The 113264-nt window shown below is 39.4% G+C and overlaps 2 protein-coding genes and 1 long non-coding RNA gene across 7 annotated transcripts; 1 reads left to right on the top strand and 2 right to left on the bottom strand.

Annotated features, from left to right (window-relative positions):
- Nucleotides 1-4318: 4318 nt before the first annotated feature.
- Nucleotides 4319-32056, bottom strand: LOC129770723 (ETS homologous factor). Of its 2 annotated transcripts, none has more exons than XM_055773736.1 (2): nt 9966-10308; nt 4319-5099 (listed from the first exon to the last, which is right to left on the bottom strand). In XM_055773736.1, the coding sequence occupies exon 2, from the start codon at nt 5070-5072 to the stop codon at nt 4686-4688; it is 387 nt and encodes a 128-aa protein (XP_055629711.1). In that variant the 5' UTR covers nt 5073-5099; nt 9966-10308; the 3' UTR covers nt 4319-4685. The 2 variants fall into 2 exon arrangements, with proteins under 2 accessions (XP_055629711.1, XP_055629710.1); XM_055773735.1 differs by lacking the exon at nt 9966-10308 and adding an exon at nt 31094-32056 and having other exon boundaries at nt 4320-5099.
- A 26142-nt stretch (nt 32057-58198) lies between these two features.
- On the top strand, nt 58199-89744 carry LOC129765419 (uncharacterized). Of its 4 annotated transcripts, XR_008741430.1 has the most exons (7): nt 58199-59242; nt 73694-75071; nt 75132-75351; nt 81096-81283; nt 81489-81875; nt 83010-86565; nt 86638-89744. XR_008741430.1 is itself a non-coding variant. In XM_055765731.1 (6 exons), the coding sequence occupies exons 1-6, from the start codon at nt 59093-59095 to the stop codon at nt 84917-84919; spliced, it is 4230 nt and encodes a 1409-aa protein (XP_055621706.1). In that variant the 5' UTR covers nt 58199-59092; the 3' UTR covers nt 84920-89744. The 4 variants fall into 4 exon arrangements, 3 of the variants coding, with proteins under 3 accessions (XP_055621706.1, XP_055621705.1, XP_055621707.1); XM_055765731.1 differs by having other exon boundaries at nt 75135-75351; nt 83010-89744; XM_055765730.1 differs by having other exon boundaries at nt 83010-89744.
- A 6469-nt stretch (nt 89745-96213) lies between these two features.
- LOC129765236 (uncharacterized) lies at nt 96214-97538 on the bottom strand. The gene is made up of 3 exons (XR_008741407.1): nt 97415-97538; nt 97206-97301; nt 96214-97140 (listed from the first exon to the last, which is right to left on the bottom strand). It is a non-coding gene; the product is annotated as an uncharacterized LOC129765236 (long non-coding RNA).
- Nucleotides 97539-113264: the final 15726 nt, after the last annotated feature.

Below are 113264 nucleotides of genomic sequence, written 5' to 3'. Positions count from 1 at the left end.
TGTATCGGGTCCATAAACTGCACAAATTTTATTGGCAGCTTGAGATGCATTTTTGCCTTTGTCATAGTAGTACTGTAAAATATGTCGGATTTTCTCTTTATTTTGCTCCCTATTTTTCGACACTATAACTCACGAACAACTTAACCAAACAAAACACTGTTAAGGACTATATTATAGCGCGCAAAAATACCTTTCCAACAAGCTATAGTATGACTCGATACAATCAATACAACTAGAACTACGCGCTCACAACGACATCTCGCGGAAACACCGCAGGACTTTTTTGACAGCCTAATATGTTATACAGTATTGAACAAAACAATTGCAACTAGTCACTTTCTGTCATATAACTATCCGTATAAAAAGTGATAAATGTGCTTTTTTAAGAATGATGATTGGCTTTATTTCAACAACACATTAGGAATTCAAATAATCAAAATGAAACATAATTTGTACAAAAACATGTCAGAACGGTATAAAAAGCAAATAACAGAAGTATTTCTCCTGGACAAAACAATTGCAACTCTACAGAATTTTTATCAAATTAATGATAGTGTTCAGTATTTCGTAGCGAATCCCTTATTGTCGATTACAGCTTTGCATCTTCGAGGCATAGACTCGATCAAGTGATCAAGAAAGCTTTGTGGGATAACTCCCCTTGCTTTTTGGATTTGTTCAAACAATTGGTCTTGGTTACGCACTCCTTCGCGATCGATCCTTCAGTCCACGATCTCCCAAAGATTCTCGATCGAATTAAGATCAGGAGGTTGTGGTGGCCAGTCCATCACCACAATCTGATTGTCTTTGAACCATTATTTGACCACTTTAGCAGTGTGTTTAGGGTCGTTATCTTGTTGGAATATCCATTTTATTGACATATTCCATTCGGCATAAGGCAGCATAACGTCTTTAGGAAGTTGTTGTACCCAAAATGGTCCATAATTCTATTTATCAGATGGATCGGACCGAGACCGCTAGCAGAAAAACATCCCCAGACCATAACATTGCCGCCACCGTGCTTTACCAAACGCTTTCCGACTGGTCGACGTACGCGACAAATTCCGTCACTCCCGAATATGTTGAACTTAGATTCATCACTGAACAGGACCGTACGCCACTTTTGCACCATGCAGCCAATATGTGATGTAGCGAATAAGAGCCTTTTCTTCTGGTTCTTCAATGAAATGAGAGGTTTTTTTTGCCCGGCGTCGCGAGAACAAACCGGCTGCAACGGTACGTCGTCTGATTGTGGTCACGGCCAGCTGTAATTCCTTCTGAACTTTAAGTGATGATTTGATTAAGTCCTTTTTGATCGATCTGGCGATCAATGAATCCTCCCTAGAGGTGGTGGAGCGAGGTCTTCCTCCTTTGTGGTCAACAGCAATCTCTCCAGTTGACCGATATTTGGAACATAACCTTGATACGGTTGACTTTTTCACTCGATATTTGTCACAAATTGTTTTTTGTGATATGCCGTTCACGTAATCGTCGATTATCTTCATTTTTAATTCCAACCCAAAACTGTCTGGAGCCATGTTGATGCTTGACATGACAAATAAAAACAATTTACAATTATTGGGAAAATTAAGCAAAATCGTATAATGTTTACCTTGTTACAAAGGAGTATCAATCAAAAACCAAGTTTCTTATAAGTTAGTTAAGTTCACACTAGTTTTTATTTTTTGCGAAGAAAATGAACAGTAGAAAATGAAATGTTTTGTTTTGACCAACACGAAAAACCACGTGTCAACAAAACTATACACTTATGATAAAAACAAGCGGCTGATTATAAATGTTTTTGTGAAATAGGCAGCTAGACCGCTAAGCCAACAACTCCGAATAGTTTTTCTTCAAATGTTGTGGAAAAATCAAGTTTGCCAATGTGTTTTATCAATTGCAGGCTTCAGTTGCAAATGTTTTGTCCAATACTGTATATACGAATTACCCAAATTACAACATTTATTTTAGTTCTAGTTCGACCACAAAAGGTAAATAAGAATCCCGAGTCACGAAGAGGTTTGCTCCTTTTTTGGGAGAAACGTTTGACAGCATTGGAAAACAGACAGCATGGGGAAAAGACCTGCAAATATTTTTTTTTTCAAGTTACAACTATTGGTCTTCCAGATAACGTTTTCAATTTTCTCCTAAAACTTGATTTGAAATTTGGTTCTCTTGTGCATAACCATAATCAGACGTCGATACAGGACTAGAGATGAGGTTCAAACACTATTAAAAGGTATTTCACGCAGGAAACTATGTTCAATATATAAATCATTCAACTATCCGTCTGTAAGGGCGTATATACCAGAAGTCATATAATATGAAAGCTATGATCAAAACAAAAGAGCACGATCCCTTCCACTCTGACTATTTTTGGAAAAGCCTATAGAGCTACTATGGATAATTTCTTAGAAGAAAATACCCTCGGCCAGAACGGTATATGTATGGAGCCATTCCATGCTAAACCGATATAGTGGTTCTCAGATTTTCGTGAAAATTGCTAGTTTTGTTCCTTATTGCAAAATATTAGGCTCGAATTTTCCATTAGGGTACCCATTTCCATTTTAGGTCTGTCCGAAAAATATTTTTTTCCCCTTTTTCTAAAAATTACTTTTTCAAAAAATTCATAACTTTTGAACTACTGAACCGATTTAGATGATCGATATATAAAATGAAATCCAATGATCTGGTTTCGGGGCCAAACGTGCTATATTTGTTTTTTTTTCTTGAAAGCTGCCATTTTTCACATAACATATTCGAAAATGAGAGAGGCGTTTTTCTTCCTTTTGGAGTTATAATCTTTCAAAATTAACCAATGGTCCGAAAAATCAATTTTTCAAAAATACATTTTTTTTCTTCAAAAATTCATATTTTTTTAACTTTTGAGCCGATTTAGATGCTATCGACCTATCAATTTGAAGCCAATGAGCTAGTCTTCTTTGAGAAAATATTACACTAGCAAAAATAATGGATTCTGTTTTCACAATTATTGATTGTATTTGTTTTTTTATAATATGAGTACCGGTAAGTTTCTTTGTTTTTTTTTCAAAAATTAATGCTTTATTGTGCAAAAATGGTTGCAAATTTAATATTCAAAGTATTGCTCATCGCTAGTCACAACTTTTTTCCATCTTTCTGGCAATTCACGGATCCCTTTGCGGAAATAATCCAGTTGTTAGCCGGTTTGTCGGCTAACAACGAATCGATCCAATTTTTGACTTCATCAAAATTGGAGTAGTGCTGGTCAACCAGGCCATGTTGCATCGATCGTAAAAGGTAGTAATCGGAAGGAGCAATGTCTGGAGAATACGGCGAGTGGGATAGGACCGTCCGGCCGTCGATGTTGATTCATGGCCGGGGTATCCATACGTTGCCCGACGTTTAGGATTGTCATAATGGACCCACATTTCATCGTCGGTAACGATTCGATGCAAAAAACCCTTTCTTTTATGCCGTTGGAGCAGTTGTTCGCACGTGAAAAAACGGCGTTCGACATCTCGTAGCTTCAATTCATACGGCACCCAATGTCCTATCTTTCGGATCATTCCCATTGCTTTTAAATGATCGGATCGGAATACGCGAAATGACAGTAGCTTTCCAACAAATGTCAAGTTACATCATCTGTTGTAAAACCGACGAAACTTACCGATACACCTAATAGTTTTCATGGTAATGGGTGATTTCAAGTGGAAACCGAGGCTGCCATAGAGGGATGGTGCGAAAAGGGCAAATGTTCTGATAGCATGAATAAGTAAATTTACCAGGAGGAATGCCTACGGAAGAGATTACTATATTTTCTGGAGTACCATGAGGTGGATTGTCTACGGTGACCGGACTTGGCAAGCTGCTACTACAGAATTTGGCACTAACATTCCTAGAATAACTTTGCAGTTTCAACGTAGTGTTACTTGCATAATTTTTATCAGTACTTAGTTCTGATTTCTATGCTAAATAACACACCTCGAATGTATTAAACTCCATGCACAGATTGCTTAACGTTGAAAATACGAATTTCGAAACTACGAATGATAATTCAATGGACCCAATTTATTTTCCTCAAATCCTACGTTGATTAGGCTTTCTAAAAACGCTTCAGGGCTAGGCTACACCGAGAATCCGATAGTCGTTTCGCATACCATTGTCTAAAGTTGTTATCGGTCCCTGTTGTTATTTTCCCCGAAAAGGCCCACCGTTGGTTTTCAAAATCACTTCGACATATTCCTTAGGATTTGTCGGTATCCGATAGACTGCCGACAAAGTCTCAAGTCAAATCAAGGGAGTGATATAAAAGAATAGTAAAAAATATATTTACCAAGTTCATTTATTGACTAGATATCCTAATATCAGGGAACGTATATACATAAAATATTCTTGTTTTAGAAATAAGTTAAGCTATATCTGCAATAAACAAATGAAAGTATGATGTGAAATACTGATCTTATGATGAACTGAATGGGTTTACAATGAATAGTGTCGTTCGCCATTTTCGAAGAATTGATTCCTCCTTTGCAGAGTGAGAATATAAATCTTAATGCTTGGAACTTTGGAACTCAGGTAGTATGGTAACTATTCAACTACAGGTAATGATGTGTTATTTAGTTTTATGATGAGTGTAACATGATTCACTTAAATACATTATTTGGATAAATCTCTGGTTTTCCAAACGATAAAAGATAAAACATAATCTATAAACTCATAGCTCGCGCCAACCGCACTCGGAAGTCGCGATAGAGCATTTTTCCTCCCACTGGTACCCGGCTAAGATACATATCAAGGCTCATCAGACAGAGGGCTTTCCCATTCATGGGAAACTTCTGCGCCAGCTCTGGACTTATGTCCAAGCCTTCCGATTGGGCTAGATTGATTAACCAGGTCCATACGTTGGCGCGGGTCCAATCACGTGGATCGATCGGTAGTCCGTCGGCACCGTATTGGATTTTCCGTGGTGGGGGCAGGGGCGCCTGGTGATGATGATTATTGTTCCATCGGCGATCATTTTCATTGGAGAGTACACTGACCGCAGATAGGTCTAACGGTGGAACACGCCATTTAGCTACACTTTCCACTTGCATTGTTGTGGTTTTTGGTTTGACCGGAATCTGGAAGGAAACAAACAAAAGAGCTGTTATTAAGTTGTTCCGATATTTTCTCTTTTCCGAGACTGAAAGAATAATTAACAAATCTAATGTGCCCAATATTGTCTATGCGGAAACGTAAGCTGTTCACAGTTTGTTTTCTTGCTTGCTTTATGCTCTGCTAGTGCACATAATGGCAAACGCGCTGATCGTTGTAGCTTATTTCGCCGGCGCTATACTTGAACTTCCGGTGCTGCGAGAAAAATTGTTCGCCTTCTGCGCTATTATAGCACCACACGGAGAGGAACAAATCAATGCACGAGTTTGGCGAAATGCACCAATATGCGATCTCGAAATGCGACGTTTCCGTTATTATTTAGAGAATATTATTTTTCCCGGATGCTGGTGCTTAAATTTCAAACGAAACGTATAATGCCCGGATGATGACTCGACTAACTGTTGTTCAGCGGATGGTTTTGAAATACATGTTGATCGCTAGTCTATTCATCAAATGAGTACAATTGAAGCGCAATAATGCCGATGGTTGTTGGCTCGTTCGATTGAGCTGGACCAACAAATATGGGAATACAGTTCGGCCGATACGATATACTACACACAAAATGCAGACTACTGCTATTTTTGTCAAATCGAATGAATCAATGTTCCAGTGTAAGGTAAGAGTATGGCGTAACGAAGACGAAGGACTACACAACAGACATCTGCAACCAACCATGATGAAACATTCTCTAGCTGTTTCTCACGGTTTGTTGTTGGGGATTCAACAACACGGGGAACAGTTCCCCATCAGTGTAACGTTTTTATGATGGTTTTATTAAACTCTATGCCTGATAAAGCCTGAACTAATTGTCATCAAATCCAACTCCAAGCTGTCCAACTCCAAGCTGTGGTGGAAAAGTCTATTCGACCATATTCTGATTTGGTTAGCTCTACTACGCCAAATTTCTATGAATGGAATTAGTTTTTTAGCACCTTGACAGACGCTCGTTAGAGTCTTTTACAGCTACTAGATAAAACATGTTCAGCTTCTGATGATCGATGATCCTCCATCAAACCGTTTGTTCCGTTAGAACACTTAAAAATATAATGCCAAGCAGTCGAACATGAGCTTAAACACACTGATAGCAAATGCTCATTTTGATAGTCCATCATGTGTTGTACAAAAGCTGATTTGCAGTTGAATAAACGTAAACATCAATGGTTGGACAAGTGGTTCAATTTGGTATAAATAAGCTTTTTTACAACGTATAGTTCAGCATATTGTCTTATTGGGCACTCAATACTATTGTTCGACCAAACTGATCTTGTTACAGCTAATCAACGGTTCTAGTTGGTAGGTAGCTGAATATGAATGTTTGAAAAAAAGCTCCAATTTGGTCCGAACAACCTACAACGTATAGTCCAGCATATCATCTTATTAAGCACTCAATGCTATTGTTCTACCATTATGCAACTGACTAGTTTAATTACAGCTAATGATTGTTTGTTGGGCATGACCTATTGACCACACATGATGAGTATACGGATATACTTTGCGATAATTTTGAATACTTTTGCAGCTGAGAATAGAAATGGTAGATAACACAGGAGACGATCTCAATCATATCTCTTAGAATACAATTACTTCCGTATCTGCCGCACAAATCGCATAGAACTCCGATTTGATTCTCAATTGAATTTTATTTTTAACAATCTATATAAATAAAAATGTAAGGCAAAATCTGTTGGTAAGCGGAAAACCCGAAGAAGGGATGGTCCGATTTTAGCCTCCTGTATTTTGTTGTATTCATCTCTTCCCGTAGATCCCGTAGAAAATTTTCGGAAAATCCTGAAGCAAGGTCGGAAAATTGAATTCCCACATGTTCGAAAATTACATCATAATAAGCGTTGTTAGTCCATTCGATATTTGCGCTATCGAAATTGATCTTTGTTCGTAAGTGGAAATGGATTTTCAGGCGAAATAACGCATTTCCATATCTTATATCTATAAATAAAAATGGAAGGCCAAATGTGTTGGTAAGCGCAAAACCCGAGGAAGGAATGGTTCAATTTGAGTCATCTATATTTCGTTGTATTCGTTTTTTTCCCGTAGATCAGAGAAAAATCGGAAAATTCGGAAAATTGAATTCCCATATGTTCTACAATTAGCTAAGCATTGTTAGTCCATTTGATGTTGGCGCTAACGAAATTGATTTTTGTTCGAAAGTGTAAAAGGGTGGAAAGGGTTTACGGAATAACGCATTCCTATATTTTCTATCTATATAAACAAAAATGGAAGGCCAAATGTGTTGGTGTGACCTAAACCCGAGGAAGGAATGGTCCGATTTGAACTATCTTTATTTTGTAATATCCTCTGTATCAAACATGTATTCCATGCAACGGAGAAACATGTTATTTCCAAATGTTTGAATCTTGAACGTGAATTGTGTCTGAAAATAATTTTACATTAGGACGATTTTTTGTAGAAGTACTAGACAATTTATAGTAACAGGAAATTGTAAAGGGTCAAAGAGTAATCAATCAATGAAGAGTTTAGTGATTGGACTCACTAACGTTCACTTAGTAAGAAAACGTGAATGTTTGAAAGTATTCAAATCAAAAAATCTATTTTGGGAGGAACGAAGTTCGTCGGGTCAGTTAGTCCTCAATAAAATTTTGAAAGAAGCCGGCGTAGTTGGTGTACTCTTCTTTTAGCAATAAAAAACTCAAATCTCTCTGGATGATCTCAAAAACTCAAAAATGGTTGGAAGTATGCCAAAGCAATCGGAGCCGAATTGCATCAGAAATCGTTCAACTGCGTAAAGATACGATTGCTCAAATTCTCGAGAAGTTCAAATCGAGCTGTTCCTTATACTCATAAAGTGACGAGGAAGTCCATGAAAGTCGGAGTTCCTGAATTAGCCAAGTTTATTGTAAGAAAGGCACAGCCAATAGCTGAATCAAATAGCAAGTTTAAAATTCATAGACATTCAATGACTGAAATATGGTAGTTTGGTCAAACAAAACTAAAAAAAAGTAACTTGATAACTTGGTAACTAGGTTTTAAACATGATTGTTTGATACCTGTTGTAACCGTTTGTTGTAAGTGCATGGGCAAGATACACAGAGCTAGCATAATTTAAAATGGGAAATGCCTGAGTATGGCTTAGCTTGATGTTTCACCGTTCCATACCACACTTACAATGGTGAAATAACGCTACACTTTCCCATGCACTCAACGAATACCAGAATACCCATCACTAGGTGGCACTGATTTCATGGACGAATGTGGATGGGTGTGTGGAGATTTAAAAGTTCAGAATCTGAGTACGGTTTCAGAAGACAATGAACGTAGCTAAGATGGAGGGACTTGCAAAGTAGCTTTTGTACCGAAACACTCGATTTTTGGGATCAAGCGCCGTACGAAAAAAAACAAATTACGAAGAATAAAGTGGATGGCGGCGTAATAAAGAAGCCGGGTTTTAGAAGAAAAGCTAGCGAATAAAGTGAGAAGTTTAGGAGTGATTTGAGAAAATTTAGATGTTGACAGGACTTCAGAGAAGCCACTGATAGTGAAAAAAATGTCCACAATCACGTTGAAACCCCACCGGGGTAAGGAGATACTATTGTCAAGGCTCTGAAATTCCTACGAGCGAAAATCATCAGGGCTGTCCGAAATAATATTAGTATCTGCGGTGCACAGTATAATTCGGCCAGCCTCGGATAATGTTTTGGAATTTAAGATGACAATTTCCGGTTCGTTGAAACGGTCCTAAAAGACCGGAAATAGTATGGAATCACACAATACGAGCCGGAATGATAGTGTGTTAGAGAAAAAACAATAATGTTAGAGAAGGAGATAGGGTTAAGCCGGGTTTAGACGTTGTCAGTTACTCGGTTGCGAGTAAATGTCAAACGATCCGAAGAATTACGAACGCACCCATATATACTATTGTCAAGGCTCTGAAATTCCTAAGAGCGAAGATCATCAGGGCTGTCCGAAATAATATTAGTATCTGCGGCGCACAGTATAATTCGGCCAGCCTCGGATAATATTTTGGAATTTAAGATGACAATTTCCGGTTCGTTGAAACGGTCCTAAAAGACAGGAAATGGTATGGAATCTCACAATACGAGCCGGAATGATAGTGTGTTAGAGAAAAAACAATAATGTTAGAGAAGGAGATAGGGTTAAGCCGGGTTTAGACGTTGTCAGTTACTCGGTTACGAGTAAATGTCATACGATCCGAAGAATTACGAACGCACCCATCATGAAATTTGACATTTGATTTGCATGTGAAGTAATTACATTTCCATGTGGGTATAAACGGTCGTCCCGATTCGCAAATAAATTTACTTCCATTTTTACACAGCACGGTCGTCCCGATCCGCATTCTTATCATTATCATTTTTTATACGGTCGTCCAGAATCGTACTTTTTATGTGGTCGTCCCGATCCGCGCATATCCACTTTTTTTCTACCGTTTCATCGTGCGGTCGTCCCGATCCGTACTTATAAAGATTAACACATCGGTGTTAATAATTTGTTCGTTTTCCTTGTGCATCTTTAAAGTAACGCTTATCACTCGTAATCTAAATAATGCGTTACTGCGAAGTAATATGTATTAATGCAATGGATTTCCAAGACCGATGTGCATCAATACTTATTTTTCTAATATCGTCTACTAAACATGGTAACATAATTTAAAACAAAAACCCTTTGTTTTGTTACTCTATTGCAACCATAGTATTGAGCTAAATTAATTGAGAAATAAATCGTTTTTTCTGGCAACAAGTTTCAATTTTGCTATCATTCAAGTCAGTTTGCAGTTTAGATTTTCTGCCAACCATACTGCTGAATTTATACGTTTCTCAAACGTATCATTCACTTACTGATAATCTTCATGCCTCTCATGGTAGAATAGTTCTGCTATCCGCTAACGGAGTAGTCCCGGGCTGACCACACATGTCTTCATATAATTTCTAGTTGTCCCCTCGAAAGGTTCTACTGCCCTTTGGCACACATACAAACTTTAATGAATAAAAACAGATTTTTCTAATTTTTGCTTGGAATATTTCACACACGATGAGAATCACAACAAATGCACTTCGGAAACGTGCAGCTTTAGTATCACTTAATTCCCACGAAGAAGCCCTGAAAGATCTCGCCTCAAAATATTTCAATTCAAGGCGGTTTCCAATTATCCCGCTTAATCCTCGTTCCTGACAGGATCGCCCCACATGTGAGACCGCCCGAAGCCGAACGGTGACTGCCTGCTGATATGATGGCGGAAAATGTGCCGAGTGCCTAGCCTACTTAATCGCCAAACTGACGATGCCCGTGTTGCCAGAACTGGGCATGCCACACAATATCTTTGATATAACCGCAAGGTAGACGTGGGTCTACCGATGGCTTAGTAATCATTTGTTTGTATTGATTGAATGATTGAATGAAACAATTTTCCAATTCAATTGGATTAAACATATTTGCTGTAAATAATTTGAACAAATGCCATGTAATGTAAGGCACCTTGGTTTTGTTGACTGTGTTAGGGAACACATTTCGGTGGGAACGGAAGTCCCCTCAACTTGCATGTGTTTGCAATGCCAATTTCACCAGTTACCTTGGTTTTGTTGACTATGTTAGGGAACACATTTCGGTGGGAGCAAAAGTTCCCCCAACTGTATTTCTAATGCCAATTTCCCCAGTTTGCTTGGTTTTGATGGCTGTGTTGGGGAAATCCAATCAAAACATTGTTTTACGAAAATCTATCCTAGAACCCAGAACGAATAAATGGCTAAATAATTTAGTACAAATACAAATTAGACCAAATCTCCATTGAAATATTTGTGACTGGATTATTGATCAACTGAAGCGATTTTTTTTTTCTAAATGTGCTTTGTCATAACATAACGATGAGAAAAATCATACCATCGCAAAACAATTTGTTAACAGCATTTTTGTTCGGAGCTGGCAAAACCGCAGCCCAATATCGCATCATGAACCATGTGACGTGCACCGGAGGCTACTTCCGCATTGAATGTTTGAACTCATTTTAGTGACATTCAATGGATGCTATGAATGGAGCTCCAGATTCAATGGTTTTATTTTCCTGTTATATGCTTTTTTAATCTTCAATTGGGAAATCTGTGACACGCCACTGATGCTGTCTATCGGCAGCGGGAAACGTTTAAACATTATCCGACAAACGCCCAGTATCATCGCCATCATCCTTCATCAACAGAGTTCGTGTATGTTATGGGAAGCCACTAGCTACGAAATGCTACGGAACATGCGATAGACTCTCTGAAAGGATTTCCGTTTTGTTTATGTTGTGAAGTTTTTTTTTCCCATTTCATCCACTTCCTTCCACGGGAAGAACCCGTAGGAACAGCGCGGCGTAGCAAAACGTAAAATATGTGCTGTTGTTATTATTCGTTCGCGCTCACTTAATTTTCTCACATGTGAGAAAGACAGACACACAGAACATTGCTTTATGCGGACCCAAATGAAAATATGTATCATGAGCATACGTATGTATAGCAAATGCCAACTCCGAAGACTTGTATTTCATGACGATTAAAATATAAGCCGGAAAGAGTTTTTCCTGTGCCGCTTGTGGCCTGATCGTTGGCTTTGCCGGTGCTCCCACTTTAGTCATCTATTCAATATGAAAATTCCGACGATGTCGAGTCCATGACGACATGTTTACACTTGCGTACGCCAAAGTGAAACATTTTTGACTGAATATTTATTTCCTTTTTGTGAAGTGAATTTTCAAAGAACCATCCATCATGCTGTGAGGTAGACTGTAGAAGTAAAAATCGCAAATATGCAAAACAGTTATCAACGCTGCGGCCAAATGAAAAGCGAAATAAAACGTTCACACAGCAGGTTGCCTGCGCTTGGCGCTCGGCAAGGAACCCTATCTTGGTCTCACGTTGGTTTATTTGTTTTCTAATTTTCAAGCATTTCCCCTACCTGCTTGTGATGGCCAGACGGACGCACCGGAAAACGCGATGGCACCGGCAGAACATTATTATGTCATCCGTTTGAGTTCCTCAATCGGGGGAAGTTGAGCAATGGAATTATGTGTACTTCTCGCCGACTTACAACCGAGTTGCCTCTAGGCTAGGCTGTATGTTGCCGTTGAAAAAAACTTCTCTACTATGGTCGATCATTTTTGTATGCTTCAAAGTAATGATCGACGACGGGTCGAACGATAGATAAAATCAGTTATAATATTCTACCGCTCATCTGTTTTTAATTTGTCAGCTACCTACGTACATAGAGGTGCTCTGCGCAAGATCAGAACCCCATTTAGAACGAAACAGATTCCTTAGTTCGAACCACGAAAACGCGCGGTTATTAATATCCCGGCTTATTATCGGTGTGTGTATTTTGTTTATGCGTTCGATCCACACCAGATTTAAATTAGATTTCCTGTTTCCCTAATTGCTTTATTTTATTAGCATGTATATCCCGCACCGATCCCGGGATCGGATCCGAAGCGTTTGGAAGGAGACACATATTTCCGTACCACGGCGGGTAAGGCGGTAAGTCTGTTGCTGTGTACTTTTCTTGCCCACGGTCGTTCTTCCGTCTCTGGGACCTCGTTGCACGTGGGCAGGGGGCAGGAATCTCGCGACTCGGTTTGTTTTTGGTTCAGCCAGACAGTGCGCGCTGTGGTTACGCAAACCGGTAGCAGCATGTCTCTGACGAACAATTGGACATCAGACAGAGCAAGGGAAGTTGTACTTCCTGGGATAATTGAAACCAGTATAATGGTAGATTTGATTAAGCCGGTCGTTTTCGGTATTTCGTGCGTTTTGTTGTCTTTTCTCCCCTGTTTGCTGCCAGCGTTGAATATTCTTTCGGAATTACGTGTAGAGAAAAATGGAAAACCAATTTTTCACTATATCCTGAAGTACGATACGCATATAATATGACGTCAAAATCTCCCTGATCGACGTTGTTATCGTTGATGCTGTATTCGAGTGGAGCCATGGAATTTCCATAGGAAATTCTTTGATGCAATGTTCCTTCATCAACGTTAGCACAACATGAACTAGTCTTTTGGATCAGTCTTCACGACTTTGACTTTGAATATAAATATTTGATATTACGTTCCTTTATCAACACAAATGCATACAGATATTTGTGTAAATGCATATTATTTAACTCTCTTCAGAATCAAAGTTTGACTTGCCATTTGCCTGGGAATATTTTGAGAGAGCAAAAAAACAGCTGAGAACATCTATTGTTTTATTGAAAAAGATTATTTGCTCTAAGCCATAGAATGATTCAGAAAAATCTAGAACATCTAGAATAAGGCTGACCAAACGTATCGCTTTTAACGGGAAAATACCGTTTTTCCGACCATTTTTAATTGTCCCGTCTTTTCTAAATCTGTACCGTATTTTGAGTATTGAGAAACAAAATTTATTCCTTTGTCATTATTTTCGATTTTTTTTCGGATGAATTTTGCTCAGAGTATTCGCAGTGAGCGAGTCTACCAATTATGGGTTCGTGTAGAATAATTGAAGGGGTTTTAATGATTTCATTGGTGAACATTATGTTAAAATGCGTGAGTATGGTAACAAGCGATTCCTTTCTCTGAAACTTCTTCTTCGAGAGGTTTCTTAATATTTTTAACAGATTACCTACACGATTTATTTGAAGTTGCTATTTTTTCTCATTATATTAATAGAATTTTTCAGCATAAAAGGGGCATAAAGTATTTTTGACCAGTGAGGTGAAAACTACAAGTCTAGTTGATTCAGGTGTAATACAGGAGGCTGAATTTCATACGTTCTGTCAAATATATACCAAGGATTTGCAATTTTAAATCTTCCCGCAGGACATTTTTCATTTTTTTTCTTTTTTTAAGTTGGTACTACTGGCAGCGGTCTGCAGATTTTAAGCGCGATCTGTCATTTAGTTTGTTTACAGCACTATCAGGAACAAGTTAATTTTTTTTTGCTTGGCGATTTTTCTTCAATAATGTCATCGTAATCGAGTGGCTGAAGACGTACTTGAACGATCAAATTCTGATCCCGCGTTCATGCAACGCATCGAATCCGAAAAAAACACGTCGAAGTCAATCAAAAGAGAAGATGAATGCTGACTGTTTTCTTCGATATTCGTGATGTTGTCCACCCGGAATTCTATCCGGATGACCAAACGGTCAATAAAGAGTATTACTTTGGGGTTACAAAGCATTTGAAAGAGAAAACTCGTTGCAAACCGCCAGATTTGTGGAAGGATAAAACTTGGATTTTGCACCAGCTTATCGATCGATCATTATGAACGATTTTTTGACAAAAAATGGCACGAATGTGATTGAACAAGCACCGTACTCTCCAGATATGGCCCCGTGTTATTTTTTCCTATTTCCGAATCCCAAATTACCGCTTCGTAGGACAAGTTTGGACAGCTTTGAAGACGTACAAACGAAATCGCTGCGTGAACTGAAGGCAATTCCTGAATACAGCTATAAAAAGAGTTTCGATTACTGGATTGTTCGTTGAAAAAAGTGTAATGCTTCAGAAGGGCTCTAATTTGAAGGCGAAACAAATTTAGATGATAAATGAAGCGTTTTCTTTTAAAACACAAATTCCCGGTACATGTTTGACAGAATGTAAAACTGTGGAAATGTTTTACGATACGGCGTTTGAGTACATTAAAGAATGGAAGGGTGGTCTAGGCGGAAAATAACAGAATTAATGGATTGTATCAATATCTATTCCTGAATGGGCAGAGATCCAAAGTAGCATTAGTAAAAAACTTCCTGTTCAGATAGGTGAAAACATTTTGTTTGATGAGTGGACAATTATGAGAGGAATTATAATTAATGAGACATAAAGGTGAATCAAAGAATCCGTGCCAGTTACAGATAGTTAGGTGCGAATATCGAATATCGAAATTCAGAAAACAAACTTCTAAAGGGTAAGGAATTCATGAAGATTACTGAACTTTGATCTGAAATGTGACAAATTGTTCGATAAAATTTCCAAAAAACATACTCTTCTTCGCAAAGCCTAAATATTCCTTCCTTCGTTATAGAGAACAAAGCAGTACCATCTAAGAATATTTGAGTGTTTGGTTTCATTCTTAGTTTTGTTCATTCAATAACATTTTCCCGACAATACTAGAATATATATTTTTTGACTATCGTGTCCCGTTTTTATTCCTGAACCATTTGGTCAGCCTATCTAGAATACATTTGAAACAAATGTACGATGTGTACCTGAACTTTTTGAACTTCTTCTTAGATGTTCTGTTGCTTATGGTCTCGTTCTTGCCTAGGTTCAAGCCTGCTATCGGTTTCGGATATCTCTGTCATCTATGGTCTATAACATCCGGGACTAAAACATTGAAACTGCCAAAATGAAAAGTTTCAAATTTTCTACCATTCCATTCCACAAATTTTCTACCATTTATTTTATTTGTTTGAATAATGAAATGAAATCACATGAATGTGAACTGTAATTCTCAATTCGTCTTGGCTCCAATCACTGTCAAGTCGAGCCTCATTGAAATGTTTCACCCCCAAAATCCAACAATTATAGCGAAAGGTACACGTTTTTTATATCTTTTTGTTTTATTGATTCCAAATTCCATTTTTATTCCAGAATATGTTTTCATATATTATCATATAATTAAGGGCTTATGACAAGAATTTTTAAATTTACAGTTATATATTATATGTGGATTATATCTGTGATAAAAACTGGAAGTGGATTATATCTGTGATATAACCGCAACCTGTATATAAACGAGTCAAAAAAAAATTTTTTTTAATCGTTTTTTATGCATATATTTTTCGTTTTTTGAATATAAAAAAAGAATTGAATTTTTGATTCATCCCCTTAAAGTCATCAAATACCTTTCCCGTATAAAACATCCGAATTCATTCAGGAAGTAATGGAGGATAATTATTGGTGAAAAAAATCCTTCTACGCATATGATCGAATTTTGACAATGACAGAGTTATAGAACTTTTTGTTTGTTTCGGACTCTGTTGTCTTAAACTGGCTCTACATTAAAAACTACGCTATCGACGACGATTCTGAATTCGAAACACATCCATATTGCTTCCTTTATCCACGGACTTGCAAACCGTATTTATTACTCTCCACCGAATTGCAGAGCTTGACATTAATATGAGCAATGAATGTTTGCTCAGCTGAGCCGAATATGGTACTACCCAACGATTTAGAATGTCAATGTCTGCGTTGTTGATATTTGTGAATGTTTATCCACCATTATCAGAATTTCATCGTTGATATATTGGATATCACCATACGCTTTTGATCGTGTTGTTGATAAAATTCTTTTGGAAAACGTTCGGTACATTTCCATTTGCCATGCACGGTGATAAAAGATTTAGATCACCACGTGGGCAATGCACCATGTTTGTGGTAACAATATCGAACAGTCACCCGTATTCCGGAATCCGATTGCTTTGAACCTCGATCGGATCTCACGATTCATCTTTTCCTCCAGAAATTCGATCGACAGTTCTAACTTAACGTTATTTATATAAATCTCTTTGTCTTTCCGCCATAATTTTATCCATAATATTAAATTATCAAACACAATTTTCGTCCAATATTTTTCCCCACTTGCTGAGAATGTGTTATCCTATTACACAGAACTCATATAAGAGACTATTTTAATTTTTTCCCGTAGAGTCCTTTTTTCATTTACAATTTTTGTTCTAAAAGCGCGTTCGAATTGCATGGCAAGGCTGCCACATTTGCACAATTAGTTTAATTTAAGTTGCGATCCGTTCGGGTAAATCTGATTCGATAGAATTTCCGAACAAAGAAAAATAGTCGATCAGTAGATGGATCTGGAACTCTATACTTTTTCTCAGAGCCCATTTTGACGACTAACCAAACTAAAACCGAAAACATCCATGTTGAACGAAATACGTGTAATTTTGTAATGGAGCTTCTTTTGTTTGAACATACGTGCTGTCGTTTGAACAAACGCTGTGTTAGTGTTGCTCATGATAGCGTCTCGCAAGTGAATGTATTCTTCTTCTAACCGATTCTGTTGAATGTGTCATAGGAATCGCAGTCGTTCGCTCTCTTCCTTTGCGTATATTTGGATCATGAATTATTGGCACAGATCAAAACATCGTAGAATAACGTTGTCCTGGCCGCGTCGATTCATCAAACGACACACATAAGAATCCATTGAACGCACTACTCTCTTGTTTGTTTCGTCTCCTCCATTCAAATGTTCAAAAATATTAATTCAAAATGAGTAATGAGGTTCTTAATGAATGAAGTACTGTGGCGCATTCGATCTACACACGTGCTCTCCAGTCGGTTTTTATCGGAATTGACGACAATGACGTGATTGTTATTTTGCATTCCGAGCATGGGTGAGCTTAGAATTATTTCAATAAATCATTGTGCTCACCCAAAAAGGCTTTCAATTCGCTGGCGATGCGCCTAGCTTTAGTCGAATTGAGATTACTTACGCATGTGTGGAGTTAAAGTTCGATGAAGAGGACGAAATGCCATCTTGTTGTTAAACGTAAATAAATTCGTCCTGTTTGAAAAACGAATGACGGATCAATTATTTGGTATTTTTCATATAAAAATACGAATATCGCGATTAAAAATAGGGGATACAGATGAAAATTTGTTATATTTTCAAGTATTTTTTCAATCAAATTTATGCAAAAAAAACAAAAACATAATTATTCAGATTTTTTTTGGTGCATAAAACCACCCTAATCGGTACTAAATATACAGTAATCGGTACCCCAGCAATATCTTATATAGTTTACGACCTATTCTCATGCCTCCCAAGTTTCTTGGGTACAATTTCATTAAAATCGGTCGAGTCGTTTCGGAGGAGTTCGACAACGAACATCGTTACACGAGATTTATATATATATATATATATATATATATATATATATATATATATATATATATATATATACATATATATATACATATATATTAGGCTGTCAAAAAAGTCCTGCGGTATTTTTTTTTTAATTTTCATTTGTTCATAAAATTAGTTACAATCATCTGTTTTAAGACAAATATGCGCCGTTTTGTTCGATGACTTGTTCCCAAAGAGATGCCAACTTCATAATACCCCTGTTATAGAAGCTCGCTTCCTTATTGGCAAAAAAACTCGGATAGCCAATTTTCACAGGCCTCTTTTCTGGCTAACTTCTGACTACCTAGCTCGTTCGCCATGGACAAAAACAGGTGGTAGTCACTTGGTGCAAGGTCCGGACTATACGGCGGATGCAAAAGAACCTCCCATCCGAGCTCCCGGAGCTTCTGGCGCGTCACCAAAGAAGTGTGTGGCCTGGCGTTGTCCTGATGGAAGACAATGCGGCTTCTGTTTATCAAAGATGGCCTCTTCTTCATGAGTGCTACCTTCAAGCGGTCCAGTTGTTGGCAGTACAGGTCCGAATTGAGCGTTTGGCCATAGGGAAGCAGCTCATAATAGATTATTCCTTGACAATCCCACCAAACACACAGCAGAACCTTCCTGGCCGTTTGTTTGGCCACCGTCTGAGCCGCTTCAGCGGGCTTCGACCACGACCGTTTGCGCTTCACGTTGTCGTAAGTGACCCACTTTTCATCGCCAGTCACCATCCGCTTCAGAAACGGGTCGATTTTGTTGCGATTCAGCAGCGATTCACATGCGTCGATACGGTCAAAGATGTTTTTTTTGCGTCAACGTGTGTGGCACCCATACATCGAGCTTCTTTGTGAATCCAAGCTTCTTCAAATGGTTAATAACGGTTTGATGACTTATCCCCAGCTCTTGGCCGATGCTACGGATGCTACTATGCCGGTCTTTCTCGGCTAATTCAGCGATTTTGTCGCAATTTTCGACGACAGGCCTTCCGGAGCGTGGCGCATCTTCGACGACCTCTACACCAGAACGAAAACATTGAAACCATCGTTGTGCGGTGGAAATGGAAACTGTATCGGGTCCATAAACTGCACAAATTTTATTGGCAGCTTGAGATGCATTTTTGTCTTTGTCATAGTAGTACTGTAAAATATGTCGGATTTTCTCTTTATTTTGCTCCATATTTGCGACACTATAACTCACGAACGACTTAACCAAACAAAACACTGTCGAGGACTATATTATAGCGCGCAAAAATACATTTCCAACAAGCTATAGTATGACTCGATACAATGAATACAACTAGAACTACGCGCTTACAACGACACCTCGCGGAAATACCGCAGGACTTTTTTGACAGCCTAATATATAGGTATATATATATCCGAAAAAATACTTCATTTTTTTAATTGCACTTGATCGTTACAGTTGAAGACATATAGTGCTCGAGCGATTCAAATTCTGCCGTAACACAGATTTTGTAGGTAAACGCGGAGTAAAGGGATAGCGATGCCTTAGATCGAGAAGGTGAATAAACAAGGCCAATATGAGAAGGATCTGCAGTATTAGAACACATGTTACCCAACGTTTACCTAGTAAAAATTGTAAATCGCAACACTTATATAAAGTCATCCTTCATAACATACTTTCCACAAGGTAAAATGATGATTTTCTCACCTTTTCAGTGTAGAGAGTATGCTTGACCAGGAAATTAAAAAAAAAGCAAATTAACAACACAAATAACAAATAAAAAGAATTGCAAACCAAAAAAAAACATAATTTCACTGTCTGCGCCATCTGGTTGTAAATCTAATGCCAGCTCGTCAATTTGTGTTGTCATAACCGGAATAGTTTTTCTTATTATCTTATAATTATAAATCTCTCTTGATAAAATTGAAAAGCCCAATATCGTATCCATTTCCGTCTGGTTTTTCTTCATGCATTCCACAAGCCACAAGGCGCAAACCCACTTTTCCCGACAGAAAGTAATAAGGGTCTCAATCTTTAACAGTTCTCACACCAAATGGAAACCCATTGGGGAGATTCACGGAGGTAACGCAAGCTTCCGAGAGTGAAGTGAGAAAACAGAACAGTGTAGAAAATCACCAACCCCTCGGCGGAATGCTGTAAATGCTTAATAAGCGGATGGAAGCTTCCTCGACATGGCAGCAGCATGGCTTTCAATTATGATTTTTTTCCAAAAAAAAAAGAAAAATGCTGAAATGAATTCCGCCCGAGTACTGTTCGCTAGATCAGTGGTCTTTTCCGTTTCCAGGCGGGAGATCATTTGCGAGATCAAATATTGTGGTGGTGGTTAACTGGAAGTAAATTAGTGAAATGTTCAAAATTGGACCTCTGGGAAATATATCCACCGAGCAAGACAATGCGCTATTGTTGTACTAAAGGTTAATACTTAGAAGAGAAGAGAAAATAGCACCGTACAATTGTGGGAAATTTGGTTTCGTGGACCGCGGGGAGAGGGTTATGTGAGTTCAAGGGCGCAAATTTGGTTGCACATTGGACGGGAATAAGAAATTTCGAAAGCTGATAGTTAGTCGTCTTTGGGCAAGAGGACAATGTTGGAAACATTTTATTAGCTAGTAGAACTTTTTTAGGCAAACCTCAAACAGGCCTAATATTGTTTGTAGCATTTGTTTCCCGCGACGGCTACGTCTGCTTCCGCAGGAAAATATATTATTTTATCTATCAACCACAAACAAACACCACAACACAATAAAGCGGGCGGAAAGAAGCACCAAAATCAATGGCACATATATAGAGGAAGCCGTCATCCGACATATGACGTTCCACTTTTTTTTGTGTTGTCGCCGTCGTTATTGTTTAGCTTTCCAGCGTTCTCTCCTACCCATAATAGAGCTGCTCAGATACATATGCAACGGATAATAGACGGAGGAAATTAGTTTCCCACATTGTTGGTGGTAACATTTTCTTGAACCCTTGGGAAAATTGTGCTCTGAAGTTAGTGAACTCATGGGTCTGTTTTCGAAACAATAATACACTTCCGATGAAGCAACACGAAGTTTTTTTCGTTTTCCGAGGGTCGAATTCAATTTCATAGCATTTCATTACACTTAAAACTACAATGAGTCTATCGAAATAGAAAAGCTATTACTATCTCATACGACTAGACAATACTACCTTATCGTACCATCTGTCTTCAACCCATGTGATAAATGCAATTTATTCATACATGTTAACACTAATCCTCTGAGTTTTCGTTCAACGAATAAAATCTAATATTCATATTCTAGTAAACAACACAACAACATAATACACATGCAAACTTTGCTCCTGTTCAGGAACAACACCGCCTCTAAACAATCCCAAATATTTTCATTCATAATCATAGGTGTAAACAAAGACCATTGTGTGTGTGTGTGTGTGTGTGTGTGTGTGGGTTCTGAGGAACACCCGAAGTTTCCTTTGCCAACATCGCCTTGTACGGCAGCCAGACGAAATATTGGTTTGGTTAATATCCGGCGTGAAGAACAGCAGAAGGAGAAAGACTCAAAATTAACGTTTAATTAACAGGAAATCATCATCAACTTTAGTTACGTATAGATGATTTTTTTCCTACTCTTTAGCGTATTTGGTACACACGATAGAAGATGCCTAGCTGTACCGACAGAAAACCGGAAAGCCACACTTTAGTGCTTGCGCTTTCATCTGCTTCGCATGCGTTTTTCGACAGAGAGCTGATTTTTGCGTGTGCGATTTTCGATGTAGTAAATGTTTCATTCCACAGCAGAAAATTTATAAAAGCTTCATTGCTTACTAGTACACAGTTTTTGGGTTCGATAAATTTTCAGTCTCTATATTGTGAGTGAATTCCCGTTTGGAACAGCAGCGCTTAAAACGGTCATGTACCCAGAAAAAGGGTTACTAAAAGAAGCTACCAAATCTGTAGTAATGCAAACATTAGTAGAATGTACATATTTTCTGTAAATTTCGCCAACCGTATGTAAAATGAATGTCAGATGCAACAATAAACCCTACCAACGATTGATACATTTTAATACGCAGTATTGGTAACTTCAACGATTGTCATTACTAGTAACCGCGAAAAAAATGTAAATATAACACCATTAATCTAATTACCGAGCTGTTAATTGAGTTGAATGGCACTACTTTCCGATATTGATTTCTTCACAGAAGAAGTTCGAACTAAACAAGATTCAGAACAGGTAAGTAACTTGAAAATCAATTCAATTTATGTTCTTTAGTCAATATTGATACATATTGGACAGCCAAACAATGATCCGTACTCGTCTGCTGCGGGAGAATACGAAGACATCACTTCAATAATGGGGAATCTTACTACTTCGAAACACAAAAACTTCGCCGAGTCCTGATTTCACCGCTATGGTGTCGGATTTGGTCAAGGTCAACTTCATGAACGTTTTGCCAACGATTGTGATCGGTGGTCGATTGGATGTTTTCCGGATTCGTCACGACGGAGGTCAGACAGAGGCTGTCAGCTTCGTGATATTTCCCGATTGTGTTTTACTGAGAAATATTTACACGCTGATCCTGGGAGAGAATAACGGAGAGTATAGAGTCCATCGTAGCTGTTTATAGTAATCATTGTGTATTTTTTCGTAATTTGTAGCAGCGAATCAGACCCAATCGATGCAGGATCAGATGTCGGAAAATTACCGAATACCAAAATGCGTCCGCTGATGTCGAACCAGAACTACTAGCTTTGAATTCATAAATGTTGTTAATAACGTATTTTAGATAGCTATTAGTAGTTAAAGATAGTTTAAGATATAGTTCAATAAATGAATAAAGATGCATACAATAGCTCAACAATTAGTTTAGTTTAGAATATATGCAAAACCAACGTTGAACCGACGGCTTATCCTGGGTTATACTGACTGATTTGACATTTGTTTACCATTGCACAATGGTCCAGGAGGTGCATTTAAGTGGAAATTAGCATTTAGAGCTCGACAGTTATTCTCTAGACAAAAACTGTCTGAGACAAAATTGTTCATATGATAGAGCGCTCATTTTTATGTTATCAAAAATAGGTGACCAAAATTGTCGATGAAATAAAAAATATAACTTTCTTATTTTTATAGATAGAGGTAAACATAGTTCGACAATATTATAGTCCCAGTTATTTGAGACATCTTTGTAGAACAAAGTTGGTAACCATGAAAAAACGGGGTTTTTTGCTTTAATTTTTATATTTCAAATTCTACATCAAAACTGTCTACGTACGACTTTTAGAGCTTATCAATACCAACATTTTGGTATTCAGAACTTGTCAATATCCTATTCCTATTCAAAGTTATTGATGTTTTTTACCCAAAAATTCATGATTTCAATTTTAATTTACTCTAACACGAAAAATAACATAGTTTTAGAAATCGCACATCATGTAGGATGAAATATGCTCTTTCAAATGCCGCCAATAAAATGTGTTTATATTGGTCCCAGAAAGAATGACAAACAATTGAAGAGAGCGTATTTTTTGGGAAGAAATATCATTAACATTGAGTCAAGTTGAGATTTTGACAAGTTCTGCATCGCAAAATGTTTGTATTAGTAAGCTCTAAAAGTCTTTCGAAGACAGTTTGTATGTAGAATTTGAATTATAAAAGTTAGAGCAAGAAAACATTTTTTTCATGGTGCCCCTAACGTAACTAAGAAAAAAGGCGCTGTATCGATTATTTCAAGAGATATAAAACAAACTTTGTTCTACAAAGATGCCTCAAATAACTCGGACTACAACATTGTCGAACTATGTTTACCTCTATCTATTAAAATAAGAAAGTTATATTATGTATTTCATCGATAAGTTTGGTCACCCTATTTTTGATAACATAAAAATGATCATATGTAAGAACTTTGTCTAAGACAGTTTTTGTCTAGAGAATAACTGTCGAGCTCTAAATGCTAATTTCCACTTAAATATGTACGAATAATTCGTATTGCAAAAATTTACTAATTATTGCTGGTATTTACCAAAAAATTATTCATGTATACCAATTTACATCCATACCATCGCGAAAACAATCGTAACCATCCATCGTGTACATCATTCTATCGTAGTGAAACTAGAAGAATAAACCAACATATAAATATTGAGTTCACTCTAATCTTTCTAGAGGTGAATGAAACGCAAAGTTTGAAACGAGTTTCAATTTTCCTGTTACAACCAGAACGAAAATGCACAGCGCACGTGTTCATGCTCCGCTCTCGCGAGACCTATTTTGTTCCACCGTTCCACCAAGCAGAATGAGTGAATGCATCAGTTCTTTTCAGAACTATTTTTTCGCTGTGGGCTTGCAAGTTCGAGCGTCCGGAGGCACGTTTCCACCGGAGAACCGTGAACATCCACTCTCGTGTTATCGATCCAACATACACGTTGATACAATTTTGTCCGATGAAAGCCCCGCTTCGATTTTCTTGCCGTCTGGTGGAGAGTGCGTTTGTATTTTTGCATCGCCCGCACACATCGTTGTTGTTTCCATGCGTTGTCAATGGTAGATCGAAGTTAAGAAATGTGGAATAATGTTACTTATGGAACAAAATATAATCGCCTTATTCGCGATTCATCAGTCATTCAGCTAGAGACCGGACGTCAACATCCACGAGAATCTCAAATTGCTTTTCTCAAGACCGATAGTTGAAGTTTGGCTTTAGTTTTACTAAACAAACTTTTTCACGGTTAGACGCGAATGAACTGCAAAAGTTTAAAGCCTCTGCTAAAGAAACAAACAAGCAATTGTAACAGTCAGTTTTTATGTTGCTATCGTGTTGAACGAACGCGTTTTTTTTTACTTCAGAATGTATTCTCAGAATATGTACAAAGCAAACATAGCTTGCACTGATACGCAGAAGCAACGCGAAAAAGAATAAATTGCATTTGCGAAAAACATTCATTATTCAGCCAGTGAGCTGAGGTTTTTCTCGACGCGAAATCACTCTGGAGGATTGTTGTGAATGAAAGATGTCGAACCGAAAATGAAAAGGTGCTTCGATTCTAATACAGTTAGGTAGAGAGTGTTTGTGCCTGATTGAATCACACGCTAGCATTGTCGATTTTTTGCGTTGTCAATGGTGGCCCAAATATCGAATGTGTGGCTGCAGTGTATGTGTCTAGAAGAGGAGAGATTTGTGCATTGGCAATAAGGCCACAAATTTCGCCATATGGCCAGTTTGTGTATTGTTCTCGCGAGGGCAATAATGAATCAAGAAGCAACCATATTCAGTTAATTCTACAAAACCACGCAAACCATCAGATCTTTTCAGGGCTGCGAAGCTTTCTATTGAGGAGTACTAAAATTTCGATAAATTCTAAAATAATATCCGAATGATGAACAAGCGTATTCATTAAAATAATCGAGTGATCGAGTCAGTTGGTATTTGAGTAATCAATACTCTTTTTGTAGGTTGTGATGTGAGCTGCGGCGTAATTGATCGGAGATGAGAGTAATGGCAACAGCTGTGATGGGGTAAATTTTCGCCGTATGCACAGTATAGAGAACGAGTAATTTTTAATTATGCACCTATCAATCTCAGGGCCGCTTTACACGATAAATAAGAATGACATTACTTCATCAGAATGACAATAAAAATGATCGTGTAAGGTTGTCAAAATTGAAATGACGGGCATTAATGATGCATATCCGGATTTTCTGATCTCGCTCCATCATTTCCGTAATAGGGAAGGGACACTATCATTCGTGGTGTCTAGGATACTGTGAGACATCTTGTGTTAAAATCTATGTTTGTGAGAAAATTTACTCTCTATCAGGTTAGCTCTCTATCACTAGTTATGCTCCTCATGTTCTATTGTTGAACGTTTCAAAATGTAGATCTGGAGACACTTCTTCATAAGGATTCAAGTTAAACAAGGAATTAGCAGCATTACTAGGTGTAACTGGCCATGTCATTTCATGTTGTTTTCGAGTTCCGAAAACACAGAAACCAGGTTTCATATGATTTAAAATCAAGATACTTCAAACGGTGTTTGATTGCGTGCGAATATCCGTCCCGACGTCAAAAAAGGAAGCGGTGCAGTGATTGTTATTGGGGATCAAAATCGGATCCATTACGACAATCTGAAGCGAAAAAAAATCATAGGATTACGACGGTTACTAACCAACATCGATGGTCAAGCCACAAATCCATGGGTTGAAGGTCAGACGATTTATCATGAACTTTTGAAACCAGGTGATGCCCTCACAGGAACTTGCAACCGAACACAACTTATGCTGAACATTGAAGAAAAAATCGCCGCAATATGAGCAAGGAGACAATAGAACTAAACTTTGAGAGAAATAGCAGAAGCCATCGGCTGCTCATACAATATGGTTACAAATGCCCTGAAATACCGGAAGAAATCAGAACCATGAGGAAAAGGAATACTAGTTCTAGGTTTGACCGCCGAATACTGGTATTGGTAAAAAAAAGATCCTTTCCTTACATCTTCAGCCATCAAAAAGGAACTTGGACTGTAAGTGACAAATAGAACAATCCGGATCCGCTTGATTGATTGTAAATACCGTGCTCGTGCTGCCAGAAAACCCCATTTCGTATCGGAGAGAAATCGTAAAAAAATAACTGGTATTCACTAAACATCATCTGGAGAATCTCAAACAACATGAAGCCAGCTATTTCAGAAATTTGCTATGGAGTGACGGAACAAAAGTAAATTTATTCGGTGCAAATAGCCGACATTATGTTAGACGTCCCAGAAATTGCGAGTTCTCTCTACAATACACGAAGAAGACCATCAAGTACGGCAGGAGTTGCATTATGGTATGGGGGTGCTTTTCATGGCATGGCGTTGGATCCTATTTTGGATAGAGTCTACTATGATATAAAAATGAATTCCTTGGCATCTTGAATGAAGTAATGCTGCCTAATGCAGAGGAAGAAATGCCATTAAAATGGGGATTCCAACAGGATAACGATCCTAAACACACCTCGAAAAAGGTGAAACAGGTTGAAAAAGAAATTGACGTTTTGGACTGGTCAGCGCAGTCTCCGGACCTCAACCCAATAGAAAATCTTTGGAACGAGGTCAAGAGAAATATCGCGAATATAAAACACAAAAACTGAGACGAGTTGTGGAACGCGATAGCTTGGTATGCTATTCCTGTAGAAACATGCCAGAAGCTTGTCGGTTCCCTGACAAGGCGTTGCGAAGCTGTATTGAAAAATGAATATGTTTTCTTTATAATTAATGATTCGCACCTATTTTATTTTCCACCGAAAAAAGTGAATATTGCGGAATATTTAAGTGTCTTTCTTTAATCTTTATTAATCCATTAATTTTGTAACTAATTGTTAAGTTGCGTTTAAACAATAAAATTGATATGTAAAACTATAAAGTAAACCGTTTATTTACCACTTATTATCAAATTTTCTGAAAAGTTTCTCTCGCACCTATTTTTTTCCACCACTGTATATCTATCAAAAACATAAATAGTATCGCTCTAAATCCAACTCATTGTGACCAAATGAATTATTTTCGAAGCTGTAGAAGCTGTGGAAAATGGGTGGGCACAAAATTTAAATGTGGGTCCAAAATTTTATTGAGCTTAGTTTCAACGGTAACGTATCTCAGCGGAAAACATCTAAAGCCTTGTTTAGAGTTCCCGTGAACGTGAACTTGAACAGGTGGTGAAATAGTACGATATAAATGAATAAATAAATAAATAAATGAACATCTCAGAAACTCGTGGTGAATTCGAATATTCTTGTTCATACGTTCATATTGAAAATCCACCAGTAAACGTGAAGTAAATAAACATCGAGCTTTAACAAAGTTATTCGGATAAAATATACAGTTGTTCACGAATCAACCCGAAGCAACGAAATATTTTGACGTCTATATTCACCACTGTTTCGCGTTCACGTTCATCGAAGTCGACGAACTATGGTGAATTCACCAACATCTCGATTCCACGGTGGAAATTCAGAATAGTAGTGAAATATTGAATTAATCCATTTTTAACAATATGAATTGTGTTTGAATATGTGTTTCAACTGGAAAATGTTTCTTCCTATCGCTCACGATGTTTTCCCCGCGTTTTATATATGGACTGATGAATTATTAACAAAAAAGTGTTTGTTCACGTTCACGAGAACTCTAAACCTGCCTTAAGAAGTGTGGAGTAATCCGTGGAACAGTCCAGAATACTATACTGGAACATCATCAACTTGGATTTGTTGCTGATACACGCATAGACAATCTGATCATCCGAGAGATTATCCGGCGACATATGGCGAGAAAACCAAAATTCTTCCAATAGTTTCGCATTAAACCCATGGATTGACCCCCCAGAAACCTGATTTGAAACCAATTGAAAATCTATGGGCTATCCTCGACAACAAGATGGACAAATCAGATGTAATAAACAAATAAATCTCGTTTGCAGCTCTGCAAAGAGCTCGGAACGATTTGGCCCCACATCAACTCCGAAACCTCCTCAAAAGCATGCCAAACCGTCTGCAATTGATAATTAAGGCAGCAACATTGACTACTAAATATTTGTTTCTGTTTTTTTTTGTTGAAAACATGAAGTGTATTTTTGTGCTTGTTACATTAACGTTTTTTTAAATATAAATCAGCGATGTTTCATGGCAAAAAGAGTTTCACTTTTGAAAGAAAAAATAGTATTGTGCAATTCCAAATGAAATCTAACTAAAAATGCAGATTTGAAAAACTTGTATTTTTAATTGGAACGAAAGTTTGTATTTTGTTTAAGTTGGAGGAAATATGAGTTTTCCACAGTATTTGGGAATTTTTTGACTCAAGTGTAACTTTTAAAGAAGGGCGTATCGATTTTAGTAAGAGAAATCTTTGATAATTTATATCTCGAATACACTAAGAAAAAAAATAGTACTCTTTTTTTATTTACAAAAAAAACTTCCATTTGCAATATCTAAAATACATTTTTTTCATATAAAATAAAAGTAATGTACAAAACAAAACAATCATTTTTAGACACTAATTATGAATCCTGATGTGATTTTTTAAACAAAAAAACTATTCATCAATCTCCTTCTAAATGCAGTCATTCTCGAGATTTAAAAAAAAAAATTTCTGATTTATTGTCTTTTTTATAGTAAATAGGCTCTTTTAATATGTTTGTCGCCATGTGCATGGAACTTTATGAATTTGCTTATACTTCTCAACAAATACAAATACATCATTCTGGTAAAACTGTATGTTTAGGAGTTACGTTAAAAAACATTTGAAGACATGTGGGTTAATACAAAACGTAGCGATAATGTGTCTCAACGTATCACACGACAAAAATATCAAAAGAGCCTATTTACTATAAAAAAGACAATAAATTAGAAATATTTTTTTCAATATCTCGAGAATGGCTGCATTTAGAAGAAGATTGATAATAAGCTTTTTTGTTTTGAATCACATCAGGATTTATAATTTGCGGCTGAAAATGATTGTTAACATACAAAAATTCGAAGTTTCGACAATTCATAAAAATTCGATGTTCCACAAAGTTCGTCAAAACTAGTTTTACCATCTTGGACTAATTCTTTAAATTTTCTACATTACTTCTATTTTATATGAAAAAATAAAAATATGTATTTTAGATATTGTAAATTGATGTTTTTTTGTAAATAAAAAAAGAGTACTAACTTTTTTTCTCAGTGTATATTTTTTGCACGCTTTAACATCAATACTCTATAACTCTTTCTGAGACTCTATTTGGGACGACTCAAAGTTTTTGAGATATAAATTATCAAAGATTTCTCTTACCAAAATCGATACGCCCTTTTCAAAAATTACACTTGGGTCAAAAAAAATCACAAATGCTGTGGAAAACTCATATTTCATTCGAATCAAAAATACTCATTTTTTGTTATTTGTCGATTTCAATTGGAATTGCTCATTGTTCAATTTTTGATTTACATTGGGGTAGATTTTATTTGCAGGTCACTGTAAGAAACTATGTTGTTTTATCCAAACTTCTGTTTCAGTCAGGCAGGAAAAGTCAATGATGATAGAATTTTTCCACAAGAACTCGTTTTATGAATGTTTCAGAATCAATAATCAATATTCGACTATAATTAAGTTGCGTGGTGTTGTATTGTTAATCAATTGTCATACATCCTTACATATTATCTAACTCAAAGACACGTAAATTAGTGTCGGCAAACAGTTGTAATAAACTATCAATGGTTTCTATGCATCATCACCGGTAGTCGCATTTCCTGTAGGAGGTGATTATTGTCGCTTTCTCCTATCGTTCTTCCCCCAATGTCGACAGCGACTCGAATTGTAGTTTCCCTTTATCTATGAGCAAAACAGCAAGTAATGATCCAACTCATTGAAAGTACAAGGTTTGCAGAATTTTTATTAATGCAAAGACTTTTGGTAAGACTCAACTAGATTTGCGCAAACAGCATCGAAACGACCTAATTCACCAATCATTTCGATAAACTCATCTGATTGATGTTATGTTGAAAAGCGACGCAATTCTAGCAAAACCGTAAAGCCAACCTTGGTTAATATTATTATTGAAACGGCTGGCGCAAGATGTCGTTGACACAGATCTCGTCTCGATTTGAACATAATCGTGTAACCAGTAAACTTCACTTTGCCACTGGTTGGAGAACGTGAAAAAAAAACTGCCGTTCCATTGACGGTAGCAAATTTGCCGTCGATCATGAAACTGGTTTTCAATCGGGCGGCCTTTTGAAATACATATCACACCGCGCATCGAGCGTCGAAAGCAATTGAGGCGTAACGAATGACAACCGCCACCGATACGCCTAATCTAATTGTAGCTTCCCCCCTTTGTTTACGGCAAACAGTTTTGTCTTTCCCCACAAACAGTGAGCATCCAAAAATGTTCACACGTTGTCGGCGGTTTTTATGTTGTTCAGCTTATCACAATATTAGCATCGCTCTTGTGTGATAGTTCTAAATGGCATTGATCAAGAAAAGGATACACATGATATTAAATGAGGAAGTAAAACGCATAAAATCCAGTGAAACAGATGTAACGGAAGCTTAGCCCCGAGAGAACGGAAACGAATATTTTATGTTGGAAAAGGTAGATCGGGATGGTATCGTAAAAAAAAGTAATCTGAAACCAACCTTCGATAGCGTTTTTTTTTCGTTTCTCTTCAAGACTGCTACACGTGCCCTTCTTCTGCCAGCTCCTTTTCGTTGTTGGAGTAGGTCGCAAACGCACAACTGCAGGAGTTTAGTGGTCAATGCCGCCGTATGACGCTCGTGCGCTGACGCTCTTGTTTCGTCTCACTTTTCCGGTGTTTATCGTATTGCCCTCGCCGCCGATGTGAACAATTCTACTGCTTGTTCACGTTGCCCGGCTGTCTTTCCTTGAGCAGATGTTCGTGTTGTGCTCTCTTGGGGTCTGACTTTGGAACTCGCCTCGTCTCGCTTCGTTTCACTTCCTTTGGTGAATTTCCAATTCAAAGGCAAATAGTTTCATAAAACAAGCTTCCGTTGTGAGTAACACAATTTCTACTACCAACCGTCTGTATTCCGTTCCACTATCAAGAATTTATTTTCAATGTTTAATATGGTCATTCAACTACCAAATTCAACCTTCAATGTCGGACTGATTCACTCATCATTTACTAATTAGGAACCGTTGAACGAACCAGAAACAATCAGCTCAGTATAACTGTTTCAGATCAATCAACATCTGCCGTTGCTTCACTTCCAAACTTCAATAATGTTGCTCTTCCACACAGCTACGAACCGAAGCACTTAAATATTGTATGTTCCGAAAACTTCTCCATATATCACAAATCGAACCAAGAAAAAAAACAAAAACACGACCGACACACGGTGAACAATTTTAACACGAGATCCCACCGCAATTCGATCAATTTGCTCCAGCACCCGCCGCTATACTGCTGATGCTGCCAATGAGACGGATTTCGTATTCCTCACCGCGCACACACCGCATCTGTTGGTCCACTCTTTTTTTTCTTGCAGCTGTCCTTCGGGAAGCTGCGTAAACACTGAATACGCTCACTGCAACTACGCTACTCAGTAGAAATACAGAGCGAATCCTCATTCAACGACTGTTTCGGGCTGACTGGAAGATGACTGCGTTTACACATTGGTTTTGTAGCGTGTTCATTCACCAACATCATCACGTGTCTTCGTGCGGAGAAAACGCAACCCGCAAATGGAACAGCTGACGGAAAATGTAGGGCTGGGTTGAAAGGGCGCTTGACTTCTCCAATGGACAATGTCTAGGTGAAAAAGGCGCACGAAATTTCTACCACATTGAATAATTCATATACTGATTTCACCGAAACATGATTTTACTAGTAATATGGTTTATATTTTGGTCCCAAGTTCGGGCTATAAGGTCAATGAATAAGAACCTCCCAGTCATGCTCCCGGAGTATTTAACGAGTTCCCATTAATGAAAACGTTCGTGCTATACGACTAGGTTAATTAAAATTATTAAATTGAAACAGTATTATAGAAATAACAATTTTTTTTCGTTTTGAGATATAAGATCGGAAATGGGTATAAGATATTGTGGTATAACCGCAAAATTGACGTAGTACTATCGTTACTTTAACCTTTCTATACTCGCGAATAGGTCTGACATACCGAGAATAAATGAGGTGGCTTAATTAAATGACTATTAAAACTGAATAAAATTAAACAAAAAATATTTTCTGGAGTTTTTTTCATTCTGTTATATCTTTTTCTTTAAATAAATACCAATAACGGTTTAAAATACACAATAGCAATATTACATTTATACATATTACACGCACAGCCTTTAAGTATAAAGCTAGGCGCAAATTGAGAAGCGTATAGCGCTCGTAAACGAACACGCGACTTCCCACACGACTCAAACGTGCCACAAACGTAGCGCGATGGAGCGCATATTGAGCCGCAGTTTGGTGTAAATAACGTGCCACTCGCATACAATGTCTGATTTACACAGAGTTGCGCAATATATTTATTTACCAACACAACCACTTGACCGGTACAACCATACAGTCTCAGACACACGGCTATATGATTGTTCACCAACACAACCACCACAAGCGGCACGAACAGCACGAGAAACTGTGGTTCAACTACAGCGTCACGCGAGTCGTGTCTCACGAGCGCTCCACCATCTCGCGTCATCTGGTCAATTTGCGCCGTTCTATCTGTTTTATGAGCCACAAAACAGGCGCTATATCACGCTTTACGCTTCTCAATTTGCGCCTAGCCTAAGGCTGATGACATAGTGAATGCTTTTACGAGAGCGAACGCGTTTGCGTCTGCTTGCGTCAAAGCACTTTTGATGAAAATATATGCGAATCGCGTCTACCTGATATAACGAACGCGACGCGAAGCGTTGCGAACGGGCCGTCAGACGCGGCGAAGCAGTTCGAGTTGTGTTTTGACGCGTGTAAACGCTAGAGGTGCTTTGACTGGGCAATGTTTTGTTTGTTTTGTTTTGCTGACAGTGTTCGGAAATGGAAATCGATGCGGAAAATTTAATTTATTCCGTGTTTGCGAAGAAGCCCTTGTGGGATAAAACAACGAAACTTTATCGTAACAAATCGGTTGTGGAAAAGCTGTGGAGAGAAGTTTCCACTGAGCTGGGAGAAGATGTTACTTGTTAGTTGTAAATAAAAATATTTTATGGCTCATCCAAACAGTGTATTTACTTTTCATGCGGATGCTGCTAAAAAAAAGTGGAAAAGTCTCCGGGATACCTTCGGAAAGGAGTTCGTCTATTCCGGTTGATGGGATGCACAACGAATTTCCGTTCCTTATTAAAAGTAAAATCAATAGTGCCCGGAGAGGCAAATTATTCCTCGTCCGACGAATCCATTTCGAACACTGCGAATAAAAAACAACAACAACACAAACAAGCCCCTACGATCAATGTTTACATCAAGAACGCGCGTGCAAACGCTTTCACTATGTCATAGTTCGCGTTGTAATTCGCGTTTGTTCAATTCGCTTTTCCGCAACGCTTCGCTTCGCGTTTACTATATCATCGGCCTAAGAGTTACGATTTTGCGCGCGAGTACAGGAGAGTTAATGATCATTTGTTTGAAGTTGCATCTGAGACAATTCTCAATATGAATAAATATTATTTGGGGGAATTCAAAAACGAGAGCGTTACGTTGGAGGCACAAGGCTTTGGGCCTCAATACCTCTTTATCGACGGAACGAAGTGACATGATAATCACTTCATTCGAAAGATAAAATGTCTACGAGTTATATGCCTTGCAAACAAACTATTGATTGAGTCGATTGAACTGAAGAAGTTTTAAGTATCTGTAATTCAAGACAACAACAACAACAACAACAAATTATTGAAATCTCAAAAATCTATAAATATGGGTACCTGCTTGAAATTTCATCTCAGCCATGATCATTATGCGGGTGATGCAAGATATGGCTCATTTTCACTTCTCGTTTGGTGGTCATCGGAGCAACATCGTTGCCGGCGAGCGTGTAGCGGGAATGAATTGTCTTTCTTAAGACAGGTGAAAGATGAGTAATGGAATAGTTTTCTTTCCACAAGGGCCTTTCTCAGGGCTAGAGACGAATGTACTTTTAGCAAAAGTTTAAAGTCTAAACAAAGAAGGAAGGAAGACATGGCTAACGAAGCAAAATTGTTGTTCGCTCTGTGCACAACGTCGTCGAACTACTTGTATGTTGCGAAACCAAATATTCAGCAAAAGAAGCGATTACGCAAAAGTGATGCAAAATAATTCTCCGCTTTCTTATGTTTGCCCTATACATAATACTAATTCTCAAACTCTTTCAAACTCTGTGATATAATCAGTATACCATTTTTCAATAGACAAAATATCTGTCGTTTCCAATCAGTCTACATAAATTGTTGTTGTTGAGTGAACATCGTTTGCCGGCGAGCGTTGAGCGGAAATTAATTGTCTTTCTCAAGATTCATCTTGTACCCCTAATAAGTTTCCGAAAGACGTCATTTTACGTTAATTACGCATTTGATTGAATAAATTACAAAAATAATGTATTTGATCGCAGTATTTGATAAACCCTTTTGCATCAAAGAAATTTCCAATTCTGCGAAGTACTATTTGATATATGATTTGCTGAAAACAAAACAAAATCTCTTGTGTTGTGCGTGATAATGTTTAGCTTTTTTCGCAGTTGCTGCTAATTTTTTTGGGTCCAACATTTTATACTTCTGTGCAACAATTCCTGAGAATTTAGTTGACTGTTGCTTTCGGGCAGCCGCACCGGCAGTAGCAGCAGCTTTCTTCATGGTCGCCTTCATCACCGGCTTGAACGATCACGACAGACCAGAGCGCTTCGTTTGCACAAATCGGCTTGATGGAAGAAGTTAGCTTCACCACATCAAACTTATAGGTTCCAGGTATTTCCTTAATGACCTGCAACGATGAACCGATGTGTTCCTTCAGCGTTTTGTATGCAGCAACTTTCATCTCGTTCACCGGTGGATGGTTGACAAGCTTTTTACAGTAGCAGCAGTTTTCTTCTTGCTGGTCGCCTTTCAAAGCAGCAGATTTGGGTTTTTACCATCGGTGGTTTCTTATTCCCGAAAGCAACGGCAGATTTCTCGCTCCCACATTTGGTTCGTGCTGTAAACTGCCTCACAGTTCGAAATGCACTGAAATCTTCTCGCCACTAGATCGTCGGTTTTATCGTTCCTTGTTGGCTAATGAATCAAAAAGAGGCGAGACTTTAAACATCAATCTTGCAGCAATGATAACATGCTTCAACCAGTGTACATTTACAACTGAGTGGATTTCCAAGCGTTGCCAGCTTATAAACAGTTTTGTGTGATTTCAAAAGCCTGTTTTCAAATCAATTTTAAAGCTATTGAAACAAGTTTTTGGATCAATATTTAACAAGCCAATAACGCGTTAACATTTTAACTTTCGAATGAAGTGGTTGTCATACTACTTCGTTCAGTTGGTTAGAAGGTATTAACGCTCAAAATCTTGTTGGTCCGGCATAACGCACTCGTTTTAGAAACTATGAACTTACACCCCAGTATAGAAATGAAAACATAGTCCTACGTCAAAACAAATTAATTCACATTGAGTTTTGGGTAAGTTTTTAAACGGTCTATTTATATATTTCATTGAAATATCATCAATCAATAAACCTTGGCGTTAGGCTGACCAAATAGTTCAGGATTAAAAACGGGACACGCAAGCCAAAAAATAACATGTTTTGGTGAAGAATTTTACTAAATAAAAGGTAAATAAATCAAAAGACGCATCGTAGTGGAATTTACGATCGGAAACTGAAGTTTAAAATATTGAGAGCAATTAAAGTAAATCCGGAACTCTTGGGCTACGACATCGCCAAAAACATTACTCTAACCAAAGTACCATTCGGAGAATCCGTATGCGAGAATGTTGTCGTAATTTCCGTGCCTGGAGGCAACCAGACAGGAAGCTGAACTCAAAAATGTACAGGAAAAAGTGCCTGCAGAAACGTCTTATTCCGTTTATTATAGCTCACTTTGATATAACGGGTATTTCAATAGGTATGCTCAAAAGTAGACCGATAGGAACAGCGAACGACGCCATATTTTTTCCCGCTTTCTTGACATTTCTCTTCAGTAAGGTTTGCCATTTCATGATGGAAAGATATACGATCCAACAACGAGTCGAAATTATTAAAATTTACTACCGAAATTCGGAGTCAATTGCCTCATCTTTAAGAGCGCTACGTCCAATTTATGGTCGTCATAATCGTCCTGCCAGATCAACAATTGAGCGTCTAGTGGGAAAATTTGAATCCCCAGGCACAGTACAGAGTGTTCCCATGCCAGTGAGACAAAGAAGTGCCCGTAGTGTCGAGAATATTGCTGCCGCTAGCGCATCAGTTGAGGAAGACCCAAATCAGTCTCTCACACGTCGTTCTAAAGGTTGGGCATCTCTGTGACTTCGTTGTGGCGAATTTTGCCAAAAGATCTTTGCCTACATCCATACAAGATCAAATTGAGGCAAGTACTGGAGCCGCTTGACCACCCGAAGCGTCGTATGTTCGTGAATTGGGCTGAGCAACAACTTAAAAATGATCCGGGTTTTCATCGAAAAATCAGCTTCAGCGATGAGGCTCATTTCTGGCTGAATAGCTTCGTCAATTAGCAAAACATGTATTATTGGTCAAGCAGCAATCCACACGTACTCCATGAGTCACCATTGCATCCCGAAAAAAATACGGTTTGGTGCGGTTTATGGTCCGGCGGCTTCATTGGACCGTACTTCTTCCGTGATGATCAAGACCGGCACGTTACTGTGAATGGGAATCACTACCGCTAAAAGATAACCGAATATTTTTGGCCCGAATTGGATGATATGGACTTGGACAACATGTGGTTTCAAAAGGACGGCACCACAAGCTACACAGCGAATTTAACAATCGATTCATTGAAAACCAAGTTTGGTGAGTGTGTTATCTCACGAAATGGCCCAATCAATTGGCCGCCTCGGTCGTGCGATTTGACGCCCTTTCGACTATTTTCTGTGAGGCTACGTCAAGTCTATGGTCTATGCCAACATGTCAGCGACGATTGATGAACGAATATCAAACGTGAAATTACAGCAGTATCAGCCGATTTATGCCTCGAAAATTGGTTTCAACGTCTGGACTTCTGCAAGCGTGCCCGTGGTTGCCATGCAAAAGAAATTGAGTTCCTAACATAATGGCATCAAATGTACTTTCACATGAATGAAGAATTTCATTGATATCCGTCTTTGTTTATATTGTAAATATTGTAAATATTGAAAAACCCGTTACAGCCATTACATGCCAAACCGATATAATGTTTCTCAGATTTTTGTCGAAAGTGGTAATTTTGTTCTTTATCGTCCCGTATTTTTATTTTTTTTATTAGGGTGTTAATTTCCATATTAGGGTGGTCCAAAAAATTATTTTTTTCCATTTTTTCCCAACTTTTTCCGAAAATTAATAACTTCTGGACCGCAGGACCGATTCAGATGATCGAAACATCAAATTGAAGCCAATGAACTTGCCTTTTATTATTACTGTTATTTTATTATTTTTATTATATTATTATAAAATTAAATAATGAACTTGCGAGAAAAAAAATATTTTGATTGTAGTCGTTTTTTATTGTTTTATGGCTTTGGACTCAAGGGCGCTATATGTTTTATACTTCTTCTTGAAAGCTGAGGATTTTTTACATAACTTATCTCGGTATCAGAGAGGCTTTTTTCGCTTTTAAGATATGATTTTCCAAAGTTAATCGATGGTTCGGAAAAACAATTTTCATAAAAACATTTTTTTCCTTTAACACGTTGAACCCCATATTGTTTTTGATATGCTTACCATTCAACCTGCATCAAGAGCATTTGCACAATATCAGTGTCAGCCCTCGCTCCCAAAAATATTTAGTGTATAAAAAGAAGATAGTCAGCAATTCAACTAGAAAGTAATCACATAACTTAATGTATCTGAAACATTTTTTTATATTTCCTCGTTTTGTAACTGTCAGTTCCACTGATCAACGTTTTTCTAACGAAAAGCTCAAAATCAGTCTCTAGGGACCGACATAGGATTCAACGTGTTAATCAATCCCGAGATACAATTGGTTGATTCCGGATTCTAAATTAGCTTTAGACTAGCTTTCCATTTTTCAATGTATTTAAACGCAGTATCGTAAAAAATGCCACAGCCTTCAGAAATTTACCTCTCTTGTATTCACTTGAATCATTTAAACTTTTAAGAATATTTTGCACCTCACTAGTACAGTGTCGGACAAAACATTAAGACCACTGCTCAAGCAAAAAAAAATTGACAAAACTTCGAGAAAAATAATCTAATTCAGTGCTTCAATCCATTTATAATAATTTATTTGCATTGTTCGAAGAAATTTATGACATCTGTAGTTAAAACAATTTTTAATGAATGACAAAATGCGTTTTAAGCATACTTAACAACTAAAATGACGCGACAAAATTGAGACCGGGTTTAAACTTCATGGTAAAAAATAAAAACAAAAAAAAATCATACTGTGAAAACCTTTTAGGGTTAGTACTTGATCGTGTAATTTTTGTTACGCACCACTTCACGCACCCGGTTCGGCATGGATTCCACCAGCTTCTGGCACGTGGTGACCGGGATGATGTACCAAAATGCTTGGAGCTTAGATCCTATCCCAGAGTTGCTGCTTAATCTTCAAATTCTCCGTGTGCACCGACCTTTTCAGGATCTCTCATAGGTTCTATATAGGGTTCAGATCCGGTGACTCCGCTGGCCACTCCATGACGTCGACTTTGTTATCCTGGAAACACTTTTTGATGGTCTTGGCAGTGTGCTTCGGATCGTTATTGTGCATGAACTGTGAACATCGTCTCATCCGACCACAGTATATTTCGCCACTGCTTTTCTTCTCCGAACCGATCCAATCGAAGTGGTCTTTTGCGAACTTCAACCGCGCCTTCAGATGCTTCGGCGTCAGCATCGGGACCTTCCGGGGGCTTTTACCGCCTAGCCCCTGCTCCACCAGTCGCCGCTTAACTGTCCGGGAACTCATGGACATGTTCAGTTCGTCCCAGATTGCGACCCATTTTTCCTTGAATGCAACTAGAACTGGCCCACGACATCGAACACGTTGTTTGGTCGTGCGAGGAGTATCTTGTTGCAAGATCGAATTCCAAAAACCCTTTTCGGGCTAGGTTGAGCGGATATTGCACCTACAGATTATCACAGGTTCAGGTCCTTGCAAAATTCGCTTAAGGGCAAGAACTACGACTTTTTGGACAGCATAAAAAATATCTTGAACGGTTTTCGTCAAGAAAGCAAACTTGTTCTGTGAGGATAAAGCCTAGTTTATACGGTGCGAGTAAGCATACGAGTCGGTCTAGTCAGCTACTGCATTGCAGCTACTCACACCGTGTAAACACATCATGCCAGTTAGTGTGTGATCCGGCGTGCGAGCTACTTCAAAGTTTTTTGATTTTACTCGCACTCGCGTCCCTCAAAACGTCAAAAACAGCATTTAGCGTTCGAATCAGGGATGCCAAATGTAAAGAAGTGTCTCTATTTCTATGGTACTAAAGAATATGCGAAGATATTTACAGAAATGAAAATTATTGAAAAAACAAATAAAACCCTTATAGTTCCTAAACGAAATCGTTGTTATTTCGTTTTGTAAGCTGGCGTGACACGCTTTCTTTTTGAGATAGTTTTTTGAAAATTTATAATTGTTGCGTACACCCCTGACGAGAAGCAACGCGCCGACGTTTAAACTGCTTTTAATATTGAAAGTATCCACCTTGCTCAGGTTCTTGAAAAGACTTTTTGACGTTTCCTCAGACAGCTCAACTTCTTGTTCTTTACTTGGAAAAGAACAATGAAAGTTGAACTGTTCTGAAGAAACGTTGTATAGAATTCAGATCTCAAATTCAATAAAACCTCGCTTAGATCTTATATAGATATAAATACGCTGATAGGTAGTTCAGGTAGATACGATTTTTTGATGCATTACTGATTGAACATTTTTATCCAGGAAATACTGAGAGATCACACACATTTAAGATCCAGTTTGGGTACGAATTCATGAGAAACCCACAAATGTGAGTTCTAATACAGCAATATTGTATTCCAAATAACATAACCTATTGTTGTTACGCTGCAGGAAAATTTTAATTTATTCCGTAAAATAAACAATTGAAATTTCGGAACTTTGTTTCGTCTGTTGCTCCGCAACGCTAATATAGAATCATTATCTGACACAATTGTCACTCAAAATTCACTTAAAACTTGTAAAAAAAGGTATTGTTCTAAGAAACAGAATACATATTCGATCTGAAAAAGTACAGATGGCATTTTAATTTTGCGACGCGTATTTATTGCACCTGTAAGTCTACTATCATTTTCATTTCACAAATGCTGTCAAAACGAAATAAATAAAATTTGAAAAAAATCTTTTGACTACCATTTATAGCGTTACATATTTCCGGAATTATCTTAGCTATGGATGCTTTCGAGATTCTAAAAATTATCGACAACAATCTGAACGATATTCAAGAAGAACGGCACAGAAATTCCTCATGGGAGAATCTTGGCGTTGTATTTTTGGAGCAATGAAATCCAACAGTGTTTCCACTTATTCAGGTGTTTTTCTCAACACTGCTCTGTACTCTAGGGGATCTTCAGCGTAGAGTTCCTTCAATATTGTATTTGTTGCTCCTTTTCTTTGCATCCAATTCCTGGCCAAAATCCTTTTGCTTCTTCTTCTTGAATGGCGTTAACATTCTCTGTGGAACTTTTACCGTCTCAACGTATGCATTAACTAGCGTTATTTATTAATACTTAGTTGAGATTTCTTAAGCCAAATAACACGCCTTGAATGTATTCCGAGGGGCAAGCTCTTGAATACGCGTGACCACAGTGCGAATCGAAGGAAATTTCTTTGACGAAAAATCCTTCGGCCAGAACGGGAATCGAACCCGAACACGCGGCATGATAATGTGAGACGCTAACCACTCGGCCACGGGTGCACCTGTACCTTTTGCCTTTCTGCTTTTTTCGGATAGTACCTTCAGTTCGAAGAAATTCAGCACAAAGTATTTTCATACTTGATCAGTGCGTATTTCGCGATAAAATTGTGTGATAAATGCAACTGAAATCCTGAGACGAAAACTGCCAATAGAGAAGCCGATTTCGGATCAATCATCTGTGAAATTTGGATCTGATTGCTGTTTGTGATTATTAGATGGACATTTGAAAATCACCTGGCATCCCTGTTAAACCTATGCTGTAGCTACACTGGAGAAATAGTTTAGTAAAAGCAGCTACCAAATCTTTAGTAGCAAAAACATTGGTAAAATATACACATTTTTTGTAAATATTACTAAAATTGCGTAAAAAAGATGTCAGACGCAATGAAAGTTCCTACCAGAAATTCGTATATTTTACTTCATACCATTAGTCAGTTTGTTTTTATTGTCATACCTAACAACTGTGATGTGCGCACTTTGTCTTTTGTCTTTTGGAAACGAAGCGATTCGGAGGTAAGCACTTTGTTTTTATTGAATTCATTTATGTATTCATCTCCCCCGAGAATTTGTTTTCATATTTTCGGCGGGGAAAATATCACAAGAAATTTTGATCCATATTAACATAATTGACCTAATACCATTTTTTTCTTTTTTAGTTGGCCTTAAAATTATATGCAGTACAATCATTCATCATAAACAAATCGGAGATAAGAATTCGTTTTTTTACATCATTACATCAGTCACCTCGGTCGGGAAACTATTTCCATATTCCCGCCAAGGATAAACATCAGTTATATTCTATACATTACAACACTATTGACCTTTTTTCTTGTCTTTACAGCTGGCATGATCCCAGACTCGTAATAATTGTTTACCAAAAACCATCCAAGCTATGGAATTGAAGGTAAGGCGAGTTTGTCGCTAAGATTGGAATCTTTCTTCAACACATCATCGACCGTAAAAAACTTAAGGTGAACATACATAATTTATTGCATATTTAAAATCATTAACATATGTATTTCTTTTCTTCATAGGGACACGAGAGAACAAAATACGGATAAAACGTGCTAATTCTACCGCCACTCTGCTAATCAGCTGCTAATCAGCTAATGCAAATCAGAGCGATGCAGCAGGAAGAGGAACGGGAACTTGCTTTGGAAATGCTCATCAAATTGAGGTGGTTGAGGCTGCGATTGAAATTTGCTTCTTGTACGCAGTTTATAGAATGATTCCAACGAGAATTATTGATGTTGTTTATAGAATAAGTTATTAGTATAATGTATTCTAAGTAAGTAGAATTAAACGCAATTAAATACATTTTTTTAAATTAAAAATAATTATTAAAAAATATTGTCATTATCCCTGATGATTACCTCTCACAAATATGAAGCAAAATTTTCACTGTTATTGCACCAATGTTGGACCAACAATTTGTAGTTTGTTTGACATATGTGCCTACCATTCTTTTTTTGTAACATGTACCAATGATTAGTAGGGTAGAAAATGACTAGAGAATTGGTAACATGTACCAAAAAATTCGTCATATTTACTAAATTTTCCTCTCAGTGTAAGACCAAGGCGCGTAGAAGTATATCCTAAGGTGGGCCAACTTGCTAAAACCACTCTTCAGCCATCTTGGAAATCTACTGTGTTTTGTTTGTAAACAAAACACAATACGCTTGTGCCGGAGCTCGCTCGTGATCAGTCTGTCTCTTTCACGCTTCAAGGAAATAATTCCCCTTCTGCTTTCTTCCGTACTGTTTTCATATACCGCTCCCCTAACCAACTTAGTGACGAAACGGCCTCACCTAGTACCATAGACCCGTCTTGGCTAAGACAAGATGAGACAACTGGCTTCTCACTCTTCTTCGTCGTACAAAAACGAAGCCATAACATAAAGACGCCAGAGTTGCCAAATATTATAAAATTTCAGATTTTTTTTAATTTCTGTTTTTATGATAGCGACGTATGAACTCTCAGGGTTTAAAGTCTCTTTAATGCAAAACCTAACCTAACCTTTTCATGAATCGTAACATTTGGTTGGAGCGAATTTAATGATTTTGCATATTTTCAGTAAGGCAATCTCAATAAGGATAAAGGATAAAATAAGTCTTTTGAATACCCATATCTATAATATAATAATGATCTCCATAACAACTCGTCCAAGATTGTCTGGAGAATCTTTTCTCGTTTATTCGTGCAAAACAACGGCGCTCAACTCCATTGTAATTCAGAAACAACCTTAAAATCGTGACTCTTCCGCAATACATGACCGTAGTACCGAATGCTTCGCATACAGCCGATACACAAGAACATCTTGTTGGATTGATGGACTTGCTATCAAAGTGGCGAGAAGAATATTCAGCCCAGAAATTGCGAAGCAGCATCGACATCATATCGAATTTCAGCTTCATCTAATTTTAGTGATAATGTGGATGACATGAATATTGAATCCGACTATGAGTACAGTCGATGAAGCGAAAACTTTCCTCGACAGAACAGAACAAAATTCGTAGCTCTTTACATCATCAAAATAAGTCAACGGGAAAGAACATGTCAGCACAACCATCTCTTTTTTCATATTTACGAGCTAGAGCTAACAACTCTGCCATCTGCATAGTGAATGATGAGACTTTCCATTTCTTCTTAGCAATGTAAATTATATTCCGAAATATGAAATCGCATTAGGGACCTAACGAAGCTATATTGACAAATGAGTGTTTGCCGTTCACTTTACTCCATTGTGAAAAAAACACATACATAAAGTTGCATATAATTCCTTCACATTTCCTTTAAGCTAAATATCGTAATATTCATTAAATTCGCCATTTCTAAATTCAATACAAATCCAACGCTATTTATTTTTATTGGCAACACTAAAAAAATCGGCTTTTATCGACAATTTATCGAAATCAGCCAATCATAAATCAGAACGACTGACCGAAATTTCTGATCTTATCTTAGTGCTGTAGTATCTAGTTTCTGTTCAGCAGCTTACACTGTGTGAACGGACAAGGCGAGTCAACCAATTGTCAAGCGAGTTCACCGGCCCAGTAGTTGCTCACTGTCAAGTCAGCTACTAGCAAAGTATAAATGGGCCTTAAAGATGCGTGAAAGATGGCGAAAGGTTTTGAAGCAGAACGTGCATATAAAGTTGAATAAATATATGTCTGCTTATGAAAATTATGCTTTTGTTTCCCCAAAACTGCAGCAGTTTCTATTGTTACACTTCCCTAGTTGCAAAAGGTACTGGGATGTCCTTAAGTGACGTGCAAACCACTCGGCTTTATATCGTACTACAGATCGGACTCGATTATATATTGACTCGAATACATACAATTTGATTTTTTTTTTAATATTTTTATATGGCTTATTTTAAGAAAAAATGTAATGTTTGAAAGTTGAGATGAAAATTAGCGGTCCGCTACGGGTATCACCCTTAGAGGGTGCAGTAAAGTATTGAACCTGTTAACTCCCGGGAAAGAGGAGCCATCCGGTGTTCAACTCGGTTGAAAGCACTGCGTCCTGGAGCATTTGTAGCAATGAATATTGCGAAAGGCACTGGTATAATTTTGACTATTGGCGTTAAAGAAATTCCAAGAAATTTTGAAAATTCGAAAAATTTGCCAAAATGGCGGCCACTTGAGTAAAAAATTTGCTGTTTTTTCGACAAAAGTCACTATTTAAAAATCATAGAAAATTGAAAAATTGAGATATCAAAAAATGGTCACGTAATAATATAGATAATTCATTTTTATTGCAATGCCAAATTGCCAATCGCAGTCAGATCGGTCCACTAGATTCTGAGCCCAGCTGCCAACCACATAATAATCACTATTTTAGCATCCAAAAAATAAAAAATGCATCTTAGAATATGCCTTAATCAATCACCAAAATGACCCAACACCAAATTAATTCCAAAAAATCACGAAAATCCGTTATTTTCCGACTTTCCAGAGTAGGGCACTTCATTGCGGGGGCGTTAATACATAAATACCATGTTATATACACAAGTAACTGTTATCCTACCTAAGAATTGGAGAGCTTAGTTTAAAAACCAACACCACCTATTGAGAAATTGTCAGCTTTCCAGAATATCACCACATGATGGGTACATGATTCAGGAACGCAAATTAAAAACAAAAGGAAAATGATACCGACACGAATTTCAAACATGAAACGCAGTTCAGTAATGCAACCACATTCAAGATGCTTGATAGACAATACTCATTGCACGTTTTGTAATTTTTCTCTATCGGAAAATTCACCAGTCTAAGGAACAAACAACAGCACAAAAGCAGGATGAGGAATCAAATTCCAGCACTGTCCAGGTACGATTTCTTCGATGCATGCACTTCTAATCTAAAAATAAAAATAAAAAGTCATGATGAGTAGCAGAAAAATCATACACGACTTCCAAGATTCTGTTAATCAGCAGGAAATGATTTGAAAATTAGAATCAAATTAGTTTCACCATTTACCTCCAGCTTTGGTCCTTTTCAGGTTAATTGCTCATAAACTGCGGGGATACACGTAGTCGACCTGAAATAGAAATTAGGTGTCTGATTGCAGTCTGATACCAAGTGATATTTTTCACATGACGCGGGAAAAATGTCTTCACCAATTCCAGCTCAATTCCTACTCCCGATATTCTTCCACAAATGGAAGAAAAAGTGACGAACCAGCCGAAATGTGTTGAAAGTCACTATAAAAGAGAAAAAATTCACCATGATTGGAGAACAAACTAACGATCGCAGTGGTACAATGCTCCTACAGAAGACTGGTACATGATTTGTTTTAAGAAACCCGACTTCTAGAAACATCACCAGCGTTGAAAACTCAGCAATCGCTCTACAAAATACCAGATTTATTTCATTTCTGTCTCTGTCTGTCTCTGTCTGATAGTAACAACACGATGAATATACTGTTGAAATTAACATTTTAAATGATTCTTCCTAAGCTGTCACATTTTTATTTTCATTTCCACAAAAATTCAGCATTAAATTTTGACATTTGTAAAAAATGTATTTTCTTGATAATATCTGCCATTGGGTGTTCCTTTTTTATTTTTTACAGTTCTAAATAAAATAAAATCAAGGTTTTAGCCAGTAATAAGTTTTTAACAAAGAGCTTGACAACTGATTTTGATACTAAAAGTAAAAATCTTGAACAAAAATTGTGTGTGATAATGATTTTATTTTGTAGGACTGTATTGTAGAGGAGGGTTTAGGAGAAATGTGAAGAAATTTATAGAAAAATGAATGAGTGATGGTCAGGACTACATGTTCTTAGTATTCAAATAATATCAAATATTGATTTTCATTAAAATTTGAACAATATTACACATCTCGGGTGGAATTAAGTCGAACAAATTGCAGAATGCAAAAGTCGAGCTCGTGTAGATCGAGAAATCCGATCAAATGTCAAATCCTATCGACGTTCATTAACGGTATTAATTTCTCATTTAACAACTTTTGGATCGAATCGTGTTCCGTCATTGCTGGTACGCACATATCCTTAGGGATTTAGCCCCAATTATTTATCAAAAGCTCCTTGAATTGTTCAATAAAAAGTTCATTCGTACTTTTTATATGTAGCAGCATATAAGCCCACACGAAGAGATTGAGCAGATAAGGATCCAGTGTAGATACCAGCCATTATTCGCCAGTGTTAAAATCAGGCAAATTTTCAGCATTCCACAACTGTATCGAATGGGCTTCTTCTGAGATTGGACTTCTTCTTCTTCTGTATGTCGAAGCCTAGGTTTATAGCATTTTTTATTTCAATTGAAAGTTCATGTCTCTATAAAAACATCATGCATTTGACCTAACTCACATAATGCTAATTAGCTAATTATACTGAATAAAGCCTTCAATTTCGTGCAAAAATAATGGATTTCCTCTAACTTTATTACTATATTACGAGGCAATTCTGAATTCTCACGATGGCATTGAATTCTGCATGTCAGGATACGGTCAACGCATCAATTTCCGTTTGCCCACTGACTGCATTCCGCCTATGACGTGTTTAATTTTCTCCTACCATTGTTATGATAATTTTTCAATTTCATGCTGTGCCACAATTCTATTCAAGAGATCACGTCCATGCGAACGAAGAAAAGGATAAAAGAAAATTTTACTGTTGTGTCCTTTCACGGTTTATACTTCCGATCTACGCTCAGAAGGATTTGTTCTGCTTATTGTGTGGCTTTTCTTAGGCTTTAGGAAGTGACGATCAATAAAAAACAAGGAATGGAAAAGTTCGTTTTCACAAAAACTCCTAATAAACCCGAATGCAGGAGAAGCAATAATATTTCCGGCCCAATGAGATATCCGGTATAAGGGCAGGACTACAGGGTACAAATGTGGACTGCAAGTGTACAATTGATTTCGGCCTTCCGCATCACATTTCAAAATAATAATTCGTGAATCCCTTCAAAGGAACTAATTTCCGCTGAGGTTTCCTTGCTTGTATGTCTGTTTTTGTTTCTAATAGTAAATGTCCATTACCAGCGGGTTCTGTTTGTAAGCCTATCGATTCGGGAGTCAATAGAGGGTTGAAAAATAATAATATTGTGAAATTTTAAATAAATCTCTAGAACGAAATAAATGGAAGCTCTAAGCTCAAGCTTATAATCGTTTACTATCTATGTGGAAGTGCAGACTTTGACTCCTGATTGAAATTTGTACATGTTTTCAGATGTAAATACTAACGCAAATACCGCAGATTTTATTTTATTGATTTCATTTCAAATTTGAGAAAAAAATCGAGGGGTTGTATCCGAGACACGATCGCTTAGAACGTAGGACTACGCAATCTTTTTTTTTTGAAATTTGTTGGTTTATCATTTCGGATATTATTTGCGAATACGTCGAAATTTCATAAATAACTCTTTAGTAAAAAGTTTCGGGGACCCTGAGAAAAGCTTTAATGGCTTGCGTGGTTTTGTAGAATCATTTCGAAAACAACGATTCTTTCTCGTCTTTGCGAGAACAATAAACGATTTGGTCACATGTCGCAATTTGTTTATTTATATAAATGCACGCATTGCACTGAGTATTCAACGAGATGCATCTTCCGTGCATCGCCATTCAACAAGCATCAAACACGCGTCTTACAGATGCACACAGTTACAGCAATAAAAATGAAACATCACGAGAATGACCGTTTATGAAAATTCGTTTCTCGACTCTCGGTCAAAACCGTCTCGGGAAATCACACAAATGGACAGAACAAATGTATCGGGAAAAGGAAATACTCCCAATTTTCATCAATTTAAGCCATATACAGACTATGGGATTGTAATGTAAAGCATATCAAACAAATCTTAGAAAATTCCGATTCGATTGGTATGCAATCGTTAAAATCCGTTCGCAGGAAAAATAGTTATTAACGTTAACTTTATTTCATAAAAACGTGACCTGTTTTCTCATTTGACACGCTTAATGTAAGACGTAGTCCTACGTCAAAATGGATACATTGAAATCGCGTATTACATACTGTGAGTTATTATCACTTGTTTTAAAAGTGGACATACATTATAACGATAATACATTTTTTCGTGTATAAGCAGTATTAACAATCATTGTATTTCAAAAGGCATGAATTGAACATGAAAGAATTTCTAGAATTATTAAAAATAAGTTTGCGTTTCTATGGTTAGAAAACAAAAATTTGAAAGAGTTTTTGATACGGAGATTTTTTCATTATTTATTGATTTGACAAAATAGCTTATAGGACCACGAGTTTGAATTGAAATAAAACAAATACCGTTCAATGCAAGTTCTACTCGTGCTCTAGTATGTTTATTGGTAACCCATAATTAATAGTTCCTTCTTCCTAAATTAGCACCTGCAACCAAATATTATCAGACACATATTGGTTCACCGTTCGCATAACTTTCATATGCATTTTTAGTTCCGACATTCTTTGTAATTAGTCGGTTTAAGGACCTTTCTACTATTTTGTTCGGATGTCAACAACAAAGATACGACAAATGAGTATTTATATAAAATGAAAAAAAAGAAAGCTGATAATCATCGTTGTGCCTTTTATAATTATCAAACCGACCCAAAGAAGAGAGAGGGGAAACGTTAAACCAGAAAAAAGCTCTTCCTGTTACAATTTATTTCTGTGATTCATCAACAAAAACCATCCCATTCTGGTCTTAAGCAAAAAACCTGACGAAAGGAGCGAATTCGAAAAGATTAAAAATACAACGGAAGGAAGCAGTAAAAAGTGACGCACATTTTGGCTGGTCCGAACAAGAAAAAAAAAGGATCAGACAGCCTCCGAACGAGTATAACAAAGTATGGGTATGTGTAGTAGGAAGGCAATTATTCTAGCAGGAGGAGGCAAAAACATAACAAAATACATCCGGGACACGTACAGATGCATGATGAATTGTAGGTTTGGCTTGTGTGGCTGTATCTGGCATTGATGCCGAAAGCCGATATCCAATTCCTATCATCTGCGCCGTGATGTTACATGCAGGATGTCAACTTGTCATACTGCCCACCAGAGAAGTTACATTTCCCGCTTTACAGTAGACTTTTTTTGCAACGTAATTTCTAATATTATCTTTTGTTCAGCTCGTTCAGTCCATAATTCATTTTCAAATCCCGCCAATGAGATGCACAAAAATACATGTGAACATCAAAACAAAAATATTATCCAAACAACCATAATCATAATCATAAATGAATAAAGAGTTTTACAAATAAAAAACAAAAAAAATGATTATGAATAAACTACTGTTAATTGTATTTGAAGATCACGAGAATCGGTATGAAAATAAATAACGTTTTTCTCAGAATATGTTTTTAAATGTTTTTAAACATGGTAATGCATACACTAAAATTATCTGTCTTACTAACTTGTAACTTCAAATGCATTTGGAACTTAAGCTTTGTTCTCATTTCAGCGCGCTGTCAGCAAGGCGCGTGCGGGGCATGTTTACTTTCTCACGTTTCAATTGCTGCGGACCTGCGGCATGTTTACATTTGAACTAAACTCTGAAGCATTTCTTTGTCTATCCTTAGGATTATGCAACATGTAAATTCTACGTAATCCGTGAAATATGCAATTCTATATAAACCGGGAGAATTTAAAATATTGTTGGCGTGCAATTAGACACAAGTAATGCGCCAGAACCTCGCGCACGCTATGATGGCTCTATAATGGAATATGAATGAGATAACAGCTAATGAAGCAGTTGGAAGGCCGCTGAATACAGGGTGTTCAATAGGTTCGAACTCACTAAAATGTGTTGAAAAAAAGGAAAATACAAGAAATTCTTTTCTGTGTCAATTTGTATTGAGGCCATGTTTATTGAGAACCTTTACGACATATTAGCTGGGAGCACTCGCTCCCATTATTTTTGCGGTATGCCAAACTTGAGACGTTTCCCAAAAGAATCGCACGCGGCACCCACCTGGTCCATTGGCATCTAGTCACAGATCTTGGAAATAAGCTTCTCTAATTGGTCCTTAGTGCTCACTTTATGTTCGCTCTGTATGGCCAGCATATGATGCGCCATCCGATGACCCTTCCCGTAGAGGTCCCGATGTGCCGGGGCCCCAATCTTCTACAGAACCTTATAGTACGCGGCGTTGATTTTAGCGGTTTTCTCGATAAATACCAATGGGAGCTTCCCACGCCTAGATGCGGCTCCCAAACCATCACCGAAATGGCGCTCTGGAACCGCAGGATGTTTATGTGGGACGGGGAGATGCTGGCCAACGTCGGGGCCCACAGCCGATCATTTTGGAAATTGTGAGGCTGCTGCAAGACAAAGGGTCTGATCACGAACATCACTGCCACGTACGCTTTCCCGTCACTTACACTTCACTTAATCTTTTTGTGTCTATTATCATTGTCACGGACAGCTGCGTGTGAAAATGAACTCCGTGAAGTGAAAGTGTTCATTCCCGTTTATAAGAGACATGTTGGTTGCATAATGTCGGGTGTTTGAACGTTGTGCAGCGTATGAGATAATATTCCATTTAATTAATCGTATATTTTAGAATGACAAGTTTGCGATTATACCTCGATGATTAGTTTGCTGAATCAAATGCTGGCTCAAAGATGAGGAGGAATACTTGGTTGCTCGGGAATAATGTAGTTGTTGAACATATGGGAATGTAATTCTACACTAGAGCTAAAACATGACTATTATGTTTAATAATCGAAATCTCGCATACTCTTGTACTTAGCTCTGTCTTACTCGTTTTAATAGTGAGAATAATTTTTTATGAACCGTTTCTACAATTTAGATGAATAATAATATATTCTATATCTCAGAACAAACCCAAATTTATCCACCTCACGATCAGTATAATCTGAGCTACTTCCATATGGGATTCTGAAGTTAATTCATCTTATCCTTCCCATTCTCGTGTAATTTGATATACGGGACATGAGGTTTGATTTAATTATTTAAACAGAAACTGGCCAGAAACTGGAAACTGGCTGGAAAATATTCTGCCGATATTTTCAGCAGAATATGGGAAAGTTAGATCTGATAAAATGTTCTTTACTGACGGTTCATACATAAACGGGTCCACTGGCTTCGGCATCTTCAATGAAAATTCCAGTGCCTCTTTCAAACTCAAAGATCCTTGTTCCGTGTATGTCGCTGAACTGGGTGCGATATACTACGCACTGGGGATCATTGAAACATTGTCCATCGACCACTATTTTATTTTTTCAGACAGTCTCAGCTCAACAGAGGCAATCCGCTCAATGAAGGTTGATAAACGCTCATCTTATTTCCTAACTAGAATAAGACAACTATTGAGTGTTTTGGTCGAAGAATGATTCAAGATTACCTTAGCATGGGTTCCCTCTCATTGTTCGATTCCGGGGAATGAGAAAGCGAACTCGCTAGCTAAGGTGGGCGCTTTAGAAGGCAGACTTTTTGAAAGGCAAATTGCTTATAATGAATTTTGCCACATTCCTCGTCAGTACACGCTCGTAAGTTGGCAGCGCATGTGGAGTGGAGATGAGTTCGGTCGTTGGTTACACACGATTATCCCTAAGGTCTCGACGAGTGCATGGTTCAAGGGATTGAATGTAGGTCGTGATTTCATTCGCGTGATATCTCGGCTTATGTCCAATCACTACAACCTAAACGCGCATCTCTATCGCATTGGGCTCGCAGCAAACAATCTTTGTGATTGTGGCGATGGCTACCACGACATCGAGCATGTTGTCTGGTCGTGTATCCGGTTCCATACTGCTCGCTCTCAGCTCTCTAGAGCACTGAGAGCACAAGGCAGACAATCGGAAATCCCCGTCCGGGATATCTTAGGTAGCCGTGATCCTGATCTTCTACTTCATCTATACCTGTTCCTCAGGAACGCCGATGTCAACGTTTAATGATGTTTCCTTCGTTGTGTCCCCGTTTTATATCCCTCCTATCCGATCGATAAACTTTTACTTAGTCGCGGCAATACATACACACACTCTTTACAGATACACGGGCCAAAGGTTGTGCAGTCCACTGATCATTCAACAAGAGCCAAAGGTTGTACCGCTCATGACAACTCTACATGAACTGATGATTGCGCCGGTTAGTGACCATTCTATCCTGGATTCCTCGAGTCGAGAAAGACGCACCACGCTAGATATGAGGTACAGACTAGGGGGGCGTTGCTGATTGAGGGTCAGCTGCATCCCAATAGGAAGTATCCCGTGTCGGGCACACGTACAGAGACATTGGAGACAGCAACATCCGAATTACGAAAACACTTGTAATACTAACCTCGAGCCAACCGCGAGTAATCGGTTACATATTACTAACATAGATAATAAGAAAAATTGTCAAAGTATTGAACTCCCGGCCCCGTGAGGCTAACGCCATATGAGCCTTGATAAAAATATATATTTTGGGAAAAAAAGAAACTGGTCAGAAGCATAATCCTTTAGAAAACATCTGATGGGTTTCAAGAAATTTGAAAAAAACGGAAAGTGATTCAGATTTTCTTTAGGCGGATATCAAAATTATGGAAAAAGAACTAGAGAAGAATTTAAAAACAGTATCTTGTGAATGCTTTGACTCATTTTTTCCTTGTTTGAAGCTTATTATCACTTTTTTAACATTCTTTCATTCAAAGTATGTCTTCAAAACAATACCGTTGAAAATGTCTATAACGTAAAAAGTTATAACTATCGTAAAAAGTTATAACTATAGCGCATTTACCGAATCCAAATAAACAAATTTACGTCCTCTGGATACGTCAGAATTTCGTTCTAAAAGTGCCACCAGGCGGGTAAATTGCTGTTTGTTTATCTTTTGTTTCTTGAACAAGACAAGACAAGATCCAAAATGTTAGCAAAAAAGCTAAATAAATACGAAATTGAACTTACTCCATTCCGCGTAACTAGCTTTCACCATCTAAAATACAAGTGACAAATATACCTGTTTTTCTCCGTGACGTGCCAGTATCGTGGTATTCATAATAACATCGAGTTCATCAAAGTTGTCACGACGGATGAACTCTTCTGGAGTCTACACACACGGTGACAGCCGTAATAAGGTTGTATACAATTCACTTCGTTTTCACCGTGAAGTGACGTTCGTGATCAGGCCCAAAGAGTTTCTCATCAGAAAAACACGAACTCCTGACCTGCGTCCCCCGAAAGTATCAGTTTTGCTCGGTCCAGCCTCTTCTTCGTTGTAGCTTTAATTACCCTGTGAATCTTGCTTCTTGTACGGCTAGTATCCCAGGTCTTTCGTCATGATGGTGTGGGCAATCCCGAACGACACATCCAGGTCAGCTGAGGTTTTCCGGATCGAGCGGTTCAATTTTCACCCCGTGGGATTTCAAATGCCGGAATATGTCGCCGGGTCGTTCGCCTCTCGCAAACAACTTTACAACGACGTCGCGGTACTCCTGAATCGTGCGCGGTTAACAAACAACAAATGACAGCAAGTCAACACCGTGCACGTCGGTTAGCCTATATATGAGGCTAAAGCTGACACCAATACCAATACACAGATTGCACATGTTGCGCACCTACACAACGATGAAAAGTTGTATTCGGACTTATTGAACACGTTTTATATTTTACACCAAGTTTCTGCCACGACCTAACATTGTAAAAGCCGGCTAGTGTATTTCCATGCTACGGGGAACACTGCGTACCATCGGTACTTCGCGTACCTGCAGGCATAAAATTTACTCCATTCGTGATCCTTAGCTTCTTGTCCAGTAATTCCCGCGGTGCCGGCTGGAGTACGAGTAACCATAGCGAAGATCGGGTAACCTACCCCGGTGGAATCTTGGCCGTATACTGACAGGGAAGGGGCCCTATCCGAGCTTCTGTTCACCATGAAGGTGCGGCTCAAAACAGCATCTGATCCGCATGTTCCCCCGGCTGATAACTGTCCTCGTGCCAGCGGGGACACTAAATAGAGCTGTTTACGATGGTCCCTCGGTAAGACAGGAAGTTGGTGCAAGTCCTGCAAGCCATCCGTAAAAATGAAACGTACAGGAAAATTCCCAAAAAATCGAGACAGGACAATCGGACTAGACCCACGCAAAGAACACGGACTAAAGACTAGAAACTCGAAACATAGAACTGCAAGTCCCTCAACTTGCCTGTTAGTACCCGAATTCTTTCGGAAATATTGAGAGCCCGCAATTTCAACATCGTAGCGCTGGAGCATACCATCTACCAGAGCTGCGGCAACACACACGAGCTGGGTACAGCTTTTATCGTGACGGGTGAATGGCTGGTGGCCGATCAACGAAAGAATGTGCAGACTAAGGATGCGAGGCCACTTCTTCAATATCAGCATTATTAACGTCCACAGCTCTCATCTAGCTAGCACCGATGACGACTAAGAAGAATTCTACGCGCAGTTAGAGCATGAATACGATCGCTGCCCAGAACACAACATCAAAATCATCTTCGGTGATTTGAACGCTCAGGTCGGCCATGAGGAGGAGTTTAGACCGGTAATTGGTATGAGTGGGAGGATATGGTGCTGCTTTTTCTTTCTCTGGAATCGGGGCAGTTCTTCAAGAAACTAAACGCCTCGCAAAAAGGCATTGTGCCGCGGGCCGAAGTGTGCAGGAACAAGGAAGGATGCATCTTGACAATCGAACGCGAGGTGATTGAAAGGTGGAGGCAGCACTACGATGAACACCTAAACAGTGCGCAGACAGGAGACCAAGACAGCGTTGATGACGACTCGCCGGTGCAGTGAACAACGGCGACGTATCACCCCCGACGACGGATGAAGTAAAGGAGACCATTTATCACCTAAAGAACTACAAAGCAGCTGGTAAGAATGGCCTCGCAACGGAGCTCTTCAAGGGAGGTCTGGGAAAACTTGTAGAGTGTATGTACCAGGTGATAGTCAGGATCAGCTACCGGAGAAGTGGAAGGACGAGGAAATATTCCCCATCTATAAAAAAAAAGGTGACAAGCCACCACCAGCAGATCAGGAATTAGCACGATTTATTATTCGAAAGAATAACCGTGTAATCACGATCCTGAATGGTGCCTATAAAAATTCTGTCTCAGATCCTCTTTCGCCGTCTATCGCCAATAGTAAGTAGATTTGTGGGAAGTTAACAGGACGGAATTTTGATAATGAATATAAGTTTCGTCAAGGATTCAAAAACTGCCAAAATGTCAATTTTGATAAAAGACGGATTTCGCGCCGACTCGACCAGATGTTGGCATGACCCTCTCGGAACGTAATGAAACTTTCTGAGCGTGAAGACCTTATCTAATTAAGCAACTGGGCGTACTTAGTTTTCCGAAAATTTATCTAGACTAACATATGGAAAGGACTAAAAATGTTTGATCATTTTTTTATAATTTTTTTTTACTCGAAAATGGTAAGTCCTACAAAAAAGTGATCTATGGAAGAGTTTTAGGAAAATAATTGAATTTTCAGAAAAAAAGACTGAAAAAATATTTTTTGAAATCCTACACTGAAAAATCGATTTCAAAAACTAAAAGTCGATTTTCTCAAAATAGTCATCTCAGATTTTGATGAAATGGTAGATAAAAATGTGCCCTACAACTCTTCTATACATTGCAACTTGTGCATATTTAAGGCAAAAAAGTTTTTCTAACAAAAACTTTTTCAAGATTTTTTCTCGAAAATTTTCTATTTTTTTTTTGAGTGTACAGTTAGAGGAAAAATTAATAACAGATAGAAATGAATTTAAGGTGACCCTTGGATGCTAAAGTTTTCAGTTTTCAGCTTATTTTTGTAATCAAATACAATATATTTCAATTCAGAGAGCAACGATAGCTCTCAAACAGTAGCCATCTGCCAAAAATCTCTTGATCGGTCGGTCAGGTATCGAATAGTTGTTGTAGATTTAGGTATATATTAGAGTCACTGTAGATATAATAATAAATGGACTGTACAGATACCTAAAGGATGAATAAAATGGCTCTGCAGTCGTGTGAAAATTATCAGTCGTGACCGGCAGCAAAGGTAATATGACGGAAAAGAAATAGCATTATTTTGTTTTTGCGTAATCATCAGAGTTCAACAAAGAAAAGTGTGACATTATTTAGCAACATGAGTCAAGCCGTGATCTCCAGGATTTGCAAGGATTGCAAATGCAGTGCTGGTATTAACCCCGGTTTTGAAAATTGAACCGCTCGATCCGGAAATTTCGAAGCCCAAATTATGGCCCCACATTGAAAGTCGCCACCAGTCGCGAATGTCCAATTAATGGTCAAAATCGACTCCAATGCGACACTGAATGGTGCCTCAGCATATCGCAAGATAAGTAACTTACTGTACTTTTTATGCCAACATATCTCTTAGCTCCAAATTTCGGAGTGAAAATCATTCGCGACTAGCTGAGAAAAATATTCTATTTATTATTATTGTTGAATAAGGGTCGGACTACGGGGTTTAAGCAGTTAAATAATTGAATTCAATGATTTTCATTGAATTTTTCAAAATTTAGAACTGATTCTAGACATGCTGATTTGAAAGAGGGCATTGCAATTTAAAATTGTTGTAGGTGGCGACACCATGAATAACATCATTTGACGTGACGGTGCTGGTGGAAGCATTGACTGAATGTGTGAATTGGTGGAGACGTTGACGGAACATAGACGTTCTTCTCCGTAACGTTCTATGTGAATCGCACATTAATCGGGCCATTATCGAACCAAGATTGTTTACACAGAGATAGGTTGTTCGATCTTAAATGTCAATATGCACATCATTAGGACTATCTTTGGAGCATATTTCGACTTGTTTCCTTCATTATCTTCCTAAATCATCTATGCTTGTGTTTGTGTTAGTTGTGTTTTCTGACCATCCAACATGATTAATCTTTTGTTTAGAGCGCTGTCGCCTAGGTCATTTTCCAATTCACAACAATTACATTTGACATCAATGGTTGGGCTACTATTACACAGTGTTCATAGTATGTATATCACAAGCAGTAGTATGTTGGTGAACAGAATACTAGCAAACTTTCCGCGATAATATACGTTATCTAGACTCAACGTAACGTCGACAGCTAGTACAGGTGTGCTATTATTGTTGTATCATATACAAAAACTATTCACACAGTAATAATTGTTTGCAGGACCACGAAGTTTGGTATACGCAATTTTGCTACCTATCAACCAACACTAACGCGAGAACATTGATAGCATACCAGGGCCACTGTCTACGTACGATGATCTAGACTATCAGTTATCAAATGGTCGGTCTGCGGAATTGACTTGCTATACGTATAAGCGGTAATTTTTTACCGTTTTAATAAACGCAAAACTAATTTAGTAAAAAATCTTCAACGTCGCAGAAGAAACGTCATTGAATGGTATTCGAGTTACAAACAATTAATGCAGGCAACCGTAAGTGAGCTAAGCAATGGACATATTCCTATTGATGTAATGGAATTCTAAAACATCCTTGATTGTCTGCTTTTAATGGATAGTAAAAAAAAGTGGCCCTGTACATGGTGATGTTTATGAAAAACCTAAATGTTAGATATTAATATAAGCCATGCCTTTTTTCTTTGACACTTGATCAATGGCAAATGAATGGATTCGCTAGTGTGCGTGTGATTCAAGGCAACCCGAATTACATGAATTGAGTATTCTTGAAGCAATGACGTTGGTGTAAGAAGAAAACATTCAACAGCAAGTGAGTAGAACGTAAACAGTGATTTTTCTCTAGTGCATCGATTTATGATTTGTGAAGCTGTTACATCCAATACGAACAGTGCCCAAAAGCATAACTAGAATGAAATAACTGCTGGGAACATGAAAGTAACGCGACAATTGTCGACGGGTCCCTTCATACTATAGAAATCATGTGTGTGGGTATGAATGAATCTACGATAGTAAAGTTTCGCCATCTTATATGTATTCGCGCAAATCTCTCGTCTTCCAATTGGAATCAGTCGTCAGTCTACTCTTTCAGACCAGTGTCGTCATAAATGTTTTTCATGCGCGATGTAGAGAGACGAGTTGGAAGTATGTGGAAAGCACCTTCGCATTGAATAATGATGTTCTGAAACTGCGGATAAAAGTGTAATGTTAAATACCGTGACATAAGGTATCCGAATTGCGACGGGAAATGTGAAAAACCACCTTAAAAATGAGTGAAAACTTTGCGGCAGCTGCGGCCGCTAAACAAATGCCAATTGAGAAGCTAGTGCGTGTTGGATATTACGAACTTGATAAAACGATCGGAAAAGGCAACTTTGCAGTAGTAAAACTAGCGTCTAATGTTATAACTAACTCTAAGGTAATGTATGAGCTGCGAACTTATTACGTGAAATCATGCTAGGTTTATATTTTTTGGCTATTTTTATTTGAATCGAATTGGATTTTGACAAGCAGCCATTATTGTGCGAAACATCGATTTCGAATCCGAGAAATTATTCAGGGCTCACGCATACAGCTATGATTTTTTTCGAACATAGACGTCAAGTTTATGTTTTGATAGAAGCAAAACAAATTGGATAATATCAGGAAGCGCACACGTTTCGCATGAGCATATTAAAACCACAGAAAACGTGATATGTCGATTTTATGAATTCATGCCTCAAACGTTGATCATTGCGCATTGGTTCTAGATTTTATTCCTTACATAAGATGTAAGAATATGTTATGATAAGAGTTTTCAATTTTCGTTGGGTGACAGGTTTTGATAGTTGAGTTGGAATATACAGTCAATCGCAAAATTGAGTAGACACCCCGTGTTGAGTCCTTCGGGGTAAAAACTAAATAATTAAAAGCGACTTATATTCGTCGTAGAATCGATCGACACTCTCATGTACTGCCATTCTACGCATATTTTTCTTTTTGTATCCCATTTATTTATTTATTAGGCTCATTAGCATTTTAGCTGTAACAGAGCCGCGTTTTAATCGTGTACATGTACATATGTTTTTAATGTTTCTATAAATTGTAAATTACACAGTAGTTAGTAGTAGCCATTTAGGCGTTAAGTTTTCTGATCCATTACATTATGGTAAATTACACTGTAGTAGCCATTTAGGCGCAAGGGTATTCTTTCTGTTCTTCCATTGTTCAGCAGACCGGACAGCGGAGACAGTTGATATTGATCATTGTTGGGTTATTTTTAGAACAGCAGCCCGATGTTTCTTGCAGAGCAGAGCAGTTGTATGGATGAATCGATCTTTGTTCCAGCGTGGATCGATTTCCATCGCTGATGATGGTTGCGTGGACGTAGTTATTCTATAACAACACACATATGGTCAATTGAGGGCCCTGAGTTTGAACTCACGATCGATCGCTTGATAAGCGAACGCGAAACCAAGTGGCTACGAAGACCCCCTCCATTCTACGCATATTGTCCCATGTTATTTTTCAGCAATTTTCACTTTTTTTCATAAAGCGATGTTTTCATGCATAATCTTTTGAAAAAAACTTTTTGTTTGTTCCCAGCTTCTAAAAACAGCATCGAACTCAATTGTCTCATGTTGATATTCTAGGCATAACTCCCGCCATGTATTTTTGGTAAATTCATAATAAATGAATCGATTCAAGAAAAAGAATTTTATGTCACGCTTTCAGCAGGGCTAATACACTCACTTCAGGTTTGGAAGAACGAACTAATTCACAATCAAATAAAAAAGAATTAACAGAACACGTGCCCACCTCGTTAACGAATGCCTAATAACAATGAGAATTATATTCTGCAAAAGTGTTGCAGATCAATCTTTGCGCTGATGTTTGATGTTTTCATTTCTTCACAAAAAAAAAATTGTTTGTTCCCAGTATTAGAAAAAACAATATCAACATCCAGTTCCAGAAGCCGCCATCATACCATACATCATTTGACTGCCTCCGCCGTGTTTTACTGTGAGAACCAAATGCTGAATCTGCGCCACCGATCCTGTTTCCTTCACACCATTTGTCCTCCATCCGATTCAAAGAGATTAGTTTTCATCTCATTCGTATAAAGGACCTTGTTCCAGAACTCCTTAGATCTGTTAACATATTCCTTAGCAAACTGTAGTCGTTTTTCATACTCACCTCTGAGATGAAAGACTTTTTACGGCCAACACGACCTCTCAGATTGTTCCTGTGTGCTACTCTCAGGACAATGTCTGCGCTGACAGGTCTTCCAATGGTGCCGGCTACTTCGGTAGTCAATTTAGGAATGTTTGTTTTAGGGTTCTTGCGAAATGTTCGCACAATTACTCGTTCATCATCAGAAGACAGGATACGTTTGCGTCCTCTATTCGGGAGATTTTCCATGGTTCCTTCGTATTTCCACTTGTTAATGTTTTTCTTTGTGGGACATCAATAAAAAACAAATACCAACACTGCCCAAGCATTGGTTTAGTGTTGACCAAGATGTGTGGAATAAAGGTGTGACCGTGTCGTCAATAAGTGCGCGAGGGGAAACGGTATAAATATACAGAGGACTGTGGAAAGGGATTTGACTGCAAAAAGAGATGTCTAAATTTTTCGTTTATTCGATTGTCGATTAATCGTGGGGTCATTTTTGAATATTCGATTCATTCGAATAATTGTCTTTCAGTATTCGATTAATCGAGCGAATATTTATTTCTTGTAATCAAAAAGAACAGACATTCATGATAAAAAATATGTCATAATTTTAAAAGTTACATTAAACATAATTTTGTAATAAACATGGTGCAGAATAATGGTTTTTGAGTGAAATGGTATTTCAGTATATTGATAAATTTGCCATTTCATGATTTTTTGAGGACAATTGAATGAAGAGCACACCATGAGAATGATGCACAATATTTTTACTACACCAACTTATTTTTTTTTCTGTTCAAAATTACCTATTCTTCGAATGTTGTTGAAATAACTGATTTGTTTGAATATTTCTACTTGGTCCCTAGCTACTAGTTCAAAAAAAGTATATTTATAGAACCATTGACCACTAGTATAGTATATTTTCCATGGCACTCTGAATTGGAATACTATTTTAGAACGGGAGCTGAGGCTACCTTCTTCAAGTCTTCATTTTACTCCTGCAGGCCCTGAATTCCACCACCAGGCAATCATTTTCATGCTTCAATCGTAAATGGTTCAGCATATTCGATGGATTTTGACGAAACACCTAACGGTTAACACTTCTTTACTCGCGCATAGGTCTGAGAGACCGAGAAATCAATAATTCGTTCATTTCTCAGAAAATATCAACACTACGACATTGCGATTTTCTCTAGTTTCGTCATTCGTTGTTCGTCGTCGTTTAGCGTATCGTATGAGTTGGTACGAAGGGGACGTGTATCACTTTTTCATCACTTTCTGTCTGAGAAACCAACACGAGTACAGGAGTAACTTTTTTGGACAAGTGACTTTTTTGCTATTTTAAAATATTGTTCAATGAAATGTATAAATTAATGTCAGTGGGGTGGAATACTTATTAAATACAATGCATAATATCATTTTCGGACTATTATTATTTGATTTTAGTCCTTTTTGTCACCTGATTAAACAGATTCATACATTATTTGTCGTTAGATTCATACGTGCAAAAGTAATGTACAAATGTTTGACATTCGTATAGTTGTTCACTAAATACAATAGCCACACATATACACACTTGTGAAAGAATTACACTTGCGTAAGAATAGTAAACTATAAATTAATCGGTAGCTTATGGTTATTTTTACAGTTACAGCTTCGGGCTTCGGGAACAATATCGACAAAAAAACAAGTCGCAGGAAGTTTCTATAAATCCTCTATTAACTATCTAGAAATTTTGCACTGAATTTTTAGAAAAAATGGTTCCCTTTTTCATTAATCGCGATTACTTTGATAATTATTCGATGAATTCATATTTTGATTTTTCATTATTCGATACAAAACTCCTCGAATAAAATTGCAGATATTCGATTATTTGCATCTATCGAACGATTAACCGACGTCTCTAACTGCAAAACGCGGGAAAATTATCTCCATCACCAGCCGATACCGAGAGTCGATTTATTCTCTTGAGCTGAAACATATAATAAGATAGAGTATATTGCAAACCTAACTTTAATCGTAAAAGACTTACCTTTCAACTTTTGAATGCTCTTATTGCCACCAAAACAATTCCACATACAAGAAGCAAAAAAACATATTGCAAAATATTGCAGATTGTTTACATACAAAATCCAAGATGGCTGAAAGGCCTTTCTCATAAGTCGCGCTACCGTATTGTATCTATCGTGGTGTTGACACCAATTGGCGATCTAACGCAAAACGTAAACGATCGGTGAGACATCTGGATTTTGTTTTTGAACTAAGAAAATGATGATAAGGTAACCTAAAACTCAAAAACAAATCACGTATATTTTACTTCCGGTATTTCCAAGGTAGTTCTCACATGCAGGAACTGTAAATTTTTCAACTTGTTTTGGATTGTGCTCTCAATTTTTTTTGATTCAACCATTGTCAACATTTATACAGTTTCCACTACTGGAAGAGGTAATAATATAGCATGTTATATTAGGCTGTCAAAAAAGTCCTGCGGTATTTTTTTTGAATTTTCCTTTGTTCATAAAATTAGTTACAATCATCTGTTTTGAGTCAAATATGCGCCGTTTTGTTCGATGACTTGTTCCCAACGACATGCCAACTTCATAATACCCCTGTTATAGAACCTCGCTTCCTTATTGGCAAAAAACTCGGATAGCCAATTTTCACAGGCCTCTTTTGTGGCTAACTTCTGACTACCTAGCTCGTTCGCCATGGACAAAACAGGTGGTAGTCACTTGGTGCAAGGTCCGGACTATACGGCGGATGCAAAAGAACCTCCCATCCGAGCTCCCGGAGCTTCTGGCGCGTCACCAAAGAAGTGTGTGGCCTGGCGTTGTCCTGATGGATGACAATGCGGCCACTGTTTATCAAAGATGGCTTCTTCTTCATGAGTGCTACCTTCAAGCGGTCCAGTTGTTGGCAGTACAGGTCCGAATTGAGCGTTTGGCCATAGGGAAGCAGCTCATAGTAGATTATTCCTTGACAATCCCACCAAACACACAGCAGAACCTTCCTGGCCGTTAATGAGGGCTTGGCTACCGTCTGAGCCGCTTCAGCGGGCTTCGACCACGACCGTTTGCGCTTCACGTTGTCGTAAGTGACCCACTTTTCATCGCCAGGCACCATCCGCTTCAGAAACGGGTCGATTTTGTTGCGATTCAGCAGCGATTCACGTGCACATAGTACTGTAAAATATGTCGGTCGGACAAACAAAACACTGTCAAGGACTATATTATAGCAAAAATACCTTTCCAACAAGCTATAGTATGACTCGATACAATGAATACAACTAGAACTACGCGACACCTCGCGGAAATACCGCAGGACTTTTTTGACAGCCTAATATATAAAATTGCGCAGAATTAAATTTCTTCCAAACTCATCGCGATAAACAAATTGAGTTATCACAGTTCCGTTTTTGTGGAAGAACTGGGGCGATATTCACTCAATTAACGGTATACCAAGGCAATTATCATTTCTAAAATAAACTTGAAAACTTCATGTAAGTAATGAAATGCGCTATATAACAATACCAATTAGAATAAACATTGAATAAGCTAACAAACTTTGTTCAAAAGTAAGTTATGAATTTTAGTTTCCTTCGATATGATTGTGAAGACATTTGAACACATATTTCGTACCATGTGAAGACATTTGAAAAAATCACCAGGCATCTCTGCTTCCTAAGCTAAAATGTTCGGAAATTTATTGCACGTACAGCTAGTTAAATGTGTGAGTAATTAATATGCATCAAAATAATCAATGCATTCAAAATATTTTATACTAAATAAATGGAAAGAATCGTCAAGTAGCATGTGTACACTCAATTTTGCGATTGACTGTAATTATGAAAAATGAACCAAAAGCATATTTTTCGTTTTTTTTTGAGATTTTTTTCAAAGGGCCTTTCTCAAGGCTAGAGACGAATGAACTGCAAAAGTTTAAAGTCTCTATAATACAATAACTTCCTTCCTTCCTTCCGTAACGATCATTCTCATCCAAACCGTACACCACATCGGTTCGCATCACAACACATCAACAAACCAACCCAAGCAGCCATGTCTGGACATGATAAAGGAGGAAAAGTGAAGGGAAAGGCAAAATCCCGCTCGTGTGTTGATCTGGAGTTCCCCGCAAGGGTAGCTAGGCCGAGCGCGTTAGTACCAGTGCACCAGTCCACCTAGCCGGCGTTATATAGTTTCGGCCGCCGAAGTGATCGAGTTAGCTGGCAAAGCTGCTCGCGACGATAAGAAAACCCGCATTCGGAACAGAACACATTCGATTCGGTGGACATCAAGACAACAACAGGCAGTTGCAGCGAGTGGCGAGTGGCAAACGCAATCGCAAAACGGCATCAGGTAGCAGAAGAAAAAAGTTTGTTCTTTATACAAACTGCTTTGGTGGCAAATCCAGAACAAGGCGGCATCGAGGGCGTTCGAAATGGTTTTTTTCAAAACCACGAGTACTAAGTTTTCTAAATTGGAACCATTCCATAAAACAAGGCGCTTTTCAGGGCCATTAAACCTTCCAAAAAAGAGTTTAGGAAATACAGTTCAATGCTTTCTAAAACATTATCCAAAATAATAATAAAATACAAATTGATTTTTTCATAATTTGTTAGCCAGGATCTGATGAGTATGTGAATTTGGCAGTTGTTCTGAGCATATTGATAGTTGGGGACTTCCCTGATTATTCAATTTTCAACAATTCTTAAATTGTTTCCAGATTGAAAGTACAGTAATTTACAATTAGTTCGACATTTAGCTAAATGGACGGACATGTAATGCGACTTATTTAGTTGGACATTTTTGTAAACATAGAGATCCAAATTATGACCCCACATTGAAAGTCGACACTGTACCACTGTCATCGCAAATGTTCAATTACAGGTTAAAATCGCCTCCAATGCGACACTGAGTGGCGCTTCGGCACGTCGCATTGAATGTAATTTACTGTACAACATGTCACAAAGCTGGATGGGAAGAAATTTTCCAACTGTGAAAGCTGTGGCGAGTGGCAACAAATCACTAAACAGGAAGGTTTAGCCGAACAAGATGGGGATATCGAGTGATAACAAAACAATAAACTCTTTAGATTGAAGATAATTTTGCGATCCTGAAAAGGACCCTTTTTAGCCTGCATGTGACTCCAACGAGCGAACAAATCGTAATGAATGCATTTTTTTGCCATCGCTCCCTTTTAACGCTCATTCGTTCGTCTCGTTGGACTCGCCCCTCTGGCTGAGTCTGCCGATTTGTCTCTATCCTGTGAGTGTGTACCGCTAGAGTATAAAACACGCGGACCCCAAAAAAATATCTTATTTTCTTTCAAACCGTAAACCCGTGTGGTTGTATCGTGGTTGTATCGTGCATCGGCATCGTGGACGTAACAAAGGAGGACAAGTTAAGGGAAAGGCAAAGTCTCACTCGAACCGTGCAGGTCTCCAGTTCCCTGTTGGTCGCATTCACTGATTGCTCCGCAAGGGTAACTAGGCCGAACGGATTGGTGCCGGAGCACCAGTATACCTAACAGCGATTATAGAGTTTCGGCAGTCGGAGTGCTCGAGTTGGCTTGCAAAGCTGCTCACGACAATCAGAAAACCCGCATCAAGAACAGAGCAGCTTCGGTTCGGCGCTCATCAAGGCAACAATTAGTTTCAGTGAGTGGCAAAGTGTTTCTCCGGCACGTCGCATTAAATGTAATTTACTGAACAACATGTCACAAGCTGGATGGGAAGAAATTTTCCAACTGTGAAAGCTGTGGCGAGTGGCAAACGCAATAGCAAAACAGGAAGGTTTAACCGAACAAGATGGGAATATCGAGTGATAACAAAAACACAACACCGAAGGTTCTTTTCAGAACCATCAACATATTCATAAAGAGTAAACAGTAAACTAATCCATTTTTCAGGTAGATAGGTAGGTATTCACGTAGGAGAAGAAAATAAAACAATATATTTAAAATATATATTTAACAAAAGCTGTCCCCTTTGTATAGTCCTACGTCACTCCGGTTATGTCCCCGACATTACCCACCCGTCTTTTTTTTTCCAAAATATATATTTTTATCAAGGCTCATATGGCGTTAGCCTGACGGGGCCGGAGTTCAATATTTTGACAGTTTTTCTTATTATCTATGTTAGTAATATGTAACCGATTACACGCGGTCGGCTCGAGGTTAGTATTACAAGTGTTCTCGTAATTGGGATGTTGCTGTCTCCAATGCTATGTACGTGTGCCCGACACGGGATACTTCCTATTGGGATGCAGCTGACCATTAATCAGCAACGCCCCCCTAGTATGTACCCCATATCTAGCGTGGTGCGTCTTCTCGACTCGAGAAATCCAGGATAGAATGGTCACTAGCCGGCGCAATCATCAGCTCGTGTAGAGTTGTCATGAGCGGTACAACCTTTGGCTCTTGTTGAATCATCAGTGGACTGCACAACCTTTGGCCCGTGTATCTGTAAAGAGTGTGTGTATGTATTGCCGCGACTAAGTAAAAGTTTATAGATCGGATAGGAGGGATATGAAACAGGGTCACAACGAAGGAAACATCATTGAACGTTGACATCGGCGTTTCTGAGGAACAGGTATAGATGATGCAGAAGATCAGGATCACGGCTACCTAAGATATCCCGGACGGGGATATCCGATTGTCTGCCTTGTGCTCTCAGTGCTCTAGAGAGCTGAGAGCGAGCAGCATGGAACCGGATACACGACCAGACAACATGCTCGATGTTGTGGTAGCCATCGCCACAATCACAAAGATTGTTTGCTGCGAGCCCAATGCGATAGAGATGCGCGTTTAGGTTGTAGTGATTGGACATGAGCCGAGATATCACGCGAATGAAATCACGACCTACATTCAATCCCTTAAACCAAGCACTCGTCGAAGCCTTAGGGATAATCGTGTGTAACCAACGACCGAACTCATCTTCACTCCACATGCGCTGCCAACTAACGAGTGTGTCCTGACGAGGAATGTGAAAAAATTCATTATAGGCAATTTGCCTTTCAAAAAGTGTGCCTTCTGAAGCGCCCACCTTAGCTAGCGAGTCCGCTTTCTAATTCCCCGGAATCGAGCAATGAGAGGGAACCCATGCTAAGGTAATCTTAAATAATTTTTCGACCAAAACACTCAATAAATGTCTTATTCTTGTTAGGAAATAAGATGAGCGTTTATCAACTTTCATTGAGCGGATTGCCTCTATTGAGCTGAGACTGTCTGAAAAAATAAAATAATGGTCGATGGGCAGTGTTTCAATGATCCCTAGAGCATAGTATATCGCACCCATTTCTGCGACATACACGGAACAAGGATCTTTGAGTTTGAAAGAGGCACTGGAATTTTCATTGAAGATGCCGAAGCCAGTGGACCAGTTTATGTATGAACCATCAGTAAAGAACATTTTATCAGATCCAACTTTCCCATATTTTTCCGAAAATATCGACGGAATAACATTGGAGCATAGGTGATCTGGTATTCCATGGATTTTTTGTCGCATGGACAAATCAAAAATGACAGAGGAATTGCAAAAGTATGGGAAGCAAACTTGGTTGGAGATGCCTGGTGAAGGGTGCACGTCGTGGGTAAGGTACTCATGGTATAAAGACATAAAACTTGACTGAGGAGTCAGTTGTAGTAGATTTTCGAAGTTATCAATCACCAATGGATTCATGATCTTGCAACGGATGAGAAATCTGTAGGATAATTCTGTGAACCGAAGGGTAAGCGGGGGTACTCATGCCAAAACTTCGAGACTCATCGTATGTGTCGAATGCAAACACCCCATGGCTATACGCAAGCAACGATATTGTATCCTCTCCAGCTTGAGAATATGAATCCTGACAGCTGATCGGAAGCAAAAACTGCCATATTCTAACACTGACAATATCGTTGTTTTGTACAATTAATATTTTTCGAATATTTTTCGTTATCACATTCATGATTTTTAACTAAGCGCACGTTCATAGGTCCAATCGCAGAACAGTTCATTGATTGATTTTCTAATCTAACCTTCAAAATTACCTTTTACTATAAAATTCCTAGTACTTCTACCAAAACTCGTCATTATAATATCAGATTATTTTCAGACACAATTCTCGTTCAAGATTTTTCAACCACTTGCAAATAACATGTTTCTCCGTTACTTGGAATAAATGTTGGATACAGAAAATAGTTTTATTCTTATCAACACATTCGGTGATCTATTTTTATTTATATAGATAGAAGAAGATATAGGAGAACGTTTTATCATATTAAAAAAATCAATTGTCATGTTTGGTTTTGCTCTCCATTTCAGAGGAGGGAGGAGTGTCGCACTGTCATAAAAACATTTTTCATATTCAAAAACCTTCACATGTCACATTTGGCTCCATTTGATTGATTAGTTTTCGAGTTATGCAGAAATTTGTGTTTCATTTGTATGGTAGCTTCCCCTTAGAGAGGAGCGAGGAGTGTTGAACCGCCTTAGAAATGTTTCTTGCCCCCTAAAACCTCCACATGCCAAATTTGGTTCCGTTTGCTTGATTAGTTCTTGAGTTATGCAGAAAGGTATGCTCCATTTGTACGGCAGCCCCCCTCCCCTTCAGAGAGAGGGGAAGATTGTCTATCTACCATAGAAACGTTTCGTACCGCATAGAACCTTCACATGCAAAATTCGGCTCCATTTGCTTGATTAGTTTTCGAGTTATGCTGAAATTTGTGTGTTCATTTGTATGGCATGGTATGGTATCTTTTCAACTATTTAGAAGATGATTTATATTACCCATTTGCAACATTTTTAGACCCGAGGTTCATGTCAGACCGTTTAGTAGATCTTTAAATGGGAACATTTCGGGAGGAAATCTTATTGGAGTACACCCAGCTTTTTTTTACGCGGGGGATGCGCACCTCGTGAAAAACCGCGTTAATTGGAAAATCCTAGAGTTTATCTTTCAGCTCCTTGCAGTAATCTCAGTAAGACAGCAAGACTGTTCTCTAAAGCTTGCCTGGTGTACGAAGCAAAGTGTTATCCGTTGTCACCATCGACTAGTGAAAAATTATTATGTTTGGATTATGTATGAATCGTCTTCTGAAAGAAACGGCTCTTCGCCGCCTCCAATATCCATTAAGCGTAGCAGAAGATACTGAAACTGAATCAAACCTTACACGCGACACTTTTTGAGACTGTTTCAACGAAGTGACAACAGAAAATAACAGGCAGCGTCGCGTCCAGGAAAAAATCTCATTGCTAACGAAATCAACTGTTGTATGAAAACATTTCGAATCACGATCCTTTCATTAGGTGAGCATTAAAGTTTAAACAGTACCCCCAATTTGGCAAGGTTTGCTAGATATTTTTTTAGCACCTTCCGCGTTTTTATTCACGTATGAATTATGTTAATGAGCTATTTTACCGAATAGTTTGCGGATATTTTATCTCTGAAGTTTCACTTTTCAAAAAATGAATTAATTTTGTTCCAATATTGGCATTGCTCTTTTAGTATAAAATCCGTCTTGTTCCAAAAAGAATCAAAATAATCCAAAATAGAAAGTGTTCTTTCGGTAATGCCTTCTTGTACAGAACAATTCCAGGGTGTCCCGGGTGTATCGAAAAAACGTTTGGTAGTATTTTTCGGTCACGAAGGGTAACCCAAATACGTAAAGGCCTGTCTATGTACTCTAGTGTTTTGGAAATTACAAAAGTCCATAAAGAGGTGCATGGAAAATGTTTTTCTCTGGACTTTGGAGTTTTCTTGTGACCTTCATGCTGAGGAAGGAAAGAAAATGCTTTTGATGTTTAAATAGAAATATGAAATTTGTATTTCCTGTTCAAGGAAAGACCACTGTCGAAAAAATCGTTTTTCTTTGCATTTTTGGGAAACTTATGCCCTCAGAAATGTTGCCATGAAGGATTTTTCAATATTTGATTTCGTTGCAAAGTTACAGCCAAGAGTATGAAAATACATCTTTAAATATATTGTAAACAATAACCAAAATATCCGAACCGAAAAAAAACACGAAAATTCATTATTTTTCGACATTTCAGACAGTGTCCCCCCCTAAAATAAATACGACACTCACATAGAATATGTAGATAAATTGGAAAAAAGGCTTTTGATTTTTAAAAGATCGGTTCGACAAAGATCGATTCACTGGTACCGATTTAATCAGTGAATCAATTCCAACGCCGTTTAGGGAATCGATTCGTCAATATCGATCTTTTTACAAAGATTGACCAATCCTAGATGAAACAGATTGGCCAAGACTGTGGCTAATGAAAGTATGCGCCGGCTAATGAGCGGAATCAACAGTAGTGTGAGAAAATGATATCAAAATAACGACGAAGGATTGGTTTCAATTTAATTATCATAACATATAATGCTGTCAGTATATCTAAATGAGTAGTAATGACATTTCATCGAACATGGACACCGATCACATTCGACTACTCGATTGATGAAGTTGTACTGGAGAGAGTTGAACAAGTATGTGACTTGGGGATAACGTTGGACCCAAAGCTTTCGTTTGATTTGCATCGATCAATGGTAGTCACTAAGGCGAATCGGCAGCTAGGATTTATATCTAGGATTTCGAGGGATTTTTCCGACCCGTACTGTTTAAAGGCATTATACTGTTCACTTGTGCGACCAATTATCGAGACTGCGTCTGTCTTTTTCCGTACCAACTAACCAGTAGCATTAGATTTGAACGTATCTAAAGAACTTTCATACGTCGAGCCCTAAGGCCTCGGTATGCTGAAAGATGTCGTTTGCTGAGTATGGATACATTAGAACGCCAACGGAAAATTCAACAAGCAACTTATGTTGCAAAGATTTTGGCCAATGAAATCGACTCCTTTAACCTACTCTCGCGCTTGAATCTGCGTGTACCAAGCAGATCTGTCCGGTCAACCTGTTGCGGCATGACCCACACCACACTTCTTATGGACAACACGAGCCTGTTACGAGCATAATCCACACATTTTCTTCAGTTGAGGAGCTTTTCAAGTTTGGAGAACCTGCAGCTCGTTTCCAACGACATATTACTGGTTCTAGGTTCATATAATATTAAACCCTCTAGTTCATTAAGACTTATGTTAGATGAATGTATCTTTTAATAAAAAATAATAAAAAAATGAAACAACGTAGGATTCCTTACAGATATTAGTGAGAATGATCAAATAAAAATCTTTCAGCTATTCATGTAGCATCGTGAATTCAGGTTTTTCAACCTTAGACAAACGATTCAATCTGTTGATCTGGGGCGAAACACTCCGAAAAAAGCAATAGAGGTTTTGTCATTAACTCTTTTGGGGGCAGTCAATATTCTGCAAGCATTCTGATTTTTGTCATATTCATACATATCCATACTATAACTCTGAAAATCGTGAAATGCATCTCTTCACCACCGCCGATAATGAGAGCCAATGAGTTGCCGAATGGTGTAGGATTTTAAGCGGCTTGAGTTCCAAAGTTTCCTGTATTACCTCGAATTTGTTACTTCTTCATGGGCTATTGGTTATATATGTCCCTCAATTAATGCTCAAGATAGTCAGAAATTTTCTCACATGTGTAACTAGCACACAAAGCCAACGAATAACATGTAGATTTGACGAGTATTAGATCTGGGCGATCGATTTTTATCAAGCGCATTACGGAACTCGAAACCCCCATCATCACGGTCGCACCGTCCGACGCGAATCCATTTTAGACGATCTTTGTAAGGAAGACCGTCCTTCAATTGTAGCTTTGTAAATGCTTTTATGATCAGCAGCACCAAGCGATACTGCGGCGTAAAAGTCATAATGAACCTTAATGTAGCTTTGTAAGAAATTTCACACGCGTAAAAAATCTGTACTAACATGCACTTTTTGACAAAAATCTGTTTCCTGTACCGTACAGAATCTGTACCAAAAAAAAAACGAAAAAAAACCGGTCCTTTCCAGATAAATCTATATGTGTGGCAATACTGATTACATCCATCTTTCTTTTGGGACTTTGGACCGTCTGCTTTGGTTCTCAATACTGTCAGGTTTTTTTCGGACATGCTATCATAGAGATCCGTCTTTCAAAGGTGGAGTTCCTTCCAAGGACATATTCTTGAATGTCTAAACTTCAGAAACATGAAGAAGAAAAAAACATTTTTTTTTGAATTTCTAGACAAGAATACCTTCTTGTGTCAGTTTTCAGATAATTGTGTAGTATGATCGTTAATGGAAAAAGACACACTTATCTGTATTATATTACTTAAAGATTACTTACAGATTTCTGTTGACAATGTGGTTAATCTACTGAGAAGACAGAGATGGTTTTATTCTCAAGACATTATCCTGCAGATTTTCAATTTTATGCTTTTTTTAGAAAGAACATTTGCATCTCAATAACTTATTCCTATTCCTCTACACGGAACATTGATAATTAACGTTGTTAAACCATTTGAAAATGAATTCGACAAAAAGTAGCATGGTTTCAAAATGTATTTTTGTAAGAAAACATTAAATAGAAGAACATCACATGTTTCCAATTTCAAAACTTTTACCACCCTCTTTACCGAATTATATTTAAGATTTCTACTAGTTCCATGTGTTTAATATGCCGAATCATGCTGATTGTTATGCGTTATCGCATATACAAATGAGAAGCTACACTTTATTTTTATCAAATTACTTTTAAATTCTAACATTCTCTATATTTTCTCTCTCCGCTCTCATCGTCCTGATGGGCATTTGCAGGTTGCAATAAAAATAATCGATAAAACATGCCTCGACGACGAAAATCTTGCGAAAACGTTCCGGGAAATATCAATACTGAAACTGCTGCATCATCCCCACATAACGCGCCTATACGAGGTGATGGAATCACGTAACAAAATCTACCTGGTGACAGAACATGCGGCAAAAGGCGAGATTTTCGATCATCTGGTAGCGAACGGACGAATGAAGGAAGAAGAAGCCGCTCGAATCTTTTCGCAGATTATTTCAGCTGTTCATTATTGTCATAGGAAAGGAATTGTCCATCGGGATTTGAAGGCTGAGAACGTTCTGTTAGATAATGAAATGAATGTGAAATTAGCTGACTTTGGATTCAGCAATACATTCTCCGAAGGAACTCCGTTGAGGACGTGGTGCGGGTCGCCGCCATACGCGGCACCAGAAGTGTTCCAAGGTGTGGAATACGATGGCCCTAAATCGGACATATGGAGCTTGGGAGTTGTACTGTACGTACTTGTATGTGGTGCTCTTCCTTTTGATGGTGCAACGTTGCATGACTTACGAAGTGTCGTAGTTGCGGGAAAATTCCGTATCCCATTCTTTATGTCACAAGAATGCGAACATTTGATACGACATATGCTGGTTGTGGAGCCTGAAAAACGATACACACTCAAGCAGATAGCGAATCACAAGTGGCTAGAAGTTTATAACGCTATCCCAATGCTTGACTCTGGTTCCTACCCGATTACAGAAGGCGCAAATTTAGACACAGTCGTCATGACCCATATGCTTCAACTTCCCGGCCTTACGGCCGATATGATTGCACAATCTGTCCACGAAAATCGATTCGATCACATTTATGCAATATATTATCTTCTGGTGGACAAACTGAAGCAAAAACGAAAAGAAAAAAGCCGATTACAGCATCATGCAAGCTTAGCATATTCGCGTTCACGAAAGACAAGTATTACAACCGGTATTGTAGACAGAACAGAAGTTATAAAGAATGACTCATTCGAGCGGCTAAGTCCACTAACTAATACTGGATCAACGATCCTAAGTATGTCAACAAGTCTCGAACCGACAGAGGAATTAGAAAAATATGATCTCGAAACAGCAAATATCGCTCGAACTCCGGAATCAAACGATCATTTGTTCCCACCTAGTTGTGCTAATACCTCTGCTACTAGAAGGCACACAGTAGGACCAGGAGACATTGCTCATGAACAATCCTTAGTTAATCCGAATGCCCCGATATACTTCAAAGCCGGATCGGCCGAACAACAAGCTCCTACACAAAACGTACCCATTAACATACCAATGCTGCAGAACCAACCGATCCACAACCTAACTATCAAAGACCAACATTTGCTTAAACCTCCAACAGTAATGGGTGCAAGTAAGTAGTGTTGTGCATTGTTTATTTTAATATCTCTACCATAAACCATATTGTATATAGCAGGTGCCTTTGGAAGACGCGCATCAGATGGAGGAGCCAACTTGCACATCTACTATCCAACTACGTCCAACTTCAACGAGCAACCAGTTGGAGAACCTTCATACAGTGGTCAAGCAGGTCAGGCATTGGCAACCGGGGGCATTTCTGTTCTAAACGATTATCCAATGCCTGTCGTGACCATGGTGGAGCCCACTGATGACACCAATGACGAAATACAAAGGTTAGATATGCTTTCTTTACTTTGTTTCGAACTTCTACAGTAACAGGCTATCAGATCATTTTTAACAGCAGGAAATTGACGTGATTGGCTTTAACCTAAGGTGCAAACATGCCCATACAATGAACGTTTTCGAACGATTTGTAACAACAAATGCATAACATGTATCTTTGTAATAGCAAGAGTCTCATCACTCGCAAAACAACTTCCATATAATTTGGTCAAAATGTGTTTCTCTGTTGCGGAACTTTTGAGTTAAACTGCGGCCAAGACGTGGTGCATAAATTACGTAACGCTAAAAATTTAGATATCTGTACCCGTAACGCAATTCCTATCTCTAATACACTCAGGTTTTTTTACGCGGTTTTTTACGAGGTTTTTTTACGCGGATTTTCCAATTAACGCGATTTTTTTTATCAGAGATAAGTGAAAAAGAAAGTCGAAAAATCGTACAACTCGGATTACACCTTCAACAGGGATGTGAAACAGCAGGCATGATAGTCCGCTTGTCTCAATGATCTACATCAGGGTTTCTCAAAGTGGTCGATATCGACCCCCTGGGGTCATTTCCGGTTTCCAGGGGGTCGACACAAACGAAAATTGATTTTGGGGGTCGACGAAGTCTGAAAATCGACCCGTATAAAATAACTAAAGTTCAAATTTGAAATATTTAAGATGCTGCATAAAGTGTGTTAGGTGAACCACCCTGTTATAAGAATAACAAATATTCAAGTAGAAAGTATTATTGTTGTACATTTCACAAAACCCAACAAGAAGATGAACGTGCGCAAGATGAAAAGAAAGAAGTACAAAAAGTAATGCATAATGTGATTGAACGTACAAGTCCTTCAGGCACGTATTAAATTCCTCTGTATTTTAAACATATACGTGATTTAACACGAAAGAAGTCATCATCAAATTCATGTTCAAACATGCCCCTGATATTTTACTGTTTAACAAGCTTGCCCTTAGGTTGCAAGTTCATTTCGTTCTGAAATACGCTTAAGCTTCAATGATAATAAACTCATCTACTATTTTAATTCAAGAGATTACAACGTGTTTACATAGCTGAATAAAGTGAACTAGAACAAAAGTGATTGAAAAAGAATTCACAAAATGTTTGGTTACCTATGTGCATGGCGTGATAAAAAAAATTAATCTTTTAGCTCATGCCCAATTTATCAAAAAGCCATCGAAAATAAGACAAAACTCTAGTTTCTGGACACCGAAAAAGGTACACAGTTGGTTGGTCTCACAATATACCCATCGCATCAACACGGTTTGATCCGTGCGTCCAAAACAACCTCGTTTTCTTCCTTTTCTCCCCAAAGAGCGACCGTCCGGTTCAGGAGCTTCTTCTCAAGTCCCTCTTTCTGCCTTCGAAATTCCGATCGTTCGCTTCTCGGTCCACTCATTTGGTCAGAATGGTCAGAATTTTCATTTTCGGATTTCCTAGCTATTGGGCCAGTGTTCCCAACGGCGATATATAAAATCGCGAGCCAAAACGTGCTAATTCCGTGTCTCTTACACGATCGCCTCCACGAAGAGTCACACTCCAAAACACTCCAGGTGAACCTAACATCAAAATTGTCACCTTTGAAGCAAATCTGCGACAAGCATTATTCGGAAAGTGAGGATATGGCCGATAATATTTCCGATAATAGTTCCTCCTCCCTCAATGGCCAATCGCTTCCTAAGTGCCTGACACCATGCTGATTATCATATTCATCACGACCCCAATCCTCCCTCATCATGCGCGGTATCCACTGTGTCGTCCATATGCTCACACGGAGCAACTGACGGTGCTCAACTTAGCTTCCACCACTCGGTGACCACATCGCATACATCCTTCTTTTTTTTTGTATTATAGAACACTTTTGGCTGGTTCGTCACTTTTACCTTCCATTTTTGGAAGACTGTCGGGAGTGAGAATTGAACTCGTGACCTTTAGCGTGAGAGGCATGAATGTTACCACTACGCCAGATCGCCTCCACATATATCCTTCACTCTCCGGAATCGGTACCAGTGCCCGTCGAGAATCTCCCTCGACGTGTACGAGCGAACGCATGATGGGTGCAAGCAGGGCAGGCAGGGTACTAGCCCTTGGTATTATTTTGGGATTGCTTCCTTTCACTGGACTGATACCAGTGCCGGGAAACAGCCGCCCATGCCGATGAGAGTTGCTTCACGCACTGGGTAGTGGGTGGTTCTCTTCCGAGGCCGGTGTTGGTTTGTTTCAACAATCACGAGTAGAACCCGAACTCATCGTAGATGAAAAATGAAAATCGACTCTCCTCCCAGTAGCTTCGCTTCGACTATGACTACTTCGGCATTCACCGTCAATCAGCCTTGAATTGACTAGAAATGAATTTACGAGCGTTAATAACTGACGGATGACTGATGTACTATTCTAACAAATGGTTATTCTAATTGACGCGAAGAATGAATACAAATCTGCCTCTTCATTCTATCTGACTTTAATCCACACTACTACTACTACTACTACTACTACAATCTTATTTTAACGTCCCTATAAAGTTAAACGAAAACTTGGTTTCTGATACAAAAAAGAAGTTACACCATTAATGGACGACTCCATTGTTTACCCACCGTGAACTCAAACTAACGAACTTAGACAGTAAACAGGTATGCTAAAAAAAGGTCCACGCGTTAGTATTAGTAAAGTTTGTGCAGTTTGCAGTTTGGGAGGAATTCTAAACAAAATTTCAGTTCACTCTGTCTCCGAGTTGAATTTTGTGAAAAAAAAACATACAGAAAAACAGGTTTACAGGTTAATGTTACTGTATTTTTGCGTGTTACGACCTTCTAAGCAACGTGAATCTGCGTTTTTCAGAAAATCCTGCTCTGTAATTCAATGTTCCATGGATGGCCCAACAGTAATTTGGAAAATGTTTAAGGATTTTATAAGCGAGGTTCAAGAACTTACATCAAACCCGTTGTACGCAATTCTCAACATTGGAAGCTGCGAACTCATTCTTGTAATTCTTCCAAGGAGTGGCTGAGAAAAACCGAATGGAATTTGGATAATTTTTAACACCATTGTACAATTTGTTTAAAAACATTCCTCTGAGAAGGGCACTCCACAATCCACTCAGAGCCGTGGAAAAAATCGGAAAAAAGAGGAAACTCTCGGAGAAACTAAAATGAAACTCACGGTTACTTCGAATGGAACAGATGTACTTTATTGAGCAGTTACTAACAGAGAATGAAAAAATATGACATTTGAACATGCGCCTCATGCGCCAAGGTTGTATGCACCACCAGGTATGTTAATTTTACTCTCCTGAAGGTAGCCATTCTACTCCAATACTCCTCCTGAATGACTACAGGACACTAGTCCGCAGCTAATGAATAAAGCCTGAGAGTGTTACCCGGTCGAACATCCATCTTTTCCTCATATTGTTGAATTTCTTCACTGTAATGTAGACTTTGAGACTAGTAGTGTCAATCTTTTTCGATAGTTTGTCCCGAAGTTTTATCAGCTGTGCAGTGTTCTTAGCTATTTTTCCAAACTTTTTTATCCTCCGCTTCAAGATTACCTAATATTTTTCTATTGGGCGGAATTGAGGACAAATGGGTGGATCTAGGTTGTTGTCAATTAAATTCAAACCAAAACAACCAAAAAGTCCATCAATATCTTGAATTTCGCTCCATCAGGGCAAGTACCTTGCCAAATCACGAACTTACGAGCAAATTTATTCATGAATGTGAATTTAAATCTGCCAGGGACATCATCTAGGTAAGATTTTTTGGCCAGGAAACTGTTCAAAATCCATCTTTAAGTAAGTTTTCAAGTCAAGTAAGTCGTCAATTAGCAAGTATTCTTCGTTGTACTTCATGAACGTTTGGTCATACCTGAATAGTGACGGTTTACCAAGACGGGTCAAAGAAGCATATAATCCCACGTCCGAAAAAGACAACATCTTCTGAAAGGACTTTTTTCTGGTTTATTGTTGCAGGAGTTACGAAAGGTTCATTTTCAAGTATGCAGCTTTTTCTGGAATTTGACAATTTTTTATTTTGTGTTTTCCTGGACACTGTGCAGATCTAACGAGGTATTATTTTTTTGTGCAGTCTTTTCGGAAACAACGGCCTTACAGTACATTCCATCATCTATCACGACGCAACCGTATTTCATCAGCAAATTCTTGGAGAGCATCCTTGAACGTTTCTTTGGTTCCAGATATTACTTCGCATTACGGTTCGATACAACTTGTGTCTCGACATTTCTCAAACCACCATTTGAATTTTTGAATTTAGGATTGCGAAGCTCATGCCATTTTCTCCGTGTCTATCGTTGACAAATCCGGGCACTTTCGAGTGAATTTTGCAATCAGTTACTTTTGCTTCGATCTTCTGGTTCTCTGTCGATGGTTAGACCTTCTTCAAATTCTATCAGGATTTGAAATACCGTGAAGTTTTGGACAGTTTAACAGTTCAGCCGACTCATGAGAGGATAGTTCTGATTTTAATTACGTTCATGCAGGATAGATTCGAACTCATCTTGACACTTAAAATAATAAATTCATTTTCTCATACTGCTTTACGATTCATTCTTTCCCAGCAAACTGCTATATTTTTTAATATAATGGTTTTTGATTCTCCAAAAACTTTGTCAAATATCCAAGATATGATTCTCCAAGAATCAGTTGCTATTAGAATTTGTCATAAGATATCATAAGATATATAATGATAGCATGTGCCAAATCTTAAAATAATCTGTTCGAAACCTATAAGTGATGATTTGATGCGGAAATCAACAACGGAAAAATCAAGACTACATAAATGGAGTTTGGAAGAAATCGAAGAGCGATACGAATTAATTCTTGGGTAATGTTAGTGAAAAACTCAAAGGAAAGGAAAAACACGACTTCTAATAAATCCAATTAGCTTTATTTTTACAAAGCCGATCGTTTGAATTAATATTACAATCAGGATAAAACAAGATTAACCTTATAGTTCCGGTAATATAAAATAAGCTTTAAATATAGCCGCAATTCAATTATTTCCTGGATTCGAGAAAATGCAAAAAAAAGTCCATGCTTGTCCACGGTGGGAGGAATCTAAAATCATACTTTTTCTGTCCACGTGGTATGTGGACAGCCCCTAAGTAAGTTTCTTTGCGAATTAGCGTACTTTTTTTCATCAGTGATTGGTGTAAACACTTAACCATTGCTTGGGCAGTGTTTGTTTTTGTTTTTTATCGATGTTTGAATTTTTTTTATCAAAATGGCAAGTTAGAGGAAAGAAATGTGTTATGGAAATGATATGTTACACATAATAAGTATGAATTGTCGTGGAAAGACATTGCAGGAAATAGCAACTGCTATCGGAAGAACCCACTCTACAGTAAATTAAATCATAAACATAAACTATTAACATTTCTGAACTGATTTCAATAAGAAAAACTTGAACTATACACTCAATTTTGGAATGTCTTAATTGGAGATTTTTTGTTTGTATTTTAAACATGAAGTAGAAATGTGACCTTTTTAATTTTTTTCTTATTACATGAGACTTACTTTCTCTTACTTCTCTCTCATACTTCACCTTCCATTTTTATGTGCATAATTTTTTTAGATTTTTTTTCTTACACCATGACGGCCTTCACCGCATATTTCTCTGATATGAAATGCTATACATGAATTAAATAAATTATATAAAATAAAGAAACGCGTGGAAAAATAATCTAATAAAGCATCTCAACTGACTTTCTATGGGTCCAGATATATGCATGGACGAGGGTGCACGAAACGACACACCGTGGGATGTACAGACGATCTATCGACCGGCAACTCAACGCCAATGGATCCACCGCAAGCGCATTCACCGGCACCTTCAACGACAGTAGGCGGTGGTGGTGGCGGGAGGACACGTCGTACTGGGTTGCTTACAGTTATGGAAAGGCCTCCAGGTATGTGGATTATATTCAATATTTTTTAGCTTAGTGTAGCATGATCTTTTCTATAAGTTAGGCATGCATGTACAAAAATATGATTTTTTTTATCCAATTCCAATTATTTAGTTTTACTATAATTTTATTCTATTTCTTTTCGTTTGATTTTTGCGTAATGTTGATGTTGTAACTCGTGTTTTGAATTAATGTAAACAATATGTAGTGATTAGTCCCGATTTGGTGCGTGAAGTAGAGGCACGAATGAACCGAAATTATCTACCCCCATCGCTAATGACCCCAACAAATCCGCTGATGCCTGTGTTACCTGCTCACATGCCAGTTTCTGGAGTAGCTAGTACAGGGACTCTCATGATGGGGTGTGTGCCGGGAATGAATCCTGGTCCCCAAAACACCGCGAATACCGCGTTGGTGGGTGGTTTTGGATTACTACCTGCAGGATTAGAGCCAAATTCTCCACCAATTGTGCCAGGTCCCTCTTTACAACAACCCACACCGACACAACCTAATGCTACTTGCACTACTGCACTGCAAAATATTTGTAGCAGACGCTTCGCCAGAGCATGTAAATTGCCTACCGTACAGGAGATTGGTAAGTCGATGTTGTTGCGATGAATTTCACAAGAATCTCGTTCGCCGACTAACCCACACCCAGATATGTATGTAAGGATTCATATACTAATCACTGCGCTCTATAATAGTGTCGTTCTATGGTAGTAATTAGTTTCATTTCATCTTTACAATATTTTTGACGTAGGACTACGTCTTTCATTTCTATACCGGGGTGTTTCGAAAACGATAGCGTTACGCCGGAGAACGAAATTTGAACGTTAATAGCTCCTAAACAACTGAACGAAATGGTATGATAAACACTTCATTCGAAAGATAAAATGTCTACGGGTTATATACTTGTTACTTTTTTTATCCAAAAACTCGTTTCATTAGCCTTAAAATTGCTTTCAAAACGGACTATTGAAATCACCAATCAGTATATAAGCGCCGCTCGGAAATCCATTCAGTTATAATTGAACAGCGATTGAAGCATGTTGTCGCTGATGAACGGTGTCACCAGTAGCCTGTTTGTGCACCTTAGGAACCTTAGGAACGGAATCCATCGGGAGAAGGAGGAGAGCGACCAAGAAAGCAACAGCATCGAAAATTGGATCCGCTTGAGTCATCGGAGCAGCCGCAACTCTTTTCGTTTGGTGGTTATCGAGAAGAATCCGGAAAGATGTCATCGTTGCTGCAAAATAATCTGCCAGTTCCCCTTGGAATTGAAAATTACATTCAAGCGAAACAGTTTATATTAATGTTTTCTATTTATATAATACTGCGATCAAATGCATTTCGTTTTGTGGTTTTTCAATCAAGTGCAACTAACAGGAAAGCTGAGGATTATTCTTCCCCATCAGTAGAATATTTTTGTATCCAATATTGAATGCATAGAACCTTGTACCTCCAACGTAACGCTCTCGCTTTCGAAGTTCAGTCCCTCAAATATTCATTTATTCATTCATTCAGAATGGATTCAGATTCAACTTAAAACAAGTCGATGTAGAGAAATCGATGATGTCACTTACACTCCTTTCATTTTGAGCCCCTCAAATGATCACTAAATCAACGATAGTCCTACGTCAACCTTGCGGTTATACCACAGGTATAGCCCACTTTCTGTTTTTTCACCTGATTCCATATTTCATATTGTTATTTATACTTGATATTGCAGGTCGCTATAGTCCCGTTCGACGGGCATCGGAAGGCTCCAAGATCAACACACAATTCCAAGGACCATTCCAGGAGTGCCAGCAACTCCAAAAAGGCCTCAACGTTGGCACTCAACAACGAAACCAGTTGATAACACCGAGTCCTCCCCTGGCCGATAACTCAGTGAGTTTGCCCGGATCACCGATGCACTGCAAACCATTCGAAGATAGATCTCAACGGGACATAACACTGCCCCATGATATGATGTTGTCTATCATACCTGGGCTGGAAAAACTGGTATTAGAGAAGCGTATTCAAATAGATTCAGCCAAAAATATTATTAGTACTCGAACGGTACCGTTCGAAGTTCGCCAACAGTTGGGGTTATTTACTCACTCAATTAATCCCGATCTGGGTCACGCACTACAACAGCAATTACAGCATAGTCAAAGTGTCTCGCCGCTATCTGCACGAGCAGGCGCTATTCAAACTAACAACTTTTCCAGCAATTGCGCTGGTACCCCAAATTATGGATACTATGGTGGGCTACCTTATGCTTCGTTTGGAATAGCGGGAAATATACCTGGGTTAAACTTCCCAGGAAGTAATAGCAATAGTGGATGTCCCTCTCCGGTGTATTACAGCGAATGTCCGTCGCCTATCTTACCCGGGCCCTCAGGTACAGCCGGTACAGGTGGTACATCCCCAATGCACCAAATAACACGCGGTATTAGTATTATGAACACTGGGGGAAGTACAACGTCCGCTGCGGGTGGTTCTATCACTCGGGGAACTTCCGCAGCATTCCCGGTGGCATGCAATGAACCTCTAGATCTTAGTATGGATGTAGTGAATAGTTTAGACGCAGATTATCACAGGAACAACTACACGATGAATCCATCTGTTACTGGCTGTTCTTCCCACAACTATTTCGATATGAAAAACTTTAGTCTCATGCCTCCACAACAGATACGTCTGTCAGCAACGCCACCAACTTCACCGAATCTTTGTATAATACAGGAAGAGAATCCTAACGCTACGTCGTTTCAGTGTGGTGTGCCGTACAAGAGCCAGTCGGCTGGTGGATCCCCGGAGGATCTAAGCTTTCAGCATACTCATCCGCAGATATGCCTAACAGATGTACAAGGAAGTGAAATTACGCTAGTAGCTCTATCGGATTCCAGTCACGATAGTGATGATTCGCTCAACTGCCAGAGTTCAGGGTTAGGATTTCAGGGGTTGCTAATATCGGAACCGTCCAGTGATATGCCTTCTATCACTCGTGGCGTCGGTAGAAAAGCTAGTCTTGAAACCGAGAACAATTCAACGTCCACGTCGGCTAAGCTCGACACGGACACTAGCGATTCTTACGCTCGTCGGGGTAGCGACAAGTCATTAGGGTTCAGCGACGATAGTCTCAGCAACGATTCGAATCATTCAAATCATTCGCCTAGTCTAGAGCCATCCACTAGTTCGGGTTTCAAAAGCTGCGATTCTCATTCCGAACAAGATGCCCGACTCAGCCCGGACTCACTGTGTGATACGAGAACGATCAACAAGGATGAGTGCTTCGAGCTGCAGCTGCCTCAGGAATGTTCCACCCTAGATTCTTCTCGAATATTGGAAATGGTAAAGCAGAAAATCGATCTGCAGGTGCCCCCGATGGGTTGTGTATTCAATGCAGCCAAAATAGATCCCACCGGTGGCGGGGGTCAATACAGTGGAGATCACATGGAAAAATCCATAGCTACAGTCGACAATTCTAACCTTAATTTAGAGTATTCCGGTGGTTTGCAGATCGAACTACAAGTGTTCGAAGGACGCATGAAGGATAGCCACAGCGGAAAGGCAATAAAACTTCGGCGTATATCCGGCGATCAAAACGAATACGGTAAACTTTGTCAACAGTTAATTACTTCGCTGACCGTTTGAAAGAATTATCCCGTTCAGTAGATATTATAATGTCGTGTTCTTCTACTACCTTCATTGTTTTTCCATACTTTTGCCATGTTTTAACTGTTGGCGGACCAACGGCAAAATAGGAACAACTACGCAGCGGAAATGGGAAAATCAAATAGAAAAAAACGTAAACGCGGAGACTACTTTTCAATACGTCTTTATTGAACTGAGCGTTACTATGGAATTAAAAAATGCTTCTTCGTTTCCTGTTCTGCTGTCACTGTCAGGAGTGGAATAGCCTCCTGCGTATACTGTAAGGGTGTTTTCCCGTAGCGACGACGGGGGTCCCCAATGTTCCTCCTCGTGGATTCAACCCTGGTGTCCTTCATAATCCGGTACCGAAACCAGACCCAACACCATTACGAACCTCTTTACCTTCAACGACCCCAGGGGTTTAGTGAGGATGTCCTCGATTAGGTCTCCTGATGAACAAAATTTTAGGTTGATCATTCCAGACGAACACAAATAATTGTAATGAAACCGTGTGTCTATATGCTTAGACCTCTTCTTCTGGTAGTCGAGAGAGACAATGTTCAAGCAAGTTCTTTTGTCCTCGAAAATAATCATTGCGTTGATCTGCTTCTGGTTCATTTCTTCCAACAGCGATCGTAGCTGCTCCGCCTCTGACAAGGAAACGTACTCGGCTCACTGTATGACTTCCTGTCGACCGTGTCTTCCGCCCAGTCTGCGTCACAATATCCTGTCAATTCCAACATCTTTTTCTCCTTCCCACCCAACCTCAACCCGTTATCGATATACAATACTTGCGACTGTATGTTGCAAGGTAGAGCAAACATCCGATTAGCTTGTCGTAGTTCAGGTTATCCTTAAGCTTCTCGCTTTCAAGTCTCAGCTCGAAATAGTTCGAGCCCATGGGATATTTCGAACCTTGAACCCGATCTACTTGATAAAGTGGTATTGCTTCAGAGAGTAAAATCCGTTATCCTTGATTACTCGCATCTCCAGGAACCATTGGATGTCCCCGATTCACATTGGCGAATGTGGTTACAAGCCTGACCTGGAACCTGTTGACACTAGCCGCATCCAACTTTTTCTTAAAAAATCATTTGCAGCCTATGATGTTACAACCATTCGGAGGATCTACAAGCTCCCAAGTGTGGCTTAAAATTCAGCTAGTCCTCTTCTAGCTTAGCCTCTGTTCCTCTGAGCCACAAAATGCGAGGTGTGCAGATTACGCGAATAGAAAAGAGAAATAGGCTCTTTACTGGACGCATTCTGGTAGGCCAGATCAGGTAGAGCACATAAGGAGTGTGCGCCTACTGATGTGATCCGGTGGTACCACGTCACATGGGGTTTTTTGGCCGGGCGGAGCCAAATGGGGAAGGAAAATGGAGGGGAAAAAGTGGATTGTTGGTATATTCGGATATGACCGAATGTTATTCGGCCCCTGTATACTCACCACAGCTCCAGGTCCTTCTGGTTGTGCTGATCCTTGGCGGTGGTTCTCGCTGGCGCTCCTCTGGCTCCGTTGGTGACCTCTCCTTCATGGTTGTGATATTGTTGATTCAGACATTACTCGGTTGATTTAGTTTCTGCCACGGAGATTCTGCTTTCGTGGTCCAATTGAGAGTTCACCCGGCGAGACGTGCACCGATTAGGTATTGCCCTCCAACGTAACGCGCATCCCGTCACAGCTACTCACATTTTTCCATTTTTTCATCATTTTTCAGATCAGGCGTTGTCAGCACGCTGGTCGGCCCTCCACTTCTGCTGCAGCTTAGAAATAATATGTGTGATGGCGCTGTTCACTACGTTCTAAGTGCCCTCTTCACGACACATTTCCTCCACGATATTCCCCGCAGGAAGGGCAAGCAGCTTGCGGTAAATCTGGGGCATACGAATACGACGTGTTTCGGGTTCCACCACATCTCTACACTCCGGACAGAGTGGCGACCTTGCGTGCCCGAGTCGGTGTAAATGTAGCCTGAAACTGCCACGTCCGGACAGGAACTGCGTCAAGTAAAAGCTCACCTTTTCGTGCTTCCTGTTCAACCAGGTCGATAGTACCGGTATGAGCCCATACGTCCACCTGCCGTTCTCCGCCGTGCTCCATTGCTGCTGTTTCCCTTTCGTATATAGCATTCACCGTCTTCCGCTAGAAGGATTGGCATCACATGCATGCCGGCGATAACGCATACTGATTCCAACGAGATCGTCCTGTACGCGCTCACAACTCGTATTGCCATGAGCCGAAATGTACGGTTCAGTTTTCTGCAATTCCGCTGAGTTCCGAGAGCCGCAGTTAGTTATCACGACTTTGCTGTCACTCACTAACAGATCTTCCGTTTTAATATGACTAATATGCAGTTTCGCTACGTGCATTCAGTTCCCTACCATGACAATGGACTCATTTGCAAGCATCTTCACTTCTTCAAGGGTCTCGCCTGTCACTGTGAGAGCGATATCATCCGCAAAGCCCACGATCTCCACGCATTTGGGAAGCTTCAATGACAGCACACCGTTGTACATTACATTCCACAGCATTGGGTCCAGGATAGAGCCTTGTGGTACTCCGACCGTTATCTTCATCGGCACTTGTTCTCTGCTAGTCTCGTAGACTAGATCGCGGTTCTGGAAATAGCTCGCTATAGGATTCTGCCATAGGAATTTATGTAGCTTTTTTTTGCGATGTATTCACCTCCACAATCCGATTGAAGCAGTCGTGGCGTCTTTCCAGCTTGAGTTTTGCAAAATGCCACAAATTCACGTATCTTGTCCGCAGCTTCGGATTTCTGTCGTAAAAGAAGCACGAACGCCATCCGAGTAAAATCATCTCCACTCACCATCGAACAGCTGATGTTAGTGTGCACCAGGTCCAACAGCTCCTTCGATCCACGATCGGCTGAGTTCCGGAAAGGGGGGACTGCGCCATTATCGCAGTCCACTATCTTCGACTCAAGTTCCTGTCCATTCGCAAAAATCGTCTTTCCAACGTCGGGATCACGATGGCCTAGCATACGGTGCCAAGTATACTCATAATCTAAAGTATGAGATGGCTGCAAACTCATCAATGCCTGCTTCGCAGTCATTCTCACTAAACATTATTTGAAAAGTTTTACTACTCACTGACACAAGCGTACTCGTCAGTTTCGGTATGAACAGCACATCCTCCACGGCTATTTTGACCGCATCACCATGTCCATTGATAAAAATGATCGTCCCATTACCGATACCTTCTACTTCCGCCTTCTCACCATCAGCCAGCGTTACGTACATTCCCTTCGTCAGTTTGATACTCTTGAAGCCCTACCGATCGCCTGTCATATGCCGCTATGCACCGTTGTCAGCGAACCAACTAGCCGACTCACCCTGACCGACGATCAAAGTAACCGGTCGCTCCTTAATGCTTTGCACTTTCTACGCATTGGGATCTGTCATCTGCGGACTATTTTCTTTTTTCTTTTTTATTTCCGGGTTCCTTCTGCAGAAGACGGCAATTCCTCTTTAGATGCATCGTTTTTTGCAGTGTTAGCACACACGCTTCGACGATTGTTATGATGCTCCGTTAGAAATGCTTTTCCGCCATTAACCACAGCCTCTCCGGATCGTTCGCGTCTCTTCTCAGCTTCTGCCAGTAGTCTGGATTTCACTAACTCTAGCGATAGTTCATCTGCAGACCGTTGATCCAGAACAGTTACCAAAGCATCGTATGACTCCGGCAACGAGCAGAGTAGCATCGTAACTTGCCACTTTTTGGGAATCTGATCATCAATGCTCGCAATGCGCGGCAGCAAACCCTTTGTCGTGATAATTTTTGATGGCCTTCCAGGCAGTTTTTGCACCAGTACACGCACGAACTAAGCTCGTTTGGCTGTCATCAACGCACAGACCAATAGTAGCACGAGATGTCAAATCCACCTTCGTCCATGCTTCTGTCATCGGCTTCGTTTCCGCGTCCACAATCACACTTCAAAGCTTTTCCATAAAAAAAAGCATCTCCATTCACATACTGCAAAACGTTGTTCGTTGGCCATATCCTTTTTTTCTTCCGCACTCACGGGTAAACCAAGACGGGTCTATGGTACTAGGTGAGGCCGTTTCGTCACTAAGTTGGTTAGGGGAGCGGTATATGAGAACAGTACGGAAGAAAGCAGAAGGGGAATTATTTGCTTGTAGCGTGAAAGAAACAGACTGATCACGAGCGAGCTTCGGCACTAGCGTATTATGTTTTGTTTACAAACAAAACACAGTAGACTTCCAAGATGGCTGAAGAGTGGTTTTAGCAAGTTGGCCCACCTTAGGATATACTTCTAGGCGCCTTGGGGTAAACAACTAACACTCGCGACGAAGAACGCGACTTGCGTAACGCAGTTTATCGAAATTTTCACTTCTACTCTGGGCCCATAACCTGTTGGCAGACCAACGGCAGAGTAGGAACAACTACACAACGGAAACGAGAAAATCGAATAGTATAAAACGTAAACGCGGAGACTACTTTTTAAAAGTCTTGATTGAACTGAGCGTTTCTATGGAATGAAAAAATGCTTCGTTTTCCATTCTGCTGTCATTATCAGAGGTGGGATAGCTCTCTGTGCATACTGTAGGGGTATCCACCCCTACACGTACCCGACGACGAGGGGTCTCCAATATTAACAAGGTACTCTAAAAACTTTCGATCGCCAACGAAGAGACATTTCCAATTCCTTTAGTCTTAGGAGTTTTCCTGATTCAAAGCTCTAAAGAAGAAGCGGCTGAACAATTCGAAACGGAGCTTTGCCTCAATAACATGCTAAAATAATCGACACACTGAACATTTTAAACCGGAATCGAGGCAATACGACAAAACATCGCTTTAACAACAAGCGTAGGCGTACAAAAAATTGAAAAACTACTGTGTTAATAATCTCTGCTTGATTAGACGAATGGACATTATGTTTGCCATGTTTAAAAATTTGAATAATTTTAATCTAGTATTGTTACAAGGTTCATTAGCCTGAGATGAAATCTCAAATTTAGTTAAAATGTGTTTGCGTTATATATTTCGTTACGTGCAAAACAAAGTGGCGACGACGTGGTATTCAATTCTAAGTCCAAAGAGATCAAAGAAATTGAGCTCAAAATTTTGTTTTGTAATGAACCCTTTATAAACAAAAAATGCGAATGCCTTCCATGTAGCATCAAATACAAACGAACCAACTTCTTAGTGCAATTGAAAATGTACATTCCAAATGTATAGCTATGAGCCATCGGAAGTACGGAGAAGGGAAACTATCTCCGTATACAATGTAAAATTTGAAGGCTTTCCTGTTGTAAATGATTCCATTAATGTGGTTTTCCTATGGTCATATTTTACCTCTCGAAAAAAACAAACTAAAACATTCCTTCAATAGCGTTATAATACTGCAGCAAGGGAAACTGGCATACTCGAAACCTTGTTCTGTGAATATCTCATCCACAAAATATAATATACATCAACAATATTCTTGGGCAATACGAATAATTCTGAAAACGTAAGTCCGTAAAACTAAAAAAAAGATAAACATTAACGGTGGAAAAAGTTTTGTCATAACAGATGCCCTCTTCGATAATAATTTCTAATGGATGAGTCATAAACGGATGACTTGTATAAAACTGTTTGTAAGAAATCTGCAGCACAAATTTTGTATAGCCCTTAAGCCATATAGAGAGTTAATGAAGAGCAAAATGCTGAACTGATTAATAATAATGCCATACATGTCAATGCAAATACCTCCCCCAACACAAAATCAGAATTTGCAAGAACAAGAATGTGCGACAAAGTTTTAATTTGCAGTTCGATTTCGATTACAATATACTCTTCACTTGTTTTAATATCCATTAATTGCCATAACGTTGTACGTTAACACCGAACTTATCAACCGTAGAGTTCCATAGGCCAGAAAAGAAAGCAAAGTTATTTATTCTTTTTCGACGACTACAAGCTATTCAAACAGACAGTCGCTATTGGAGAGGCGAAATATAAAATACACAGAAAAATATTACAAATAACAAAAGTCTGTCGTTCTGTCGACAAACTCAAATTACTTTCAAAATTTGGATGATTGGGTAAATATTCACTACATAAAGAAATAATTAAGCTATTTCAAATTTCTTCAAAGTATGTAAATATCATAAGGAAAGAATTATCATAAAAAGACTGCTGTGATTTTAACATAAATAAAGAAATGATAAAAAACTACATAATTTCAAAATGCTGTAACTACCGAAATATCCGGCATCCTGCGCGACTTGTGAGGGAGATGACAATTGTCACGTGTGTCACTCGTTTCTACAAGGTGAATTCCGCGATAAATCTCATTTGTATACACACAAATGAACTCTCGCCGTGGAAGACGATCTAGTGTAGAGATAACATCCATACCTCTCATGTTAAGAGTCACGAGTTCAATTCTTACTCCCGACATTCTTCCAAAAAAGAAAGTCAAAGTGACGAACCAACCAAAATGTGTTGAAAGTCACTATAATAGTGTAAAAAAAAACACCTGCCGTATTCCCGTTGTCAATCTTGCCATGTTCTTGCCGTTGTCAATCTATATCGAGGATTGTCACGTCTTGAGGTGTCGAAAGCGCATAACAACGTATAAAAAATGAAACTCAAATAGTTAGCATCGTTTCGATCGTAAAGAATCGATAATATACAGTGGGCCCTATTATAGAAATCGAATCGAGAAGTCGATACAATCACACCGAGCACGAACTTCATGTGTTACAAATCTATATAATATAATATCAAATCTATAGTTGCATCGATAGAATTCACTCGGTCGATGCTATCGACTTGCTCGGTATCTATAATAGAAAAATTGAGCTAACGAGCAAAATTCTTATCGACTCGATTTCTATAATAGGGCCTAGTATATATTAATATACTCAATTTATCTTCAAATTTGAGAATGCGTTTGACAAACTGCAAACAGTTTGAGTTTTTTGTTGTCCAGATGGAAACACATCCTGCGCTGACAAAGGGACTACATTTATGTGAAGCTTCGCACATTACGAAGGAGCGTTATGCGGATATTTTCCGGAGTCAGAGCAAGAATTAACACTATAACAAGGAGCTTTCAACCAGTAGAACGAACACACAGATGCACGGTATCTAGGCGTAAAAGTATTCCTGTTCTATCGATACACAACACATGTCGGATTTTTCGGCGTAAGAATATTCGTATTGTTCGAATGTTCACATTTGGACACAGTGGGACTGTTGATATTAGATTGTTGAATAGTTGTGTTATAAATAGAGTGAGAGGCTGGAATCACCATCACATGATGATTGATGCATGGACGTAGTTGCTAGAATAACACACAAAGATGGTCAGTTGAGAGGCCCTGCATTATGAGCTCTGATTGTTCGCTTAGTAGCGGACACACAACCAATTAGGCTACGAAAACCCCCATCAAAAGTCCTTGTTTTGGCCAAATTTAGCTTCGTACCACTACTCCAAACAGCGCGGTTTTGTGATATGCGGCTTTGTGAAATTTATGCCACCTATAGAAACCAGTAATCTTTTACTTCACAGCGAATCTCGTATTCTACCGCCTTAAGAGTGTTGCAACTAGGTTCAAGAACCGAATGACATTGGATCATGAGTGCGGAGCGGAAAAGAAGGCAAGACCAATTTCACCTGAATTTTCAACATTTCAACACGTGATGTTGTCAATAAGGTCGGCGTTTCACAAAGCTTTGTTCAGAAAGTCATGCTATGGACTGGACTTTTTTCGTCTTCACAAAGCTGTGCATATTACATTTCTCAAAACACGATGAATGACAGCAAAATATTGCTGAAAACCACACTAGAAACTTTTATATGGTGATGTTGACCAAGTACAGTTGCTGTGTGATAGATGACGTAACATACGTGAAGGCACAAAAAACGCGGGGTCTGAGATTTTTTTTGCAACTCTGTTTTTATGGTTCATGTCTTGTTTCTGATCTGTGTTTTTTTTTCGACGTTTTTATGGTAGTTTTTTGAACCTTTAAATAGCGATTTTCCTCTCGTTCGACTCATTTGTCGTCTTATTTCAACGCGGTGGTGCCTATTTCTTCGTTTGTTCGTGCTAAGTGTGTGAAAACAGTGTGCTGTTTTGACTGTGATTGCATTCCAAAAACAATACCGTACCACACTCCACGCTTTTTTTCTCTCGGAATGACATCTACATTTGAACATGGAAACTAAAATCGTACGCAAATCACGACATTACAGCATACAAGTCAAGTTTCAGACTATTTGAAACTTGTTCCGCTCCCTGCATATCAGTAGGCGCTTAAGAATGGCTAAGACATGCTCAAAATGCTCTGATTCTATCACCGGTATTGATTATGTTGTTTGTCGCGGGTACTGTGGTGGCTTTTCCACATCAATATTTGCTCCGGAGTATCAAGAGCATTACAGTCGTACTTCACGTCACACAAGAAGAATCTTTTTTGAATGTGTGACAGATGCGCTGAACTGTTCGAAAACTCGCTCCTCCGATCTATTTCGGCAAATGCTGAGCAAACATCATCACTAAACTCTTTGACGAATGCAATTACGGAGTAACGTGTTGAAATTAAGCAGATGAGCTCAAATCCCAGTGTTCAGTTTTCTCCAGCTGCTAACTGGCCTTCAAAAACACAACGTAGGACCAATAAAAGGCCGCTTGATCTGAATACTACTGAATGAGCCTCAGAAAACTGCCGTGTTTGTAGTAATCAGATGATAGACAATGTCGTGTTGGTACCTATGTGTAACTAGGAGGAGCAGAAATTCTGGTTGAATCTCTCCAGAATTCGTCCTGACGTTACAACCAAAGCTGTGACAGCAATGGTCAAAGCAAACCTCCAAACCAACAGCGATCTTACGGTGGTGAAGCTGATTCCAAAAGACAAGAACACTGTGAGGAATGCACGGGAGAGCTCGGAATGGGAAATAATTATTACACACCAATTTATTCACTGACTTCAAACACGTTTATTTTCAGTTCCAGCGATACACCTATCACACCTTGTCTCTAGCGAAGCTTCTTCAATTCTGTCCGTTTTTCCTCACATCTACACTCTTGTCTATTATGTATTCTCTCCTCTCTCAACTTTCCTAAACCAGGGATGCGTCATCTGATGTGTAAGGGACAATACATTAATTGTTTTTAGTCGAGGGGTAATACATATATCAAGACCCTACAAACACCAGCTCTCTCACTTTTGTGTCTTTCAAAGCCATCCCGGTCCTTAGTTTGAGAATGAAGAGGGGATCTTCCAAACCGCTATCGCAGGCAAGTACTCATTCAATAGTAGCACGTATGTACCTGATTTGCTCAACGGTTCTAGACAACGTTTCTGTTTCTCCTCTGATTCATTTCAACCGCCATCGATGTGCCTTTCTTCAAGCTTCAATCAGCCACATTCATCATCTGCATCAAACACTCGCTCGACGCCGGGATGCACATCTGCCAGCCTTATGGGAGCCCCTAATCCCCTCATCTCAGTTGAGTATTTCCAGCAAGCGCTCAACAGCCATTCCGGACCTGAGTTTGAGAATGGAAAGGGGGCCTCCCAAACTGCCATTGCAGGCAAGTATACATCCGAAATCAGCACTTACGTGCCTGATGAGTCTGACGCTTTCAGTAAACATCCTCGCCATTGGAAACACATTTACCGTTTACCGTAACGATCGCAATCGCCGCAATAGCTCCAAATCACGTGGTAGTGGTGTTTTGATAGCTGTCACATCCAGGTTGGGCGGTTTCAACGATCCCACTCCGGTGGGTGACACTCTAGAACAGCTTTGGGTTAAAATCCGGACGGAAGGTTTAGTCGTTAGTATCGGCGTAATCTATTTACCACCTGATAAGAGATCTGATCTCAACTGCGTCGGGAAGCACATTGATTCCGCTGGAGCCGTCATTTATCAGCTTGAAGCACAGGACGTTGCATTCGCGTTCAGCGACTGCAACCAGTCTGGTTTAGTGTGGAACATCTCGTCGAACGCCCCACCTTCCATCGACTGCTTACGATCACGTTTTCGGTTCCTTCCTCGGCCTTACTCGATGGATTCTGTTTTCATTGACTTACGCAGATCAATCTAGTGTTGAACAGGAATGGCCACTTGCTCGATCTAGTGCTAGCAAATGATGCTGCATTATCAAGGTGCTCGATTGCCAAGGCCACTCATCCAGTTATCTCACTCGATATCGATCATCCAGCTCATATCATTGCTCATATCATCGCTGATTGCGTACCAGCGCGGAGGGCTGCACAAAAACCAGTTTGCGGTAACAGAAGGTGAGAGAACTTAAGAGGTTAAAATCCTCTGCTCTCCGGCGTTTTTGTAGGCTGTGATGTCCACTTGCTAAACAAGAGCTGAACCGGTGGAGCAATGACTACCGTTTGTACAATCGTTTCTGTGTGGCATATCAAACGCGATGTCAATAGAACTTAACTTAGCGCTTAACCTGTGACGGGTTAGCACAGGTTAGCACCACCACTAGCACAACAGTACGTAGCCGATAAACGGGTAACGCTTCAACGCATACCCACACATAGACACGAGCCGAATATCTACTCCTCCTTATACCATTCTTCCACTCTTTTACGGACTCTCTTCGAGTTAAGTGCGATTCACATACAACATACACGTCACGTTCACGTCCCGTCACGTCAAAATACGTCAATGATTCTACCATGCCATTCTCATGAAAACATTCACATACACCAGCAACGTAACGACCCGTCAGCATACGTTCAACGAAAACGACCGGCAGAATTTACAGAAAAGAATAATTGACGGAGACGGACGGCTCGTTTGGTTTTTGTCTGGGCTTTGTGTCTCGGCTTTTGTTTTGATTTGGTTGTACAGTAATTTACATCTAAATCGACATTAAGCTAAATGAACAGATCTGTGATGCAACACGTTTAATTAGACATTTTTACCTCTAATTGGACATTTTTGTAAACATTGAGTTCGGGCCCAAATTATGGTCCCACATTGAAAGTCGCCACCAGTCGCGAATGTCCAATTACTGGTCAAAATCGACTCCAATGCGACACTGAGTGGTGCCTCAGCATATCGCATTATAAGTAACTTACAGTACTTTTTTTGCCAACATATCTCTTAAGGCCTATTACACATTATCCGGTTTCTGCCGGACCGGTTTCAAAAAACGCCGCTGGGTTTGGACGGAAAATCGGATAACAATGTGAAAGAGACCTCGCGCTACACAAAACATCTCTTACATACAAATACACTACACAAAACTGTACATCTCTCACATAGACATGCATGCATTTATTTATATAGTGGATTGACAGGTACACATTGCTGCAAATATTCCGGCTACATGCAGCTGTTTGCAGACCGAAACTTTTTAAACCACAGCTGCTGCGGCAACCACGAGCGTTTTCATATTGTGTGGCACATCAGGAGCATGGTCAAAGTAAGAGCAGCCCTCACGGGCATTAGCGCATCCTGGATCATAACGGTGTTCTTGCAGCACCTATTGTAAATACTTCCGCCCCACTTTAGAATAACTAAATTTAGTCCAGTTGTGGTGTAGTCATTCATATGCTCAGTTATTTTGTTTCTAAACATACACAAATAGCATGATTTTTTCACACGTTCTGTTGCCACATATTGGTTCAACAGTCTCAGAAACAAGTGTACAATTTTAAGACCGAAAAAATAATAACATTCCGTAAGAAGCTAGCGGCACTATTTATTTATATGTGTAATGTGTTCATTTCCTGTGATTATCTTGGAATTTGTCTACGAGATAATATATGCCCTTTCATTCATTCTAGAGTGTTTTTCATTTCACCATTACAGTAGAAATCTGTACGACTAAAATAACATCATAATTCCTTCCTAAAAATAACATGATTCCTTCAAATGCTATCCCATTGCTGCATCCGCAGATCCTCGTCCAGAAACGGGCTCAGCATATGCCGCAATTCGTCGAGCACCTACTCCTGGGGCAGCGGTAGCTTCTCGAGCGTATAGCAAATCAACGCACAGCTATTTATACGTGGATCTTGGGCAAAGAATGCCTGACTCAGATATTTTAATTTGAGATTTGGGTGATTTTGTTATGACAGAACCGATGCTTCGGTGTCGGGCATCTCGATCACCGATCACAGATCGGACATTTTGGGCTAGAGTTCCTCAAGCCGAGCCTCGACCACTTCGTCGTCGATCGCGTCCCAAATCAGGTCAAACTGTCTGAAATACCCAATAAGAATATTAGGAGAGCTATTTTTGATGTGCTCAAATAAACAAAGACTGACCTCCTCATAAAATCTCGATAAAGTCGCTCAAAATATGCCCTTTGAAGAACCAGTTGGAGATTTGTTTGACATCATCGAACTTGTTCAGTAGCGAATCTGTGAACAATACAAAAACGGAAGATAATTTAAGAACTCGTAGTTGCTGTGAGCTAAACATAAACAGAAGTTAATTTAATAGCTCGATTAATTTGTCAGAAGACACTACACACCGTTGAACATAATCCATGGCAAAACACTCCATTTCATCACTGAAATTTTTCACTGCAGCTAAATAAAGAAGCGAAATAAAAAATTCAGTGTCCATACCACTTGCAAATTCTGTTTGATTTCAAAATCAACAAACAAACGTCAAATGGCACACACATACTAATATATGGGGCGAAAAATTGCCTGAATTGTACTAATACTAACAGACATGAAAACAACTGTCAATTCGCGTGGAGGTTCGTGCTCCGCTTTTGGGAAATGATAGTGATAATTGATTTTCGGGTGCAGTTAACACATATTTAAAAATAAAAATTATGAATGAAATTAACATTTTCTTATAAAATATGTTCTTAATGCAATAGTGTTACACGTTCTTTTGCAAGTGATGAAAACCCCCTGAACAAGAATTGTGTTTCATAATAATTTCATATTACAATGATGAGTTTTAGTGACAATATCAAGAAAATTATACAAAAATGGTTAAGTAAGAATCAGTATTACGAGTTTTAAGTGATCACATAATAAAAAGTAAAAATTTTCATTAAAAGTTTGAACAATTTAACTGTCTTAAGGTCTGATATTCTCATAGGGAATGATTTACTTTCCCAAACCGGTGTCTGTACCAGACGTCGACACAATACTACTGTCATCGCGTATAATGCTTGTCCGGTCACCGGACATTGCAGTCGCAGTGGACGGCTGCATCACGGCGCCGTGAAGAGGTTGGTACGGTCGAAATTTGCCATTTGGGATACTAACCGGTCCGGCGGAAACCGGATAATGTGTAATCGCCCTAACTCCAAATTTCGGAATGAAAATCAGTAGTGGGTCGGACTACGGGGTTTAAGCATTTAAATAATTGAATTCAATGATTCTCATTGAATTTTCCAAAATTTAAAACTGATTCTAGGCATGCTGATTTTAAAGGGGGCATTGCAATTCAAAATTGTTGTAGGTGGCGACACCAGGAATAAAATTAAATAAATCATTCGTTTGGCATTTGACGTGACGGTGCTGGTGAAATCATTGACTGCATGTGTGAATTGGTGGAGACGTTGACGGAACGTAGACGTTCTTCTCCATAACGTGCTATGTGAATCGCACATTAAGTTGCACATTTGGCGTTCTGGATTTATATAAGGCTAATTTTTGAAAAACACGAATCCATCGAACTGCCCTAGAGCGGGAACTAAGAACGAACCTAAGGAATTGGAATAATAATAGAAATATAGAAAGGTACCGGGTACTGTTGCACAGAATGACGTGAAGAGAAAGTGTCTAGAATCTTACCAAACAGCCTCAAATAAATGATTCAATATAAGTAAACGAATCTTTATACATGTATAAAACTTTCCTAGGAATTTGTTTTTTTGACGTAGGACTACGTCTAACCGGAAGATATAGGGGGTGAAATGGAAATCTAGGCACTGAACAAGTAGGAAAAAATGCAAGATTTGGAACGCTTATAACTCGAGCATTTCTCAATAGATCGCAAAGGTTTTTGCATCAATTGATAGGAAATATATCTACGCATCTATCATAACGAATAACATTTCATTTTTCTTGAGATAAATAATTGAATAGTTGTGAAATATCAAGCATTCTCAAAATTCACTATGTGCCCATTTTTGATTGGTCCATTTTGTGCTCCTCAAATCGTACCGACCAAAACGGGCAACCAGAGCAGCAGCGAAATAGAATGAAGCACGATTGGAAAGGAAAAAGAAAAAAATGAACGAAACATTGGTCGCAGTCTCACACATGCGTAATTCTCGAGGCAGCCAGTCAGCTTAAAAATCCCCGCTCCGCTGCCGTAACGATCATTCTCATTCAAACCGTACACCACATCGGTTCGCATCACAACACATCAACAAACCAACCCAAGCAGCCATGTCTGGACATGGTAAAGGAGGAAAAGTGAAGGGAAAGGCAAAATCCCGCTCGAACCGTGTTGATCTGGAGTTCCCCGCAAGGGTAGCTAGGCCGAGCGCGTTAGTACCAGTGTACCAGTCCACCTAGCCGGCGTTATATAGTTTCGGCCGCCGAAGTGATCGAGTTAGCTGGCAAAGCTACTCGCGACGATAAGAAAACCCGCATTCGGAACAGAACACATTCGGTTCGGTGGACATCAAGACAACAGGCAGTTGCAGCGAGTGGCGAATGGCAAAAGCAATCGCAAAACGGCATCAGGTAGCAGAAGAAAAAAGTTTGTTCTTTATACAAACTGCTTTGGTGGCAAATCCAGAACAAGGCGGCATCGAGGGCGTTCGAAATGGTTTTCTTCAATACCATGAGTACTAAGTTTTCTAAATTGGAACCATTCCATAAAACAAGGCGCTTTTCAGGGCCATTAAACCTTCCAAAAAAGAGTTTAGGAAATACAGTTCAATGCTTTCTAAAACATTATCCAAAATAATAATAAAACACAAATTGATGTTTTCATAATTTGTTTGCCAGGATCTGATGAGTATGTGAATTTGACAGTTGTTCTGAGCTTATTGATAGTTGGGGACTTTCCTGATTATTCAATTTTCCCCAATTCTTAAATTGTTTCCAGATTGAAAGTACAGTAATTTACAATTAGTTCGACATTAAGCTAATTGGACGGACATGTAATGCGACTTATTTAGTTGGAAATTTTTGTAAACATAGAGATCCAAATTATGACCCCACATTGAAAGTCGACACTATACCACTGTCATCGCAAATGTTCAATTACAGGTTAAAATTGCCTCCAATGCGATACTGAGTGGCGCTTCGGCACGTCGCATTGAATGTAATTTACTGTACAACATGTGACAAAGCTGGATGGGAAGAAATTTTCCAACTGTGAAAGCTGTGGCGAGTGGCAACAAATCTCTAAACAGGAAGGTTTAGCCGAACAAGATGAGGATATCGAGTGATAACAAAACAATAAACTCTTTAGATTGAAGATAATTTTGTGATCCTGAAAAGGACCCTTTTTAGCCTGCATGTGAATCCAACGAGCGAACAAATCGTAATGAATGTATTTTTTTGCCATCGCTCCCTTTTAACGCTCATTCGTTCGCCTCGTTGGACTCGTCCCTCTGGTTAAGTCTACCGATTTGTCTCTATCCTGTGAGTGTGTACCGCTAGAGTATAAAACACGCGGACCCCAAAAAATATCTTATTTTCTTTCAAACCGTAAACCCGTGTGGTTGTACGGCATCGGCATCGTGGACGTAACAAAGGAGGACAAGTTAAGGGAAAGGCAAAGTCTCACTCGAACCGTGCAGGTCTCCAGTTCCCTGTTGGTCGCATTCACTGATTGCTCCGCAAGGGTAACTAGGCCGAACGGATTGGTGCCGAAGCACCAGTATACCTAACAGCGATTATAGAGTTTCGGCCGTCGGAGTGCTCGAGTTGGCTTGCAAAGCTGCTCACGACAATCAGAAAACCCGCATCAAGAACAGAGCAGCTTCGGTTCGGCGCTCATCAAGGCAACAATTAGTTTCAGTGAGTGGCAAAGTGTTTCTCCGGCACGTCGCATTAAATGTAATTTACTGAACAACATGTCACAAGCTGGATGGGAAGAAATTTTCCAACTGTGAAAGCTGTGGCGAGTGGCAAACACAATAGCTAAACAGGAAGGTTTAACCGAACAAGATGGGAATATCGAGTGATAACAAAAACACAACACCAAAAGTTCTTTTCAGATCCATCAACATATTCATAAAGAGTAAACAGTAAACTAATCCATTTTTCAGGTAGATAGGTAGGTATTCACGTAGGAGAAGAAAATAAAACAATATATTTAAAATATATATTTAACAAAAGCTGTCCCCTGTGTATAGTCCTACGTCACTCCGGTTATGTCCCCGACATTACCCACCCGTCTTTTTTTTAATAAAAAGAAATTCAATAAATTTATTGTGTTGCAATAATATCGTATTCGACTTTTATATGCCAGTTATATGCATCATGTATGTAAATTTAAAAAGATTTTATCTACGCTGTAATGAATAAATATAAACATTAGGCTAAAATACGATAAAAATAAATTTATTTAGACAAATTTATTATACCGTTCCATGATACTTGCAAAGCTAACACGTCACAGCCTCACTGTTATACTTATGACAGACATACAGCTGTTCTACCGCTGTACTTCGAAAATTGTATGTCTGTCACCATGTACAGCGCTAGAACCATGCAAGCAACTCGGTACAATCGTTGTACCTGTACCGACCTATTTTACCGCTGTACATGGCTACAGCTGTACTGCGCGCAGCGCCATAGACGGTTAGTGGTGGGTAGCATGAACAAACCGATTCAAAACGTTTGGTAAACGTTCTTTTCATTGACTTTCTCTTGAGTTATAAACTCAGATTTTAAACTTGGTTGTTATGTTTGATAGTTTGAACGCTAAATAAAAACCTTTTTCTTTGAAATTTGTGGTAAAAATCGGAAAAAATTCTGATTGTCAGTTTGACATACAATGTACAACCAAAGTATGTCTGTCATGGTACGATGGTACCTATACAACGCTGTACACGTACAACGCTAGTACAGCTGTATGTCTGTCCATGATATTACTGATGTACTAGTCAATCCAGACTACCTTGTCATATACTTACCCTGCAATACCACTGAGGGTGCTCATACACTGTTTGACCGAAGCCAAATATTTGACTCTTTTTGACAGATAAAATTTGGTCAACGTGTACTGATCAAATATATTCTACACAAAACACGACAAGCAAATATTCAGTTATTGGATGCCTAAATATTTTTTCAGTCTGTTCTTCGAACCTGTCGGTACATGGTTAGGTTACCTTGGATATTTCAGTTGATTTTTTTCCATGTTCGGTGTTTGATATTGTTTACTACTGTTTAAAATTGAAGAGTGGCAAACAAAATAGTGTTTGTACGAATATCAAATCAAACCTTATCTGTCAAAAAATATAAAATATTTGACCTCCGGGCAAACAGTGTACGGCCACCTTGAGGAAAATGTTTGATTCGCTATACTTGCAATTTAAATGTTCGGTTGAAGTTTTTCTCAGGAAAATATCGTATACAGACATTTTGACGTAGGACTACGTCTAACCGGAAGATATAGGGGGTGAAATGGAAATCTAGACACTGAACAAGTAGGAAAAAATGCAAGATTTGAAACGCTTAAAACTCGAGCATTTCTCAATAGATCGCAATGGTTTTGGCATCAATTGATAGGAAATATATCTACGCATCTATCATAATGAATAACATTTCATTTTTCTTGAGATAAATAATTGAATAATTGTGAAATATCAAGTATTGTCCAAATGCACTATGTGCCCATTTTTTATTGGTCCATTTTGTGCTCCTCAAATCGTACCGACCAAAACGGGCAACCAGAGAAGCAGCGAAATAGAATGAAGCACCATTGGAAATGAAAAAGAAAAAAATGAACGAAACATTGGTCACTGTCTCACACATGCGTAATTCTCGAGCCAGCCAGTCAGCTTAAAAATCCCCGCTCCGCTGCCGTAACGATCATTCTCATTCAAACCGTACACCACATAGTTTCGGCCGTCGAAGTGATCGAGTTGGCTGGTAAAGCTGCTCGCGACGATAAGAAAACCCGCATTCAGAACAGAACACATTCGGTTCGGTGGACATCAAGACAACAACAGGCAGTTGCAGCGAGTGGCAAACGCAATCGCAAAACGGCAGCTGGTAGCAGAAGAAAAAAGTTTGTTCTTTATACAATCTGCTTTGGTGGCAAATCCAGAATAAGGCGGCATCGAGGGCGTTCGAAATGGTTTTTTTCAAAACCACGAGTACTAAGTTTTCTAAAATTCCATTAAACACGGCGCTTATCAGGGCCATTAAACCTTTCAAAAAAGAGTTTACGAAATACAGTTCAATGCTTTCTAAAATAATATCCAAAATAATAATAAAACACAAATTGATTTTTTCATAATTTGTTTGCCAGTATATGATGAGTATGTGAATTTGGCAGTTGTTCTGAGCTTATTTATGGTTGGGGACTTTCCCGATTATTCAATATTCATTAATTTTTAAATTGCTTCTAGATTGAAAGTACAGTAATTTACATTTAGCTCGACATTCAGCTAATTGGACGGACCTGTAATGCGACATATTTAGTTGGACATTTTTGTAAACATAAAGTTCGAGGTCCAAATTATGACCCCACATCGAAAGTCGACACTGTACCACTGTCATCGCAAATGTTCAATTACAGGTTAAAATCGCCTCCAATGCGACACTGAGTGGTGTTTCGGCACGTCGCATTAAATGTAATTTACTGTACAACATGTCACAAGCTGGATGGGGAGAAATTTTCCAACTGTGAAAGCTGTGGCGAGTGGCAAACGCAATCGCTAAACAGGAAGGTTTAGCCGAACAAGATGGGGATATCGAGTGATAACAAAACAATAAACTCTTTAGATTAAAGATAATTTTGTGATCCTGAAAAGGACCCTTTTTAGCCTGCATGTGAATCCAACGAGCGAACAAGTCGTAATGAATGTATTTTTCTTCTATCTTTCTTTGTTTTTAAGAGGCTTTAAACTTTGCAGTTCATTCGCCTCTAATGTATTTTTTTGCCATCGCTGCCTTTTAACGCTCTTTCGTTCGTCTCGTTGGACTCGCCCCTTTGGCTTAGTCTGCTGATTTGTCTCTATCCTGTGAGTGTGTACCGCTAGAGTACAAAAGGCGCGGATCCGCTGAAAAATATATCATTCTCTTTCAAACCGTAAATCAGTGTGGTTGTGTGGCATCGTTTCACATCTCATCGCATCAACGGATTGGTGCCGGAGCACCAGTATACCTAATAGCGGTTATAGAATTTCGGCCGCCGGAGTGCTCGAGTTGGCTTGCAAAGCTGCTCACAACAATAAAAAAAACCCGCAAAACCGAACAGAACAGAGCACATTCGGTTCGGTGGCAACAACTAGTTTCAGCGAGTGGCAAACGCAATCGCAAAACGGAAGCAGGTAGAAGAAGGAAAAAGTTTGTTTATACAGACTGCTTTGGTGGCAAAACCAGCCACCGTAAAACACGTCGCTTTTCAGGGCCATTAAACCTTTCAAAGAAGAGTTATTGAAAGTTTTTCACAATACCAATGCATTCTAAAGAGACATAATATGACATATAATATAAACTGATTTATTTTGTTTATCTTGTTCTTGAACTTATTGGTGGTTGGGGTCTTTTAAATTGATCATTCAGTTTTCACAAACCCATGCATGGTTTCCGAATTAAAAATGGCTTCAAATTACAACACATTGTATGCAGGATGGCATTAACGAATTTTCTCGGTAGCAAGAACTGCTTTCTTTGGTTGATAACTGATGTTGAAAAATGAATGACGTTACATCTGCATTGTATAGAAAAATAACTAAGGAGCAATATGATGAGCTATGTATTTCCTTATTCTTCTTTCTTTGTTTTTAAGAGACTTTGAACTTTGCAGTTCATTCGCCTCTATGTATTTCCTGCTGCTCTGTTCTTATTTTAAAGGGCTTTAATCCGAAGGTCATTCGTCCATGTATTTACTGTTGGTTTTTCAGAACGCTTATAGCTCGTTTATTTCTCGACAGATCGTAGAGTTCGTCTCCAAAACCTCAGTTCTTTTTCATTTTTATTTACTTTGTTTGCGGAAACTACAAATCTTACAATTCATTCGTCTCCTAAACACGGAAACAGTTTAAGGTACGGTAATGTGCTCAATAGTGAAATATATGATAGTGAATGAGCTGATGACCACCTATACATCCCCTATCACAGCCATCATTTTGATTGTACGATATGTGCATACGCCGAAAGATGCCCGGCGTTGAACATTTAATAAGTACAAAGCCTTCGGAAAAAAATCAAGAATTAACTATAAGACAGCGAGAAAAAATTGAGAAAGTTTGTAAAAAAAACGCAAAAACACAACACCAAAGGTTCTTTTCAGAACCCCCAACATGTTCATGAAGAGTAAACAGTAAACTAATCCATTTTTCAGGTAGATAGGTAGGTATTCACGTAGCAGAATAAAATAAAACAATATATTTAATATATATATTTAGCAAAAGCTGTCCCCTTTGTATAGTCCTACGTCACTCCGGTTATGTCCCCGACATTACCCACCCGTCTTTTTTTTCTAAATTAAATATCTTATAAATCAATTATTTACAAAATGAAGACATGTTATCATATCTGGCATTCTTATGCTAGGCTGTTTACATGTAGAACGGACTGGATTGAAAGGTCAAAAAACGCGTGATCTAAAGCAATCAGTATGTCATAGCACGCGATGAGCTCCAATTAACTGCTTTGCATCGCACCGCATCGCATTTACTATGTCCTCGGCTTCACGCCGCGTCAACAGTTAATGCTTACTAAACACGTGGCAGACGCAATTCAGCAATTTATAATCATAATCTTACAGATCGCGGTTCAACAACTGAATCTGTAATTTCAATCCTGTAATTCACATTTAATACGACATGCCGAGGCACCGCTCAGTGTCGCATTGGAGGCGATTTTGATCTGTAATTGGACATTCGTGAAGACAGTGGTACAGTGTCGCATCTGGTGGAGACTTTCAATGTGGGGCAATGTCCAATTAGAGGTTAAAATGTCCAATTAAACGTGTCGGAATACAGGTCTGTCCAATTAGCTATATGTCGCATTAAGTGTGACTTACCGTATATAAATAAAAATTAAGCATCTACTTCATAATGTTTACAGCCTCTTAAAAACAATGAGCTTAACAGAACATCTACTACAACGACGCGACGGGGCCTACCGCAAGGCTCCTGCCTAAGCCCCCTCTTGTACAGTTTTTACGTCAATGATATAGATGATTGTCTAACTAGAGATTGCACGTTGAGACAACTTGCAGACGATGGAGTTATTTCCATCACGGGTACTAATCCCGCCGTTCTGCAAAAATCCTTGCAAGATACCCTGAACAACCTGTTCACGTGGGCTCTCAAGTTGGGTATCGAATTCTCTACGGAGAAAACCGAAATGGTCGTTTTTTCTAGGAAGCACGAACCCGCCCAATTCCAGCTTCACCTATCCGGCAAAACGATCAGGCACTCGATGTTTTTCAAATACTTTGGAGTATATTTTGACTCTAAATGTACCTGGGGAATACACATTGCGTATTGGAAACAAAAATGCCAGCAAAGAATCAATTTTTACCAAACAATAACCGGAACATGGTGGGGTGCCCATCCAGGAGACCTCATTCAGTTATACAAAACAACGATATTATCAGTGTTAGAATATGGCAGTTTTTGCTTCCGATCAGCTGCCAGGATTCATATTCTCAAGCTGGAGAGGATACAATATCGTTGCTTGCGTCTAGCCATGGGGAGTTTGCATTCGACACATACGATGAGTCTCGAAGTCTTGGCAGGAGTACTCCCGCTTACTCTTCGGTTCACAGAATTATCCTACATATTTCTCATCCGTTGCAGGATCATGAATCCATTGGTGATTGATAACTTCGAAAATCTACTCCAGCTGACTCCTCAGTCAAGTTTTATGTCTTTATACCATGAGTACCTTACCCACGACGTGCACCCTTCACAAGGCATCCCAAGTTTGCTTCCCATACTTTTACAATTCCTCTATCATTTTTGATCTGTCCATGCGACAAAAAATCCATGGAATCCCAGATCATCTACGCTCAGATTCTATTCCGCCGATATTCTCGGCAGAATATGGGGGTAAAGTTAGACCTGATAAAATGTTCTTCACTGACGGTTCATTCATAAACGGGTCCACTGGCTTCGGCATCTTCAATGAAAATACCAGTGCCTCTTTCAAACTCAAAGTTCCTTGTTCCGTGTATGTCGCTGAAATGGGTGCGATATACTATGCTCTAGGGATCATTGAAACACTGCCCATCGACCATTATTTTATTTTTTCAGACAGTCTCAGCTCAATAGAGGCAATCCGCTCAATGAAAGTTGATAAACGCTCATCTTATTTCCTAACAAGAATAAGACAACTATTGAGTGTTTTGGTCGAAAAATTATTCAAGATTACCTTAGCATGGGTTCCTTCTCATTGCTCGATTCCGGGGAATGCTCGAAAATTCCCCGGAATCGAGCAATGAGAAGGCGGACTCGCTAGCTAAGGTGGGTGCTTCAGAAGGCACACTTTTTGGAAGGCAAATTGCTTATAACGAATTTTTTCACATTCCTCGTCAGCACACACTCGTAAGTTGGCAGCGCATGTGGAGTGTGATGAGGTACAGAGTTGTTAGCGCAGCAATGGTTTATTTGATAAAGAGAAAGATACAATTTAATGACAGTGTTTTTATAGCTACAGAAAAATAAAGAGCCTACTACTCAAGAGCATCGTAAAGGATATGTCGAAATGAAAAACTTATCTAGTTATCTAGATCGCGTGTCTGTTATTCAACACCCCCTCTCAGACGCAGCGTTGCTCGATGTTCCTTGAACGTACACACCGGAAGGCCTTTGGTGAAGAAGTCCGCAAGTTGTTGCCCCGTTGGTATGTACCGCACTTGGATGTGCTGATTCTGGATACACTCGCGAATGAAGTTGTACCTGATGTCTAAATGCTTCATCCTCTTTTGGTCGCGTGGTTCCTCGGCAATACGAATGCATGACTGATTGTCTTCGTGTATTACCAACGGTGCACTCAGAACAACGTCGAATTCTCCTAGCAAGTTCCTCAACCATATGGCTTCACATGCTGCTTGGCTAAGAGCAATGTACTCTGCTTCGGTCGACGACAGTGAAACGGTGTCTTGCTTCCGGGTGGTCCAACAGACAGTGTTACCGAACATTTGAAAAATGTATCCCGAGGTTGATCGGCGATCGAGGATATCGCTTCCCCAGTCGGCGTCGGCGAATCCAACCAAAGGATCTGCTCCTGGACTCCGTTGATACTCCAGGCTGAAGTGCTTCGTACCTTGCAAGTACCGAAGAATCCGCTTCAGATGGACCCAGTGGACTTCGGTGGCGCCGTTTTGGAAGCGACTCAGATAATTCACGGCCACACTGATATCAGGCCGCGTGGATACCATCAAGTAGGTCAGACATCCTATTAACTCTCGGTACGGATGCTTAGTCGAGACGTCGCAATCTTTCATCTTTTCCAGCTTCAGATTCGACTCCATTGGGGTTGATGCAGGCTTGCATCCTTCCATGCCGAATCGCTTCAAGAGATCAAAAACGTATTTAGACTGATTAATTATTAATTTACCCGTTTGATGATCTCGTTCGAACTTGATTCCGAGAAAGCTGTGAAGCTCGTTCATGTCATCCATCTCGAATTCCTCCGACAGTTTCTGCTTAACTTTTCCAATCTCTTCCAGACAATTCGACGCCAGGATTATATCGTCCACATAAAGCACCAGATAGACCTGCACGCCGTTCTCGTTCTTCGTGTACAGGCAACTATCGTACTGAGAACGACGGAATCCCAGCTTCAGTATGAACTCGTTGAACCGCTCGTTCCAGCTGCGTGGTGCCTGCTTCAAGCCGTATAGAGATTTGTTCAGTCGGCAGACCAAACTTCCCCTCTCAAATCCGGGAGGCAGCCGCATGTAGACCGTTTCTTTCAGTCGTCCGTTTAAGAAGGCAGTGCGCACGTCCATCTGGTACAGATGTAGATTCCGCTGCACCGCAACCGCCAGTAAGGTCCGCACAGTCGACATCCGGACCACCGGAGTTTCCTGGTAGTCGTAGCCCTCCCGCTGAGAGCACCCCTTTGCCACCAGACGCGCCTTGTACCTGCCGTTCGATCCGTCTTCATTTTCCTTAATTTTAAACACCCACTTGCTTGCAACCGTCCTACAACCAGGAGGGAGTTCCACCAGATCCCAGGTGTGGTTTTTATTCATCGCTGCCATCTCGTGGTTAATTGCACGTTCCCATTCCGGCCAATCGTCCCGCTTCCGCAATTCCTCAACCGTACCAGGCAGCTCTCCTACATAGCTCTGCGCATTCAATGCAAACGCAACGCACATGTCGTAGTCACCGAATCGGGTTGGTAGATTCCGTTCACGATCGCTTCGTCGCACTCGAACATCTTCAACGACTGGAACTTCCACCGCAACTGGTTCAGGCAGCTGCTCGGGTAGCTGGTCCGATACTAAATGATCTTCGGTGTAGACTTCCGTATACTCACGTTTCCGTTTAGTTTCTTCCACAGCCACATCTCGAGACACAATGACCTTGCGACGAACAGGATCCCACAAACGATAGCCGTTGACTGCGTAGCCTACCAAGAAACACACTTGGCTTTTAGCATCCAGCTTGGTTCTCTTCTCTTTCGGCACATGACTGTAGACTTTGCTTCCGAAGACTCGCAGCTTGGACACATTTGGTTTGTGCCCGAACCACATCTCGTACGGCGTTTTCGATTCCCGCAAGGCGGACGTAGGACTTCAGATATACCGCAGCCAACACCGCTTCGCTCCACATCAAACGCTTAAAACCTGCATCGTCCAGCATCGCCCTCGCTCTCTCCATAATCGTCCTATTCATTCGTTCGGCAACACCGTTCTGCTGCGGTGTGTATGGAACGGTGGGTTCCATGACGATTCCGGTGTGCTCACAAAAATCAATGAATTCGGCGTTGATGTACTCACCACCGTTGTCACTGCGAAGTCTGGCAATCCTGCTTCCGAATCTCGCCGTGGCCATGGCAGCAAACTTCCGGAATGCACGTCACTTTTCGCCTTCAGCGTGACGAGACGAACGAGGCGAATCAGCTTCTTCAAACGGCAACCTGTTTTGCTTTCCCACCATGCACGAGCCGCAAATTTCGGATTCCGGTTTCACGCTTCTGTCCACGTCGATGCCTTCGACCATTCCACTTCGGATGAGCTTCAGCAGATTCGTATTCCCGATGTGCCCGAAACGCCGGTGCCACAACGGTAGGCTGTTTTCCACACTTCCTGTCATCGCCGATTCCGGATGCTTCAGTTCCACGTCCAGCTCGTACAGGCGCCCTCTGCGACTGGCTGTACAGACCACTTCCGACTGCTTCATAATCCGCGCACTATTGCTTCCGAAAGTTATCTCCATGCCACGTTCCGTAATCCGTTTCACCGAGAATAAGTTCTTATACAGTCCCGGCACGTAGAGAACGTTGTGCACCGTACAGCTCAGCTTTTTGCTTCCAACAGTCGAGAACATTTCAACTTCACCAGCTAGAGCACTAGTGAGTTTAACCCCACTTTTTGCCACGTTTATCGTCACAGGCGTGTCGAGCGGCCGAACATTTTTAAGATAGCTTCTGGTACTCATCATGTGTTCGGACGCCCCGCTGTCCAGTACCCACTGGAAATCACCGCTACCCGACTTTGATTCGCTCGTCATGAAGGCTATGTCACTGTCGGTTTCCGCTGAATGGGCTTTACTCTGCTTCTTTTGCTGCTTTTCCGGTTTCTTCGACGATCGTTCCTGCTTCACTTGTTCTGGGCAGTTCGCACGCTTGTGTCCTGGTTTTCCGCAAGAGTGACACTTAAAATTGAAGTTCCTGCTCTTTCCCGCAAACGCAGTGCCAACTTCCTGCTTCACGACGAAATGCTGTCTCTTAACATTTTCGCTCAGCAGCCTCGTTTTGACGAACTCCAACGAACATTGTTCCACGGGCAACGTTTCCAGCACGGTGATGAGCTGCTCGTAGGATTTCGGCATCGACTGCAGCAAAAAGAACACTATAACGGATTCGTTGAATTTGATGTCCGCTGACTCCAATTCGCGAACAATCTTCTCGAACTCCAAAATGTGCTCTTCCATTGGCCGACGATCGTCGTACTTCGTCCCGGCCAACTGTTTCAGGAGAAAGAAAATTCCCGAAACTCCTTTCCGCTCGAACGTGTTCTGCAGCGTCAACCAGATGTCTCGTGGGGATGTTTTTCCGCGGATGTATTCCAGCTGTGAATCGGCAATCTTGTGGATCAGTATTGATTTACACTTGGCGTCCTCCTGCTTCCGTCGATTTCGCTTAGCCTCCTTCTCCGCTTTCACAGCAACCGTGTCCGCTTCATTTTCTCCGAAAAAATCTTCCTCTTCCAGCTTCTTCTCGACGCAATGACGTATACCCATTTCTTCCAGGTACGCTTCCATCCTGAAGCTCCAATTCGAGAAATTTCTCCCGTCGAAAAGATACACTCTTTGGACGCGGTCGTCCTCCATTTTATACGATCCGAAAAAAAAATTTCACTCGCAAACGAAACTACTCGCGACGCGCACACTTTCAAACAAACTTCCGTTACTATGGTAACCTGCTCGCTGGGCCCATAACCTGATGAGGTACAGAGTTAGCGCAGCAATGGTTTATTTGATAAAGAGAAAGATACAATTTAATGACAGTGTTTTTATAGCTACAGAAAAATAAAGAGCCTACTACTCAAGAGCATCGTAAAGGATATGTCGAAATGAAAAACTTATCTAGTTATCTAGATCGCGTGTCTGTTATTCAACAGAGTGAAGATGAGTTCGGTCGTTGGTTACACACGATTATCCCTAAGGTCTCGACGAGTGCATGGTTCAAGGGATTGAATGTAGGTCGTGATTTCATTCGCGTGATATCTCGGCTTATGTCCAATCACTACAACCTAAACGCGCATCTCTATCGCATTGGGCTCGCAGCAAACAATCTTTGTGATTGTGGCGATGGCTACCACGACATCGAGCATGTTGTCTGGTCGTGTATCCGGTTCCATGCTGCTCGCTCTCAGCTCTCTAGAGCACTGAGAGCACAAGGCAGACAATCGGAGATTCCCGTCCGGGATATCTTAGATAGCCGTGATCCTGATCTTCTGCTTCATCTATACCTGTTCCTCAGAAACGCCGATGTCAACGTTTAATGATGTTTCCTTCGTTGTGTCCCCGTTTCGTATCCCTCCTATCCGATCGATAAACTTTTACTTAGTCGCGGCAATACATACACACACTCTTTACAGATACACGGGCCAAAGGTTGTGCAGTCCACTGAACATTCAACAAGAGCCAAAGGTTGTACCGCTCATGACAACTCTACACGAACTGATGATTGCGCCGGCTAGTGACCATTCTATCCTGGATTCCTCGAGTCGAGAAAGATACACCACGCTAGATATGAGGTACAGACTAGGGGGGCGTTGCTGATTAATGGTCAGCTGCATCCCAATAGGAAGTATCCCGTGTCGGGCACACGTACAGAGCATTGGAGACAACAACATCCCAATTACGAAAACACTTGTAATACTAACCTCGAGCCAACCGCGAGTAATCGGTTACATATTACTAACATAGATAATAAAAAAAATTGTCAAAGTATTGGACTCCCGGCACTGTGAGGCTAACGCCATATGAGCCTTGATAAAAATATATATTTTGGAAGAAAAAAAAAACGACGCGACGCTCCATTGAGCTCGTCTATATTTAAGCACTGATTTCCAAAACAAAAATGTAAACGCGACATGACGCTCTACGCGGCATTCTGAGCCCAGCTTAACATTTTTGGCTGTATTTCTATCAAGACGGGTCTATGGTACTAGGTAAGGCCGTTTCGTCACTAAGTTGGTTAGGGAAGCGGTATATGAAAACAGTACGGAAGAAAGCAGAAGGGGAATTATTTGCTTGTAGCGTGAAAAAGACAGACTGATCACGAGCGAGCTTCGGCACTAGCGTATTGTGTTTTGTTTACAAACAAAGCACATTAGACTTCCAATATGGCTGAAGAGTGGTTATAGCAAGTTGGCCCACCTTAGGATATACTTCTAGACGCCTTGGTATTTCTCAAGGCGCTTATATTAATGTATAACAGGTGAAGCAACATCATCACTTCATTAAGAAGGGGATCACGGTTTGTGGAGCGGGGGTTGTTTGTTTTGTTATTACTAGGATACGC

The sequence above is a fragment of the Toxorhynchites rutilus genome, chromosome 2 (assembly GCF_029784135.1).
Source record: "Toxorhynchites rutilus septentrionalis strain SRP chromosome 2, ASM2978413v1, whole genome shotgun sequence".
Taxonomy (NCBI): Eukaryota; Metazoa; Arthropoda; class Insecta; order Diptera; family Culicidae; genus Toxorhynchites; species Toxorhynchites rutilus.
The sequence above is the reverse complement of the archived record's forward strand: the minus strand, read 5'-3'. Positions and strand labels throughout refer to the sequence as shown.

Excerpts from the sequence above, each read along its gene's own strand:
- LOC129770723 (XM_055773735.1), bottom strand. The coding sequence starts at position 5,072 with ATGCAAGTGGAAAGTGTAGCTAAATGGCGTGTTCCACCGTTAGACCTA.
- LOC129765419 (XM_055765730.1), top strand. The coding sequence starts at position 59,093 with ATGAGTGAAAACTTTGCGGCAGCTGCGGCCGCTAAACAAATGCCAATT. Across the intron at positions 75,352-81,095 it reads ACCAATGACGAAATACAAAG|ATATATGCATGGACGAGGGT; the intron begins GTTAGATATGCT and ends CTATGGGTCCAG. Across the intron at positions 81,876-83,009 it reads GCCTACCGTACAGGAGATTG|GTCGCTATAGTCCCGTTCGA; the intron begins GTAAGTCGATGT and ends TTGATATTGCAG.